This window comes from Rhinichthys klamathensis, unplaced genomic scaffold (genome assembly GCF_029890125.1).
Source record: "Rhinichthys klamathensis goyatoka isolate OS25496 unplaced genomic scaffold, OSU_Roscu_1.1 h1tg000267l_1, whole genome shotgun sequence".
Classification (NCBI taxonomy): Eukaryota; Metazoa; Chordata; class Actinopteri; order Cypriniformes; family Leuciscidae; genus Rhinichthys; species Rhinichthys klamathensis.
In genome coordinates this window covers 43,959-188,137 of record NW_026606788.1, presented here as the reverse complement: position 1 = coordinate 188,137, position 144,179 = coordinate 43,959, and the positions used below count along the sequence as shown (strand labels likewise).

At 40.8% G+C, this 144,179-nt stretch overlaps 1 protein-coding gene across 1 annotated transcript; it reads right to left on the bottom strand.

The window, feature by feature from the left end:
- Positions 1–39,011: 39,011 nt before the first annotated feature.
- On the bottom strand, positions 39,012–95,740 carry igsf10 (immunoglobulin superfamily, member 10). Its single transcript, XM_056267989.1, has 6 exons — positions 95,497–95,740; positions 95,279–95,408; positions 48,766–49,156; positions 43,556–47,317; positions 42,474–43,374; positions 39,012–41,066 (listed from the first exon to the last, which is right to left on the bottom strand). The coding sequence occupies exons 1-6, from the start codon at positions 95,697–95,699 to the stop codon at positions 39,152–39,154; spliced, it is 7,302 nt and encodes a 2,433-aa protein (XP_056123964.1). The 5' UTR covers positions 95,700–95,740; the 3' UTR covers positions 39,012–39,151.
- Positions 95,741–144,179: the final 48,439 nt, after the last annotated feature.

Below are 144,179 nucleotides of genomic sequence, written 5' to 3'. Positions count from 1 at the left end.
CAAAGGCTTCTCCAAGGTTTACACGTCTCTTGCTTCTTCTATGGTCCCAAAATCTTCTCGGGTCATTTTTTTCACCCGTACGTTTGCGCTTTGTTGAGCTGGCAGAAGGTACAGCCGAAGAGTAGTCATGATCCATTATCATACTGACTTTTTTTATACGGGTGTTCCCCTTATACTGTCAGTGTTCCTCTTTGAGTTTGGCGGTTCCGCCGAGTTCCGCAGGAAGGAAGACGCAAACGCGGATATGACGTGATAGACGGGCGACATAACGGAAATAAAGACACGGTCCGTGTCTTCGAATTAAAATATTAATTTCTCTGGATTTAGAAGTAAATTGGAACTGTCTGGACAATGTAAATACACAACTTTAAAAAATATATAACATAGATATAGTGATTTCTTATATTTTTAAAGCAAAAAAATTACATATTGTGCCTTTAATTTCGCACATTATGTAAATCATATTTATATTGTTTAGGTGTATAGAACTTTTTTTTATCAACTGGTATTACATTTCTCTGACCTTACTGGTGTTTTCATTGTGTTCTTCTTAGATTTTTTTTTAAAACAGCTTGTAATCAATCTAATCTTTTGCAGTTACCTTTTGTTCCCTTTGTATCGAGAATTTCATTCCCCTGGCCATCAGTCAGTATCATACCATCTTCTGATCCAATAGCATCTTGGACTTTTGCCAAGATACCACGAACTGATGCCTCATGTTCATGAAAACGGATCGCCACAGTCTTCTGGGGTGTCCATTTTCCACCAACCAGATCAGCAAGAAAAACATTGAAATTAAAATATGTTTAGTTAAATATCCAAAGACCACACCATCTTCCTATAGCCTAGACCTAGGGAGAATGCAATACCAACATACAGTGTAGTCATAGTATATTTCTGGCTTCAATAATCCAGGCAGACATACAAGTTGTTATAAAAAACCTTGCTATTATTAGAGAACTGACAGTGAACTGATAACATATGCCATTTGCTAAGGTCTTAAATTTTTCGTTAAAACTCAAAAGCATCAACCAAAACTGTCATATAATAATATTGTTCCCATGGGCAAAACGTTTGTTGAACTCACCGTTGAAAAGGTTTTGACATACTGGCCCGCGGCGCAGACAAAGATGCCTGCGAAGCAAAACCAGCGGCCGCACTGGGTCGTTGAAATGCAAAGCGCACAGACCCAGATCCAGCAATGGGTCGAGCACTTGAGTCCGGTGATTGCACCTCGGCAGAATCTCTGTGAACTTCGTAGTGTCCTCTTGCAACAAGATTGACACTACTAAAAAATCCACTCGCTCCAGCGAAGATAGCGATGTTGCTATCATCTGTGATGTAAACACTGGAACTACACACCTAAAAGGCACACTGTGGAACTTTTCAACCTTTATAAAATATTACCAAAACCCATTGAGATGGTACATCGTCTTACAATAGGTTGAATGACACGTCTGCCGAAGCCTGAAGGTGTCTGTATCGCTTTTACTAGCACTATGTAACTTAGTGCTAACGAGCACAAAAAGAACTACAAAATTCGACCGCTTTACGGCATACTTCCCCCACCACCCCAACTTCCTCAAATTCTAACGTGAGAGCTCAACTCGCGTTTGATTGCCGGCGTCTGTATGTTGTCGTCATGGCTGAATCAACAGCTACTCGGAAGAAAGCGAAGAAAGCAAAGATTTTGTCAGAGGAGACCAAAAAAAAAGAAAAAGGGAGAGTTTAAAATAAACATCGGCATAAAAGTGTATATATAATGTAATATTTACTGCGAATTCGTGTAACAAAACGGATATAAGTCACAACATACTGCCGTATACAAATGTAAATGTAAATGTTTTTTTCCTTTCAGCTCATATGTTTGTATTTGTGTAAAAGGAAAAACAAACTGAAGACTACAAATAACGGAAATATGTAGTGAGTTATATCAGTTTTGTTACACGATTTCCCGACTACTCGATTTCATCTCCAACCCATTGCAAAGAGATCCTGAAGACGTTAATTGTTTGCTTCAGGTGTGTTTGATTAGGGTTGGAGATGAACTGTGCAGGACAGACGATCGGCAGGAGCAGAATTGGGCAACCCTTGTCAATGCGACTTACCTGATCAGACATTGTTTTCTGCGTATGTTACTTTTATTCAATTTGTTTTCTTTATAGGATTTATATTATTAATCTTATATTTATATTATTATTTTGGTCAGTAGTGAATCGATTAACTTTCTCCAACATACAAATCAAATGCCGTCTGCACAGACATAAAGACACGGGAGGTTGACCGGTTGACTGTTTGTTGACTTTTGTGACAATGCTGCGGCGCTTGTGGCCTCTAGGGGCACTAGACGTGAAAATTACAGGTCGAGCGCACCCTAGTGGCCAAAAATTCCACAGTGTGCCTTTAAATTAAAATTGATAGTTGTCTATAAGATTATATAGTTTTGCTTAATTGTAACATTTTCTAATAATGGGCAAATTCGGCCCTGCAGGCTGTGCCTCACTGCAGTTTAGACCCAACCATGATAAAACTCGCCTGCCTGTAGCATTCCAGTAATCATTAAGACAGAGATTAACTGGCAACGGTGTGCTTGATTAGGGATGCAGCTGAACTTTGCAGGACATTGGCCTGGACAAGGCGAGTTTGCCCATCACTGCAGTGGCATATGATATATATATATATATATATAGAGAGAGAGAGGCGATATACGGAGCCCCCCTAGTCCCACTTTGTCAAAAAAAATTATTATAACACGAGTTACTATCTTGAGGCCACGAGTTACTATCTTGAGGCCACGAGTTACTATCTTGAGGCCACGAGATACTATCTTGAGGCCACGAGTTACTATCTTGAGGCCACGAGTTACTATCTTGAGGCCACGAGATACTATCTTGAGGCCACGAGTTACTATCTTGAGGCCACGAGTTACTATCTTGAGGCCACGAGTTACTATCTTGAGGCCACGAGATACTATCTTGAGGCCACGAGTTACTATCTTGAGGCCACGAGTTACTATCTTGAGGCCACGAGTTACTATCTTGAGGCCACGAGTTACTATCTTGAGGCCACGAGATACTATCTTGAGGCCACGAGTTACTATCTTGAGGCCACGAGATACTATCTTGAGGCCACGAGATACTATCTTGAGGCCACGAGTTACTATCTTGAGGCCACGAGTTACTATCTTGAGGCCACGAGTTACTATCTTGAGGCCACGAGATACTATCTTGAGGCCACGAGTTACTATCTTGAGGCCACGAGATACTATCTTGAGGCCACGAGATACTATCTTGAGGCCACGAGTTACTATCTTGAGGCCACGAGTTACTATCTTGAGGCCACGAGTTACTATCTTGAGGCCACGAGATACTATCTTGAGGCCACGAGTTACTATCTTGAGGCCACGAGTTACTATCTTGAGGCCACGAGTTACTATCTTGAGGCCACGAGATACTATCTTGAGGCCACGAGTTACTTATCTTGAGGCCACGAGATAGTTATAATAATTTTTTTTGACAAAGTGGGACTAGGGGGGCTCCGTAGCGATACGTTATCTAAATCAGGGGTTCTCAAACATTTTGGAGCCAGGGACCCCTTACAGGGGAAAAACATTTCCAAGGACCCCCTCATATTTATAACAGTGACTGAGCCTAAAGTTAATGTGGGAGCGGTTAATTAAATATTTTGACACAAATAGTCTCCACCCAGGGTCATATGCAGGGTTTTCTAAATAGCATACTGAGGTCCCAAAAGTGATCTTGCTAGGGGGGTCCGGGGGCATGCCCCCCCGAGGAATTTTAGATTTTCTTGATCTACACGTGCATTTTAAGGTGTTTTTAAGGCCAAAAATTGTACTTTTATTCTTGATATACCCAAAAAGAATGGAAGTGCAATGTGACAACATGTCCCATAGGTGGGGCACATTGTAACATGACCATATGACAGATTAAAATGTTATCTGATCTAATCAAACAAATATACAAGACAAACAAAAATATTTTCTCAATAAAATACAATGAACTTTTTCATATAAAATAATGGCATTTTAAAATAATTAAAAATAAACAAATTTTTGAGTTTGACAACGTACAACATAGTTCAAAACATATTCATTGTAACGCAGTGTGACAACATGACCCACTTGCACAACTGGGATTTACGTTGTGCCCCGCTATCCCCTATATTTCCTTTCCCGGTTGATACTTTGCAAACTGATTGTTTCTGTCGTTCGTTTAAAACTTCTATCTAAAACAGCTGTTTAGTTTAGCGATTTACATCTTATCTCGCACTTTATGACCGAATAACTGAAGCGTCATGCGGAAATTCGCGCTCGGCTTGCAGCTTCTGTGAACATAAACCCGCCTACTTTGATTTATTCTCCGACTCAAACATTTTGACATTGACGAGCGCTGTTAGTCTGCTGAAGCAGCTCAGATGAGAAGGTCAGTTATCATCGCGATGTTTAATATCCTTGCAGCACCAAATTAGAGTTAATATTAGGCAATTATTTCACAACTTTCATTATACACATAGAAAAATTACAGAGGCCCGGACCTCAATTGTGGGTATACGACCCTGTCCCTATGCACAAATTTATAATTTACTGTATTTTCCAGAAAATAAGTTGCACCTGAGTGTGTAATACTTTGTTGCGCTCTTGAGGCGTAGTAGGCCTACTTCCCCTCACTCCACAGCAAATCCTTAAATTAATGGTATTCAGAACAAAACGAGAATGAAAAATTATACTATTAATAGATAATAATACAAATAATAATAATAGTAGTATACAGACAACATTTATTTAAAACATCAATTCTAAACGAATTAAGTTGAATCGAAACTGAAACTGCAGACGTTGGGCTCGTGCATCTCTCATTCGGTCCAAAGTTTCCATATTTGCGATGTAGCCTAACATTTGGATGCTTAACTATTTATGTAAAGAAAGCTTCATGCTTCAGTCCCAATATAGGCCTACACGTATCAGCATCTTCACATTTGGAGAAATGAGATTGGAACAATAGCAAGTCGACAGTATATGATTGACCGTCACTGCCTTCATAGTGTACAACAGACAAATTAAATTAAGCAGAACTTTTTATAAGTTCGGTGAGTATTTTATTTTGACAATGAACAGGTTTTGATGTCAAATTAGCAGTGCTAGAACTGACATATTGTGCGCGCACACGAGACGCCGGCGCGAACACTTGGATTTTTCCTCAGCAGTGGAAACAAAGGAATACTCTTATTTATGGTCATACAGATAAGAGTACATCATTCAAAACGGCAAAGTGTCTATTTTTTATTTGTGTATACATTAAAAATGACTACAAAATGTCATGCCTTTTAAAAATAAAGAACACAACAGGATGCGCGTTCTGCCGTCTCTGTCTCCTTTCTGGCGCACGTGCCCAAAAATCGACCAAAACACAGCGAATACTTGACGCACAGACATAAGAAATATAGATAGATTATCTATCTATAGAAACCTTTAAGAGCCTACTTTTTTATTATTTGACATTAAATGCATTATATAAGTCACGTTGGAATAAATAGCAAGTTTTCAGATGCTAAAGAAAACATGACTTATAGTCGGGAAAAAGCGGTAGGCTGTTATAAATTATTTCGCGGACCCCCTGGCTATAGTTCACGGACCACCAGGGGTCCGCGGACCCCACATTGAGAACCACTGATCTAAATCATTAACTGAAATATACGGCCAATCTTATCAGTTGTCATGTCTTCGTCCTTTAAAGTTACCCTCTTAGGACCCTTGAAAAGCGTGTATGTATCCATGGCTTGCTTGAAGGAAGTTTCGCGACTGAATTCGGCATCCGCACTCTTCCGTTTCCGTTCGTCCCGGCGCGTGACCTTCCGGGTCACAGCTTAGTTAAAAAATCGAAATGTCATATTCCATTTTTAGGCCAATATTCTAAAATCCATTATTTAGAGTAGATTATGTGTCTGGCAGAATAGAAAAATATAAGTTTAAGCAAATATTAAACAAAGGCAATAAAATGATCAATTAAAAAACGATTTGTTTTTACGTTTTCTGTTTTTTTAAATTGAAAACGGATTTGGAACGGACGGAAGATACCCTGATTATGTATGAACTCTCTGTATGTTTCCTTTTTCAATTGCAATGTGAAATACTTGCATGCAAGTTTAATGTGTTACATACCTGCCAACTTTTGAGTTTTGCTCGGCGTGAGATTTGTTGACGGGGGGGGGGGGGGGTAGAGACGAGTGAGATTTGTTGACGGGGGGGGGGGGGGGGGGGGGGGTAGAGACGAGTGAGATTTGTTGACGGGGGGGGGGGTAGAGGTCTCTCGCTCGCTCTACGCGGTTTGGAGCACAATCTCTGTCTCGCATGCACGCTCTCTCTAGATAACGGGAGATTTTTAACGAATTTGCGGTATAACTAGTCGATCACGAGTGGCTCAACAGGTAGATAGATAGATAAACTCATCTTCCAGGCATTTGACTATGGGATGATTTTAGTATCAAAATGATTAACACGTGCAAGCACACTTATCAATGAACTTGATACATGTTGCAGAAATGTTTTATCCATGCCTTTCAACTTGTGTGTGCAAAATTCAAAATTGAATGAATGTGAAGCAATTTGTACAAATAAAGACATTTTTGTGAATACAAATGTTTTCCTTTGTATTAGTGTATCATAATTTGCACATGCAACACAGAAGACGTGCATGTGTGGATCAGGTGACGCGCGTGCATTCATTGACTCGATTCATTGAGTCGATCCTATTTGATTCATTTGGATTTTGAGACTTTCATTTCGCGGGTTTCGCCTTGCACGATCCACACACAGCTGTCTGAGAAAAGCTGCTACCACTAGATGGCAGTATTCTGCTAAAACAGACAACGGCAGCATAATCAAGCGTTCTTCCGCATTTAAGACGCTTAATGAGAGTGATATTGAAGCACCAAATTTAGTACACAATAATATAGGCCTACCCTATTAATAAAGCATACTTTATAGAGGTAAACAGATAACATCAGATTATGAACAACACCCATAGAAAACCATTAGTTGCATGTTCAATAGCGTACGGTATATTGGCAACTGAGTTTAAATATCACCGTCTTACTGCATTGACGTTAAGCTTTTTCTTTATAATATGCTCTATGGGAGGAAAACTATATAGCCTACAGACAAGAGACTACATGAACGCAACGCACGGCGTTTCAAGTTAATAACATTTTCCTTCCTGTTAAAAAAAAGGTGAAATTTCGCAGTTGCGTTCATATTATATGCTTATTTTTATCTGACTACACATTGTGTACATAGTATACAAGCAGGAATTTGAAAATGTCTGTTTTTAAATATTAAAGACGATTTTCGCAGTAGCCTACATTTATTTTCCCTTGACCCTTAAGCCATAGGCTATAGGCCTAGTCTTACTATAGCACGATGAGTTTTAACAATATGCAACCATTGTATATCGACATGAAATATGAATTGAAAATCAACTGGCGTAGCGGGCCTGTAGCTGCATATTTCTACATGAGAATGCTTTGACGCGCTAACCACAGCTCATGATGCACAAGGGAACGTCTGCCAATTCCACTAACTGCGTTAAAACCACTGATCTATAATGTCATTCTACATAGATCAGTGGTTAAAACTATAATTTGTTTTAATTCAAATTACTTTTTAAATTTAATAACAGACATTTTCAAATTCCAAAGCTCGTAGAAGGTTTCTGTAAGACTGACTTACAAGTAAAATTTGGACAATACTTCCCTTCATGTAGCCTGTATTCTGCAGACAAATACTGTAATTCACCAAAAGGGTTTTTTCATGTTCAAAATGGTTGTAGTATGTTCAGTGACTAGACTGGCTTACTACAGGTGAAATTGCCCCAATAACTCCCTTCATGTAGCCTATTTAGTAAACAATTATTATTTTATAAAAAAATTACTGTAATTAACCAAACGGGTTTTTGGTGACTTACTACAAGTGAATAATGTAAAATTTCACCTGACTTGTCACTAGGAACGTACTACAACCTTTGGAACATGAATAGAAAAACAATTTACAGTAAATTAAAAAATTGTAGGCTACTGTTCAATCGAGATATTGGCTGGACATAGTACAGTAACAGTAGGCTAAGTCAGTCTGCCCACTAGACTTCCAAGGTTATAATATAACCTTGGAAATATGTTCATTTGAATGAATGACTGGACGTTTATATTTTTTTGACTGTGAGTGGAGTTTGCAGATGGTCCCTTTATAAAATGAGGCGAATATCAAACCTAAAACTTACTTCACTGCACTCTCGGACCGGTTGCTCTCCCATTCACATGCAAAGTTAAACGCAACTGCAGAATTTTTATTTCATGTTAAGCTTTTTCTTTTTAACAGGCTCGGGAAGGAAATGTTATTAACTTGAAACGCCGTACATTGCGTTCATGTAGTCTCTTGTCTGTAGGCTATATAGTTTTCCTCCCATAGAGCATATTATAAAGAAAAAGCTTAACGTCAATGCAGTAAGACGGTGATATTTAAACTCAGTAGCCAATACACCTTACTGAGCATGCAACGCGCGATTGCACGTTAAGCGTTTTATAATGGTTTTCTATGGGTGTTGTTCATAATCTGACGTAATGTTTGCCTCTATAAAGTATGCTTTATTAATAGGGTAGGCCTATATTATTGTGTACTAAATTTGGTGCTTCAATATCACTCTCATTAAGCGTCTTAAATGCGGAAGAACGCTTGATTATGCTGCCGTTGTCTGTTTTAGCAGAATACTGCCATCTAGTGGTAGCAGCTTTTCTCAGACAGCTGTGTGTGGATCGTGCAAGGCGAAACCCGCGAAATGAAAGTCTCAAAATCCAAATGAATCAAATAGGATCGACTCAATGAATCGAGTCAATGAATGCACGCGCGTCACCTGATCCACACATGCACGTCTTCTGTGTTGCATGTGCAAATTATGATACACTAATACAAAGGAAAACATTTGTATTCACAAAAATGTCTCTATTTGTACAAATTGCTTCACATTCATTCAATTTTGAATTTTGCACACACAAGTTGAAAGGCATGGATAAAACATTTCTGCAACATGTATCAAGTTCATTGATAAGTGTGCTTGCACGTGTTAATCATTTTGATACTAAAATCATCCCATATTTGACCGCCCGGGTTGACACTTCAGCGTGAGAAATCGGGAGTGTGGCGTGTGAGCGTGTGAAACCAATCAAATGCGGGTGTCTCACGGCCAATGCGTGAGAGTTGGCAGCTATGGTGTTAGGGGTTAGAAGGTTGAATGTATTTGTGATTTTATGATTTTATTATGTGTTATTATTGAAGCTTTAAGAAATGATGACAAAATTATGATACTCTTGTGGTTGTTGACGTTAACCTTGTTTTCAATACTAATTGCTCATGCTAGTTTTGCCAGAGGAAGATGAATGATAACACAAATTGAAACTTCTATATCAAGCAGATTCTTCTGTTGGTCACATCTGTAGCTCTGCTGCTGTCTTTCTTGCCACATTAGCCATTATTTTACTTTGTGCACTACGTTAAAAACACCGTAAACAGTTTACAGAAAATTCATATCATCACTCTGTCATGTGGATAAATCACTGAATTTATAAGTAAGTGAAAGTTTAAGATATCAGATATCAAAAGTTCTATTCAGCTCTACAGAGAGAAGGCTCTGCTCACTATAGCAGTTTCAAGTCGTGTTATCATTCATCTTCCTCTGGCAATACTAGCATGAGTATTGAAGCTTATCCAGTGGATCGTTCTACAAAATGTTTACTGACACACAAACACAGAGATGCCTGATAGATGGAGTGAAAACATGACCTCCAACCACTGTAAACAAATACTGTGACCAAAGACAAACCTCACTGGAGATGGCAAGTTACACATACTCAGAGCTATAACTGAAACAAAAACAGGCCAACTTCGTCACTCAAACGAACCCTAAACTACAACATTTTCAAGCTCTAAAAGGGCTACATTTCCAGGAGCATTATCTAGTACTCTATCACAGAGGATATAACCAAATTAATGCTATGTATTTAAAAATAGACATATAAATCGCTGTATGAAACTAGATTTTTACATTTTCTGAAGAACATGTGCTTACCCATGCAACTGTCCAATTTCCAGACAGTAAGAAAGTCAAGACTCCGGTTTCCTTGGCAGGCAATAAATCTGCACTTCACCACTTTTAGTCCAACCATAAAGCCTGAGCGACCCACTGCGGCTCTAAAGGTGACCAGGTCACTCCAACAATAAAGCCTGTCATGGACACATGTTTGTTGACTGTCTGTTATAGAATAATTGCTTGTGGTTTTTGAGAACTTTTTGGAAGTTTAAGATTCAGCCCTTCATGGGAAAGAAATTTTGAGGATACATTTATACATTTTTAATTTATAGCACCTCATCCAAATCATATCAACTGGACTGACAGGTTTAATCCCTAATGGGTGCATCACATAGACTACACACCGAATCAGCATAATTAGCTCATTTTCCTCTATTGTATTAAATGGGCCTAGTGTGAACGACTGTATTAGGCGCCATTCACATATAGCGCCTAAAACGTGTAGAAAACGCTAGGTGCGCCACGTTCTCCTTTTTCCAAAGCGCTAGGGCGGTTGCGCTCCGCAGGCGTCTGTCGTTGCTAAGCAACCATCAGCAGCGCTCTCCGTTACAGCAAGGAAATTTCAGCTATGGATTTCCACCACCAAAAACCCTTGCTGTAACTCTGTTACAAGATTTATTTACTAAGAAAAGTAAAAAACGCTGCAGTGTTTGGGTGCACCCGATACTACAAAAACATTAATGATTAATGTTCAGAGGACAGATACATGTAACATTACATGTTTGCAAACAATTGTCATTGACTGACAGAGCATTATTCTCTACCATTTTATATATAATACTTATAGGAGATACTATTGATGAGAAAAAAGTGCATTTTGCATGACACTGAGAAATGTTATCTTAGCAAAGAAAAATACATACCAGTTAGTAAACATTAATGTAAAACAGTATCATGCTTACCAGTTATTCCAAGCTCCAAGCCTATGTGTCCATGCATTATTCCTCTTATTTGAGTCAAAATAATGAGGGCTTGACAAGTTATAAAGTTCAGGAAATCCCTAGACCGCAATGATGAGCTGCTCCTCCATTTTTCTGCTGAGGTAACAGAAAAGGTGAGGAAGCTGATTGGTTGGTTCTTGTCACGTGACCTACGGTGCGCTTGCGGCAAAAGTTGAGATGTTTTTATCTCGATGTGCCGCGGACACGCTTGGAAAAAACGAGCGCGTCGCACCGCGACCACGTCGCTTCCATTATGAGCGCGCATACCACGCGCCTACATTTGAAATAACGAACTTGAGCTTAGAATACTGTAAATATACTGTACCGCCCTTAATAAATAACTACACAAGAACAAATGAGTAACGCAATGTTAACATCTAGTAACTACTATTCACGAGTTCACACTTACATACAATTAAAGGGAATAAAGTATAATGCGTATTTGGCGTGCTGTCCGGGGGGCTCCGACCTCGGAATTCGGCCCGAACCCAGAGTACTCCCCCCAAAAGGCTAAAGAGCAGAGGACAGCCGCCGGACTAAAGACCCCCCAAATGAGTGCCGAGATTGGCGGGCTGGCATCTCGTGAAAGGGTCTGGGTGCTTGGCCGGGAGGGCCCGTGGTGGCGGCTCACTGCGCTGGACTGACGGGCCCTGCTGACCTGAGAATAGGGAGCAATTGTAAATTTGGAATGGCAAATTTAGGAGAGTTGTGCCTTCTTGATGGGAACTGTTCGCGCAAGTCACGGACGATAGACCGAGAGGCCCATGTAGCTTCGACAGGGGGGTTTGCAGGGGGACTGCACAAACTGACTTATCTTCAAATGGAACCATTTATGGCATCTTTTTATTAATGAAGGCCAGTATCACTGATATTAATATAGCTAATGATGTCTCAATGGAAATTCTTTCCCCCACAATTTTAGGGATATAAAATAATCCGCACTGCATAAATTAAATTAGATTAATCCTTATTAAAGCTACAAGCGTTCTTTAGTCAAAGAGTAGTTAGTAGTTTTCTCTGTTCCCTTTGTTCTTTGGTTAACTTTACTGACAGACAGAATTAGTGGCTACTGTCACTTTAAGATCTACAGTTGGTGACTGGATCTCACGCATCTTATTCTCTCACTACTCTTTACTTCCATTTAAGATTTTATTTAACTCATTTAAGGTTAATAATGATTGATTCTTGTGAGGAAACGGACATTTTGGCATAAATGTGTGTGTTATTGTTCGTTCAAGCGCGAAAGAGAATCCGATACTGGTTCGCGACTTTTTGTGCCTTGTGTGTGTGTGTGTGTGTGTGTGAGGAGGACATTTACTGAAGTGCCTTCTCGTTTGTCTTGTCGCACATTAATGGTTTAAAGCATTTGGTGGACAAACTAATAACTAATAAGAGCGTGATCATAACCCTAGCTAAAGAATGACAAAGAACAGATATGCAGCGTTAATTGTGTTAAATACTTTAAAACATTAAAGCTGGACAAAAAAACTAACTTTACTTGTCATACATTGCTGACAGAAAATGAAGCGGTGGTGAAGCGCCATCTTCTTTCATGGTATAGGCCTACACATAATGTTTTTTTTTAGTAAGCTACACATAATGTTCTACATTAAATATTTAACTAACAGTCTGAAGTTACCTAGCAGCAGTGTATGTTCATGTAAGCTCAGTCAACATAAGGCTAACATCAAAAGGTGTAGACAGAAAATATGATTATGCTGACCTGAGCTAATTTACGAAATCAACCAACTCACATCTCCTTTCTTTCTTTTCATCCATGATGACATTAAAGTCAGGTCTGATGTTGTTTCTGAAGTTCTGCGCTCCATGCTTTCACCGACGACGCTAACGTGAGGTATGGATCTCAATCACACTGTTGCCAGGACCCGCCCTGCTCTGCTTCTGATAGGCTTGTGACTTTAGTTAGAGCTGCGCTCCTCTCATATGATTGGTAGGTGAAATCAATTGACTCGAAAATATTAAACCGCATTCAAGTTCCTAGTTTCAAATGTAGCCGCGCGGTATGCGCGCTCATAATGGAAGCGGCGCACTCGTTTTTTCCAAACGCGTCCGTGCCGAAAGTGCCTCCGACTGTAATTTGCAGCCTGATTAATACATTTTGCCTGCCCTGGAGGCCGGACCTGCCCTCAAGCCGGAAATCCGGCCCCCGGCCGGAATACTTTAAGCCCTGGAAATTTTTTTTTTTTTTTTGGAGGATCGTCGAACGGGCCGATCATAAAGCCTGACTTGACTTCTTTTTTGATCAGCTTGTCTACTACTTCGGTTCTAAGGAGGCAGATTGAAGATTGTTGCATGTGATATTTTGGGAGAGCGGACACTCTAGGCCGGACTTAAAGCCGATTAAAGGGTTTTTTATTCGCAGATTTGTATACTGGACATATGATGCGGGCATGGGCGCCGCCACAGAAGCTACAGATATGCAAGAACCGGCAGCGCGGTCTGCTACATTTACCCGAATTGAAATGGTTGCAGAGTTGTCTGCTTTCCACGAAAGAGGAGACTCTCCTTTCGGGGTCGTGGTTTGCGCTGGTTGCTGCGCGAGGCACGTAGCTGGTGGATTTTGCCGTGCTTGTTCCCGAGCAGGAAAGAGAGGAAGGGTTAACTTGTGGGCATGATGATGTTTAGTGCGCCACTAATCTGCAGACCGCGCAAGAAATGTTTTTACATCCTAAAAACACCCTGCTGTGGAGATCCGTGTCTAGCGCACCCCAGTGTGTGCACTGGTTCCACTGAGCGACACGCACGTCACTTTTGGCTGAAAACAGTTTGTGAAAAGTGTAGAAGTGCCCTCCCCCATAGGACAGCGCGAGCTCGGCTATGATTGCCAGATAAGCTCGCGCCGCCTGTGGGGAAAAACTGAGCAGATGATTTCGGTGAAACGGAAAAAAGCAATCGAAAATTCGGAAAATGAAAGAACTCGGGATGCGTGCGAATTAGTGTTTTTTAAGGTGACGGAGAAATCCGGGAAGCAGAGAGAGGAGGGAAGAAAGGTCTACGTCCACACCTGAGAGAATCTGTGCGCGGATGCTTTGGGAGACTGGTGGTGGTTCCATGGCAATGACATTGGACGGGACGGGCATCGGAGATGCTGTGAAAAGAGAATATGAAGACTTGGGTTGAATGAGAGAGCTGGGAAGGGTATAGGCCGGGGCTGTGAGTGTTGGCGGCAGCCTCACGGTTGGATTACCCGCTGGGGCTTGAAAAGGAAAGTTAGTTGGAGGATGAAAAGGAAAGGAAGAGTGGTAGAAAGAAGAGTGGGCTTGCGGTGCAAGCGGAGGCGGGCTCCCACTTGTCTCAGCTGCTGGAGCTGCAGGCCACTGGATGTGGGCGGGGTTGAAACCTGTTGTGTGAAACTGTTGAGAGGGGTGGGCCAGCGAATCTAGCGGCGGTAGCCTCGCGCTAGCCTCTGCTGCTGGAGCTGGAGGCCACTAAAAAGGAAAAGGGTTAAAAGCAGTGTGAGAATGAAACTGAGAGGCTGTGGAAAAGCCGCTGAGACTGGCTGCATGTGGCTCTGCTACGGCGGGAGCCGTGGTGGAGGGCTGAGCCTCGACAATGGGTGGGAGTTGGCCTGTAATGGCGGCAACTGGGGCGCGGCCCAGGCTCGCTGAAGGCCTGCGACTCGGTGGGCGAATCGAGCCGGATCTAGTGCGGGAGGATGACGGTGGAGGCTGGGCTGGCGATTTTTGGGCCCTGCGGGCTTTGCTCTGCCTGTGAGGCGACTTGGGAGTTGGAGTGGACTTTGGAGAGTGGTTAGCTGACTGCGTTAAGGTAACGTACAGATCGTACAGCTCTGCTTTATTCATTTTCCGCGACGCCTGTACTTCTGAATTGCCCAGTGCTTGCCTCAATCCAGCTACGGTCCATTTCCCGATAGGTGGGATCGTCGGGACGGCCGAGCTGTAGGAGGAGGCCGGGGAGGAAGGTGGAAGCCTCGCCGGGGGCGGTGAAGACTGGCCTTGACGTCTTGGTGAGCGTGGGGCTGATCGGGCTAATGTGCGGCCGCGTGAAGAAGCCTGGGGGCTCAGGTGCGACGTCCGGCGTAGGACGAAAGGTCGAGGGGCCGGCGGAATGCGAAGGCGCATCCCTGGCGATGGTTACTTCTTCGTCGGAAGAGCTTGGTTGTTGGGACATGATAGCGGCTGTGAACCAGAAACTAGTACGCTGCTAAACTGTCAGAGAAATGAGGTGAAACTGCTGAGTCTATATATACACGTTTTAATCATGATTGCTGAGTGCTCTCCACCCGTGTTAATTATCTGAACGTGCTTCTCCCGAACTTTGTTAATAAAACATCATTTAATTAACAAGATACTCTGATTACGAAATTAGTAAGTACAATACTCAGTTGAATGAGGTGGTTCACTATTAGCTAATCAATATTCAATATACATATATATACTAATCCAAGTTCTATTCCTCATTTCAGCAAACATGTCTGCAGATGACCAGTTCAAACTGCTAATTAGAAAACTATACAACTACCTCAGAGCATTCCACCATGCCAAAATACTGGAGGAAAAATCCCAACAAAACATAATACCACGCAGACTAAACAAGGTAGCGGATAATTTGAATCTAGCCATCAAACCAGCCCTCATAGAACAAAATCCAAACACAGAATCATGGATATATGCGAACGGCAGGAGCTGGCTACACACAGGTCTTGAGATCCTAAAGGAACATTACCAGGGAACTCTCGAGAGCACCCAGAGTTCAATCCTCGCAACATCCACCATAAGATGGCAAGAAGCCTGGCAGATTGCAATAAAATGGGGAAGAAAAAATCTCAAAACATTGAAAGAAAGCAACATACAATTACCGTCCAAAGTAGTAGAAACTTTCATGAATGAACAGAGAGATCCAGCCCAATCCACAGCGGACCCCCCAAACAAACACCACAACAAGAAACAGGACCCAAAACTAGCAACAACACAACCCCCACACCAAAACCAAAAAAGGATCCGAAAATCAAAAAACAGAGCCCGAACTGACAGGTTATGATGTATTGATTTATGTCAAGGTGTCATAACAAAGACATCTCAAACAATGTCATATTTGGATTAAAAATGTCATAATTGAGCGAATGACACTTAATGACAGTTGTCACAAACATGCATAAAACTTCCTTCATATTCATAACATGTGTCATGTCATGATTATGAAGGTGTCATGTTAGTCTTATGCACACCCCTTCAAGTAAAGTGTTACCGACCTTACCAGGGTTTTTTTACAGTAAAATACTGGCAACACTGTTGCCAGCTAGTTGCTGTAATGATTCTTTAACAGTGACAACCTGGCAACAGTGTTGCCAGTTATATACTGTAAATAAAGAATTACAGTGACTAACTGGCAGGAGTGTTGGCAGTTATTTACTGTAATGATACGAAACCACTCAGTATAATACTGCATTTAAATTTACTGTATATAATATTTGTGTAACACCAGAATGACTACTGTATGATGCAATATTCTTATTTTCTTTTTTTAAAAGAGGAAAGCATATAAAATGTTCATAAAAATATATTTTATTCCTTTGGAAAAACAAATACATAAAATTAAATGTAGCAGCTGCTTTAGGTCACCAGGACACCATGGCCTAATGGGCACCCATTAGTCATAAAAGAGGATACGTGGACCAGTACTCTAGATTCGTAGGGAGCAGCAGTGAGAGATTAAGTGACAGACAACAGACAGACAACACAGGTAAATTAGGCCTCGTTTACACTGCAGGTCTTGATGCCCAATTCTGATTTGTTGCCTATATCCGATTTTTTTGACCGTCCGTTTACACATTCTTTAAATTGTGACCCATATCCGAGTCATGTGTTTACACTTGACATAGATCCGAAACATCGCGCATGTTTAAAGGGGTCTTCTTGCACAGATGGACGAACGCGCAGCGAGATCTCAGGACTGGTGGGAACATAGCCAACAACACGATCTCATGAAAGTGAGTGTCTATAGCACGAATTTGATTTCACGTGCCATTTATACGCCAAAAATAGTTTTTGCTTGCATATGACACGCACTGTAAACGTGCGTATTAAACGCCATAAAGTGCGTATCATACACGCAAAAAACTATTTTTGTCGTAAATGGCACGTGAAAAGAAAAAAATCCGTGCAATAAACGCACTTTCATGAGATCGTGGCAGGCTTTAACGAGGAGCAGTGGGTCCGAAATTTTAGAATGAGCAAGCAAGCCAACCTTTGATATGTTGTGTCAACGTGTGTCCACATTCCTCTCCTATACGACGACACAATGTTTCGTCGGGCCACCCGTCCCTTCGCAGATGCGAGTCGGGGTTTCTCTCGTCATTAAACCGCGGAGACAAAGCCTAATGCCTCAGAAAATCCGATCTGCCTGTTTACATGACAGTCGCACTGGCACATATCTGATTTATTTCCACATATGAACGAGGCCTGAAACCGATTTCGAAATATCCGGATGCATGCGTTTTTTTCCTGTTTACACTGTCATAGAACACATCCGATCTGTGTCGCATATGAGTAAAAAATCGGAATTGGGTCACATTTCACTGACAGTGTAAACGAGGCCTTAGAATAATGTTGCAAAATTTATATTAAAGGGGAACAAAATATTAATGAGATGAAATGTCTCTCATGCCATTGTTACATGGAATAACAATGAAACCAAAGATTTATCAATAAATGCAGGAAAAATAAAACAATTAAATAAACTGTTTTTTTTCTTGTTAGAATTATTAGTTATTTATCCCCTTTTAATCTCTTTCTTTTTCTTATAGCTGTTAGCCTATTTATTTCCGTTAATCTCTTTTTTATGAATTCAAAAGAGAAAAAAACAAATAATCGTCCATACCCCAGTGAACGGTTCGATGCAACAGGCCAAACTTACTGTCGTGGTGAAAGAGAAAAATACACGACTGTCGACTGAGAAGAGAAAAGAGTTCAATGTCAGTTCACTCTGTCATCTTGCGAGAAGGGTATTCCTGCACAACCGGAGGCTGCAGTTTCAGGACCCCAGTTTTAGGACCGAAGTTTCAGGACCCTAGTTTTCTGTTACAGCGCCACCTACCGAACTGGATCACCAAAAATACTCATTTAACCCCTTTCGTGGCAAAGATCACAGACGGCCCCAGATTATTGTTCTTCAACATTCATTATTCGTTAAAACATCACACTCTTACTTATTTGATCTGGACAAACTGAGCATTTCATTTGAAAGATTTAAGACTCAGCTTCGATAGTTGACTAGTGTTTATAAAACTGGTTTGAAGTGACATTAATTTCTTGATTTATGACAGGAGAGCAAAATTATTAATCTGTAAAGTTCGTCATTTTGAATAGAAATCATCACTCATAAAGCAGTCATTCACATCTTCTCCGGGTTATGATCTCAGCGCTCTCTTATTCGCTATAGAGCTGTCAATCATCTCACGTGGTTCAACGTGACAATAAATCCTGCCCTTCTGCATGACGCGCAACTGTGTATGCTGTGTACACTTCCTCATTCTGACCTCCGTGATAACAAAGCTAAGACACATCTCTTCACCTGAAACAAGAAGATAATAAATGCACGATTTCGAGTATATGTAGTTTGTGTGTGATTTTCGTGTGATTTGGGATATTTTCATATGAATAAAGAATGTTTACAGTATTGCTAAGCAAGGTGTAGCCATTAGCTGCATATAAAATGCTAAATATAACATATTTCAACATCTTTTTTTGATTAAAAACCATTTTAGACCGTGCCAGGAATATGATACAAATACTCATTGGTTTAAAGTGAGCTTTAAGTAAAAGTGTAATATTAATCTTTTAAATTGTGTCATGTAGCTTGATGCTACTTGCTCTAATTCACCTGCTGCAGGAGCTTTTCTAGTCCATAATCTTATTAATTAAAATATATATATATATATATATTCTAACAAGACTTAAGATAATAGGTGGATCGTGATACTATGTACAAACTAAACCATCTGGATCCTAGAAATGCGGTCCTGAAACCGCAGCCGCCGCTATATCATCCAGTTCGGTAGGTGGCATTGTCATAAAAAACTAGGGTCCTGGAACTGCGGTCCTAGAACTGGGGTCCTGAAACTGCAGCCTCCGGTTGTGCAGGAACACACTACTGTATCTTGCACAGTCTTTTCCTCCGTCCGGGGAAAACTAAGTTAAGCAGTGAATCCGCAGAAGGTTTTGTTTTAATCAAGATTCGGTGGGACGCTCGCCATCTTCTTTCACAGAGATGATTTCAATCTGTGTCATCGCCGTGTTCACAATGAAAAGTTCAAATAAAATAAATCTAGACGTAGCTTACAACACATTTTCCCATTCGCGTCTCTCTCTCCTGATAGGTCAGCAGTAAACTACACCTCACAATCTCTTAAAGGCAGCAAATATTTAACAACAGGAGAAAATTGACACAAAGAAAACACTTTTGAATCATTTATGGAAAAAGTTTTAACTTAGCAATTCTGAACTCAGTTATTAATTTACTTTTCTCTTCTTTTAGTAACCACTCTGGCTTACTCTTTCTTTTCTTAAGTTTTATTTGTAATCACTCTGGGTTCAGAACATATACTAAAATAAAAAAAATAAAAAAACAGCCAGTGCATGACCAAGTAAATCAAACACATTATCTATAGAATTGGCTAAATAACATCTTACAACCTCAGTAAAAATGATAAACAAAATACAAGCATTCTTATTTCCTTAACAATATAACAAAAAAAGTTAAATAAATAAACAACAATGCCAGTGTTTTAACTTAATTCATCAAACATATTTTCAATACAAATGCAAATTAGAGAAATCAATATTTACAATAAAATATAACCAAATAGAAATATTTTTTTCTTCCTTTACAACACACACAAATAAAAATTAACAAAGCCAGGCTCCCAACGCCCCTAGTGTAACACCAAAAAAACAAAAACAAAAAAAAACCCCACAAGTTCAGGAGGGTGGTGACGCGGAGCTGGTCTTGGGGGAGGGAAGGAGGGCCAAGTCTGTGCAGGGGAATGGGACCAGGGCATTGCAAGGGCGGACCTGGGTCGTGAAGCATGGGTGACCAGGGCGGAGCAGGAACTACAGGCGGCCACGGCGGTGAAGACCCCTCGGGCGACACCGGCTCGGGACCAGCAGACGGCGGCTTGGGAACAGCAGACACTAGAACAGTAACAGCCACAAGGACAGACACAAACACAGGAACAGACGCTGGCTCGGGCTCGGAAACAGACAACGCTGGCTCGGGAACAAACAACACACACACTGGCTTGGGAACAGACAACACAACAGACAACACACACTGGCTCGGGAACAGACAACACAACAGACAACACACACACTGGCTCGGGAACAGACAACACAACAGACGGTACAGACTCTGGCTCGGGAACAGGTACAGACTCTGGCTCGGGAACAGGTACAGACTCTGACTCTGGCTCGGGAACAGGTACAGACTCTGACTCTGGCTCGGGAACAGGTACAGACTCTGACTCTGGCTCGGGAACAGGTACAGACTCTGACTCTGGCTCGGGAACAGGTACAGACTCTGACTCTGGCTCGGGAACAGGTACAGACTCTGACTCTGGCTCGGGAACAGGTACAGACTCTGACTCTGGCTCGGGAACAGGTACAGACTCTGACTCTGGCTCGGGAACAGGTACAGACTCTGACTCTGGCTCGGGAACAGGTACAGACTCTGACTCTGGCTCGGGAACAGGTACAGACTCTGACTCTGGCTCGGGAACAGGTACAGACTCTGGCTCGGGAACAGGTACAGACTCTGGCTCGGGAACAGGTACAGACTCTGGCTCGGGAACAGGTACAGACTCTGGCTCGGGAACAGGTACAGACTCTGGCTCGGGAACAGGTACAGACTCTGGCTCGGGAACAGGTACAGACTCTGGCTCGGGAACAGGTACAGACTCTGGCTCGGGAACAGGTACAGACTCTGGCTCGGGAACAGGTACAGACTCTGGCTCGGGAACAGGTACAGACTCTGGCTCGGGAACAGGTACAGACTCTGGCTCGGGAACAGGTACAGACTCTGGCTCGGGAACAGGTACAGACTCTGGCTCGGGAACAGGTACAGACTCTGGCTCGGGAACAGGTACAGACTCTGGCTCGGGAACAGGTACAGACTCTGGCTCGGGAACAGGTACACACTCTGGCTCGGGAACAGGTACAGACTCTGAATCAGCCATCTTGTCCGTAGACACTGGCTCTGCAGAAGTTACGTGAAGCGTCTTTGGCTCGGCAGAAGAAAGGTGAAGTGTCTCTGGCTCGGGAGAAGAGACGTAAACAGACTCTGGATCGGCCATATTGTCTGTAGACACTGGCTCTGTAGAAGTGATGTGAATAGTCTCTGGATCGGCCATCTTGTCCGTAGGCACTGGCTCTGTAGAAGAGACGTGAAGCGTCTCTGGCTGAGCGGATGTGACGAGAACAGTCTCTGGCTGGGCGGACGTGACGTGAACAGCCTCTTGCTCGGCAGGCATGACGTGAACCTCTGCTGGGACGTGACGAGGCTCTAGCTGGACGTGGCTAACGTGAAGCTCTGGCTGGACGTGGCTGACGTGAAGCTCTGGCTGGACGGTCTCTGGCTGGACGCGGAGATCAGGTGATGACCTGGCGTACCGCGGAAGGAAGCTCTCTAGACATCGGCCGAGTGCCTCTCTCCAGTTCAGACCCGAGAGATCGGGGAGCTCCCTCGGGTCGACCTCCTTAGCCCCTAGCCGGTAACACAGCTTAATCGCCTCATCACCGAGAGAGCAGGAGGCAGCGAGAGGGGCAAACCCCCAGGTATACTGGAACAGATCGCGGCTATCCAGGGCCAAAGCCGCGATCTGACCAGCGAACTCCCGGCTCATGCTGGGAAGATCAGGTGAGATCTGTGCTGCTGGATTCAAATTCGGTCGGTCGTTCTGTAACGATGCAGCAAGGAAGGAGCGGAGAGAGAATCCAAATGCAAGCACTTTAATAAAACAAGCAGGTAATCCAATGGAACTCAAGACAGGGACAAGAACAGCAAACAACTACAACGACCAACAAACCACAACTGAAACACAGAGGTATAAATACACAAGCAGACAAGCTAAACAAGATAACAAGGGGGCGTGGTTAATCCGAGACACCTGGGGAGACTAATAAACATAGATGAGGAACACCTGTGGACACTGAGCAACAACATGACAAAAGACAAGACACATGGCAGGATCACATGACAAACAGGGAATCACGTGATATACAAGACACAACAAAAACCCACACGTAACACATTCCTTAAATAAAACCATGATTGGACATAATGATTTTTAACACTTACCTTTGAATTAGCTCAAGTGTGGCACTGGTTGACTTCTGGTACTCAATATTAAAAACATAAAAGCAACCAAAAAGTGCAGAGAGTGCTGCAGCAAAATCCAGCTTCTCTTCAATGCAATGTGTCACTTTCCCCTCAAAGCTGACCATCCACTTAGATGAAGTTAGAAGTTTATCTCCTGAAATATGAAAAGTCACCATAAAAACAGCCAAGAAACATATAGGTTGTTTGCTATATATTTTGTGCTTACCAAGCATGATGAGCCTTGGTGTGGCTGGTAGGGTTAGCTCAGTCTCTATTGACATCTTAGTGGAAGTTTCTTTGAAAACAACATAAAAAAAGATTACTCAGCAAAAACTTAGCAATGTCCACTTGAAAAAGGTTATTTTAATAGTTTTATTTTATTATTTAAATAAAAAATTGTGCATTAAAGGGATAGTTTTACACCAAATGTAAAAACATTTAATTTTTTTAACTCTCCATAATGTTGTTAGAAAGAAACCTATTTGTGCCACATACGAATTTAAGTGTAATCTATGTACCTGGTCTGTTTTATTTATTTGTTCATTAAGAAATTGAGTTATTTTGGATACATTAAAAAAGTGATCTTATTTACAGTCCCATTTTATCTACACTCACCGGCCACTTTATTAGGTACCCCATGCTAGTAACGGGTTGGACCCCCTTTTGCCTTCAGAACTGCCTCAATTCTTCGTGGCATAGATTCAACAAGGTGCTGGAAGCATTCCTCAGGGAGTTTGGTCCATATTGACATGATGGCATCACACAGTTGCCGCAGATTTGTCGGCTGCACATCCATGATGCGAATCTCCCGTTCCACCACATCCCAAAGATGCTCTATTGGGTTGAGATCTGGTGACTGTGGAGGCCATTTTAGTACAGTGAACTCATTGTCATGTTCAAGAAACCAATTTGAAATGATTAGAGCTTTGTGACATGGTGGAAGTAGCCATCAGAGGATGGGTACATGGTGGCCATAAAGGGATGGACATGGTCAGAAACAATGCTCAGGTAGGCCGTGGCATTTAAACGATGCCCAATTGGCACTAAGGGGCCTAAAGTGTGCCAGGAAAACATCCCCCACACCATTACACCACCACCACCAGCCTGCACAGTGGTAACAAGGCATGATGGTTCCATGTTCTCATTCTGTTTACGCCAAATTCTGACTCTAACATCTGAATGTCTCAACAGAAATCGAGACTCATCAGACCAGGCAACATTTTTCCAGTCTTCAACTGTTCAATTTTGGTGAGCTCTTGCAAATTGTAGCCTCTTTTTCCTATTTGTAGTGGAGATGAGTGGTACCCGGTGGAGTCTTCTGCTGTTGTAGCCCATCCGCCTCAAGGTTGTGCGTGTTGTGGCTTCACAAATGCTTTGCTGCATACCTCGGTTGTAACGAGTGGTTATTTCAGTCACTGTTGCCCTTCTATCAGCTCGAACCAGTCTGGCCATTCTCCTCTGACCTCTGGCATCAACAAGGCATTTCCGCCCACAGAACTGCCGCTCACTGGATGTTTTTTCTTTTTCGGACCATTCTCTGTAAACCCTAGAGATGGTTGTGTGTGAAAATCCCAGTAGATTAGCAGTTTCTGAAATACTCAGACCAGCCCTTCTGGCACCAACAATCATGCCACGTTCAAAGTCACTCAAATCAACTTTCTTCCCCATACTGATGCTCGGTTTGAACTGCAGGAGATTGTCTTGACCATGTCTACATGCACTGAGTTGCCGCCATGTGATTGGCTGCTTAGAAATTAAGTGTTAACGAGCAGTTGGACAGGTGTACCTAATAAAGTGGCCGGTGAGTGTACATGACTAAAATACATGTCTTAACTGAAAGCAACTTGCACTGACATATTTTAAGATATGTCACTGCAATTGTTTTGTCTCAAGATACACACCAGTAAAGTGTTTTCCAAGGCATGTTTATCAAATATTCTTAAATGTCCTAATATAACTAGTATTAATTTTAAGCCCTATCTGTACAACCAGGATTCCATTTATTATTTTAATGGGTTACTTTATTAGTGATGTAATTTTATAATTACTTGCATCTACTAAAATGAAGAGAGAGTTTTATTTTTCTTTGAAGTATTTCATTGTTAGTAGGATGGCTGATATGGCAGTCTTGTTATTAGTTGCTGGTGTGGCTTCCCTTTCTTTTATGGCGGGCATACACTGTGCGATTTTCGTACGATTTTGAGCCGAATTCTGACTCATGCGACTCTTTTTCGGGTCGGACCGATTTTCAGCTTTGTCGTGCGTCGTTTGTCGTGCAGTGTTCGTGCAGTGTACCGGGAGAAACGAGAGACGATTAACCTCTCCCGATCGACAATCGGATGGTCGGATGAATTTCTGGCATGTCAGAAATTTTGGTCGCTCCTCGTGACTATTTCGCACAGTTGAAGCAAAGCTACGAACCGATTGCCCTAAACTCAGTGTTTTTTCCCTCACTGCGCCTGCGTGAAAACAGAAGTTTAACCATTTCATCTGCAGAAAAAAAATAAAAGTAAAAACGAAAAGAGGGAGATCTTTAATTTCTATAGTTCAAACTGTAACTGGCTACAAATTACTGTTGCTTACCTCCAGTTCGTGTTGCAAAATGGATTAACCTTGTGGAATAAACTAAATGATAAACTAAAGCAATGCTCAAACATACTCCTATTTACAGTTTTTTTCAATTGCTTACACACTAAAATTAAAACTTTCCCACTATTAGCAAAACCTTACACTCAAGGAGCAAAACACCAGCCTAGATTTGCACAATTGTAAGCACGTTGTCAGCTTCACCCTTTTTGCAAAACATTACACACAGTAATTTGTAAAACTCTACACACATTTTCACACCTTAGACACAGATAAGGATTGTGAGGTTACTTCCTTGTCATTACAAAGCCCCGGTTTGCCATTGACCACACTAATGAATGAATTGGATATGCACATCCACCAGGTGTGGAAGCACACATGTGCTAATTTGAAAACGCAGCACTCAGGTGTGCTATAAAAGGCAGCAGGTTCACCTGTCTTCAAGTTCACCTGTCTTCAACAAAAATGGAAGGAGCTAGAAGAAGATGAAGAAGAAGAAGAAGAAGAGTGAGAATAAGAGGGGGAGCTCAAAGAGGAGGTGAAGGAGGTAGAGGAAGAGGAGAAGGAGGTAGAGGAAGAGGTGAAGGAGGTAGAGGAGGAGGAGAAGGAGGTAGAGGAAGAGGTGAAGGAGGTAGAGGAGGAGGCCCAGGTAGAGGAAGAGGAGAAGAAGGAGATAGAGGAAGAGGAGAAGGAGATAGAGGAAGAGCCCTAGGTAGAGGAAGAGGTAGAGAAGGACTTGAAGAGTTGATAGAACCTGAACAAAGAAGACGAGGACCAAATTTGACTCAAGAAATACGTGCAACACTTATTGACCATGTTATCAACAATGGACTGACACTGATGGAAGCTGGACAAAGAGTTCAACCAAATCTCTGGTTGATACTGTAACTGAATAGTTACAGTATTCTTGTTGCTTTTACAGTAGTTTTTATCAAACTGTATGTAGTCAAACTGTTGTACTTCATGCAGTAATTTTTATTTGTCTACAGATTTTATTTTTTTCATTGATTTCTTTGTTGGTTGATTACTGTAACTGATTATGGTAAGAAATACTGTAAATAAATACTTGAAATATGAGTCTGCAGAAATCAGTGTTGTGCAGTGCTTGGCAAGTTTATAGTAGGCCTGTTTGTGTACATTCTCCCTATATCTCAAACTAATCATGAAGAATGTTGTGGGTTTGTCACTATTTTTTTTTTTTTTCATCTAAATAATCTCTTACATAACAATGTCTGGCCAAAAATCTAGCACTTGCTATTTCCTAAAAATAGTTTTTTTACAAATGTGTTTTTTATTTATCACAGCCGTGTGAAACTGGCTGCAATATTGTCTGATCATTGAGGACTGTGTTGGTTAAATGAAAACTAATAGCATTTTCACAAATATGTGTATATCTTTTGACTGAAGTGTGTATGTTTTGACAGAAGTGTGTCATTTTGCAAACAATCTAGGAATTATGCAAATTGAGTGTGGTGTTTGGATAATTGTGATTATATTTTGAAAAAAAGAACCCGGTTTTCAAAATTGCGTGTAAACAATTGAAAAAAACTGTAAAATAATGTACAGGGAAATTATCTTCAAGAGGTATCAAGAAGCACTGTAGTGAAAGTAGGAGTGCTTCATTGTTTATGTTGTTTTTCTTTGTTTGCTTTGTTATTTTTGGTCGTATTTTTTTGCTGCTTGAATAAGTACATAATTGAGGTTAGATAAATAAATACTTGTCAGTGGTCACAATGATGTGTATGTGGGTATGCATGTGTATGTATGCGTGTATGTATATGTGTGCATGTGTATGTGTATGTATATATATATATATAAATATGAACAATATGATAATAATAATATAAAATTGTAAATTGAATGACTGTATGAATTAAGGGGGTAGGAGTATATAAGTTTTACTTCTTCCTACTGCTTTTCGCACATGTAATAAAAGTATGTCAACAGGAAAGAAGTATATATATTTTTTTGCTGCTCATTTGTTTTTTTTTCTTTTCTCCTATGTTTTTAAACATTGTTTTATATTTTTATATACTTTCTTTTCCATGTTCGAAATAAAGATTTCAAATTCAATTCAAAATTCAAACCATATATCTTCCAAGCCACCTTGCGCTGAAACGCCTCTTTAATTTGTTAAACAATGTTTTTGAAATAAACCTGTTTTTAATTTTCATTGATGACTAATTATTGCAATGTTCGGACATATTATAGACTGTTAATAGTTAATTATATGCCCATAATTCATTGTAATTGACCTAAATGTTTTAGACAATTTCCAATGAGGAGGAGTAAGCTTTGTAATATTTTATTATCCTCACAGCGCGTTGGTTATGTGCTGTGAAATTATTGCGTGGCAAATGAATTATAATAGCAGATCAATTTAATAATAAAATAGCCTACCCTAATAATGATAATACAATAATAGGCCTACTAATAATAATAATTTAATACATAAATTGGAAATGCTAAATCATCTTGATATTGATAGCTGATGCTTGTTTTGACAATATCTCTGATATCGTCTATGGGCGCAATCCAGAACGCAGAGGAGTCGCACAAAGTCGCAGCTCGATGATCGGACCGTATAGTGTGAGCACATAAATCCTGAACTTTGGCTTTACGTCGCATGCGATTTACTCGTTCAGTATGAGTAGGTACCTTGCTGAAATCGCACAGACATCGCACAGTGTATGCCTGCCTTTAGGAGAGCCTGGACCTCTGCATTCCATTTCAATGTCTGTTTCTGAAAGTAGTTCACAATCCTATTGCTTTTGCCAATCAGGCATTCACTGAGGCGACTGCTTATGTCAATTCCTGTAAGGGTTTCAAAATTATTGCATAGGCCTCTTTTAGTGAATAAATATGGCCACTCAACTTCTATGTCACTAATGGCGGGAGGGGGGCATGCATTAATCATTTGTCCCTGATAAATGTAAGTCTCTTGCATTAGGTTGTCCACATCAGACAATTCAGTAAATGTGGGCCGCCATACTGAAACTTTTCTAATAGAACATTTCTCTTCATTTCGAGATTATGTGGTCTCTCCATCAGGCATGGAGGTAGGTTGCCAATTAAAGCATCCATAACTATCAACTTTACATCTAACTTTTGTGACTGTGCAGCTGTTCAGTTCTTGTCCTGCTGTGTTTTTGGGGGTTGACGTATCCTGTGTGCTACATTGTCTCTATTACAGTTTTTTTCAATTGCTTACACACTAAAATTAAAACTTTCCCACTATTAGCAAAACCTTACACTCAAGGAGCAAAACACCAGCCTAGATTTGCACAATTGTAAGCACGTTGTCAGCTTCACCCTTTTTGCAAAACATTACACACAGTAATTTGTAAAACTCTACACACATTTGCACACCTTAGACACAGTTAAGGATTGTGAGGTTACTTCCTTGTCATTACAAAGCCCCGGTTTGCCATTGACCACACTAATGAATGAATTGGATATGCACATCCACCAGGTGTGGAAGCACACATGTGCTAATTTGAAAACGCAGCACTCAGGTGTGCTATAAAAGGCAGCAGGTGAGTTCACCTGTCTTCAAGTTCACCTGTCTTCAACAAAAATGGAAGGAGCTGGAAGAAGAAGAGTGAGAATAAGAGGGGGAGCTCAAAGAAGAGGTGAAGGAGGAAGAGGAGAAGGAGGAAGAGGAGAAGGAGGTAGAGGAAGAGGTGAAGGAGGTAGAGGAGGAGGCCCAGGTAGAGGAAGAGGAGAAGGAGATAGAGGAAGAGGAGAAGGAGATAGAGGAAGAGCCCTAGGTAGAGGAAGAGGTAGAGAAGGACTTGAAGAGTTGATAGAACCTGAACAAAGAAGACGAGGACCAAATTTGACTCAAGAAATCCGTGCAACACTTATTGACCATGTTATCAACAATGGACTGACACTGATGGAAGCTGGACAAAGAGATCAACCAAATCTCTGGTTGATACTGTAACTGAATAGTTACAGTATTCTTGTTGCTTTTACAGTAGTTTTTTTTCAGAGTCAAACTGTATGTACTTCATGCAGTAATTTTTATTTGTCTACAGATTTTATTTTTTTCATTGATTTCTTTGTTGGTTGATTACTGTAACTGATTATGGTAAGAAATACTGTAAATAAATACTTGAAATATGAGTCTGCAGAAATCAGTGTTGTGCAGTGCTTGGCAAGTTTATAGTAGGCCTATTTGTGTACATTCTCCCTATATCTCAAACTAATCATGAAGAATGTTGTGGGTTTGTCACAATTTTTTTTTTTCATCTAAATTATCCCTTACATAACAATGTCTGGCCAAAAATCTAGCACATGCTATTTCCTAAAAATAGTTTTTTTTTACAAATGTGTTTTTTATTTATCACAGCCGTGTGAAACTGGCTGCAATAGTGTCTGATCATTGAGGACTGTGTTGGTTAAATGAAAACTAATAGCATTTTCACAAATATGTGTATATCTTTTGACTGAAGTGTGTATGTTTTGACAGAAGTGTGTCATTTTGCAAACAATCTAGGAATTATGCAAATTGAGTGTGGTGTTTGGATAATTGTGATTATATTTTGAAAAAAAGAACCCGGTTTTCAAAATTGCGTGTAAACAATTGAAAAAAACTGTAACATGTTCTACTCTGGTTTTCAGTTGTCTTTGCAGTGAACTATAGCCTTTTCCCAGTTGTTCCCCTTCCTCTGAAAAGTCTCCAAATGTTAAAGAATGTTTAGAAAAAATTTGTTTTGCTATTTCCCCACAGTCAGCTAAGTTTGGGTTTGGGCAAAGTTCTCTCATGGCTGCCACAACATTTCTTACAAACTCTCTCCTCGGTCCAAGTGGAGGCTTCTCCTTATTGGATGCTGCATGTAGAAGGGCTGCAGGCATGCGTTCCCAAGGAATCTGGAACATACTGAGCCAATCAGAATTTGAAGGAGTGTATGAAGTGGATGGCTGTTCAGATAGCGAGTCGTGTGTTGGTAATGGGGTGAATGTGATCTCAATTGGAGTTTCATCCACTTGGCATCTAGATGCTTTGAAAAATACAGAGAAACAATGTGAAGTAAAAAAGCGAAGCAATCGTGCAGTAGTAAAGGCCAAAATGGACAAGACTTTTTCCCTGTGAAGCCAGGACATCGTGGCAAAAGAATCACCAATGGAAGAGTTGAAAGAAAGATGGCCTGCATTGTTTACAATGGATGAGGCAAGTTACTTTTTTTAAATAATGGCAATAGATCAGTGATAATCTGTAAAGTAAATTATTATCCCCAGTCATTAGAAACTTACAATTGCCTGAATTTATACGAATAACAACTATTCCACTTCAAACTCGATTCCTGGCTTCTCTGGACAAGCACCACAGCAAGCTAATAGAGATAGTCAGAAACAAGGGAGGAGTTGTCCGAGAGAAGAGCCAGAATATTCTGAATATTCTTGATCAGGTATGTACTTGCACAACACATCAAATTGTATTGCCTGTAGTGTTAATTTTGTCAACAGGTTGCAGTTAGATTAGGTCTTTTAACTTTTTTTTTTTATTCAAAGCTTTTGTAAATATACAACTACTATAACTCTAGGAGCATATAATTGTGTGCATTGTGTATTGTTTGCATCAGTGAAAATGCTAAATTGGACTGTATAATAATGCATTGTGTGTTAGCGCTCTCACCTAAAGCCTCGAAGTGAATCAAAAAAGGGAGTGTCTGCTGAAATGCCTTATTGTGTACCTTGGGGAAGATGTGGACAAAACTATCACGGAGTATCTGGTAAGTAGATTTGCATTAACCCTCTGGGGACCAAGGTGTTTTTGGGGCCCTTGGGATGTTTTGACATGCACTGACATTTGTGCTTTTTTCAGTTATTTAAATTATCAAGGAGTATCTGGTAGGTAGATTTGCATTAATCACTTTAGCTTTAGACGAGTTGAAACATCGCATTTTTTACTTTTAAGCATAAACATGGACTAGTGTCTGATACATCAAGTACATTTGCCTCAATCTCATACATCTGTCCAGGCATCATTGCACCACCAGAATCGTTGCTTAACCAAAAACATAGTATGATTGACTCCTGGATGACAAGCCACAATGGAACAATGACCCCACTGAATGACGCTGGACCGTAAACTCTCCGGCACAGACAAACGGTTCGGTGGGCAACGAGTCGGAGGCGGTACCCCTTCTAAGGCCTTCTTGACCTTCGATTCGACCTCCCATGTGAGTGTAGAGATGAATAGATTCTCTGGTAAAATGCACTCGGGAGTAGACGGGCGATCGGAACGGTCAAAAATGCGCGATAAAGAATCGGGTTTGATGTTTTTGGAACCCGGGCGGTACGAGAGAGTAAAGTCAAAACGTCCGAAAAAAAGAGCCCACCGAGCCTGCCTGGAATTAAGTCTTTTAGCAGTACGAATGTATTCCAGATTCTTGTGGTCGGTCCAGACGATAAAAGGTACCCCTGACCCTTCTAACCAGTGGCGCCACTCCTCTAAAGCTAACTTGACCGCCAACAACTCTCTGTTGCCAATGTCATAATTGCTTTCGGCAGGGGATAAACGATGCGAAAAAAACGCGCAAGGGTGCATCTTGTCGTCTGAAGGAGAGCGCTGGGATAACATTGCACCTACCCCCACCTCTGACGCATCGACCTCCACCACGAACTGACGTGATGGATCAGGGGTTATCAGGATGGGGGCTGAAACGAAGCAACCCTTCAGTTTGGCAAACGCAGCTTCTGCTGCGTCTGACCACCTGAACGTCGTTCTGGGGGAGGTCAAGGCGGTCAGAGGCGCGGCTAGTCGGCTGAAATTGCGAATAAAACGCCGGTAAAAATTGGCGAACCCCAGAAACCTCAGTAGGGCCTTACGGGAATCTGGACTTGGCCAATTCACCACAGCCTTAACCTTGTCAGGATCCATGCGCATTCCCTCAACCGAGATGATGTGACCTAGAAAAGAAACAGACTGTGCATGAAAAACGCATTTCTCCGCCTTGACAAAAAGCCCATTCTCTAGCAACCTCTGAAGCACTCGTCGAACGTGTTGCACGTGTTCCTGGAGAGACGAAGAAAAAATCAATATATCATCCAGGTAGACATATATGAACTGATCGATCATGTCTCGCAACACGTCATTGACAAGTGCTTGGAAGACCGCTGGGGAGTTGGAAAGGCCGAACGGCATAATATTCAAAGTGCCCCCTAGGGGTGTTAAAAGCAGTCTTCCATTCATCCCCCTCCCTGATGCGGACCAAATGATAAGCATTCCTTAAATCCAGTTTTGTGAAGATAGATGCTCCTTGCAACCTCTCGAAAGCTGAAGACATCAACGGCAAAGGATAAGTATTCTTTACCGTGATGTTGTTCAACCCCCGGTAATCAATACAAGGTCGCAACGATCCATCTTTCTTCCCCACAAAAAAGAACCCCGCCCCCGCTGGAGAAGAGGAAGGGCGGTTGAATCCCGTTGCTAGAGAATTAGAAATGTATTTCTCCATGACCTCTCTCTCTGGGACAGAGAGTGAATATAACTTGCCCTTAGGCGGAGACGTACCTGGCAGTAAGTCTATAGCACAGTCATAGGGACGATGCGGAGGAAGAGAATCAGCCCGAGACTTACTGAACACCTCCTTCAGATCCCGATACTCCGTGGGCACGTTTGATAAATCCACTGTCTCCTCCTGTGACACATGAACAGGAACAGACGGACAGGCAGACACAAGACAGGACTTATGACAAAAACTGCTCCATGATGCCACCGATTTGATTTGCCAGTCTATTTTGGGGTTGTGACGGGTGAGCCATGGGTGACCAAGAACGATGGGTGCTAGTGGAGTGTCCAGAATGTAAAAGGAAATAGTCTCAGAATGATTGCCGGATGTGATGAGTGTGATGTCTTCGGTGATCAGTGAAATCGTGGGGAGTCTTTGTCCATTGAGGGCGTGAACGTCGATCTGGTATGAAAGGGGTTTGAGGGGAATTTGAAATCTTAGTGCAAATGAATGGTCCATGAAATTACCCTCCGCCCCTAGTGTCCAGTAGTGCCCGACAATCGTGGAGGTGAGTTGACCATCGGAGCCTTACCGGGAGGAAGGTAGATGTCGATGAAGTCTTCTCGGCAGAGATCCCACCCGACAGTAGCCTCATATTTACTGCCGGGCTGGGCCTTTTAATCGGACAATTGAAAGCGAAATATCCCGCTCCACCACAGTATAGACAAAGGCCCATGGATCTCCGCCTCTCCTTCTCCTCCCGGGAAAGCCGGGCTCGAGCCACCTGCATGGGCTCCTGATCGTGGATGGGGCTGACCCCGCCCTCGCCTCCTGGACGCTGCCCCTCGATCCCTCCAGGAAAACGATCAGGGTGAAAACGTTTGCTGACTCGAGACAGCCGTGCATCCACTCTCAGAGCCAGCGCGATGAGATCGTTAAGTCCGGTGGGCAGGTCCAGGGCGTAGCCCATGCAGGAACATGTCCCACTGCGCCTCCTCGTTCCATCGGCTCTCGGCTGCCAGGGTTCGGAATTCAATAGAAAAGTCAGATACGGACCTCTCTCCTTGGCGAAGTTCCGCCAGTACCCTGGCAGCCTCTCTTCCTGACGCGGCCCGGTCAAAGACTCGCCGCATCTCTTCGGAGAGCCTCTGGAACGAGGAACAGTATTCGTCTTGGTTCTCCCACACCGCTGTTCCCCAGAAGTGTCAGAAGCGTCAGCACGAATGCCACCTTGGTCTGTTCTTTGTGAAACGTCCTGGGTTGCAGGGAGAAATGCATAGAACATCTGGTTAAAAATGCTCGACAGAAGTTTGCTTCACCTGAGTAAGGCTCGGGGACCGGAAGACGAGGCTCTGACTCGGATGGGTCCGCTGGTGGTGATGGGGGAATCGGCGGCGGGGGTGGCGCGGTGGGAACACGAAGATGTTGAAGCTGTTGGGTGAGCCCGGACACCTGCGCCACTAACGCCTGGACAGCGCGAGCAGTATCGTTGAGATTATCTTCTTGAATGTCCATTCGTTGAATACTGCTACTCACAAAATCGTCCAGTGAGCTCGAGGAGTTTCCTGCTGCTTCCATGCTTTGGTCAGATCGTTCTGTCATGAGTGATCAAACGGAAGCAATTGCAGTTAACTCTTTTATTGAAATGATGGAATAGATAGGCAGTCCAAAGTCCAGGCAAACAGGTTAGTAGCGCAGGGACTCCAATGGTCAGAAGACAGTGCAGCGTATAGTGGTAGTGGTGGTGAAAATCCAACGACGAACAGTAATCCAACATCCAACGAACAAGAACCGGAACAAGAGAAGCACACGACTGAACGAGACTGGGAACACACACACCGGGAACCACAAACAACGATCTGACAAAGGAGATGAGAAGTTGATGAGAATATATACACATGAATGATAGACTGCAGCTGATGATGGGTGATTGCTGACGAGCGCTGATGAGCGGCCACGCCCCTCTAATCAGCACACAACACATACAATAACAGAACCACGAGATAAGGAGCAGACATAGGATTTACCAACCGTGACAACTTGTACCAATGCTTTACTTGTGATATTCAAGTTGCTATGAGAAAAATATTTGGATGAGCTGACATTAAAGGTGCAGTGTGTATTTTTTTGCGAAATCTAGCGGTTCGGTTGCGAGTTGCACTAAGGGCTCAGCCCACTGCTCACCCCTCCCTTTCGAAGAAGCTACGGTGGCTAAAACGGGACAAACATATCGTCGTCTGAGACAGCAGAGAATAGCCAGAGTAAGCCAAGAGTGTGTAACATTGTCACCGTTTCTGTACCACAGTCCATTATAAACCACATCATGGATAAAGTTTACAAAGCCATAGTCAGGTGAGGATCAAGGGTCTTAATACATAATATAATAATAGTAATCAGCTGATTGTCTCACAAACGTAACCAGCACATTTCTCCCCACATAGCAAACCCATAATACAGCGAGGGAGAAGAACCACATGAAACTATCCAAATACATATTTTTTCTAACAGGGTAGTAAAAGTTTAGCTGGCTAATATGAGCTGTTACTGTGGCTGAGCTGGTTAAAGCGTAAAGCCTTGTTTAAACTCGACGCGTCCGCATGAGCCCAAAGGTGCGCGCGGCAAAAATGACGTGATTGTAACAGCGCGCGCGCCTCCGCATCCCCTAGACACCACTTACTACACACAATAGGCTTTTTTTTCTCTGATTTTGAAAACTCTTCGCGATCGACTTAAAATGCTTCCAAGATCGACTTGTCGGCCGCGATCGACGGGTTGGTGATTCCTGTAACGTTACTGTTTTACGGTCAATGACAAGAGTACTAATCAGCTGTCTCACGAACGTAACCAGCACTTTTATCCCCACATAGCAAAGCCATAACACAGCGAGGGAGAAGAACTAAGTTACATGAAACAGTCCAACTACATTTTTTACACCACTGACAAGGGAAAAGTCACTACTCACGGTGTCTATGGCTAGCTTCTAGGTTTCTGCGGCTTCTCTTTCAAGGTAGTGACGAAACGCGCGCTGTAGCGCTGTGTGTTCGCGTTCGGCTACGGTAGAAACATGACGTCACAATATGTCGACCTTCATAGAAGGGGGTCCCGTGGTTATGTAGATATACATGTCTCATTCTAAGGTAATAAAAACATTACCGTTTATTAAGTAAGTTCTTTATACACCACTGAAAACAGTTATGGATGTCATATTGTATTTCTGTAAATAGATACTCAAAAATTTTACACATTGCACCTTTAAGTATCTGCTGAACTTTTTCTTTTCTTTTACATTTTCTTATTATTAGATTTACAATTTGTCTTTTTGAGATTTGATTGGCAGAATTTTTTTGTGTACATATTTTTTTATATAGACACACCACACACTGATTTAATCAAAATAACTTTGTAATAAATGTCTTGTCTTTGTCCTTTATTTAGTTGTTCAGAAGGATGAAGCTGAAACCGAGCTTGAGAGATGCACAATGGCTGTGTTTGTCATCAAGGAAGATGAAGATCCTCTCCAGCCACCACATCACATTGGGATTGTCATTGAAGGTGTGCAGGTCCTTAATGACTTGCCATCAGTCCCACATGCATGTGCCATGTTGTTTGGCCTCATCTACGTTTTAAATGTGAGCTATCCAAGTGAGCACGAACACACCTTTGATGCACTGCAGAAAATTTTCATGGAGATAGAACCCAAGAAAATGACACACAGAGTGTTCAGTCTGAGTGTCAAGCTCTAAATATTGGATAAATCAAAGAGACATTTGGATACAGGGTACGTTTTATTCTGTGTTATAGCTTGTATTCAATTAAATTCCAGGATAATGGAAGGGACCATTGTTAAATGTAAATAAGACTTCAAATTCAAAACTGGTCTTTCAGATTTTCTGTCAACAGAGCTGTTTTTATAAATATTGTGGCACTGATATCAACACAGAAAATGTGAATAAAGCTAAATTTACAGTGGCAGCAATAGTGGTGATGTTTTTTTCTGAAACTGATTTATGCACTCAATATCAAACTTTGCTCATGGATTGCACCCCAAGCAATTGAACTGTGTTCTTTAGTTTTTTGTTCTCTTGATTTCGCATTTGTAGTGGTATTGATATACATGTATACAAAGGGATTTATACATAGGTTATTGTGTCAAAGTATAGCCAAGTTTAACTGTTAACAACTATATTTTTTGGTCTTAAAAGAGAGTTGTAGAAAAGTTGTACATACCACATTACTGTGGTTAAGGTTACAGAAAGGTTGATTTTGCATTTGTAATGGTTCAAAATAATTCGTACATCCTGGTAATCTTGTCAAAGGATAGCCAAGTTTTAAGACTGTTAGAAGGTCTATTTTTATACTGCTTAATGTTATTACATTACATATCTCAAGTTTTAAAGGAGAGGTGAACAAAACAGTTTTACATTAATGCGGTTACAGTTACAGACAGTTTACATAAGGTTTAAAAAAAGAAAAGTCCTCAGTCCTTAAGTGTTGATGTGTAAAACGCATACCGGCTTGCCTTACTGGCAGCAAAATTCATTTGAGGTTTTTTTTTTCCTGGGTGTTTTTTTTTTTTCAACAGTGAAGGTGATGCATATTTTAAAAAGACAATGACATCACAATAAACATTAAGGTCTTTTAAAGAGAATATTTCTGTCTCTATTTATATTAAGTCAACTAAATTAAGCATTTACTGACATTTTAAGTGAACATTTTTCTTTTATATTAAAGCTAATTTAGCTTTTGTTCATGGTAAAAGTTAAGTTGTAACAAAGCAAAAAAGAAAGTCTTGTGGCTAAAGAAAATATAATGATTAAGGTATTTTTAAAAAATATAGTTTGTACTGAATCAGAAATGTAATGAGTAAATTTAAAAAAATTAGCTTGTAACAAAATTACAGCAATTTATTTAGTTTAGACCAAAGTAAAAATTAAACTTTGTAGTCATAGTGAAAAGCAAGTTTTTCCAAAATAAAAATGTAAGTTGTACCAAAGTAAGAAAAATAATTCATGGCCTCTATAATAAACAATATTTTAACTTTGTATGAATGTAATTTTTTTTCTTAGGCAGAAGAAATATTTTGATTGATATTAAATTAAATTGAAAACTTTCAACCAAATCAAAAAATATAGCTTGAGGAAAAACTAATAAATTTAGCTGTAACAAATTACAGTAATTTTTTTTAGGTTGGTCCAAAGTATCATTTTTTTCAGTGGTTCTTAGTACTCTTGGAGATATGAAAAAAAAAATTAGTTGCTGATAATATCTCATTCAACTGAGCACTATTACTTACTAATTCATTAATCAGAGTTTATGTTAGTTACTAGCAGTTACTAGAATGTTAACAGTGTGTTACTAATTTGTGTAGTTATTCATTAATGAAGGAACAGTAATTGTGTTGCTGGCTTGCCATGGAAATTTATCTATACGCCTGAAAATTCTTTAAAAACGGATCCCTTCTCACACAGGGAGATTATGTTAGTAAAAAAAAAAGTGACCTGACTCGTGTAAGATTTAACTTAATTACATGAACAAAATTTATCATTTAAAGCTTATTCCCTTGTGTATCTTTATTAAGTCCACTCTAAAATGTATATAAGACCTTAGACTTCATGAAGTAGGAAGAATTAGGTACTGAGTTAAAGATGAATCCATCCCTTGTGTCTGAAGAACAGAGGTGTGGATTTTAAAATCCTATCGTGAAATTCCAGGGGTGGTGGTGAAATGTGTTGATCTAAGCAAAGGTTGGAAAGTGGGAAGCCATGGAATGTTACTTGGGGAGAGGAAAACCTGGAGAGCCTTTAGTTTACACCAGAGTTTGGGCTTCATTCCTGCTCTTGGAATCATTCTCATCGTGTGTGTGTGTGTGTGTGTGTGTGTGTGTGCACGCATCCATCTGTTTTACATAACTGAACCTTTTTGTGAGAACACAAACTTTATAAATGTTTCTAAACTTAAAAGCAAGAGAGGAAAACTCATTCATTAAGTTTCAACTCAACACTACTTGGCAGAACAAATTAATCTACAGAAATGAAGAAAAAATATTAGTCAAAAGGAAAGCAGTTCAAGCTAACCCAAGAGGGCCATCATACACATTTTTCTGTGACGAGCTTGGCTGTTTGACCCCAGGACTCTTCACAGAAGGGTAATAGGAGCATTGCATGTTGAGCTCCCATTGTAAATAAACCTCAAAGCTGTGAAAAGAAGCTTGTAATTTTCACAAATATGTTCCACAACCACAGTAAGGCATGCTTAAAAATCTTGTCAACAATAACACTAAAACCACACAGAAAAAAAACATTGTTATATTGTAACACTTATTGGCATATGAATACACGTCCCAATAAAATTGTACCAAATGGCATCAGAGTTACAATACTGCAAACTTTCAATAAAAAGCGTAATCATTTACTTTTATACTTTTATTTTAGTTTAGTTACATTCACTCTGATATACTCTACATGTTCATGACATATAAAATTACATTTTAATAATTCAATATGAAAGTAATATATATTATAGAATGGAATCCTCACAGTTCTTTGTTTTCCTCCCATACAGCATAATTACCCATGTTTTGTCTACCTTCACACGACCTGGCAGGCTATTCCTTTTGAATAGTCATAGTGGTAAAGTCATGAAGTCATGACCCTACTTATATTATTGTTATGTATGTTGTTCTAGTATGTCTGCCCAGGTAATTAAAGGCTATACACTTGTAATTACCAGAATGTGCTCTTGTGGGATTTCGAATGATAAGTGTCCCTTGTGCATGGAGAAGTTCACTGCCTACAGGTCGTTCCTTTCCAGTCGTAGAAAGAACAGACCCATCTGGCAGCTCCCAGGTTATCTCTGGTATAGGTATTCCATTAGCAATGCATTTAAGATGAACAGGAACTCCAGCCACTCCTCTCATAGTTGGTGGTGGCCCATTAGTGATCCGGGGTGGATATGCAATAATTATGACAGGCACAGCAAGAACTGCCTCACCAGCATCATTCTTTGCTCGGCACACATAATTCCCACGATCATTCATGGTTGTATCATGTATAACAAATGTCCCATTGTCCATTAAATGGTAGCGTCCACTGACCTGTGGACGTGCAAGAACAAAACCTCCTGGTGTGGTCCATGAAACACTAGGCTGGATTTCATCTGTCAGGCAATGTAGGAAGAGGGTCTCTCCAGAAATACCTTGGATAACCCCCTTTGGCCGTGTTAGAATATAAGGCTGTTGAATCACCTCAAAAACAACCAGCTTCTCAATATAGCCCATTTTGTTTTTTGCAGCACAGCGGTATTTACCAGTGTCCTCTATGCTGGAGTTATAAATAACAAACATGCCATCCTTACCCAGATGATACCGTGAGCCCTCAAACCCAGGTTCTCCACTGAACCGAGTTCTATTGGGTAGTGTCCATATGATCTCAGGTGTGGGTTGCCCATCAGCAGAACAGTTTAGCATTGCAGTTCTCCCGACCCGAGTCACCACTCTCTCATTAAATGGGTTCTTAAAAATGGGCCTCCTGAGCTTGTCGGTCACTTCCAGTTGAACCACCATGACTGCTTCACCTCCATTATTCTGAGCCATACAAATAAATTCTGCTGTATCTGACGGCCGAACATTACGGATCTCTAGTGTACCATTGTGATGGACATTAATCCTGCTACCATAATATGGAGCAGTAAGAAATATATTGTCAGGCATGATCCATGTGATCTTTGGTGCTGGATTCCCTTCAGCCTTGCAGTCTATTAGTTTTCTAGTATGTTTGATCGCTGTATCTTTCATCACAGTTTTATTTTGTTTGAAGCCATTGATGATGGGTGGGTTACCATCAATATCCAGCTTGTATACTTTATTGTCCTCACCTGCAGCATTCCGAGCCATGCAGATATACTCTCCAGAATCAACTAATTTAACATTTCGTATATCAAGGGAACCATTAGCATGCACTAAATAACGCTCATTAGATGCAGCAATCATGTCTTTGGAAGGGAGCATCCAAAGGACCTTTGGCTTGGGCTCACCTATAGCCTTACAGTCAAATAGAACGTTTCCACCAGGCTTCACTTTGGCATAGGAGAGCTTAGGGCGTTCAATGCGAGGCACTGCAGTTACCACACTTATGTGAACATGCATTTTGTCCTTACCCAGTTTGTTTTCAGCATAACAGGTATAGTCACCTTCCTCATCAGTACCCACTTTATTCAGGTACAGTGTTCCATTATTAAACAATATGTACCGTTTGAACTGATCCCCTTCTGTTCCATCTGCTTGCAGGGCACCATTCACCAAGGTACCATCAGGAAGTCCCCAAGATATCTCTGGCATGGGGACACCAGCAGCCATACAGTCCACTTTTAGGTCATTGCCATAAGGCACTTGCTTCCTACTAAAGATGTTTGGATCAATCCGAGCTGGCTTCATAGAAACTGACACACTTATTAGCTGTGCATCATCCCCAACTTTGTTGCGTGCAACACAAAGGAAGTCCCCAGCATCTTTTTCATTGACCGATTCAATGATGAGGGTACCATTTTCCAGGACTTTGATACGACTGCCCATTCTGAAATGAGAATGTGATATTTTTAAATGCATGTTTACATCATGAATTTTGTTTGAGAACATTTACAGAATTGTTGATATAGGATATCCATTTGTATGCTCATATTTCATTATTTTATCCTAATTAAGATGCAATCTAATCGTTAATTCCAGGGTTAAATCAGTTATGCAAAACATAAAATAAAATGAATAATTGTCATTGCATAAAAAAAATCATTGTCCAGTACTCACAAATAAGAAGAAAACTCAAAGGTTTTGAGGAATCTCTTTCAGTGGCTATGTTTACATGCACGTTTCAATCGGAATTAATTAATTCTGATTGATTCATTTTTTTGACATGCGCACACTGCACAAATATACAGAGTTTCCCGCTGTTTGCGCATACTATTCTCCTACATTGCCTCTTTTCCTTTTTTAAAAAAAAAGCAGACTTAATATTTATCAATAAAAACACCCCTTCCCGCACCCAAAATAAAGTGTCTGTGGATGAGAGTATGTGTTATGATCATGATTTCCATTACACGAGAGTAGATGTTAAACTTCATGCTGATTTGTACTCGGCTTTCGCCAAGATAAGCAAAACTAAGACGTAGCTTTACAGTAAACTATGCTTCTCCATCCATTTACGCTTCTTTCCATCAGGTTCAAATGAAGATGTTGAAAAGGGTTCAAACAGGTTTCTACAAACAAAAGGTTCTTTAATTAAAAACAAAAAACTCAGAGAACAAATGCGAGAAGGCAACGTAACTGTGTCTACACACAAACAATACTGGACAAGTAGTGCAGGTGAAGGAACAACTTAAGGAACACAAATGAGGATAATTAATCACATACACATATGAACAAATGATAACGGTAGCCAAGGAGACAAATGAGTGGCAGGAATCTGAACAAAGAAGAAACGTGACAAATAAAATAAAACTGAAACGGTGACAGTATGAAGTGAGGACTGATAGGACATAGTTCTGCTCCACTTCACAGATGATGAGTGGTAGGATAATTTTAGAATAACACGACAGTCATTTATGACATTTTATTTAACAATTGCAGCGTGTTCCGTGTGTCATATGTCATTAAGCCATTTCTACATCATTGAACATGCGCAGTCCTTTCCAGTTTCGGAAAGTGTTTACATGTCCCCTCGATCGGATTAGAAAAGGAATAAACCACCCCTTCCAATCCAATCGAAATTTCATTTGGATCAAGCTCGAATTGATTAAGGTGTCCACATGAAGGCTTTTCAGTCCGATTGAGCCGTCAATCCGATTACTAACGGATTATTTGGTTGCATGTAAACTTATCCATTCAGAGATAGGAAAGAGCATTTTGCATTTAAAACATTACAAACTTCAGCTTTGTTTTTGCAATCAAACAATTGTTTTTAATGATAAAGTCTGTTATAGTCTACCTGTGCGATTGATCCACAAGAGCCTTGGAAGGAAGCCTCCAAATAATTTGAGGTTTTGGATTCCCAACTGCAGAGCAGTTCAGATGAAGAAGATCACCATATATGACATCATTTCGCCTTTGTGATGTCTCAATGATCTGAGGGGTAGTTTCTGTTGTCTTCACAGAAAGTGTGACAACACGCCGTTCTGATCCATTAGAGCTTGTTGCAATACACTCATATTTTCCACTTTCAGTTATTTCTACGTTCCTGAGGTAAAGTGTACCATTTACAAAAACTGAAACTTTGCTGTGTGAGGAAGTTAGAGGCCATATTATCCTGCCATCATGTAAAATCCAGTGTGTTGTGGGTTGCGGGTCACCATAAGTGGTACATGGAAAAAAGAGATTCTGCCCAGTATCAGCTTTCACCAGCTGTCGCTTCTCTTCCAGTATTACTGGCGGTGCTGCTACCACATGAAGATGGACAGTGGCAGTGGCAGTACCAGCTGGATTACTTGCAATACACTTATAATGTCCACGATCTAAAACCGACACCTTTTGAATGGTTAGTGTCCCCATTGTGGTTACTGTTATTCTGTCATGCTCAGTGTTCAGACCTTTAACTTCAGTGTGGTTAGGTAGAATCCATGACACAGTGGGCACTGGTCTGCCTTCTGTCCTGCAATCCATGTGTACAGTTTTCCCAGCAAGAACCTTGATTTCTCTCATCTTTTTCTCCAATATCCGGGTGGGATAGGCCACAACTGACAATGTAACTACAAGCTTGTCAGAACCATACTCGTTCTGGGCAAAACATATGTACTGTCCATGGTCTTTAATGTTTGTTCTTTGGATGAGCAATGTTCCATTCTTCAAAACTTCAAATTTACCCATTTTCCCCTTGATGGTCAACATATTACCTGATGATATAAAGGAGACAAAAAATGATCGACAAACATAAAAAGCCTTTTTTTATTTTATGTTGTGACTTAAGACATACCAAAATGTCAAAATAATAAATATGAAAATGTACATGGTATAACAATAGAATCCTTTAAAAAATATCCTGTCAGGGTAGGCTTTGTGGTTTTAATTTTGTACCTGTGGTAGAAGAGAATCGGTTCCAGCTGATGATGGGCTCAGGGTTGCCAGTGGCCTTGCAGGGGAGGAACGCATCAGAGTTTGACAGAACAGTAAAACTGGCAGCTTTTCCACCATTAATCCTTGGCTTGGAGGTAATATCCCTAATAGAGGAGGTATCATGCCTTGTGTTATCATGTGCATTTTCAGTACTACTGCTGTATGGAAATGGAGTGAACATGTTGGCAGTTGAATCAGTCATTGTGTCTGAAGTAACTGTTCTGCTCAGAGGAATACCAGAGGTATTTGGCTTAGGACATTCTAAACAATCCTTGTATTTCTGTTCATGTGTGGTTGGCTGAACTCTGATCGTGGTGCTCTGTGTGGTATATCTCCAACCTCTTTCTGGGGCATTCCTCATATTTGTGTTCACTCTGGTTGTGGTCAATTTGTCAGCGGTTTTAGTCACTTTGATAATTGGAGGTTTTGTGGTTGCTTTTTTTATGGGCTTTCTCCCTCTGGAGCCTCGTCTGTGATAACCAGGCTTTTGGTTTCCCCACAATCCAGTTTGAGAACCTGATAAGTTATTCTGACCAGTGTTTTGCTTTAATGCAGTCCTCATTGTTGGTGGGACTGCTAGAGTGTGAGAAACCCGTATTGACTCTGTGGTTGTGGACAGCTCATGGAAGGCTGGAAAACTGAAAAACTCAGGTGTTGTAGATGGTGTTACAATATTGTCAGAGAAAAGTGTTTCTGTAAAAGAGGAAGAACCTGATGAGTCATCAAATGATGTCTCTGGAGTATTGATATTGTGTCTTGTCGCTGGAGGAGAGGCTATAATATGTGTAGGATGCAGTTCTGTAGTAGGTACTGCAGTTATTTCCTTGTAAGTTTCTACTTTGGATGCTGAGGTCATCTGCTCCTCATTAGTGGACAACGTGAATGGGTTTTGATGCTTTCTGAGGGTTTCTTTCAGTTCCCCCTTTTGTCCAAATGGTCTATGCCATGGAATCTTCCCATGTGTAATTTTAGAAGACATCATGTATGGGGATGTTGTTGTAGTTGTGAAAGTTAGTTCTTTCTCTATTGTATTGAAATAACTTTTATAATCACTGGACTCTACAGAAATGGTGTCCATTTGTGAATCAGTGACAGTGTAAGTCTTTCCAGAGACTGACAAATCAGTTGCCATGGCAGGCTTTTCTGTCATTCTAAAAGAGGACGTTGGCATGTGATGCCTAGATGTAGGGTTGACCAGGCTTTGATCCACTGATGTTGTGCATTTATCTGTAGACACTCCAGATGTAACCCTTTTCCCATAGCCACAATTTGTAATTTTGTCCACAGTGTGTGAAAATGTGAGATTGTATTCCTTGTTTATAGAAAGATGTTTAAATTTATCAAGTAAAGATTGTATGTCTGTAATTTTGCTGGGCCGAACGATCCTACGTCTGCCATTAAATTTACGTCTCTTTCCTGATTGCATCCTTTTGGATGGAACAATTTGGATCTGGTGTTTGGAAATGATGGTGGACCCAGGAAGGAGCTCTGACTTGATTCTTTGAGTGGTCTGAAATGTGATCTTTTCTCTGTCTTCCTCGGTTGTGGTGACTGCTGTTAATATGGCCTGACTCTTTGGTTCAAAATAGGTGACATTTGGGCCCTGGAAGTTGTAAAGTGGTGTAGCTCTAGAAGTAACATCTTCTGAGTCCCCAGAGAACAGAAGCTCTGTAACTTCTGTCAGAAAAGGTTTGAGAGTAATGAGTTTCCCTAAGGGTCTATTTGTTGCTCTCTCATATATTAGGGTTTTACCATCAATATGACTTAACATATAATCTGACTTGGTTGTATTCAGGGTTGTCTCATCTTTTTGAGTCCCATAATTACTCAAAGTGTAACTGGCTGTAATCGGGGAGGCAGGTGTCTGAGTCAGAGTGTCTGATGTTGCTGCAACCAAATTAGTTTTTTCTTTTGCTCTTAAGATGTTTCTAGTTTTATTAGATATTACTTCAATGAAAGCACTGTTGACAGTTTTGTAAGTCGCTGAGATTTTAATATCTGTGGTTGTAATGGTGCTAACTGGTTTATGCTCAAGTGTTTGAGTAGTTGTCATTACAATAAATTCATCTTCAGATATACCATCCCCTGAGGTTGTGTAATTGTCATCAGAGGATTCTTTAAGTGTTTTAGACACATCTAAACTGACCGTCTTTTTAGTTCCTCCTTTAATTTGAGAATTATCGATGAAAGTGGCACCTTCTTTCTTGTACTTTTTATTAAAGACTCTTCTAGAGTTCCCTCTATTCCCTATTCTAACAGTGGGAACCTTATGGAATCTGGACTCTAGCCAATTGTATGGTCTCCCTGAGGTAATGCTCCTTGACTCCTCACTAACCCTTTGTGAGAGATACCTACTTCCAAGTTTCTGGCTATCATCAATAATTTGTACAACATGATCATCAGATTCCTTTACATAAGTTGGCATCGTGCCATTTGACAAATCATCAAGAATAGTTACTTGAGAAACTATCATATCTGCTCCTAGAAAATTTCCAGCTAAACATCTGTAAAACCCTGTGTCTCTGGATGTCAGTCCATGTATTACCAAAGTCCCATTTTTGTAGAGCTCTCTGTTTCCATAGGATTTGTCTAAAACTGTGTGGTCGGGAAGTATCCACTGAATGGAAGCCTGTGGATTACTGGCTGATGTACAATCAAGAAGTAGGTTCTGACCAAGGGTATGTGAGACTCTGATACCATTAATCTCTTCTTCTTCAGGATCCAGGGGAAGCACAGTTACCCTGAAGGCAAGAACATCTGCTTCCTGGTAGTTAGTTGTAATGCACTGATAGACACCTGTATCTGAGATTTCAACCGATTTTAAAGTAAGCCTTCCTTCATAAGTTACTACGATCCTTTGATCCTCACTGTTGTATGGTGCACGTAATTTACTTCCATCTGGTAGAATCCATTCAACAATGGGTTTAGGATCCCCAACAGTCTGGCAATTCAATTCAGTCACACTACCAGCAAGGACTATTTGTTCAGTTCTGGTCTGGTTGTCCCTTCTTATCATTGCCCAGCTATACTGGACTCTACTATCCTTACTGCTGTCAACATCTATTTGAACATTGGATAAATACTTCATAGTAAGGGTCGGGAATGTTGTTTTAACACGGTCCAGCTGTAGCAGGACTGTACCTTGCATTAACCATTCAGGATTGGCTTTGATTTTTGCTTCAATTTCTGTAAAAATATCATCTGCAGTGGGTAGTAGTTGTTTGTATGTGTAAACTGTATCTGGTTTAAAAGAAAGTAATAATCCTCGCTCAAGTCTCATCGGGGAATCGCTATAGGTAGCCAAAATGTTCCAAATCTTGCGTATATTATCATAATCAATGTTGCAGATCAGCGATGTAGAAACAATTGCACTCAGGGCAGTTAAATCTTTGCCATTCTGTCGAAAGGTTGCAGTAAAGTTTTCCATTCCTGTAGGTCTCTGCACAACACATGCTATCCTAGCATCATTGTGGAATTGATCTGTGATGTTCATTTCCAAAGTCCCAATGGGTGCAACAAAATCCTTAGGAGAGACTAAGGTATAGTCACCATCACCCAAGGTAAAATTCCTCTGTTTTAAATGAGGATGAATCCATGGTCTGGTGCATGTGTAGCTTTCACTTTGCAAATGCGCAATGCTGCTTCCTCTGGAGGAAATTGGGAATTCACAGATGGGACACTGTTCTTTTATAAACTTCCTGTCTCTTTTGCATTTTAGAACACCTGCAAAACCAAAATGAATTCTCATTATATGTATATGCATATGTATATATATAAATAAATAAATGCAATTTTATTTATTGAAAAAAGTCCAGTTCCTGATTTTTTACACTTGTGTTTTTCTTGCTTTTTAAAGTACCCCTATTATGCAGTTTTAAAGGCTCCTAATTTTGTTTTGGTGGTCTCCTACAACAGGGTTACATGCATCAAAGGTCAAAAACTTGTTTTTTTATTTTATCATAATATACATTGCACATCACCACATTTTTTTCAATGATTCTCAAACGACTCGACGGATGAATGAGCTGCTGATTGGTCAAATGGCCCAGTCTGTTGTGATCGGTCAACCGCGTACAGCTCATATTTTGGAAGCTAAATGCCCATTACCATAACTGTACTTCAGCTCCTTCTGGAGGCGTCCAAAAGCTCAGCGATTGTACACACTGTAAAGACACTAACGATGACGTTGATATCAATTTGAGCACGAGTCCGACGATGAAACATTGGAAGAACTAGTTATTCAACCCGATCCTCCATCGCAAGGACGACTCAAGCAGGACATTCCTCAGTGATGAGGTATTCATTTTGAGGTACATTATGAGATGTTTCAACTGTAATTCCTCACCATCAGCATTAACAAGAGAATGTCCATTAACAAACCAATGTTTATATTTCTAATTTATTGCGGTGCACATGCGGGAACTGTATTGATAACGGTGCATACGTTAGCCCAGCACTAATGTGAATGACTAATGAAACAAACGTTTGTAAAACAAATCTTGCTCCATCCTTTATCTTTACTCAAAGTAGTAAGAACAACTGATAATCTGCATTAATAGACACAGTTTTAGGTAATAGTGGCCCACAACTGATTAAAGTTATTTCAGTTAGACAGTAATAACGTGAGTTAGCCGGTTAGCCGGAAACGTACACAATATAAAACACAAATCTATGTATTTTGAACACCCGGTAGAAAATATATATACATCAATAATTATTCATTCTTACAGGTTGTGATTCTGAGGAGCAAGCTGGTCCAAATAAATTGGGTACTGACCCATCTTTCAAGGGCAAGTGTTTTGCGAATCCCGCGTTGAACTCAGAGATTTGTGAAGCAGTCATCAGTAAAATGACGTTTGAGGGCTGGTCAGGTTGTTTGCGGGCGGACAATGTACAACATAGGTGGGCATTATGCAGATGTATTTTCTAGTGACGTAGAACCGTCACGCAGCATGATTCGAAATACAAACGACTCATTTAGGCGGTTCAGAGTCGATTCTTTCTTTTGGGAGACAATAACTTTACTTTTCGTGCACTTGCGACTTTACAACTTTGCAGAACGTTTATATTCACATACAGCTATATTACACACTGCATGAAAGGAAAGGGAATATTCGAAAAAACAACATAATTGGGGCACTTTAAAAAAGTTCAATATAGACCAATCTCACCTGGGTGTTTCTCTATCCACTGGACAAGCCAACCCATCCGACAATCACATGACCAGGGGTTTCCACTAAGGAAGAGATTCTCAATATTGTAGCAGCCAGCAAATATAGTTGCAGGCAATGTGGTTAAAGCATTGTCTGACAAGTAAATGGTCTTGAGAGATGACCATTTAAAAATCTGGCTGAACTGCAGTGATATAAATGTATCTGGATGAAGCTGTTGGAGTAGGTTTCCCTCAAGGTTGATCAACTGCAGCATTTTCAATCCATAAAAACTTTCTGGGTGGATGAACGTAATGTGATTATGGTCCATATGAAGACGTAAAAGATTGTCCAGGCCTCTAAATGTGTTCTTGCCAAGCTTCTCAACTCTGTTATAACTCATTTTCAGAACCTATACATGCAAATAAAAACAAATCGTTAAGACATGAAAATAAAGTGACTGCATATTATTTTTTAAATGGACTTTTCAATGGCCACAGCTAAAAACACAAATTACAGAAACAAAACGAACTTCAGTTATATCACAATTCCTATAAAATACCATTTTTTTTAAATAAGTATCAAGTCCAGCACACAGTTATAACAACTCTAATGTTACAGTTACGGTATTAAATTTGGAAAAGTGCTCTTGAAAATCATAAAACAATATATGTGACCCTGGACCACAAATATAGTTACTGGTGTGGAGAGACTGGATAAAAAGCTGTGGCCAGACCTGGAAAGACGGAGCGTGACCATTCTCAATCCTGATCTTCTGAATTATTTGGAGTTATTTAATTGTGCTGAACACATTTTTGAGTTTTGAATAAAAGTCTTTTACATTGATTCACCGACCCTGTCCTTCTTCCCAACTTGAACTTGAACCTTGTCACAAAGGCAGTGTAGATATTGTGGGATTACAAATTTAAGAATCTGTTTAAGATCTGATGATCTTATGTCCTTACATAACATAACATGATCATATGATGATGATATCAGCTATTAACCCTCTGGGGTCGGCGGTATCGCCGGCGATACCAGCTCACTTGTTTCCTTATCAGTGCAAAAGAGACTCAAATTACTCTGTTGATTTTGATCTTACATATAAGTGTTATACATCATTCGATCCTGTTAAGTTTGTATTTTTTTTAGTGGAACCTCACAAAAAAAAAACAAAGTGTTGTGCTTTTCGCCAAATAAAGAAAAATAAACAAGATGCGCGTTCTGCGTTCTCTCTGTCAGTGAAGTCCATTCTGAAACGCGTCCGAAAAATGAACTGTAACTAAGTCAATACTTGTCACAGAGATACGAGACATGTGTCTTTTTAAAGCTTGTATTCTCTTCTTATAAATGAAGTAATTTATAAAATAAATAAATATTTCCAGTTTATGTAATCCGTTTGAAACCAAGGAGAGGTACAGTTTTTTCGTTCACTCTTCATTATTTTTAATGAGCCGAGGCCGCCACGCCCCTAGCGCTTTTCACATGGTAAATAGGTGATCTAACGTTATGCATAGCAAACGCCCAGCGATCAATGGCATAAAAACACGAAGTTTCTTTACTGATGGATTCATTGCGTTTTGAGGATGGCACGGTACTCCGACAAAGAGGCCCTTCAGATGATTCTGGACAGCGAGGAAGAATTCACTTTTCCTCTGAGGAAGATTAGCCTATAACTCGGACGAGGAATGGCTGCATTTTGAAGAATGAATTGATCCCACGCCAAGGATAGGCCTACAAGTTCGTAGTAAGTTGTTTAGTGTTTTATAATTTCTTTTCTGATCGTATAGAGCTCAAATTAATTTTCAGACTATATTTTGCCTAGCTTTTGACATCTTACAGAAAAGATTGCCTCACAATATCCCTAACATTCGCTCGTGTAAACTTTTAAAATGTGATATTACTCTCTAAACATATTTGTATATTACATATATAGTTTTGATTAGCTTATGACACTGATTATCATGCTAAAATACTGCCTTATGTGTTATGTATTTTGTTTGCGAATAACTGCATGTTTAGGTATAGCCTATTGATTTAGTGAAATATATTTCAGCCTCCGGTAAAATATGTGATACTGTCTAAATACAATATATTTTTTATATAAAAATGTTGAGTTTTGGTTAGCCTATGACACTACTTATGCTAAAATAGTGCCTTATGCGTAATGTAGCCTATTTTGTTTGCGAATAACTGCTTAGGTTATATAACGAGAAATATATTTCAGGCTCCGGTAAAAGAGGTCTAAATACAATATATTTTTTATATAATTAAATGTTTAGTTTTGGTCAGCCTATGACACTATATCATGCGTAAATAACTGAACACAGGTGTAAATGTTTGAAATGTAGTGATGTGTCGTTTGCGAACGATCCGTTCATTGCGTGTAGTCCTATCACTAAATGCGTGCGGTCTGTATGGCCCATCAACAGATATTTCTCCGTCCCATGGCCCATCAACAGATATATACATACATTGTGCATCCATACCCATTAATTGTCCATCAGTTTACTTTGGATAATGTATGCTAACAGTTTTTTTTTTTTAGGAATGTGTTTGCATCATGCTCTCCTTCGCCAGCACGCAGGTGTCACGCAGGTGTCCCAGCAGAGGGACACGCAGGTGTCGTATAGTTCTCAGTGCGATCGAGAATCATACTGAGTAAGTGCACAGATGTAATATTTTACAGATGAAATTTAGCCTAATTGTGTTTACATCGTCATAATGTAGGCTACCTATTCTTGTGTGAAATTACACAAAAAAAAATATCCATGGCAATTAGTGATTGATAATGAAAATAATACAGTTTATTTGATTGTGTTATCAGCATGCTCATGCTTTTTTTCTTTTTTATAACAGATGTGACAATGAACATGTCCATCCACCAGTTCCGAAGAGAGCCAAGGCAAACAAGCAGGCAAGCAACAGGCAGTCCACTTTTTTTATATATATATAAAAAACAAGTTTGCTCTTTTTATGTTTGTTTTTTTGAAAGGTTGTGTTAAGTGATAGTAATGACTTTTAAGTCTTTACGTTCTTAGGAAAGATTTCTATTTTGAATAAATGCTGTTCTTTTTAACTTTTTATTCATCAGTGAATCATTCTTAGTTCAGGCTGCGTCAAAGCACCTTGATGGGCCATTGGGGGAGAGTCTTTAGTCTCCCCACCCAGGTGTAAATCACATTAATATTCATGGCCATTCACACTCCCACGCATACAGCAGTGCTGACCAAAAACTGACGTAAGAAATTTAAATAATTATATTGTTGTTTGTGAAAGAGTGGTCAGAATGATTTTCACTTCATTTTGAAGTAAAAATTCTAGCCTACAAGAATAGTAACTCAAAAGTCTTGTGGACAACTATTCAGTATGTGTTAAATGGCCTTATTGCGGTGACATTTTTTCTCCAAAACGTACTAACCACGCATAATATTTTTTTTATATAAAATGCAAACATGTACATCCATTTTGCTCACATATTATTGTAGCAGAGTTTGTGCTCAATACAGCAAATTTATATGTTGGCAAATGGTATGATTTAAGTAGCTGAAAAAAGCACAAATGTCAGGGCATGTCAAAACATCTCAAGGGCCCCAAAACACCTCAGACCCCAGAGGGTTAAAGGAGGATTGAAAGACTGGAAGAACATCCACACCATCCTGCGCAGTCATGAGAACAGTTCTGATCATATTAGCACCATGCAGAAGTGGAGGGAATTAGAATTGCGGTCTACAACAGGTCAAACCATAGACCAGAGACAGATGACCCTTTTGGAGGAAGAAAGACAGTGGTGACGGAATGTTCTCACAAGACTGTTAACAATTATACAGTCTCTTGCTGAGAGGAATCTTGGATTTAGGGGATCCACAGACAAACTCAATGTTTCTGATAATGGTCATTTTCTAAAGGAAGTGGAGCTCCTGGCAAAGTTTGATCCAGTCATGCAGGAGCACTTGGCTAAAATCAAAAATGGAAGTAGACACACACACTACTTGGGGAAAGACATAAAAAATGAGCTACTGAATCTGATGAGTAGTCAACTGACCAAAGAAATTGTTGCAAAAATCCACACTGCAAAGTACTTTTCTATCATCCTTGATTGTACACCAGACATTAGCCACCTGGAACAGATGTCTATCATTCTACGCATTGTGGAACTACAGCCAGAGCCAGAAATAAAATAATATTTTCTGGGATTCTTGGTTGTGGAAGAGACAACTGGAGAGAATCTGTCTTCGGTAATCCTAAACAGGCTGAAGGACCTGCAGATTGACTTCATGGATTGTCGAGGTCAGTCATATGACAATGGTTCGAATATGAAGGGCAAGAAGCAAGGTGTACAAGCCAGGCTGCTGGAAAAGAACCCAAGAGCCCTGTTTGTCCCATGCGGGGCACATACGTTGAACCTGGTTCTGGCAGACGCTGCAAGAGCTTCAAAGGATGCCATTGGATTCTTTGGACACCTGCAGAAACTATTCAGCTTTTTTTCAGGATCCACTCAGAGATGGTCTATTTTGAAAAAAATATGTGGATCTCACTCTTAAATCATGGAGTGACACAAGGTGGGAGAGCCGATTGCAAAGTGTTCAGGCTGTCAGGTTCCAGGTTGCCCAAATCAGGGAAGCACTTGTAGAAGGTACGGCAGAGTTTGTCTGACCCCGTTTCTAAAGTGGAGGCCCAAGCTTTTGCTGAAGAATTGGGCTCTTATCACTTTTTGATTTGTTCAGTTGTGTGGTGTGACATTCTGACACTTGTCAACCAGGTCAATAAGCTTTTCCAGTCATCCTCTATGCAACTGGATGTTGCTTCAAACTTGATTACGTCCACCAAAGCAGCACTCTCACAGTATAGGGCCTCTGGCTTTGCTGCAGCACAAGCAACTGCAAAGGATCTATGTGAAGAAATTAACATAGAGGCAGTTCTCAAACAGAAGAGACTACGTAACACCAGGAAGCAGTTCTCTTATGAGGCTGCTGATGAGCCTCTGACTGACGCACTGCGAAACCTGGAAGTGACATTTTTTAACACAGTTGTGGATGTAGCACTTAATTCTCTTGAGGAGAGATTTCAGACCATGGAAAATGTTAGGGACACGTTTGGTATCCTTTTGAATTTTAATGATGTTGCAACCATGTCAAGAGGTACAGTGAAGAAACACTGTGAAGACATTGAGAAGGCACTCATCAAGGAAGGACATGCAGATATCTCTGGAATTGAAATGGCAGAAGAGATCCTCAACCTTCCACCATTACCATAAAAAAACACAGCCCTGGAACTTCTGAAATTTCTTCACCAGAAGCAACTGCAGGAGATATTTCCAAACCTCTGGATTGCTCTCAGAATTGCAGTTACCCTGCCAGTAACCGTAGCAGCTGCCGAGAGAAGTTTCTCAAAACTGAAGCTTGTAAAAAATTACCTGCGCTCCACAATGACTCAGGAACGGCTTAGTGGACTTGCTTTAATCAGTATTAACAGAGAACTCGCACAGCAGATTTCTTATGAAGTAGTTATTGATGAGTTTGCTTAAAAAAAAAGCAGAAGAGTGCCTCTGTAGGTGGCCATGGAATAAGAATAATAAGTGCTGGTCCAGATGACTTTTCAGATGATTTTTTCTTAATTAAAGTTAAATTAAAATGCACATTTAAGTAAAAATATAAAAATACTGATAACAGATTTTGTATAAATAAAATGGTTATGAATCATATTTGTTTCAATATTTGTTTCTTTTTTATTAAATTATGTTTCATTAACAAAGTTCGGGGGGTGCACATTCAGATAATCAACGAGATAAGAGGTATATATACTGCAGACTCACGTCTGTTCATTGACAGTTTATCAGCATCCCTCCAGCCCCCATCTCCTCACTTTGATTTTAATAATCTCTTATTGGATGTAAACAACACAATCCAAAATACAATGCAATCCAATGTAATACTGTGTAAATCTGTCCAAAATTCAGAGCCTGGAGCCCTCCCCTGGACAGCATGCCAAATACGCATAATCTTTACTTAATATTTAATTTGATGTTAGTGTGAATTCTGAAACTTAAGGTGGAGGGCATAGCGGAGGGCCTCCAACATACATTTTGCCTAGGGCCTCCAAATGTCTAGAACCGGCCCTGGAATTAACTGCACAATTAGTAGTAATATTTACCTTGGATATTATACAGTTTACATGCATTTTTTCAAGATAAAAAATAAATAAAATTCTAAATATTTCCAACTCTAACTTTGAACCAATTCTCTTGAATGGCCCATATAGCCTATTTGAACAGGATTTGTTTCCAGGTATGACTGTGTACTCAAAATGTGCTTTTGACTTTCATTTATATTTGGATTATATTGTTAACTATATTCTAAATAAATTAAAAGCAATTTATATATATATATATATATATTAGTGTTGTCAAAAATATCGATATTTCAATAAATATCGATACTGAAATATCTGAACAGTACCAATACTAATTTCCCGAAGTATCGATACTAGCCGAGCGGTCACTTTCACTTCTCTCCAAAGGCGCGTTGACAAACACCACACGTGACGCACTCGTCTCATTCGCTCTGGCAAAAGTGAAGTTAATGGAAAGATGCCGAGGGCGGCGCCCCCGCGACCGGCTTTGGTTGACTGATAAAGAACACCGCGAGCGGGCATGTCGGAGAATAGCGCGGACACGCATTAAAAACACACCGCGAGCAGGCATGTCGGAGAATAGCGCGGACACGCATTAAAAACACACCGCGAGCGAGCATGTCGGAGAATAGCGCGGACACGCATTAAAAACACACCGCGAGCGAGCATGTCGGAGAATAGCGCGGACACGCATTAAAAACACACCGCGAGCGAGCATGCCGGAGAATAGCGCGGACACGCATTAAAAACACACCGCGAGCAGGCATGTCGGAGAATAGCGCGCCCACGCATTAAAAACACACCGCGAGCGAGCATGTCGGAGAATAGCGCGGACACGCATTAAAAACACACCGCGAGCAGGCATGTCGGAGAATAGCGCGCCCACGCATTAAAAACACACCGCGAGCGAGCATGTCGGAGAATAGCGCGGACACGCATTAAAAACACACCGCGAGCAGGCATGTCGGAGAATAGCGCGGACACGCATTAAAAACACACCGCGAGCAGGCATGTCGGAGAATAGCGCGGACACGCATTAAAAACACACCGCGAGCAGGCATGTCGGAGAATAGCACGGACACGCATTAAAAACACACCGCGAGCAGGCATGTCGGAGAATAGCGCGGACACGCATTAAAAACACACCGCGAGCAGGCATGTCGGAGAATAGCGCGGACACGCATTAAAAACACACCGCGAGCAGGCATGTCGGAGAATAGCGCGCCCACGCATTAAAAACACACCGCGAGCGAGCATGTCGGAGAATAGCGCGGACACGCATTAAAAACACACCGCGAGCAGGCATGTCGGAGAATAGCGCGGACACGCATTAAAAACACACCGCGAGCGAGCATGTCGGAGAATAGCGCGCCCACGCATTAAAAACACACCGCGAGCGAGCATGTCGGAGAATAGCGCGGACACGCATTAAAAACACACCGCGAGCGAGCATGTCGGAGAATAGCGCGGACACGCATTAAAAACACACCGCGAGCAGGCATGTCGGAGAATAGCGCGGACACGCATTAAAAACACACCGCGAGCAGGCATGTCGGAGAATAGCGCGCCCACGCATTAAAAACACACCGCGAGCAGGCATGTCGGAGAATAGCGCGGACACGCATTAAAAACACACCGCGAGCAGGCATGTCGGAGAATAGCGCGGACACGCATTAAAAACACACCGCGAGCAGGCATGTCGGAGAATAGCGCGGACACGCATTAAAAACACACCGCGAGCGAGCATGTCGGAGAATAGCGCGGACACGCATTAAAAACACACCGCGAGCAGGCATGTCGGAGAATAGCGCGGACACGCATTAAAAACACACCGCGAGCAGGCATGTCGGAGAATAGCGCGGACACGCATTAAAAACACACCGCGAGCAGGCATGTCGGAGAATAGCGCGCCCACGCATTAAAAACACACCGCGAGCGAGCATGTCGGAGAATAGCGCGGACACGCATTAAAAACACACCGCGAGCAGGCATGTCGGAGAATAGCGCGGACACGCATTAAAAACACACCGCGAGCAGGCATGTCGGAGAATAGCGCGGACACGCATTAAAAACACACCGCGAGCAGGCATGTCGGAGAATAGCGCGGACACGCATTAAAAACACACCGCGAGCAGGCATGTCGGAGAATAGCGCGGACACGCATTAAAAACACACCGCGAGCAGGCATGTCGGAGAATAGCGCGGACACGCGCTATACACACTGCGAGCGGGCTGCGGGCACCCAAAAGATTGTTTGACTATATCAATATCCCTCACATCAGTCATTTTTTACAATTATTTTAGAGGTGAAAACAGACTTAAGGAACAGGCTCCAGGGGTAAAATTTAGCAGCATATGCTCAGCATCAGGGGTGTTTGTTGTTTGGACAGACCTGCCCCCACTGCTAATTAAAATTCTAAAGGAAACACTAGCTGCGTCCCAATGTGCATACTATGCCCTAAATAGTATTGAAAATTACTAATGTCACATACTATTTAGGATGGATAGTATGCACATTGGGACGCAGCTACTGTAACTCTTCTCATTTTAACTTTTCTGAAACATTAACCAAGATGGCCTGGTATTGTTGTTGATATGAGTCTGTGTTGTCTAGTTTTTTCACCGTTTTCTTAAAGTTAACATAATCTGACTGAGGAATCTTAGACAAGTAAATATTGTAACTGTGGTCAAATGTAAATTAGCTTGTGCCTATTTAACTTTATTCAAAAATTATTATTTAATTCTGCAATTTGCCTTCATTAGCGATTATAATCAATTTGATTACACAGATAATTAAACTAAACAGACAATGGCATCTCTGAATTCAATAATGAAATGCCTTTAACTGAAAATTGAATGTTTAATCTTATTATTATACATTACTGACACTCTATCCTCCAATTTGATACTTTTAAGTGCTTTTATGTTACAGTATATTTTAATCTTTGATAACAGTAGGTAATAAAAATACAACGGATCATGTTAGCTCTGGTCCAATTAAAAATATAAACAAATAGAACTCGGGACATTTTTGTTCATGTAAAATATACCTCATTGTCATGTTCTAGACTTGTTATATTTACCTTTAAATAAAAAAAAATTCCCCCTTAACTCTCTGGGGTCGGCGGTCTCGCCGGCGATACCAGCTCACTTTTTTCCTTATCAGTGCAAAAGAGACTCAAATTACTCTGTTAATTTTGATCTTACATATAAGTGTTGTACATCATTAGATCCTGTTAAGTTTCTATTTTTTTTGTGGATACTCACAATAAAAACAAAGTGTTGTGCTTTTCACCAAATAAAGAAAAACAAACATGATGCGAGTTTTGCGTTCTCTCTGTCAGTGAAGTCCATTCTGAAACGCGTCCTAAGATTAACTGTAACTCCGCGATTACTTGTCACACAGGCACGAGAGGTTTTTCTTTATGAAGCTTGAATTCTCTTCTTTTAAATGAAGTAATTTATATAAAAAACAAATATTCTCAGTTTATGCAATCTGTATGAAAAGAGAGTGCTGTCAGTATTTTTTCCCCCAGCTCATTACACTTCATTACGCGTTAATCTGACACGCCCACGGACGACGCGCGCTATTCAAACGCAAATGTCGAGGCAAGCCATGACAACGCCCACATCAGCTGTTCCACCGCGGCGGTAAAATGTGTGGTGTATTTGCTGCCTTTTACCGCTAAGAGGCGCTACAATCATAGACTCTGAAAAGTGTTCGTTTATTCCGGTTTATTCTCTCTAATGCGTAATCTGCTGCCGCACCGCGCTGATTCAGAGCGATTGAAAGCTGGTAGCAGAAGAATTCAACAAGTGAAACGTAGTTAAAATAATTCATAATCACAATACTGAAATTAGGCTACTGAAATGTAATTGAATAAATAATGAAAACATTTCAACATAAAACATTGCAATAAAAACATTTAGGCTACATGAACGAGGCTTTACAACTTTAACAGCGTACAGACGATAGCTCAGTGATCAACGCAACGACACGAGCTTCGAGGAGCTTCAACAGACCCGAGATCGAATCTCAATGTAGCATAGATGTTGTTAACCGATGTTGTCCTACGTTTATATTTTCCCACCTTGATGCTTAAATAGGTAACTGTTTATATCTGTTTACTTATTTAAAGTCAAGAGTTTTGTTTGATTATCATTACAACATAAATTTGCTACATTCCTGTAGAACCGCAGCCGCTGCACAAACGACAAAAACTGATGAAGATTGTCAGCCGATCAGAAAATGAAAATGAAGAAGCTCGTCTTTAGTCTGCTAAATTATTGTGTAATGTAAAAGAACACTAAAATTACTTAAGTTTGAAACCAAGTTCGAACATTTCAAGGTTTAAATTGTTTAATTTAAAACAGGGTTGCATCTTGTTTAGAGTTTATTTCTTTTGCGATGCAAAATAAGAAACACTAGGCTAATCTTATTCTTGCGACATTTTAAATTTGTATTGCCAAAGAAATTACAGCTAAATTAAACAATTAAAACAGTAGGCCTACAAAACGAAAATTGTCCAAAGAAACATAATTAAATTAAAAACATGCGTTTCTCTTTGCCTCTCTCGCGCTGGATCTCTTTTTAACAAGTTTATTTAGTCTCCCTCGCTGCGCGCGCGGGTCTCTCTCTCGAAATTAATCATTTCAGGGTAAAAACACATCATACAGCTGATAATACTGTATATGTCGCTGCGTGTCAGCCATACAAATCACGAAAAAATTATTTAACCTTTAATTGTTGCTTCAAAGACACAGCATGCCTTGTTGAATTCACCTTACAATAACTTCAATTGAAATTTTGTGTGAAAAAAAAACTTTAAATAGGCTACAATAAATAAACTACAATATTTATAATTTAATAAGATATGGGGCCTACATTTGGACACAGATTTATCCTTACAATAATTTTGCCTGCTCATCAGGCTGGCTATCCGACACTCTCCATATGAAAGAGGAACATTAACACCTTTGTCCAGCAACTGTCCCTCCAACCCCCCACAGGCTATCGGAGTCTGAGGCTGACTTAACACAAAGAGAAGTCGCAATTCACACTTAAATCGCCATTCTAGACAGTGTTGATAATGAAGGAATTAAATGATTTAAGTTACATGTAGCCTAGTGATATTTCTGTCATAAAAGTTTATTACTAAATATTTCATTATTTCAATAATTGATGAAATAAAACTGGTTTGGGGCAGCTTTTTCCAAGCAAAACTAAATATAATCTGAAAAAACGCTTGTGAATTTGTTGTCACTTAATATTAAAGTCTACAGGGATCTTTGGATCCTTACAACCAGGCATGCAATTTGTGAATTAAGTTTTTATTTTATTTTGTATTATTCAAATAAATATCGAAACACGGTGCTTCGTGGTAATGCTGCTAAATTAAATAACATTTATAGAATAATTATGAACTTAAATGAAACAATATCGCAACATTTCGACAAATACATTATTATGTTTTTACATTTTAATTCAGGGCGATTTAGCCTACATTTAATTAGAGCGAGATTTTCACCCATGTCTTGTCATTTTCTCATTGGGAAGCGCATGTTTGAGTAGATCCTCTGTACCTCTCGTTTTCATATGGATTAGCCTACATAATCAGATAACATTTATTAGCCTAAATATTTAGACATTTAAAGGCTTTAGACATAGCCGATTTCTTATCGTGACTGAGCTGAAGTGGCTTTCGGTTCATTTTTGTGACGCGCAGTTCCCGGAGACAGAGAGGACAGATATACTGTTTTTGTCGTTAGCCTAATATGAATACAAGTTTACAGTTTTGAACGATGTAAGCTACTCTACTCTTATCTGTATGACCAAAAAATTACGGAGTCGCCTATTAAGTTATTTTAGCTGTAATAATGAGATAAATAAATTAATCTAAATGAACGCGCCGCCGCGTTTGTCGAACACTAACTCACGATGCCAGAATAAAACCCGACTTTAGAAAAATGCATAGGGTCACTCGGCGTGGTGTGCCAAAACACTTAATTATAAACTTCAATATTTCATTCAAAATAATCTCAACACGCTTTGTGAAATTTTGAAAAGCCGTGCATGCATTAAGGCCACTGGAACTAATGAACAACTGAAACGCTGGTTTTGATTTTATTGTTTTTCGTTTAAACGTGCCTGTTGCATATCTCTATTTTATATATTTGATATTGGTGAAGTAGCCTATAGCATTGATTAGCTGTGGAGGGAGGGGTGTGGGGATTAAAATAATTCAGCAGAAGTAGGGATGTTTAGACCAGAAGGAAATCCCAGTCCCCCCTGGCAAATCACACTTTACTTAAAACCATGTTTTTAAAAACTCTAGGTTGTAGGGAACAGACCTCTCTGCCATGCGCGCGCACGGTTTGGAGCACAATATCTGTCTCGCATGCACGCTCGCTCTAGATAGATTACGGGATATTTTAACTAATTTACGGTAACTAGTCGATCACGAGTGGCTCAACAGGTAGATCTATAGATAAACTATATCTTTCAGGAATTTGACCGACCGGGTTGACACTTCAGCGTGAGAAATCGGGGGGGTGGCGTGAGAGCCTGGAATAAATAAATAAAAAAATATATATAGCCTATATAAAACAAAACTGTATGGTGTAACAGAGTTTTAGAGCTAGACAAATCTCTCTGCAATAATAAATATAAAATATACAGCAGACCATGTTTGTGCGGGATTTGAACCTGTGTCATCTTGATGATGAACCATCAGTTCTACCGCTCGGCTATGAATTTTGTTACTGAGAAATAACCAAACGTTTGATTCTCACATGAGCGAGAAAACGTTTTGTCTTTAGCCTGTGAGTGTAGGCCTACTTTAACCTTTTACAGTTTTAAAAGATTATATCTTATCTGTATGACCAACAATTTGTTGTAGGCTTATTTGGAAATTACCATAACTTGTAGTATTTCATCCTTAGGCTACTGTTAATAGACATTAGCCCCACTTACGTTTTGCTAAATGTCCCTTTGCGCCACCTGGCGGTCATTTCGCGTACGACTTTGAAATGCGACTGGTTTATTTTTACCGCGGTGGATGGCTAAAAATGGTATGTGGATGGCTAAAATGTGTGACTAAAAATGTGCTTTTGGCTTTCATTTATATTTTGATTGTTTGTATATATATATATATATATATATGTATATGTGTATATATATATATATATATATATATATATATATATATATGTATATATATATATATATATATATATATATATATATATATATATATATATATATATATATATAATGAGCCTTTCATTCAGGGGTGTCACACAAGAAAGAATGCAAGGACAATATATATATATATATAAATAAATAAATATTTATATACACACACACACACACACACACACACACACACATATATATATATATATATATATATATATATATGTGTGTGTGTGTGTGTGTGTGTGTGTGTGTGTATATAAATATTTATTTATTTATATATATATATTGTCCTTGCATTCTTTCTTGTGTGACACCCCTGAATGAAAGGCTCATTAGTATGCAGTCTGCTCAGGTGAGAACTGCCTAATTATTCATGAGGGGGTTGGGCCGATCCGCCCATCCGCATATTGCCTTTGCAAACAAAAAAATGTTTTTCACAATTTAAAACAATCTATTGTTTTATGTGAATGATTAGCCAGAATGATTTTCAGATCAATTTGAAGCAAATACTCTAGGCGACAACATCCACTAGTCAAAAGTCTTGTGGACAGATATTTAGTATGTTATTTGTGGCCATATATTAGAAAATTTATTTTTTAGTTTTTTCAATAACCACGCATAAACAATATTCTCTCAAAAATACAAACATGTACATACATGTTGCTCACATATAATGGTAGCCCTGTGTGTGCTATATAGAGTGTAATTTCACCTGTGCCATTAATATGTTTATAAGCAACTGAAAAATGCACAAATGTCAGAGCATGCCAAAACATCTCAAGGACCCCGAAAACACCTCAGACCCCAGAGGGTTAATATAGTGGCAGTTTTTTTCTCCGTGGTATCGAAAATGGTATTGAATATCGATATTTTTCAAGGTATCGTATCGAAGTTAGAAATTCTAGTATCGTGTCAACACTAATATATATATATATATATATATATATATATATATATATCAGGGTTTCCGTTGTCCGGTAATTACCGGACATTGGCCGGGAAAAAAAATGAAATGTCCGACAAAATTAAATCTCTCCGGTCAAATTGTCCGATTAAAATGGCCTAATAATCCCACCCCCCTAACACAATCTGAACCTGAGAATAAGCCTAAAATGTATAAACCAAAAATACACCGACCGATCAGAGGGATTATTTGCCATTTTACAAGCATTCAGTATATATCCAGTAGGGAGGGATGCTCATTTTGGTTAATTTTCCCGACCGACAACCGCCGCTCGTTAATCGATTATTAACCGTTAACTGGCAAGATTATATTATTGAATTGGCATTAAATAAAAATAAAATTGACGCATATCTGTGACCCATTAAAAATAAAAAAAAAATTTATTTATTAATCAAAGGGTTTATTTTAACATGCAAACTAAGGCTGAGCAATTTTATCGATTCTGCGATATAAATCGATACTTTTGCCTCCAAGAAAGTATCGATTTTTAAGGCGCGAGTATCGATACATAAGTCCCATTCAAATCCCCCTTGTTTCACTTAGCCCGTCAAGTGGCCGTTCACATATCGTGTCTTTTATGCACTCAAGTTCGTTATTTCAAATGTTAGGGGTGTAACGGTACATTTATTCGTATTGAACCGTTTCGGTTCGAGGCTTCCGGTTCGGTACGCATACAAACCGAACGATTCCTTGGACCATTTTTCCTACCGACAAAATTCGCGCTCGCGCGACCACCACAACGTTGCGCAACATCACATGGCAAGCGTAAAGAAAGCGGAACGAAACTGCGCTACTCATGTGCTTCACGGATCGTTTATCAGTTCGGAGTTCGGACCAGCAACATCTGTGCAGCACGAGCCGATCTCGATCAAGCGACACTGTCACAACACAGCGCTAAGATCCAGTAAAGAAAACATTTGAGTTCGCCACTGAAGTAATAACATCGCTGCGAGATCTAGTGAGAAGCATTCACATTTCTCCGTTATTAACCGTAGATCTCTATTAGATCAAACAGCGCTGACGTGGACACCAGGAGAAACATTGTGCCGTGAATGAACTAGTAATACTTTACGTTCACAGACCAGCAACATTCACCATGGATTTAATATAGTAACACTAACTGTAACCAGTTTGGCTGGAATAGTGAAATGCTTTCAAGTACTTCACACATCTTTTTCCAGCACTTCAAAACTCCAATATTATATAAATAAATATATGAAGAGTTCAGATGCAAAAGCCTCTAAGTGCCATTTGAAATTTTCTTCTAGAATGATCATTTTTATGAAGCTTGTATGTTTAAGTTCAGTAATTTCACTCAAATGACAATTAATAGGTAATCTTCATTGCCATTTAAGTGAAATTACTGAACTTAAATATACAAGCTTGATAAAAATAAAGAAAATTTCAAATGGCATTTGCATCTGAACTCTTCATATATTTAAATGTTATTTTTAATGTGATGACCAAAACATTATTTGTTCATCCTTCAAAGATGACACCCATGTATAAACCTGAAAGTTTCAAGATGTAGGAAACCTCAACTTATTTAAAAAATATTTTTTCTTTTAACAAATAGGAAATTTCTCTGGCATTTCTTACTTTTTGCTGTATCGAAAACGTACCGAACCGTGACTTTAAAACCGAGGTACGTACCGAACCGTGATTTTTGTGTACCGTTACACCCCTATCAAATGTAGGGTTAGATGTAGGCGCTCGGCAAGCGCGCTCATAATTTAAGCGATGCGCTTATTTTTCCCAGGCGCAGCGAGATGAAAACGCCTCAAGTTTTCATAATGCCGCAAGCGCACCGGAGTTCATGAGACAAGAACCAACCATCAGCTTCACGCTTTCCTAAACAACATTGAAAGCTCGGTCAACATGAAGGATGGGGGTGCACCCAAACACTACAGGTGTTTTTCTCTTCTCCGTAAATAAATCTTGTAACTTAGCAGCAGAGCTACAGCAAGCGTTTTTCGGTGGTGGAAATCTATTAGCTACTAAAACTTCTTTGTCGTTGTGGAGAGCGCAGTGCATGGTTGCTTAGCAACGACAGACGCCACGGGAAAATCGGACCGAATTATTCTATTAATAATAAAAGATAAGCTAATGTGCATTGTAAATGTCAGTAATTTATCTTTTTTGACTCATTGTTTTTATAAAAAATATTTAAAGGCTGAAATATGTGAGGTTTATCTTTTTATTAAACCTTTTTTTCTCAAAACTTTATTTGCACTTTTTAACTCTGCATTATTAATTTCAATACTGCACTTTATTTACTTTTCAAAGGCTTGTAAGCTACAGTTTGCATTGTTTCAATAAATGGAACTAACGAGCTTGGGAAAAACGAGCGTGTCTTCCATTATGAGCGCGCATACCGCGCGCCTATATTTGAAATAACAAACTTGAGCTCGCAAAAGACGCGATATGTGAACAGGCACTTACGCGGCTTATGCGCATTGCAAGTTGTGGAGACACTGGGAAGTTTTGATTTTAAGTCGGCCGCTGCACAATTCAGCACTGCAAAACAGCGTAAAAAGTAGCCTAAAATGATGCGAGAGTGTTATAGGCCTAGTCATTTGTTTGTTCCAGTTCATTTGACAAGGAGTCACGGTGGCCAATTTAAATGTTACCAGCTAAATGAGACATACTGAGAGTGTATAATTAAGTTCGCTTGAATAAAAACAATAGGCTACTACTCAGATATTTTATGTGGGGAAGGGGGATTGGTTTGTTAAACTATGAATGTGAAACCATAGTAAAAACAATTGGCGTTGATTGACGCCAATCAGACGTTCATGGTTTTTTTCTGTCTATTTGAAAGTTAGGCTAATGAACATGTTGCATTCAATACGGCCTGTCTGATTATGGGTGCTTCTCAATATCCCTCCTCGTCTCCTCGCTCCTCCGTCCTCCATCCTATGACCCGGAAACCAATCGAGCTCAGCCATCTTGAAGGACATCTCAATTCTCTAATTGCACCGCGAGGAGGCGAGGATCGAGGAGTGAGGAGGCTTCCAGAGGAGCTATGAGCGAGGATACACAGGTGTACCCTTTGCGGAAGAGTTTTATCGACTAAACGTGACGCACGTATCAATTCTCCTCCCCCTTCACATCTGTCACAATCATTTGAATTTATACTTTACTTTTGTATTTTACATAAACCACACAACTCACATATTTCAACTAGGTATCTTGCTTTATTATTATTTATTATGAATTTCTTAAATAAACAAACTTTAACAACATAAGGGCAGATCCTTTGAGCACTGCTGATGACGCAGTGAAGTGACGCGCGAGTGATCAAGTGTTCCAAAGTATAAAAAAGCTTTCATTCAATTCCTCCGTCCTCATTTTTTTTCCTTGCAGCCTTCCCTCGCGTCCTACAGGGGGTGGAGCTGAGACGCGAGAAAAGGAAGCGAGGATGCACAAATAAGAAATGAGAAGCACCCTTAGTCATTTTTTAAGTTACATAGCCTGCCTCCAGTTTTCCTCAACTTGACTAATTAAGAGGCAATATTTGACCGGCATATCATCAAAATGTCCGTAAAACGAAAACTCGACCGGCACCATTTTTTTCTAGCGGAAACTCTGATATATATATATATATATTTCTTTTGTCCTCACATTCTTTCTAGTAGTTCCTTCTAAGTGACATACCTGACTGAAAGCCTCTGTAGCAGGGTTAGATGTTGTGGGAAGGAGGCGGGAACCAGCAAACATTCAAAAACTTTGATAAACGTAAAATAAACAAATACAAAATGAAAGTAAAGACAGCAGCCCCTCACGGACGACTGCTGTCACATATAACAAAACACAACATAAATCCAGGCCTGGCCTCTCTCGATCTTCACAGTCGTCGCTCCACCTTTATGCTTCCGCTCCTCCATGAGAGATACGAGACCGGTGCGTCGCGTAGGGGTCGCTCATTATCAATCACGCCACCGGCCTCACGCCGTTCTCTCACGGCCCTCAGCCTCGTCCTGCTCGCCACAGGCTCATTATGCAGGTCATTGTCTTCTCAGGTGTGAATCACAGCATTATTCATGATCATTCACGCCCCCACGCATATTGCCTTTCCAAACAAAGTGTCTTACAAAATTTAAGTGTCTTACAGAACATAGCCTATACAACTAAATTAACGATAACTTACACATTTCACAAAACATTTTCATTTAGTTTCGAGAACTTTTTTTTGTAAAACATGGACAATAATTAAAAGGGCTTATGTCTGCTATTGTAGGCTCATTTAGTAAATTTAAGCAACTACTAGACGCACAAACTGGGTGCCGGTGTGATGAGACGTATATGCTCGGCCAGATTCGTGTCGAAGTCGTGCATTTTCGGAGCGGAGCCACGCGCAGTTACAAAATCTGCCGTGCATAGCGCCAAGCGAAATGGGCCCTCATGCGGACGAACGTTTGGTGTAGGTCTACTAGGCATAGAGATATCTCAACATCTTTGCCAAGTGCAAACCAGTACAGAAGTAATTAGTAAATTATCGGGGATGGTCATGCCTTTTTTCACAATCATTTTGGAGGGTCATAGAAAAATGTATTGCTGGCGAAGGGAGGGTCAAGTCTATTTTGACTATAGATCTCAAAACTCCTCCCGTAGCCTCTTAAATAAAAAACGAACAGTCCCTAAACTTTTCCTCTCCTGCTCCTGGAGGTCCACCTTCCGGCAAAGATTAGCTCCATACCTAATTAAACACACCTGAACTAGCCAATCAACGGTATTCAGCATCACTAGAATCTTCCAGGTGTTTGAAACTAAATTCTGAAGGAAAATAGCCTTTCAGGAGCAGGATTGGACACCTCTGAATTAGGCCAGAAAAATCTGCAATGTGAACCAAAATGTATGCTGCAAGTCAAATGTCTGGCTACTAGGGGTAACTGTAATGTTGCCTGAATCATAATCATACACTGTTCGTTCGTTGGCCAGGGGAGAACTGGCCCCCGACTGAGCCTGGTTTCTTCCAAGGTTTTTTTCTCCACTCTGTCACCTGATGGAGTTTTGGTTCCTTGCGACTGTTACCTTGGCTTTTGGTTTGCTTAGTTGGGGACATTTAATAATCAACTATATTATTGATCTGCCTTACTTAAGGTGGACGATGACACAATTTTCTTCTAGAAACAAACTTGTTTAATTATTTTCATGTTATCACTGTAAAACTGCTTTGATTCAATCTGTATTGTAAAAAGCACTATATAAATAAAGGTGACTTGTGTTGACTAGGGTAACTTTATCATACTAGGGGGGTGTGATATGGCATGAGATCTCGCGAGACTAAAATGTGCCGAGATTTCTTGTTAAGTGAAAAGCTGTCCCGCGATATCGCCACGTTACATTCACATTACATTATAGTGTCCACCGCGGCACCGCCTCAACTGTCGTTTTGCTGTTTTTATAAACTATTTGTAAACTACTGTAAACGGCTGGTCTGCTCATCCAGCACGAGTTGCACGATCGCGTGACGATGACGGAGGATCCGTTGCGTAACAGAGCCTAAACGTCTGATAAATGTCAGCACAGCTGCTCCCTATACACAGAGTACGTGCGATCATGAATTTGAAAGTGAAAGTAAATCGCCAACTCCCTGATGTGCGCAAATTAGGCTGCATACATAGCCTGTCTCCCAATATCAAACCGGTCTCTGGACTGTGTTGTTGTAACTAGAGGGCTGCATTGGGATTGAGTCCCGCCGGGTCCCGCGGGACCCAACGCAAATCTCGCGGGAGCGGGCGGTTTGAACTTTGCTGCGGGCGGGAATGGGCGGCCAAAAAAAACCCCTGCGGGATCGGGAGGTAGCCTAACGACATGATGGAGATGTCAATGATTTGGAAAAGAACCTTAAATTAGGTATTTACAGCACAAAACCTGAGCAAGGCAAGTCTGACATTTACTATTCAGGGGATGGATTAGCAGAGGATGGTGAGGGGATGGCAATTCAGATGTCTTCGGGCATCCAGCCGGCATTCCCAAATATAAACACTAAATATCTACTATTTGGGAATGCCAAGCAGTGGTTGGATAACGGCATTGACATTTTGATGAGCCACTATGATGAGGCCCTCCGAGAAGCCAGTCGGGGGGTGGCTCATACCCCCAGAGTACGGTGGAGAGAGGCATGGGACATTGCTGTTAGATGGACCCGCCGGGGCATCAGGAGTCTCAGAGAGGACACAATACGGCGGGCCGGAGAGATAGTGGCCCGCTTCATGACCGGGAAGGGGTCACGGATGGAGGAAACAGTGGCAGACAGGCCCCGAAGAGCGGTGGTGATCCACATAGACAAGGAGAAGGATAGAAAGGGTCAATCCTCCGCCCCGGTTGGGGGGAAGGTAAGGATTGGGGAGGGGGAAGAGAGTGAAGAGAGAGAAGACAGAGGAGCGGGGGATGAAGAAGAGGAGAGGGCGCATTGCAGCAGTAATAGGCAGGAGGAGCGCCGCAAGAAGCCTACGCAGCGTCCTCAGACAGTGGTGGTGGGGCAGCCGAGCAGAGGGTCTCCGGCCAGAACAGCCAGGACGGAGGCGGCCCCAGCTGAGGGTCCGGAGCTGGGGTCGAGTCCGGAATATTCTCTGGAAGAAATTAGGGAGTTGGAGGAGGCTGGCCGCAGGGCGCAATTACCTAAGAGGGCGACGGCCAGGAAGGGATTGGGACCTAGCAGGCAACCCTGCCAGTCCCAATCCCGGCAGCGCAAGCTGGAAACACGGTGAAGAAGGGGCCAGAAGCGGAGGAAGATATGGATTGGCTTTTGGACGAGGAGGAGAACCAGGGGGAGCCGGTGGTCCCCAAGGTTCCGCCACCAGAATGGAGTCTCCACATTCAACATTGTATGATTGCTCTGAGCAAGAGTCTTTCTTTTATTCCTACAACTGAAACTAATGATTTTGACACTATGATTGACTTCCAAAAGTTTTTCAGTATCCTGAGACTTCGTGAGTTCTTTGGCACAAACGAACAGTCGTTTCCATCTAATGAAGTTTCGCCCGCTACCACACAGGGGAGTGTTATGCCGAGTTCAGACTGTACGATTTTAGCCCCGATTTTGGCTCGCCGACAGGTTTTGAGAAATCGCCGACAAATGCCCGAAATCACAGGCAAATCGGTGCTCGTTCACGCGAGTGACAATCACGCAGTGTGAATGAGCAAAGACGCGATCTGAGAGAATCGCCGACGAGTCGCCGACGCCCGTGAGATATTTGGCATGCTAAATATCTGGACCTGTCGGCGATTCACAATCCTGCTGTGTGAATGTGTTCTGACTGAAAACTACATCGGCGATGACCGACAGCCAACGAGAGAGCAAGATACAGGGAGAAGGAGGAGGAGTTATAGACCAGAATATCAGTATTTTAATAGATAGCCCTATATTTACAATTATATCAAACAGAAACAAAGCACAAACATTTCAACTCGGCATGACTCTTGAACAATCCATTACTCGTCTTCCTTTCAAAAGAAAATCTACCTTTATTCCACCTAAGAACATAAATTCATCTCTAGATACTTACTGTAGACTTGTGGAATTTGATGTAAAAAATGCACTTAAGAATAAAAGGCAATATAAAGTCTACAATAACTTGTCGAAAATGGAGAGGGATGCGTTACTTGATCTTAGCAAAGACAATACGGTGATAGTGCGTCCTGCAATTGTACTTCAACGAGCTTCAGATTATGAAAAAGACATTCACAGACAGTTGAATGATCACGCTTTTTGCACAGATGAATCTTATACTCATCAATCCAATGATTTAACTAAAAGATTCTTGAATCGTGGTTACCGTACAGAATGGATCGGAAATGCCAAAAAGAAATTCAACGAGACATCTCAATTGCAGTGTTTGCGTACAAAACATAACAAAATGCAAGTTCTTAATGCTCCTATTTGCACGACGAAGTACTCAGTATTGGGTGCAGTCTTGCATACGTGGGTAAAACATTCAGACAATTATGCACTCGTATTAGTGAACATCGTAGTAACATTAGAACTGGAGATATGCGCAGCCCCATAGCGGCTCATTTCAGACAAGCAGGCCATAATATCAGCGCTTTGCAGTATATTGGTATAGAAAACGTAACAAAACCCTCAAGTGGAGGAAATTATGAGAATAAATTATTACAGAGGGAATGTTTTTGGATTTACACCTTACTTTGTCACCTTTAGGGTTGAATGAGGATTTTGATATTAAGCCATTTTTATAGTAATTATTATTTTGTTTTTTTGACATGAATTGTAACTGTCACATGACTTGCATTTGTCATGTGAACTTTTGTGTGTGCCTAATTAAGGTAATCATCTGTGTCTATTTAAAGTTGACTTTAATCTACATGTGATATTGGCCCTCATTTATCATTCTTGCATAGAAACGGGCGTATATGTTGGCGTAAGATTATGCTTACACTCCTCTCACCGCCTGATTTATGAAGCTGTGCGTACCTTTGAAATCCAGGTGTACGCAATACCTGCCCTTGATAAATCCCGTGGCTGACAACGATCGTCATTAGAATAACACGCCCCTATATATTCAAGTCTCCGCTTCCCCCACGCCCTCATTTTACGCCATGGACACACGGAAGACGGCAAAGAAGAGAAACTTCTCTGACGTGGAGCCGAAATGACCTATCACAATGCAATATTTTACAGCACGTCTTTTGAATTAGCATTCAATTTCGAATCACGTTACATGTATTGGGGTGTACAAGAGTGATGATGATGATGTGATGTGGAGTAGGCCTACCATTCATTCACATTAATAATTGCATGACAATTTGTAATATTCTTCTTATTATTAGTATGATTTGTATTATTAATGACGCTTATTGTTATTTAGAAGAAGAATGTCATTATTATTATTTGTATTATTATTATTATTTAAAAGAAGAAGAATGTATTTTTTATTATTTTGTCAGTCTGAATTATTTGTTGGTCATTGAAAGCCTTTCGTTACCGAACCCAGTCCGTGCGCACCTGCCGGGCCAAACGGCAGGTGCGGTAAAGAGCACAGGCTCGCAACTGAAGGAATACATATGCTTATAAATCAAATGCTTTGGTAAAGTCACACAAATTAAACATTGAAGTCCATGTTGCACAAAAATAAACACTGAAGTAAATAATTTCTATGTTTTTGTTTTTTTGTTTTACAGTGGGTCATAATATATCATATCTTTTAGTTTGTCAGTGCATTTTATGGTGTTAGGAATTGTTTTTCTGCGCATTTCCGCACTAACTCAAAACGTGCGTACATGTACACCACCTCCTGAGCTGGCGTAGGATTTGAGCGTGCCGTACGCCAACGTCCATATTGATAAATTTCAAAGTCACCGTGGTTTTGGGTGTACGCCAGGTGTACGCTGGAAATTTGGTGTACGCACTTTTGATAAATGAGGGCCATTGTGTGTGCCTAATTAAGGCAATTATCTGTATCTATTTAAAGTTGACTTCACTCTACATGTATATTGTGCCTGATGAAGACCTGAGGGTCGAAACGTTGCTTTTAATAAATTATTTTGGAGCAGTACTTTTCAGTGTGCGGACTTCACACTTCTTTATTTTGTTTAAAATAGTGTTAACCACAGAGAATAGAGATTTTTGGTTTCCTACACCAGATCCAATTAAACCTAATCTGATTTTGCTGTGGAAAGTGCAGTCTTATAAACTTGCATGTGATCAGCAAACAAATCTTTATGAACTACAAGTCCAGTCTTGGAATACAAGCGTTCTAAACGACACCCCTTGACTTTTAGCAGACGAAGATCCGATGTAAACTAGGGTGCAGAGTTGACAAACGAAACATTCCTGGTTTTCAATGGGGCACAAGTGTCGAGGATCATTTGAAGATTGTCATTGTAATGCTAGATTAAATCATCAAGATTCCATGAATGGTCTTTGTAGGGAAGTTGAAGAATTGAGGGATCAATGTTCTTAATATTGCGAAATGTGATTGTACGACTCAAATTAGGCTTAAACACAGATAAAGAGACATTGAAAGACACCAGCAAGTGGTCTGACAGTGATAAGTCAGAAGTAGTGCAATTTCCAGGAATCACACCTGAACAGCAGACCAAATCAAGAGTATGACCTTTTGAAGGAGTTGGGACATTGATAAATTGCTGTAGTCCAAAACTATCTAGGCATGATAAAAACTCTCTAGAACATGAATTTTCTGTATTATCCACATGGATATTAAAATCACCAACCCAAACCATGTTTGGAGACAATGATAAAAGAGAAGTTAAAAATGTTGAAAGAAGGGAGGTTCCAGGAACATAGGAGGGAGCAAATGTTCCCTTAGGCATGCAAGAAACAAGTAACTTAGGGACAAAAAGAACAAAAATAATTTCCCATCCAACGGGGGGCAAGAGAGATGATGATAAGGAGGAATTTGGGAAAGTTGTTCTGAATTCACTTCCTTTTCTAAACCAAGGTTAAAGTTTGACACGGCGGACGCTTCTGTCGTTGTTTTACCGAATAGTTTGATTTCAAGTAACCCATGTTAGGTCTACATCTTCTCCCCTCCTAATCCTACCCATAGTATCCCTATGGTTGTTACACCGAGTGGAGTTCGGTTTTTGCTTAACCTATTTAGACTTAAGCCTACACCTGCTATCTTCCTAATCCTACCCATAGTAGCCCTATGGTTGTTACACCGAGTGGAGTTCGGTTTTTGCTTAACCTATTTAGACTTAAGCCTACACCTGCTATCTTCCTAATCCTACCCATAGTAGCCCTATGGTTGTTACAGCAAGTAGAATTTGATTTTCGCCTAATTTGACTTAATCCTACACCTGTTCCATTCCTAAAACCTATCCATAGTAGCTCTATGGCTATTGCACCAAATTGATTTCGTCGGTTTTGAGCAGGAGTTGAAAATCGCATTGTTTGAAAATTTCTCACCGCATTTGCGGTGATGCCATCTGGTGGTATCTGCTGTTGACGAATACGTCCTTTGGTAAGGATTAATTCTGTTCAATTCTTTTCTACTCTCAAAGGAAGAGGTTAGTGTACAGAAATGTGCATCTTTTGACCAAGAGTAGTCGAAGGGGGTCTTGTCTTTGGAATTAGAAGGACCTGGCAACAATATGTTGCTATTTGGGGACTTCCTGGACAAGGCTGCCTTGGTTAAGTCAGCAGGGCTGACATAGGGCCCAGAGGAAGTAGACCATTCCTCGCAGGCCTGTCCCGAGTAGCCTGGATACCTTGCGGTGTTAACGAAGGGTTGCTTGGGAGGGCGGTAAGTATCCAGCCCCCCTGGGTCCACTAGGACAGCACGCAGGGAAGGTGGTCTGGGGCTAACAGATCTTAAATGGAGCCCAGTCTTCTATGGGTGATTAGCACCTCTCATGCAACAGCACACCCTGCAACAACATACTTACACACTGACCTTGTTTGTTCGCCTTCGGGGGTTGTACAAATAGGGCGGAAGGTTGGGATCGCAATTCAGAAGCCAACGCATCCAGCGGTTGTCCTAGGATGAACTGGTAGAAGCTTGATGTTAGGAACTTGACGTTCCTCATCCCCCAGTCTCGATGCCCGCCCCATTGCAAGGTTTTTTTAGAGTTATCTTCTAAGATAGAGGGTAGTTTCTGAGAGATAAATGCAAGTTTTTTCAATACCGATAAAATTCGGGAGCCGGAGCCCAACAACGATGGTGGTTGGGGATCTGGTCTAGTTCGACTAGCAATTGGCCACGAGACACTCGTCCTGGACTGATCATCCAGGATGGGCCGCCCCAGAGGAGGGTGTCTGGTGTTTAAAGGGCCGAAACATCCGGTGAATCTGAGGTACACTACTGACGAGAGTGTCTTGAATATTTCCCTCATGCATTGCCTGAGGGAGTAGGAAAGGTACCTCTAGGTGGAGTAAGTTTTCTTTTACATCAAGTAGTGTTAGGTTTTTGCTTTTTGACCGAAGCTTGTACCATATCTTTCCCTAATCTTACCCACAGTGGACCTGTGGCTTGTACACCGAGTAGTGTGCGGTTTTCGCTTTTTGATCTAAGCCTGTACCAACTCTTTCTCTAAACCTACCCGCAATAGACTTGTGGCTTGTACACCGAGTAGTGTGCGGTTTTTCGCTTTTTGATCTAAGCCTGTACCAACTCTTGCTTTAAAACCTACCCGTGGTAGACCTACGGTTTGTACTTTGAGGAGAGTTTGGTTTTTGCTGAATCAATTTCGATTTAGGCCTATACCTGCTCTCGTTCTAGCCCTACCCAGAATAGACCTGTGGTCGTTTTTCCAGTTTATTGCATTTACTCCTTTGGGATCTACTTTGCTTAATCAAAGTAGATCTAGGCCTATTCTCGTCCTAAAAAACTAACCGCAGTGGTTCTGTGGTCTTCACACAGTGGAGGATATTCAAATCTTCTGATTTTGGCCCCAGGTTCTAAGTTAGAACGTTCTCCAAGTAGGGAGAAATGGTATATAGTATGACATGCGTCGGCCTGTGCTTTCCTTAGTCTCCTCACTTTTCTGGACTAGTGCCAGGGAGGGGGGAAGCTGTTGTAATATCCTCAAAAACCTAAACCTAACAGCAAACTTATGTAAAATGCTGAGTAAGAGCAAGTTAGGCAACATCATTATTTAAGAGGAGGTTTTAAACAGTATTTTCAAGTACATATTTTGTTTGTGGTCTGGATCATGTCGTCTGCAATGTCGGAGGTGTAGTTTGGAGTCTTTTCTCATGATTGCCATCATAGCGGTAATAACATCAACAGGTGAGTAGGTTAACATCTACTAAATTTACCAAAGTAAGCATTAGTTTAGCAGGCAAACAATATAAAGTAAGGGGAGAAAACAGAGGTTTCAGAATTAGGAGGTAAGTTTCCTAAAAATAAATTATTTTTGGTACATTACATTTACATTCAGGTATTTGGCAGTCTTTTTTATCCAAAGCAACTTGGATTGTGTTTATTTTTTATTAAGTTATTTTATTAATGTTATTTATTTTTTAAATGTATCCATTCCCTGGGAATCAAACCCATTATTGCATCTTGCTCTACTGTTTGAGCTACAGGAATGCATTGTAAATAATGAAGGTTTAATGATATGAATATGTTCCTTCCCTGACCCTGTAGGTGCATTCAGAAGTAGTATCGAGTGCTTTTATAAACATCAAAGTGCATACAGCACCAAGTTCGACAGTTAGGGCAAATTCTGCAAACACTGGTCTGAAAAATAATGGGGTTTAGTGTGTGTGTGTGTGTGCGTACTTGCAGGTTCATTCCAAGATTCAACCCTGATGGCACCAAATGCCAATTAAAACACGGATCAGAAAGAATTTAGAAGAAAAAGCATCAACCTGGCTGACCCCCTATGATCTTCCTTTCGGCCTTGACATAGCCATTGAGGTCATCCTCGAACTGACAGTCTGGCTCGACACGAATACAAAGGTTGCTAATGAACTTATTGTTCGCCCTGATATGACCAGAGAGGTCACCCAAGAACTCTTTGCCAGCACAGATACAACCATTGAGGTCTCTACTGAACTCCCTGCCTGTTCTGTCTCAACTAGAGAGACCGAGAGTTCCCTAGTCTTGCCAGCTCCCCTGAGGTGGTCACCAGTCCCGCCTGCATCACCGTGGTCATTAACTTCGCCCTGGCCACCTGCTCTGCCTCTGTCCACCAGTCCTCTTCCTCTCCACGGACCTGGCCCACCATCCCTTCCCCTGTTCCGCCTCCGCTCCACCACTATTTTCATGCAGTCTATCATGTTGATTAGTCTCCCCAGGTGTTTCTCGTTTCCTCATTACCTTGTTAAGCCTGTTTGCCCCTGTGTATAGTCAAGTCACCTTTATTTATATAGCGCTTTTTACAATACAGATTGTATCAAAGCAGCTTCACAGTGATAACATGAAAATAATACAACAAAGTTTGTTTCTAGAAGAAGATTGTGTCAACGTCCACCTTAAGTAAGGCAGATCAATAATATTGCTGAGTATGAAATGTCCCTAACTAAGCAAGCCAAAAGCCAAGGCAACATTGAGGTCATCCTCGTATATATAGCCCTTGTGTTTCTCTTGTGTTCTTTGCTAGTCATTGTTTTATGGTGGATCGTGTTCATGTTTTGGGTCAGATGTTCCTGTATATTCATGTGGAGTTTTGTTATTAAAAGCGTGTGTAAAAGTGGTAGTGATGGGAAGTTCGGATCATTTTACTGACTCTTCTTCGATCTCGTTCATCAAAATGAACAAATCTTTTTTCGAGTCATTTCGTTCTTCAAGTGGCTTTAAATGTTATACTTCTAACAGCCAAATTCCCCAAACACATCCACCAACGCAATCCTCATCATATTCTGAATTAAGAAATCATTATAATGCAGTCAAAAATAATTTACAGGGAACATAAATAATTACTTTACCTTCCGAATCTTTCGTTCATTTGTCACAGATGCAATGAACGGATCATTTATGAATGACCCATCACTAGAAAGTGGATTCACTTTCTGCCTCATCTTAGGGCTGTGCAATTAATTGAATTTCAATTTCGATTTTGGCTCCCAACGATCATCAAAAATAGTACAATCGAGTAAAAACGACTATTTTGCCATGTTCTGTTTTGTAAGAACACTCTTATTTTGTCTTGTGTTCTGAATGACACACACGCGCACACATCCGCCCCTCCCGAAGCCAAAAACTCTCTCAGCCTATACAGTCAGGGAGGCAGGTCGTGTGCATGTCATCCGCTGGAATTTAAAAACTCAGTGCGAGTAAAGATGGCAGAAGGAGGGCAGCGACAGAAGCGTTTGGTGGACAAAAAAGGCAAAACCAACTCCGTTGTCTGGGAACAGTTTGGCTTCGAGGAATCCGACAACGAACAGAAACATGCTACGTGCAAGATTTGCTACATGGTAGTGGCTGCAACGAAAGGGAACACCACGAATTTGTTTAATCACTTGAAATTTAAACACCGAGTGATGTATGACAATTTAATAAAGAAACAGCAATCCACAACCCCCTCAACATCCTTCTGTAACCCAGGCATCCATAACAAACACCCTATCTGTTGAATTCGGAGGGGCACAAAAAAATAGAGTCCGTTGCCTATTATTTAGCTAAAGACATGTGCCCCGCTAGCACAGTTTACAACTCTGGATTCAAGAAAATGGTCAATACGTTGGATAAGCGCTATGCTTTGCCATCTCGACACCATTTCTCGAAGAGTTGCTCTGCCAGATTTGTTCACAAAATGCCATGCAGAAGTGGCTAACGAGGTGACCAAAGCAGAATACTTTGCAATCACAACGGATATATATTGTCTAGCCGAACCATGGAGCCATATATTAGTCTCACAATCCACTATATTGATGCCGATTTCCGTTTGAATACCAAATGCCTCCAAACGGCATTTATTCCCGGAGATCATACGGGCCAAAACATCGCCAATGAACTGAGGGAAGCATTGGCTGCATGGGGTTTAAAAGAAGAAAAGCTAATCTGCATCACTTCGTGTGCACTTCATCACACTATAGGTGAGTGTGATAGGAAGTGACATATGATATGTGGTGATTTAATTTTATGTAAAACAACAGCAACAACAATACTAGGAATACTAATAAATAATATGTCAGTTACACCATTGTCACGGTGTGGGTTTTGTGTCTTGTTCCTTGTTCTTGTCTGTCATGTGATTCCCTGTTTGTCATGTGAGCCTGCCATGTGTCTTGTCAATTGTTAATTGTCTGATGATTGATCACAGGTGTTCCTTGTCTTGTAATTAGTGTGTATTTAATGCCGCGTTCCAGGCAACCTGTAACCCGTGTTTTTCCAACTCGTAACTGGGAGTACATCGTTCCAGGCAACCTGTAACCCGTGTTTTTCCAACCTTATACCCGTGAAAGTGCACTGGAACGGCAGTCAAACCCGTGACTTCCCACCCGTGAATTCGTACTAGATCGATGTACTCCCAGTTACGAGTTGGAAAAACACGGGTTACGGGTTGCCTGGAACGCGGCATAAGCCCTCATGTTTGCCCTGTGTCTTTGTTGAGGATTATATGTTTCTAGTGTTGAATGTTTCCTGCTGTTGTTCTTGTCTCATGCCTTGCCATGCTGTTTGTTTATGTTTTGAAAAGTAAAGTTTGCGTTTGGGTCCTCACCAGCTTGCCTCCAGTGGATTGTTTCATAACAACCGTGTCCTAACTATACACAGTGGTGGACGAAGTACACATACCATGTACTTGAGTAAAAGTAAAGATACTCAGGGTAAAATATTACTCAAGTAAAAGTAGAAGTGCTGCCTTTAAAGGTCCCCTGACATGAAATTTTCACTTTCTGAAGTTTTTAATATTTAATATGAGTTCCCCTAGCCTGTATATGGTCCCCCAGTGGCTAGAAATTTCAATCGGTGTAAACCGAGCTTTGGCTATCTTTCTCTGCCTTTGAGAAAATGAAAGCTCAGACGGGCTGATTTTGAATCTCCTCCGTATGACGTCATTATTATACATTATTATACAAACATTATTATACAGAATTATACAGAATACAAATTATACAGAAAGCGATCAAAGAACAATCTTTCCACACAGCGCGAGTTTATCTGGACAACTCGTTATGAAATCAATGACGCACGTTACACTGCACAACGAAGCTCTTACTGTATGTACATCATCGTGTTTGCATTGGGGAAAGCATGAGAGAGAGTGCAGAAACTGCGTTGCAATGATAAGATCTTCATTCTCGCGATCAACAGACTGTCGTCTGCTTGCTCAATGCTCATCACGGCAACATTTTATGTGATGGGAATAGATCTAAATACTTTAAAAACTTCTCACGATTCGTTAATCTCGATTGATGTAATGGTAAAAACGTATAATAGCTGTAGTAAAAGTATTCGAGAAAGTTTCACATGTAATATGTAGCTATTTCATATGCAGGCATGTTAGCCAATCACAGCAGTGGCTGGTTACACTGAATCCCACAGCCAATCACAGCAGTGGGCGGTTACACTGACTCCCACAGCAGACACGCCCCTTCAAACAGAGCGTTCAAATCAGAGGCTAAAATCAGGCAAGGAAAAATGCCTTTTATTTTTAAATTATGACTATTTTTGATCTAAAAAACATACTAACATTATAAGGGCAACCCAGGCAACATTATACAATAATAAAATAACCCCATGTCAGGGGACCTTTCAAACATTCACTTGAGTAAAAGTTCAAAAGTATTTGCCTTCAAATGTACTTAAGTATCCAAGTACTTTGAGTACAACCATCTATGTTCGCAACTCTCATATTTAACGGCTCTGGTTCGCGCTTAGTAGATACCGCCAAGGCAAGTTCAAAACAAGCGCTAGACTGTGATTGGTGGCTCGTTTTACCAGTTACGTTTTTATCCACTCATAAATAAAAAGGAACGACTGATTTTGAAAATGTAGTAGAGTAAAAAGTAAGATATTTGACTTAGAAATGTAGTGGAGTTAAAGTAAAAGTCTCCCAAAATGTAAATACTTGAGTAAAGTACAGGTACGCAAAAAAGCTACTTAAGTACAGTAACGAATTACATTTACTTCGTTACTGTCCACCACTGACTACACGCGACGCACGATAAAAGGTATATTTTCCATGTTAATCAGAGTTTTTGTTTTTGACACGCGATGATACTATTTTAGAAACTAAATCTATTTTAGAAAAATAAATATTTTCTATTTTTCTGCAACGTCGTGCTGGAACAACAAATACAAAGTGTGGCACTGATAATCTCAGGTAATGTTTATGTGCTTTATTTAATGTTAAAAGCGTGTAATGTGACTTTGAATATCATTTAGGGCTCCCAGCTTTTTAGCTGTAAAAGCAACAATGGATAATTGAAATCGTCGCGATTGAACAGAAAAATTATTTGTCGCTGGAATCTTATTGCATTGCATCTGGTTTACGTGTTAGGCTACTACTACTAGCTTAGGCTAGCCTACTACTATTATATACTATTATACTATAATAATAGTAATAGTAATAATAACAACAACACTAACCACAAATGGAAAATAATGCTTTGATGAAGGTTGTGATAATCATAGTGATGCTAAATATGTATTTGTTTTGTTGTAATCTTAGAGAATGCAGTGAAGGGTCCCAGGATTGACCGGGCGATGGGAGTCTGCAAGAAGGTGGTCAGTAGCTTTTCCTACAGTTGGAAAAAGAAGCGGGCTCTGACAGAGGCTCAGAGGCAGATGAACCTGTCTGAACACTCGCTAAAGACCGAATGCCCGACTAGATGGGGATCTAGGCATGCCATGGTCGACAGAGTCCTTGAACAACAGAAGGCCATTGCCCAGGTTTTCTCTAGTGACCGGAAGGCTAGACATCTCACCCTCACATGGCAGGATATTGATGTGCTGGAGGCCATCAACAAGTCACTCAGCCCTCTGGTTGAGTTCACTGATGCCCTTTCTGGAGAGAAATATGTCAGTGTTTCTTTTCTGAAACCAACCCTCCACCTCTTCAATAACCAAATATTGGAAGTGCAGGAGGAAGACACAGACCTTTCCAAAAGCATCAAATATTGGAAGTGCAGGAGGAAGACACAGACCTTTCCAAAAGCATCAAACTGAAGATAGTAGATTATCTCAATGACAAATACAGTGACACAGCTACACAAGAACTGCTTGACATGGCCTCTACCCTGGACCCAAGGTTCAAACTGAGGGTCCATTAAAGATAGACTGATAGCGGAGATGAAGACTGTCATGGTAATAATGATGATAATAAAAGATTAAGTGCATGAACATGTTGGCAAAATAAATACCACAACAGCCAGGTCAAAAATAAAATTCCTAAATTTCCACTTTTTTTATTTATTTTTATTTATTTTTATTTAAGTTTATTTGAATAGGGACAAGTATGTTGCATAAGCTCATGTTCCATACCACAACATTTTAGCCAAGGCTAATTCTCAATGTTAGTCCCTAGTGGGCCTTTACATAAAATTACACAATACATAGTTAAAATAAACATAATAATACAATATAACACAATATAAACGCAGCGGACAGTCAGTGGTCACATTTCTGACCTCTGATTAAAGAGTCTTTAAGGTTGTTTTTGAAAAGGACCCAGTTTGTCTCTCCTTTCAGGTCAGTGGGTAAACAATTCCAGGCTTTAGTGCCTTGTACAGAAAAAGCTGATTGTCCAAATGATGTATTACATTTCGGGATCTGACTATTCCCGTTCTGAGCTCCTCTAGTCCTTGAACCCACATCCCTGAGAGCAACTATGCACTCACTCAAGACCTGTGGAGCTTGCTGATTTAAACATTTATACATCAGCTTCAACATAGAAAATTTAATGAAATTTTCAATAGATAAAATATTCAAATTCCTCAGACTAACACAATGATGTGCCCTAATGGGCTTCCTATCTAAAATTTTAACCGCTCTATTATAAATCATTTGAAGTGGCTTAACTGTAGTAACCGTAGCCTGTGACCATTTATAATTTGTTCCCTCCAGGAGAACGTCCCTCTTGTGACTGCAGCAAAACCTGCTGAGGATACAGAGGATGCTCCAAAGAAGAAGGACCTAGGCAGCTTCTTCAAGGTCACTACAGTAACACCTCCTCAGCAACAGGACCAGGCCATAGCTAACAGTCTTACCTCCACTGGATCCTGAGGAAGACCCACTGAAGTGGTGGACGGAATCCCAGAGGAAATACCCTCGGCTTTATACCCAGAGGATATAAACTTGGCAAGAAAATACCTCTGCTTTCCAGCTACAGCTTCCTCTTCAGAGAGGGTCTTTAGTACAAGGGTGGGAGACATGACATGCAATTCTACCCGTCCATGATGTCGTAAACTAATAAAAATGGGTATTTGTTAAAAATATATATCTTCATGTTGTTCATCTGACAAGATATTATTCCAGCATACCATAGCTGTAGTTGGTGTATAAAGACCTCTACTTCAATTTTTATCTAAACATCAAAATTGTCATGTGGTGTGACTGTCCGGGATATGTGTGACCTTACTAATATGACAATATATATCAGCAAAGTATAAATAATTGATAGATTTACAGTTTAAGTAACAGAATTAGGCTATTTCAACAGACACAGAAAGTGTTGATGTCTGTGTATAATTTTAAAGCAAGTTCTGGCCAAATACATTTTGTCCGTATAATGGGCGTCATATGGTGTGACACTGCAATTTATATTTTGAACGGGCAATAATTTGGACATCATTATGATGAAGAGGTCCACACTCAACCAGGAAGTTGCAGTGTCATCTCTGGAGTGGTTTGCAAGGTCAAGAGGTGAGTTCTGGCTTTTTCATTTTTTAATTAAAAAGCTCTGTATCTGATATGCTCACTAGTGGTCAATGTTTTGTGTCTTATGGTGTGACATTATTTACATAAAAATGAAACACTTTTATACAAATTTTACTTATTAATTCTTAAAAATCATTCCTGCCATGTGGTAATTTACATGCTAAGTATAAGCTAGCTGTTTTTAGTTAACCAAGAGATTAGCTTAACTGAAAAAAAACGTCATATGGTGTGACACTGTATCATATGGTGTGACTGTTTTTCTAAGTCACACCATATGATATATTTGTCACACAATATTACATACACATTTTTTAATGATAAATAAATAACTATTCAAAACGTATTAAATGAATTTAATAGTGAACATTAAATTACCTATACAATTAATGTATTTCTTTTCAATTTTATACTTAATTTAACCATGTTTCACCATATTTGCAATGCTTTGCCTATTACAAGATGCAATGTTTTGTCTGTCAGGCAGAAATGTCAAGGAAAGAGAGGACACAAAAATACAGGGAAAGACTCAATGCTGACCATGAAAGGAGAGAGGAGGTCCTGAGGGAAAGGAGGAAAAAGTAAAGAGATCATGCCAGTTCACACAGAATAGACACCTACTATAGGGATGAAAGTCTAGGCCACAACATAGTGTAACTTCAACACATGATACTATTATCAAGATGGTGAACCTGAAAGGAACGAAAATATCTTAATTACATATTTTGCATTACCAGGTATAAAGAGAAGAAACAAAAGGGAAAACTCAAGGCATTCAGTGTACAGTCTCTTCCTCCTTCAAGACAAGAAAAAATGAGAGAGATGTGGAGAGATGCACAAAAGAAATACAGAAAAAGGAAAAAAGAAGTGAATGCCATTATGAACCTAACCCCTCCATCATTTGAAGCATCAGTGAATGAAGATGATGCTGTGGCACCAACAAACAACAGCACACTAGAGCCTTCTGTCCAGTCACATTCCTTTACCAATTCTCCTCCTGAATGCCCTCCTGAGCATCTACAGTTGTCTGAAGTGTCCATCCCAAGCAAGATGATAGATCAGAATGATAAGCTGAGGAAACAACTTAAGAAAGTTAAAAAGCAGAATCAGGTACTTATGAAAAAACTGAAAGAAGAACACTCCAAAGCAGAAAGATACAGGAAAAAATGTGAACGAAAAATAGTGCAAAAGCCTGCTCGCACTGTTAGTGAGAAGTTTAACCACCGAGCAGCAAAAAAATTGGCCATTGAGAGGAAAAAAAGGGTTGAGGCTTTTCTGCAATTAGATGAGAACAGCATTTTACTTCCTGGAAAAAAGGACACAATTGGAAGAAAAGAGAAGAAACAAAGAATGATCCTCACAAGCACACTTAAAGACCTTCATAAAGTCTTTAATGATAAGAGTGATAAATTGCACAGAATGTCTTACAGGCAGTTCACCACATACAAACCATTCTACATCACTCAACCAAAACCATGTGATCGTAACACATGTGCATGCTATCAACATGAAAACATGAGGCTTCTGATTGCAACTCTTTCAAAAAGAGGACTAATCACAACAAAAAGTCTTTCGACACTGCTGTCATCCATATGCTGCAGCATGGATAATGACTTGTGCATGGGGCGGCAATGCACAGAATGCTGTTTTGAGGAGGTTAAGTTCAGAGAGCATAATCCCGCTGAGAGGGTCACATGGGAACAGTGGCAGAGAGAGCCTATTACAGTCGGAGAAAAAACCTACAAGAACTGGGTTAAAAGAACCAAAGCGGGTACAATTGGAGAACTGCTAGTAGTCATCCAGAAAGATCTTGAGGAACTGGCTAGTCATCACTACAATTGGATTCATCAGGTTAGGGAGTTCAGACATCTCAAAGAGAACTTGCAGAACAATGAAATGGTCCTTCATATTGATTTCAGTGAAAACTATGCTTGCAAGCTTAACACTGAAATTCAAGCCTTTCACTTTGGAGGCAACAGACAACAAGCAACTCTACACACAGGGGTGGCCTATGGTATTGGTGGGTCCCAGAGCTATGCAACTATATCGCAGTCTCTGAGACATGATGAAAGGGCAGTGTGGGCTCACATCAAGCCAGTTATAGAGGACTTTAAGGCCAAGAGTGATCATGAAATTGATACACTCCACATCCTAAGTGATGGTCCTGCAACCCAGTATCGTAATCGTGCAAACTGCTTTCTTCTTGGCAGCATTCCATACTCTTGGGGTTTCAAAATGGTTACCTGGAACTTTTCGGAGAGGTCACATGGCAAGGGGGCTCCTGATGGAGTAGGTGGAGCTCTCAAACGTATCGCTGACAAGTATGTCCATGGAGGTGGAGATCTTCAAACACCTAAAGATTTGTTCAACTATCTTTGCCAAAACACAGAAAGAGTGACCATTGAATGGGTTGAAGAAGATGAAATCTCTTCCATGGATAGCTTGCTTCCTTCAACAGTGTGCCCAGTGGTTGGAATTAGTAACACACACCAAGTGCTCTCTTTTTCACCTGGGGAAATACTATATAGACGCCTGAGTTGCTTTTGCAAGTACCCAGAGATGTGTCTTTGTTATCAGCCGAAGAAACTTCACATTGACGTCTCTGCTTCTAAAGCTGGCAGTGCCAATGTGGAACAGCAAAGTGCTCTTCTCCAAGATGTTACCTGTGTGAAACCAAAAAAAGCAAACCACCCAGCTGAAGCAGAAAGCACTGATTCTGATGATGACACCAGATACACTGTTGGAAAGTTTGTCATTGTCAACTACGATGATATGTGGGCCAGATCATGAAGATATGTCAAAACGAGGCAGAGATTAATTGCATGAAGCAAGTTGATGACAAGAATAACTTCATCTGGCCAAATAAACCAGACTGCATATTTTACAGCTGTGATCAAATAGTTTGCACAATATCTGAGCCAGAACCTGTTCAAAGGTCTACCAAGCTTTCTAAGATTGACTGGCTGAAGTTTAATATGGTCTGAAATGTTATCGGCTTTCGGCTTTTCAGCTTCAACTGATGTTTAAAGATCCCATGTGAAATACACATTTTTGTTTTTGTTTAAAGATTCATTGGATAATGCAAATGATACATTGTATGTTTTTTACTGTATCTGGTTTTACTAATATCTATGAATTTTCAATCTAAAACATTCAACTAATTGTAAATTGATTTGTTTTTTACTGTTTAACAATTATAATTGTTGTTACAACACACTCTCCTTTAATTTTAAATTGTTCATGTTGAATGTTCTTGAAGTGAGATGGTGTTTGATTTACTCATATTTCTGAGTTTCTTATAATTTTAAAAGTTTTAAAACAATGTTAGTATGTATTTTGATTAATGTTAACTGAATTGAATTAATTGAATGTTGAATGCAAATAAAATACAGTTTTTTGCATTGACAAATTGTGGTGTGGTGCAGTTCATCATATAGTGTGACACTATATAATTTGGTGTGACATTCAGAATTGTGCCAGTAAAAATACTTTCTTAATTATAAATCATAAAAAGTCACCGGAACACAAGAGAAATAGTATCAGCAAGAGTCACAAGCATTTTCATAGATTTATAACCGGGTTTAACATAATTAATCTAAAATATCTGGAAAGGCTGAGGAGAGATGACTTACTTTGCATGATGATTTAGAAAAAACAATACAAAATCTAATGAATCTGCACAAAAAAAAATGTTAAATCTTAAGATAGTAAGGATAACGATTTATGTTGAAGTTAGTTACTTAGGGAGAGTATATCCCATTTTCATTTTAAAAAGAATAACTTTTGTCACACCATATGACAATTTTAGGCACGAACGCAACAAATTGGTGAATAAATCCAATTTCAAATACAAAATCTAAAAGACCACATATATTTTGGGAAATGCTAGAGTCAGTACAACACAACTCAATTTTTTTTATGCCTAATATTTGAAGTAAAAAATAAAAACTTTTTTCAGGCTTATATGTCTCCCACCCACAAGTGGAAACTTTGTCACCTGCTTGCGTTCATCCCTTAAACCAGATCATGTTAACGGACTGGTGTTTCGGGCTAGAAACCTATAACCTGTTAAGCTGCAAGCCCACTTTTGAAAAATCCCCAGAAATGGCATTCCCAAACTGAAACAGATACAGTTCATGAACCCTTTGCACTAAAAGCACAAGTATGATCTCATTTGAAAGCTGACACCTGGTAGTTTATTGTAAATGTAGAATTAATTATTGTCATAATGAATTTTTTTTTTTAAATAGCTTCAAAGTTTTGTAAAGTTATTAGAAATGTATTTTTATGAAACATCTTCATGAAAATAAAATTGAAGTTGGCCCTGGAGCAATCTAGAAATGCACTGCAGCTAAAGCCATATGTGTGACCATTTTATATTTAAAATCTGAAAATGACAAGTCTAAAACTCTGTATTTAGTTAAATGTTTTTCAAGATCATGTCAAATTACTTTATTTTGATTAGACTCAGAAGATGACTAAACATCAGTTTGCATTTTAGAGTCATCTATTCAGTCTAATGTCTCTATTGTTTTGTGGTCCAAACGAGCCTCATTCAGTCTCAGTCTCCCCTGCACACATTTACACCTCTCCAGACTGGTTATGGCTCTAAATATGCATTTCTTTTGTCTGCATTATAGCTACTAACGACTGGCTATTCACAGGCTATTCATAGGTTTCAAACCCTAATTTCTTTTATCAAAGTTCTCACTAAATATTTGAAACTGGTATCAAATGCACTGAAACATTTCAGTAAGCATTCCTATTTAGAAAAAAAAATCATAAAACAATAACTGCTGGTAGCAGGTGCACCTGGGCTAGCTAGCATGTTAGCTTAGCACACCATCAATACACGACCATTTATGAGATTAAAACCATGTTTGTGAACCAAACTTACTTTATAACACAAGTCGAGTGTTTTAAATAATCGTCTGTGATCTGATTTGGCTTCAGATAAAAAAAAATCTGACAGGAAATGTATTATTTATAGTGTTCTGCGCGATGATGAAATCTATATCGATTAGCATTACATTTTAAATATAATCTATTATTATGAAGTACCTGGCATGGCTTGAAGAACACAGGTAACTCAAATATCATTGCAATCATGTTTATTGTCTTCAAAACATCTTTATCTGCATGTTACAGTGATCTCTGTCAGCTACTTTCTGTATCAGTGACGTCCTGGAATGTCACATGACTATGGGTCTTCTTCATGATCCATATATGGACTATTATTGTGCATACAGCGCCCCCAGGCTATTGGTATGAATTGAAAACACAGCACATCTCAATAAGAAGCGATCATAATGATTACATCTACACATTTGGGTATAAATTCAATAAATATTATTCCTGTCTATAGAAATATGATGTGAATCTATGAGAATATATCAATATTTCTCCAAGTCTGCACATTTTTGAGCTAAAGCCCTGAGGGACGTTGTTTTGTGAATCGCTTTCATTACGACAGCACGGAGTGTTTTTTCCTGAATGGACCAGCTGACGCTCATAATTCATATTAAAGGTATCGACTCATTTTTTCATTTCATAACTCCTGACACAAATTAAGACATAACTGTCACTATAAGTTTCTCAGAATACAATAGTGGTCAAATACTGAAACTTGAGTCTTATATCTGTTTAATGATGTATAGTTTGTCAAGGTATAACATTAAATCTGATAGTAAATTTGAACTAAATAAAAAAAAAAAACGCTTCAGTGCGCCGACGCACTGGCGAACGTTAAGAGGTTAAGAGATTATTTTAGCAACCCTACCAGCATGTTGACTTAAATCATTTTTATGTTGTCTTTAGTTAACTTATTTGCTGTTAATGCTGGGGTCTGATGGTGGGCCAGCCTTTAATATTAGTGGATTGAGTTGTTGGGATTTGTTGAATATATTTTGCCAAAATGTTGCCTACTTGTTTTCAAGAGATTGTGGAAGTGCACTTTAATGTTGATCTTATTTATTTGTGGTATATAATTTTTACTTTAATACTTTGATTTGAATTATTTATTTTAATAGTTCAAAAAGTATGTACAATAAATGTTCAAATTTCGATTTAAGAATTGTTGATATTGTTGAATTGTTTTTAATAAATGCAACACGTTTCCAAAGTCATGTGAAATAATCGTGTTGCATAATCGTGATTTCAATATTGAAATCCTCATCTCTACCTCATCTCTCAGCAAACATTTTGTTAATAAGTCCCTTACTTTAATTTCAGCAAGGCAAAGGGACATTAGTCAGGCACTAGTGGACATGATGATGAAGGTTTCACAGCTATTTTCCGCTTCAGGGCGTTTGTGAAGAAGCTGGTCCCAGTATATTTGCTTCCTACAAGGAATGGACTGAAGGACGTGGTTGCTTCAAGGTACAAAGTGACGAGAAGGTGGTGGAGGTACGGATGTCATGAGAACCAATACTTCGGTATCCAATTCAGTATTGACATTTTAAAATCCTGACAATACTTGTTTTTCTACAGTACTGTAGGTAATGAGAAATTATGTTTTATAAACAAAGTTCGGGAGGAGCACGTTCAGATAATTAACCTGATTAACACGAGATTCAGGTAATCAACTCATTAACGATAAGAGGTATATACGGCGGACTTGCCTCTGTTTGTCGACAGTTTATCAGCTTCCCTCCACCGCCCCATCTCCTCACTTGTAGTCCTAACTATTCTTATCACAACGGGGGGAGTACTCTGGGCCAAATTCCAAGCTCGGAGCCCTCCCCCCGGGGACAGCAGGCCAAATACGCGTAACCCTTACTCTACTTACTTATATGCAAGTGTGAACTCGTGAAAGCACACTAACAGCAATTGATCTCACAATTAACTTGATCACAAACATAAAACAATGCTTTGGAGATGTAGAATCCTTAAGGATGTTGGCCAAGGCCACACTTTTAGATCCCAGACTTAAGGCCGTTGCTTTTGGCAGTGCACTTAACGCTAATGCTGCAGTCAAGGACTGAATGCAGTCATACGTGAAACATTAACACTGCTTCCACCACCTGAGTCTCCCCAGTCATCGACTTCAGCAGGAGGACAGGGAGATGGAGAGGAGACTTGTGGGAGCTCTAGGACAATAAGATAAGTGAGACACAAAAGGTCCACAACGTCACTGCAGATGCAACGGTTGAAGTACAACACCACTTACAGACACCTTACACTGACAGAGCAAGCGATCCACAGGAGTTTTGGGCCAAACATCAAACTTTATTCCCTCATCTCTTCCAACTTGCCAAAAAATATGTCAATACCCGCAACATCTGTGCCATGTGAACATGTTTTTTTCCAAAGCAAGAGAAGTTATATGCCAAAAAGAAACCGTTTAAATGCTAAAACACTGGAACAACTGGAAGTTTTCTAACAAAATCTCATAATGATATTTATGTCTCGTTTTATTCTTGTCAGTTTTATTTTTTTCAAACTTAACTTCCCTTTCACACACAGGCTTATGAAACAACATAAAAGTAAAAAGTAGGCTACATTCTTACAAACCACACCTGATCTTAAAATATCATAGTCCTGATTGTCCTGAGGCATAACTATCACTTTGCGAGTATTTTATAGAAAGCTTTAATGATAAACACATCAATAATGAAAAAGGTAGAGTGATAGTAATTGAATTTAAATGGTCTGATTTAGCAAAGACCCTAACTAAAACAGAATACAAGCATTAATAATTAATGGCATTTAATGACTTGTAAATTATATTGAAAACCTTACAATGTTGTGAAAATAATTGCAATTGTTTTGTAAAAAGTCGTCAATATGTTTGGGCCCAGATCTCATTGCTTTTGCAGTGTATTGTCCAGCAGGGTTCACCAGCATGTGGAGTTTCAAACACTTCAAAACAGTGAATCATTTTGCGAAGCAATTGGTTCAATTTAGTGCTGCACAATTAATCATATCGCAATCGTAATCGCGATGTCAAGCCTATGCGATTATATGATGCAAAATACTGCGATTTATATGAAATAAACCAATTAGGGCTGTTAACGCAGCATCTGTAATTCTTTGTCATCCTTTGGCTAGTGTTACATGATCCCGCTCTAATTCATGTGAATGCTTTAAAGTTTAAACCATTCAGCGAGACAAGTCAAGAGAGAGCGCGCTGCCTGTGTGTGTCCTGACTGAAAGACGCGCCCCAGTATCATGCGCGTGCACAGACCGCGCGCCAGAATACAGTTCTCTTTCCGCTCGAAGTGAACGAACAATAACACACACAATTATGCCAAAATATCATTTGTCGAGTGTCTTCATAACTTAAGAGCAGTCTTATGATGGTCGTAAAGAGTTGTGAGAGAATAAGGCGCGTGTGAGATCCGCGTCTCTGTCAGCAACTCTTACAGGGCCAGCATCCAATAATGCTTTCTGTCAGTAAAGTTAATCAAAGAACAAAGGGAACAGAGAAGAAACACTCACTGCTCTTGACCAAAGAACTTGTGTAGCTTTAAATAGGATTTTAGTCCATATAATTAATAATTTATGCAGCGCAGACTGTTTGATAACTTTATCCAATTTCTGTATATGTCCTACCTGTAGACAGGAAGAGCACAGGTAAATATGACATTTATTATGGGTTTATGTGAGGATTGTTTAAGTTCACTTAAATTAAAATTAAATAATCTTTTATCCAGACATCAATAGCTTATTGATCAGGTGTTATCAATCATTTAGTTGTTGTTGCTAGTTTGAGTTGAGAAATACACATTTCAGAATGATCACTAATCTGTGTGTGCATTCTGCTTTAGAACCAAGCACGTTGACTCATGAAACCGTTTGTTTATTATATCGCAATCGCATATCGCAATATTGACCTCAATAATCGCAATATGACATTTTCCCCAAATCGTGCAGCCCTAGTTCAATTGATTTGAAGCCTTGAAAAGCTTTGTTTCACCAACAAAAAAAACAAAACCTAACAGCTTAACAAACATGAGCAAAGACAACAACCAACTAAAAGCTGACTAAAACACCTGGCTATTTAAAGATAATGAAGCTCACAAGATAACAAGGGAAACAAAACACCTCCTGGAGATACAATCAAGGGAACCAATGACACAAAAGGACTACAAACTATCACAGGAATCAGGAAACTGGAAATACAACAAAAACGTCCAAACAAATGGAGAACATGTAACAGCTCTTGCTGAGCATCATCATTCTGTCATTACATAAACTCATATGTCAGTAATGCTGTTATAGTGATGCATGTCGTCAAGTCCTCAGAGGCTTTTCCCTTGGACTCACAAGAAATGTGTTTGATTTTGATGTTAATGTCAGGTCTATAGTTTGACGGCTGGTGATCAGAACACTGTATAAACAGTGCCATGAGGGCAGGTTTGATCAGGGGAGCAGCGGTGCGTAAGCATATCTTCACAATTATCAAGCCATACTGTATGGTGTCAGCAAACCCAGGTGGACAACATGCCAGCTGATTATTTTTTTGCAGTTTACACAATGTTGGAATGTTTCTAGAGACTGGTCCTCATTCTAACTTATTCTGGCCAAGAACTGCCCAGCATATACAGTAATAGACTAAGTAACATGTAAATGTTATTTTTGTACTGATTAGCTTTATCTGTTAACCCTTAAAGACTGATACAGCCGCCCACGGCTAAAATAAACTATTATTCTTACATGTTTAATAACTTTTGAACCTGTAATCCAATTTGTATGCTTTAAAGGGATAGTTCGGCCAAAAATGATATTTAAACCATGCATTACTCACCCTCAAGCCGTTCGAGATGCATATGTCAATCTTGTTTCAGACGAACACATTTTCAGTTATTTTAGAAAATGTCTTAGACCCTTCAGTGGATATAATGTGAAGCAATGGGGTCCACCTCCTTCCAAGTCCCAAAATGTGCATATATCCTTCACAAAAGTAATCCATCCGGCTCCAGGGGGATAAACGAAGGCCTTCTGAGGGTAATCCGTGCGGTTTTGTCGTAAATATATACATATTTAAAACTTTATAAATGAAAATATCTGACTTCCGGCAAACGATCGACGCGCGTCCACGGGTGATGGAAGTCGGCGTACGAGGTAGGACGTAGCGTCGTGACGTAGAACGAACGCGCCCGCGCAGCCAGAGAGCAGAGCAAAACATCACCCGTGAACGCGCATCGATCGTTGCCGGAAGTCAGATATTTTCATTTATAAAGTTTTAAATATGTATATTTTTACGACAAAACCGCACGGATTACCCTCAGAAGGCCTTCGTTTATCCCCCTGGAGCCGGATGGATTACTTCTGTGAAGGATGTATGCACATTTTGGGACTTGAAGGAGGTGGACCCCATTGCTTCACATTATATCCACTGAAGGGTCTAAGACATTTTCTAAAATAACTGAAAATGTGTTCGTCTGAAACAAGATTGACATATGCATCTCGAACGGCTTGAGGGTGAGTAATGTATAGTTTAAATATCATTTTTGGCCGAACTATCCCTTTAAGAAGTCTCATAAAGGGGAGATTCACGGCTGAATCTGGTATCGAGTTTTTCGCGTTTGGACATTCATAGGCTCCGTAGTGAATCTGATTACGTCATCAAGTTTTGGTCAGCATTGATTCGTCAAAGAAACCCATGCGGTTTGTTTGTGGAACGATTGTTGATGCTTAGTCCCACCCCCGTCCCCAGATTGGTGGAAACTATCATCTACTCAACCAATAAACATAGGTTTTGGTTTTTTGCACCACCAATTAGCATCTTTCTTTGGAAATTTGAACTGAGGCAAAGTAGAAGTAGTCCTGTGAGTGCAGTGCATGCGTGAAAGCAAACACAAAATAACAGATTTGCATGAGAGCACTCTCTGACAAAGCATATCACAATTCAAAGAAATATATAAAACAGTGATACACATCGGATGAGGCACTGAAATTTGTGTTTTCAAACGATTTGCTACACAATGTCCCAGTGGAATTGCGTCCGACGGAGATAACTGGCTGGCGCTTTATATATGTAAATACTACTTATAGTTTGTGAAAATCATTTGCACTGTTTGTATTTTTGTTGCACAAGAAAATTCACAAGACAAAAAAAAAAAGTCACTTTTGCTTCAGTGTTCTATTATTATATAACAATGTTTTCAATTTACTTTACTTCCTGAACTTTTCTGGACACATCTACATTGTCAGCAAATAAAAAACACCAGCTTTTCACTGAAAATCACCTATAATAATGTTGTAATAAATGGCAATAACTTGCTTAGGGATTGTTACATGTAGACAAAATTTTCATCTGCAAATCTAGAATATCCAAGTAGCCTATAACTTTCTAAAGGAAAAAATCCAAACTTCAGGAGGTTTTGATTGAGTTGAGTTTTTTTACTCATACTATAAATATTTGCTGCCGTCTTTCTTAAATCTGGTAAATTCATCCATTCTAATACAAAATAAATGTAAAATTGGGAATTTAAATGAGCTGAAACTTCAAGTCCTCCTGTTTAAAATGATATATTACACTTGATGCTGACTGCTAAAATGGGTTAGAAAAACAAAGAAAAGAACAGGCGAGTCAGGTTCCCCAAAAATGTTCTAGGTCTTTAAGGGTTGAGTATTTTCATAAAAGTGCACTAAGTAATATTTTACTCATGCTGCTGGTATAGTCGCCTTGACATACTGCCATCTATTGTTAAGGATGCAGCATCACACAAAGCAAATGTTTCCAGATGCCTCCATACACATGCCCTGTTCAGTGTGTGATCATTTATTCCACAATGGAAAATTGGGGTGTTACAGAGATAAAGTGAGTTTGCCTGGTCATGTGATCTCAACATGACATACATGATATTGATGAATAGCCCTTGTGTTTTAGAAAACAGCTTTTTTTAGACCAGTGATATGACTGAAGTCGCCATCTCATAATCATTTTTTTAATATGGAGAAAAAAACTTTGGTTGCATACCTTAAATTACAGAAACTTTTAATAATGTTGCTCCCAAAGTAGTGAGTTCGGTATTTTACCTGCAGAGATGTGAGGTCAAGGAACGTGTTGTCCTCAACACTCTTGATAATGTTACTATGCAGCATTAATAGTTCCAGGTTTTTTAGTCCAGAGAGGTCGTTCGCTTTAAGAGTTGATAAACTGTTGTACCTGAAACACAAAATTACAAATGTCGAAATCGGCCTTAAATAAGCTGTTTTTGAGAGTTTCATGCTAGTTTGACTGTGGTATGTTTTACCCCAGGTTGATCCGTTCCACAGCTGGCTGAATGTCCCTGGGTATTTGACTCAGGTATCTGAATGTGCAGTGCACTTCTGATGGAGCGTAACAGGCGCAGGACTCGGGACAGCAGCTGCTTCTGTGTGTTATATGGGCCGAAACACACAGCAGCACCAGGAATCTCCACAGCAAACATGACTCTGGTGCTGTTGGGCCACGCATTCTGGAGAAGAGCTCTGTTTCGTGCCTATTTATGACCAGCTCAAGCTGCCAGTAATCATCACCTTTCTGTAAGAAGAACATAATGAATCATTTCTACATTACTATTCACCGCCGTTAACAAAGTTCTACATGCAAAATACCTTTTAGATACTTCAAGCATACCTTTTTATAATTATGATAGTATAGTGTGCAAGAAACATTAAAAAAGTATGTTTATTAAACATTAAAAAGGTAATATTAATATCAAATTATTATATTTCATGTTAATCAATTCAATTCACAATACCTCATTTCAAAGCAGTGCATGTTTCTGTTATCAGAGGTGACTGTCACAGTAATGGCAGAAATGTACATTTAAAAAGACAATACAGTTCAGCCGAAACAACGTTTAAGCAATATGTGATCATAAAGATTACAATATGTTTTGAATGTTGATATTGTAAATACAATGGGATATGTTCTTACGAATATTATTATAAGCCTTATATTAATTGTGCTATATTTCATGACCACATCCAAACTTATAGTAAAACAGAAATTGTATCCTTTAAATTGTACGGATCTTGAAATTCCGTGTCATAGTCAACATCTCGATTTAACTGCGGAGATGCCGACGGATTAGCAAAACAATCATTAATACCACAGAAAGAGTATAAAGCACACTTACCTAATACGCAGTCTATTTGGATAAATATTCACATGAAACACAGTCCACATGGCATGCTGAAATTAATAATCCATCAGTCGTATCCTTCACTTTGTCCCCTCAGGTTTAGAACATCGAGTGTGATCAGCTTTCGTCTAGAAACGCGTGTAAACTGAGAGAAACTGAGCGACTGAAGCCTCCTCCTCTCCTCTGTAGTGCGAGAGGTTCACACGGAGTCAAAGGAAAACATCATCATAAACTGCCATATCACAGCAATGATTTGTGTACAGATGCATGACTTCATGTCTTCACTCTTAGAAAAGTCCGTAAAATACGGCCCAATATACCGTGTTAATACTGAACACCGTATTGATTTTTTTTTTTATACAGGTGTTTTAGCTACAACGGGGCTAAATAAGGCACACCTTAAGATTTTTTTAAAATAATGTTTTAAATACTTTTTCAAAACAATCACTTTAGCGAATTTTGCACTCATTTCTGTTTATTTTGATAAATAAAAGAATTCATTTTTGTTCAATAAATATATGATTCATTTGTATTACTGTTGTATTACCAAAATTACAATGATTGGTTCAAAACCTAATGGCTATGTTTTTCCCTAATCATTTTCCCCTTTTTGTAGGCCCATCAGAGGGACATTTACCAATTTCGCATACATATGCTAAGAATTAATTTCTGCCAAAGTACCTGCGGCAGGTGTTGAATATTCTTATTTATTACATTTTTTGTTTGTTTTCTAATTATAGGTCAAAGAATGGAATCTCCTGATTCAAGGCGGATAATAAAAGGCAAGTAATTAAGGAATTTACTAAATGTATATTTTTAAAGCATCTTAAAGTTAATACAATCTTATATTTTGTAAATGGATCCTGTTGAAAAACCCAGCATATGCTGGTTAGGTATGTTTTGAATCATGGCAGTTGGTTTTAGCTGGTTTAGGCTGGTGAATTGCTGGTCCTAAGCAACTAGCTCCAGCTCAGGACCAACTCAAACCAGCTCAGGACCTACTAAGGGCCAGCATAAACCAGCTCAAACCAGCTCAGGACCTACTAAGGGCCAGCATAAACCAGCTCAAACCAGCTCATGACCTACTTTTTTATCAAGCTGCAACAGTAAAAAATAGAAGACCAGTCCTCAGGCCCCCTTCCCAGAATGTTTTAGATGTCTCACTAATTAAAACGAATCGGTTACCTAACGTAACCTCGGTTCTCTCTAGAAGAGGGAACGAGTATTGCGTAAGCTAGCTTACGCTGCGGGAAAGATTCATCTTTGCTGAGATATTGAAGCCAAAAAATTATTTCATAATTTTGTATCCATACACAACGCAGTTCCTCTGCGGCAGACCTAGAGCGGGCTAGCTAGCAGCTCATTGGTTCGCTCAGAGAGAACTGCTTAAGCCTATGGGAGAGCGGGGCTGAACCCGCTTCCAATGAGAGGCGCCCGCGCGCTCATTGCGTCATGACCCGCCAGAATGGGCGTGGCCATGGTGTATATAAGGCGCTCTCCCAGGCTTATATGTTGATTTATTTCAGCGTGAAGCGAAACGCTAGTAGCGCAAGCACGGCCGGGAACGCAATACTCGTTCCCTCTTCTAGAGAGAACCGAGGTTACGTTAGGTAACCGATTCGTTCTCTTACGAGAGGTTCTCTCGTATTGCGTAAGCTAGCTTACGCTGCGGGAACACCTGGCCAACGCCGTGCGCGCTACGAATCCACTCATGAAAAACCCAGGGATATACCGGGGGAATTTCTTAACGTGGAGTGAATGTACAAAGAGGCCGCAGAGCGGGCTCATGAAGTGTACACATAAGCATGTATGGGGCCAGCAGAGCGGGCACATGAAGTGTATAAGCATTACAGGAGAGCACAAGGGGCGAACCGGTTGTGAGGGACCTCCAGAAATGCAGCTTCTTAGAGAGCTGTTCGTCAGACAGCTAGTAATTTTGCCTGCAAGGCGGGAACTTCCAAGTTATAAAACCTGACAAAAGTGGACGGGGAGGCCCATCCCGCGGCCACACAAATGTCATGAATGGAAATTCCACAGGACCATGCCCACGATGAGGCCATGCCTCTAGTGGAGTGCGCCCTGATGCCCAGAGGGCAGGGCAGGCATTTAGATGCGTAAGCAGAGGCGATAGCGTCCACTATCCATCTAGACAGTGTCTGTTTTGAGGCGGCCAGACCCTTGGTGCGCCCCCCAAACGACACGAAAAGCTGCTCAGCGCGTCTGAACGCGGCAGCGCGCGTAGTGTACAATCTCAGAGCCCGCACCGGACAAAGGAGATTGGCATCGCGCTCACTATCGGATGAAGGCAGAGCCGATAGGGAGATAATCTGAGCCCTGAACGGGGTACCAATCGCCTTCGGGACATAGCCATGCCTAGGTTTGAGAATGACAATCGAATCATTCGGTCCAAACTCAAGACACGCGGCGCTGGATGAGAGCGCGTGAAGATCCCCAACGCGTTTAACTGAGGACAGAGCCGTCAGGAAAACGGTTTTGAGCGAGAGGTATTTCAGATCCACAGACTCGAGCGGTTCGAACGGGGGTGCTTTCATAGCTTCAAGGACTATAGAAAGATCCCAAACCGGAACCGACGGGGGCCGCGGAGGGTTCATCCTCTTAGCTCCCCTGAGGAAGCGGATGACTAACTCGTCTTTGCCCAATGACTGAGCGCGTCGGGGTTCCGCGAACGCCGCGACGGCTGCCACATAAACCTTGAGAGTGGAGGGGGACCTGCCCTTGTCCAGCATCTCTTGAAGGAAAACAAGCAAAGACGGCACCTCGCACGACCGTGGGTCCAGCTGTTTGTCGGTGCACCATTTTGAGAACACAGACCATTTAGACGCATAGAGCCTTCTCGTGGAAGGTGCTCTAGCCTGTATGACAGTGTTTCTTACTCCCTCTGGCAAATCAACGAATAGTCGTTGATCACCCATGCATGCAGCGCCCAGCGCTGTGGATGGGGGTGCCAGATCGTGCCGCGAGCTTGAGAGAGGAGATCTGCTCTGACTGGGATGGGCCACGGGGCTGTCTGTGACAGCTGCGTGAGCTCCGGAACCCAATTCTGACTCTCCCAACGCGGGGCTATGAGGAGCACCGAGTGGCGTGTGTCCCTGATCCTCTGAATTACCTGTGGTAACAGAGCGATCGGAGGGAATGCATAGAGCGGGCGGCGAGGCCATTCCTGGGCTAGCGCGTCCTCGCTCTTCGAGAAATATATTGGGCAGTGAGCGTTCTCTTCTGACGCGAAGAGGTCTACTTCTGCTCTGCCGAATAGTCGCCACAGTAACTGGACCGTCTGTGAGTTCAGGGACCATTCTCCTGTGGAGATGAGGTTCCTGGACAGTATGTCTGGACCGTCGTTCAGATGGCCCGGCACGTGCGTCGCTCTGAGCGAGAGCAGGCGGCTCTGAGACCAAACTAGAATGCGGTGCGTCAGTCGACAGAGATTTCTGGATCTGACACCGCCCTGACGGTTGAGATAGGAGACCACGGCCATATTGTCCGAACGGATCAGGACGTGGTGTCCCTGGATGCGCGGGAGAAAGTGCGAGAGCGCGTTCTCGACCGCCAGCCTTTCCAGACAGTTTATATGTAATGGGCTTTCCTGAATCGACCAGTGGCCGAAGGCCGGTGAGCCCTCGCAGACTGCACCCCAACCCGTGTTGGATGCATCTGTCGAGATGACTTTTCGGCAGGAAAAGGTCCCCATCGTGACGCCTAGACGAAACCATTCTGCTACTGTCCATGGCTGCAGCGCCGTGAGACACGTTTGCGTAACCCTGATCAGCTGGCGACCCGTGTTCCACGCGCGGTGGGGTACACGGCTGTTCAACCAGAACTGAAGCGGGCGCATGTGCAGAAGGCCCAGCTGAAGTACAGCGGAGGCTGAGGCCATGTAACCCAGCATCCTCTGAAAAGTTTTCAGAGGCCTGCGGGTGCCCATCTGGAACGAGGCGGCTAGACGCTGAACACTGCGCGCGCGCTGTGTAGACAGGCGAGCCGTCATCGTGACCGAGTCCAAATCTATTCCTAGGAAGGAAATCGATTGACTGGGATGAAGGGAGCTCTTTGTCCAGCTGACAGAGAGGCCCAGCGTTTCCAAATGGTCGAGGAGAACTGCGCGGTGCGACAGAAGCTCCGTCTGTGATTGGGCCAAAATCAGCCAGTCGTCCAGATAATTCAGAATGCGCAGCCCCTGGCTTCGCAGGGGGGCGAGCGCCGTATCCATGCACTTCGTGAATGTACGGGGCGCCAGAGATAAGCCGAACGGGAGAACGGCGTATTGATAAACAAGACCCTCGAAGGCGAAACGTAAGAATGGCCTGTGACGGGGATTTATCTGGATCTGAAAATAGGCGTCTTTCAGGTCTAGAGATATGAACCAGTCCCCTTGGCGCACCTGCGCGAGGAGTTTCCTGGTAGTGAGCATCTTGAACGGTCTCTTCATGAGCGCTTTGTTCAAAGACCTGAGATCTAAGATCGGTCTGAGGCCGCCGTCTTTCTTGGGAACCAGAAAATAACGGCCGTAAAACCCCGACTCGGTCATAGATGGCGGGACTCTCTCTATCGCGCCCTTTTGCAACAGCGTCGCAATTTCTGAGCGGAGCGTGCCGGCGGCCAGCGGGCTGACAGAAGATTCGAGCTGCGCGCGCGCACGAGGCGGGCGGCGGCGAAACTGTAGCAGGTAGCCGTTCTTTATAATGCTTAACACCCACGGGGAAATGCCTGGAATGGCTTCCCACGCTTTGGAGCATGCGGCTAGTGGCCGAATGGCTGTATTGCCCTGATTGCTGCACATAGCGGGCTGGACACAGTGTGTGGGCGCGCTTTGAATGTGTGTGGCAACGGGATTTGCACTCAGAGAGGAGTCTATGGGCCGTGACACAGAGCGAGCAGAGAGGGGACACGTGCACGAGCTCGTGGGCGTGTTTATGTTCTCTGATATTAGAGCGGGCTGTGCCCGTTTCATGTGATGGGGCTCTGATAGAGACACGGGATATGTTATGCTTGTGTGTATGGGTGAACACATGATTGTGGGCACATTTTCTACACAACTGGCAAAATTTCTCTTTTTGAGATTTCTCTGGGTAGCCGTAAAAACGGCTTTTTGTCGCTCGCAAGCGGGCTGGGACACCGGCTTGTTTGTGGCGGTCAACACTACAGCAGTCGGCGAAATAACGGGGACTGGCAGAGGGCGAAGCTTTGACGGCGGTCCGGCCGCGGCGGGAGAGCACCGTCGTTTTCTTGACATTGTTAGGCAGACTTCTGATGATCAGGCTTCAGCGTGATCTTGGGTCGCGGGCCACGGGGGGGCGGCGGTCTGCGGCGGCTGTCAGAGCGAGAGCGAGGGCGAGGGCGGCCGCTCTGACTGCGCTGAGTTGTTTGAGTCTGCGGAGGGGGGCGCTGTGATGGGGCTCTGGCGGAGGGCTCGTGAGAGCGGCCCGCTGAAGAGCTAGCGCGGCGGGGTAGAAACAAGTTCATCGCCTGAGAAGCTTTCTGTACTTCAGAAAAGCGATCGACAATTCCCGTGACGGCAGATCCAAACAGGCCCGTCGGGGAGAGGGGCGCGTTGAGAAACGCGGCGCGCTCAGAATCTCCCATGTCGGCGAGCGTGAGCCATAAGTGTCTCTCAGCAACACAAAGGCTGGCCATGCATTTCCCCAGAGCTTGTGCGGCGGCTTTAGTGGCGCGAAGGGCGAGATCCGTAGCACTTCTCAAATCCGTGACGGCGGGGGGGGGGTTTTCTACCGCCTTCGGCCCATTCACGGAGAATATCGCTCTGTAACACTTGGAGGACAGACATAGAGTGAAGCGCAGCGGCGGCCTGACCGGCGGCGGCGTAAGCGCGAGCATGAAAGCTCGAGGTCGCTCTGCAAGCCTTCGAAGGAAGCGTGGGTGAAGAACGCCATCTAGCGGAGGGCGGGCAGAGGCGGATCCGAGAGATGACCAGTCTTCACTGTCAGAAGCGAGCAGTGAACAGGAGTCCTTCTCCTCCGCGGCGTCATCGGAAACAACAGAGCGGCCACTCGGCGGCAACTGAATGTCCGGCAGGGGCGGGGAGGGAGAGCGGGAAGCGGGAGGCGGCGGCGGCGGCCCGCATGTTTCCGCTGGGGGCTCCGGCGGCCTTTGAGAGCGGCGTTTCTTTTTACGCGGCGAGAGAATAGGCGGCGCGGGAGCGGTTTTCACTGCCAGAAGTCGTGCCCGCAGGGACGATAACGGCAGGCTTTCACAGAGGTCGCATCCTCCATCAGCGAGGGCGAGTTCTGCATGCTCGAGTCCCAAGCAGAGAGCGCAGATGACATGGCGGTCTCCGTCCTCGAGACGAGCGCGGCAAGAGCCGCAGGAAAAACGAGACATCTTTAAAAAGACGCTCGGCTCTTTTAGAAATAGAGAAAGGATACAATCGTCGGATGGCCTAGCTTGCTGGGCGGCTGAAGGTGGCGAAGACGGCCGGCTTCTTCAGGGTCCTTGAGCTCGCTAGAGGATGCCTTCTTCGACGGCGATGGCTTTTCTCAGGAACAGCAGAAGCGTGCAGCTTGCTGAAGATGAAATGAATCAACATATAAGCCTGGGAGAGCGCCTTATATACACCATGGCCACGCCCATTCTGGCGGGTCATGACGCAATGAGCGCGCGGGCGCCTCTCATTGGAAGCGGGTTCAGCCCCGCTCTCCCATAGGCTTAAGCAGTTCTCTCTGAGCGAACCAATGAGCTGCTAGCTAGCCCGCTCTAGGTCTGCCGCAGAGGAACTGCGTTGTGTATGGATACAAAATTATGAAATAATTTTTTGGCTTCAATATCTCAGCAAAGATGAATCTTTCCCGCAGCGTAAGCTAGCTTACGCAATACGAGAGAACCTCTCGTAAGAGAACACCTGATTCACTAAGAGTTATGAACAAATTTAACGCTATGTATCATAGCAGTTGTTGACATACTGTGCTTTTTTTTCAAACTGCTTTCCCTTTGAAGACATTGCGTATTCTAAAATGGCAGAAACACTGGCAGAGCAAGTGTCTGAAGTCAAAGCCCTCGTCTAGAGGTCCAGGGTTTCCTGAGACGGCAACTGCCAATATCTTCTCCACTACCTCTTTCACTCACTCTTAAAGACTTGACTGAGTTAGAAGCAGCTGAGCGGATTCTTCAAAGTGAAGATGCCAGACATGTGATGGTATGTTAAGCAAGTTTTTCATTCAACACAAATATCTACCATGCAAATTTCGTTTTTTAATGTTTTCTAGCATGACGAGCTTGCCTCTCAGATGAACTGGGCTGGAAAGAAACTAAAAAAAATGAGCAAAAAAGAAAAACTGCATTTAAAGACACCAGGCTCAAGATAGTCCGTGAGGCGGGGAGAAAATTGGTATCAAAAAGGGCACCATTTCTAATGGTTATTTTTCAAAACAGGCATGCCCCCTGACCACAAAAATGCATGATAGCAGTGCCATGTAGGTAGCTTAAGCCTTAAGGTATGAAAAATACCAATTTTACATTTAATTGTGCTGAAAAAATTCTAATTATGCAAACTAAATCTCAACATTGATAAACTGTTATGACATATCTATTGCTTTAGATCTTCTCTTTTATGATGAGATATCACTGTGAAATTAAAAATAAAATAAAATATATTTGCTCTTTAGGACAGAAAATATACAACAAAATAAGGAAAATATAACACAATTTTGGAATTATATTAACACAAAATAATATTTTGTGCAAATATGGTTCAATATATCTCCCTTCGAACGGTCAATTGTGTTGCGTAGCTATACGCTATGGGGAACCAACCCAATCACGCTGTGCTATGATAAGAGCAACGACATCTTCTGATGTCAGGATGCTTGCATAAGGGTCCGAAGCAAGGGCCTTTTGGCATGACGTGTTGAACGGGCAAAAGCCCTAATTATGATGGGCCTGGCTCACTGAGGCTGACTTCATCACACAGAAAGGATATGTGCCTGCAGTGCAGGGACTTCCAAGTTATAAAACCTGGCGTAGATGGACTGCGAGGACCAGCCGGCCACTATACATATATCGCCAATAGATACTCCACTGGACCATGCCCAGGAGGAGGCCATGCCTCTAGTGGAGGGAGCTGTGATGCCTATGGGGCATTGCAGGCCCATAGAGGCATATACTAAAGCCATAGCATCCATAGTGCTTATGATCAAGCACTGTGCGACCACCGAAGCTCATAAATAATAATAATAATAATAATTCATTACATTTATATAGCGCTTTTCTAGGCACTCAAAGCGCTTCACATGGAAGTGGGAATCTCCTCAACCACCACCAATGTGTAGCTCCACCTGGATGATGTGACTGCAGCCATATTGCGCCAGAACGCCCACCACACACCAGCTTACTGGTGGAGAGGAGACATAGTGATGAAGCCAATCAGTGTATATATACATGGGGATGATTAGGAGGTCATCCCATACAGAAATGTAATATATGTCAATATATGTAAATTACATATATAATGTCAGTGCCCATGTATGTCTGCTGCCTATATGAGAATATATGCAAAATTCATATATATAAAACACATAGACATATATGAAACATATATTTCAAAATATAGCAAAAAAGGCCGTTTTCATGTAAGTGCCATATATTTTCCCATATATGCACATAAATGTTACATATGTAAGACGCATATATGTATACATGCATATATGTACTTATTTCCATAGTACATACTTTCACTTATATTAGGGATACAAATATGCTTCTAATATGACGACACCATGTACTTTCACTTATATTAGGGATACAAATATGTTTTTTATACAGCCTGCACATATATTTGTACTCATTCCACAGAACACACAATTCTTTTCAAATACAAACTTTACTGCATATTTTCAGTACAGACTTGACAAGTACAAACTTGAACAAACTTTTCAAGTAAAATCTTTAACTTCATCTTCAGACTTTTTAAAGCCTTTTCAAAGCGCTCACTTTTTCCCCCTCAGTATTACATTTTCAAACTTCGAGCCACATTTAAAACATTTCCAAACTCACTCACTGGGGAAACGCACTCATTTTTAATTAACATTTTTCCTGGACATTGCCAGTCTTAGCTCTGCCATCTTCCCATTCAGGGCTGTTCCGATCTGGCCAGCCGAAACGGAGTGCTTTGACATAACTGCATCTGAGAAGGTAGATTTGAAAGAAAAAGGTTTTAGGTATAAAGCAGACAAAACACTGGTGGAGATAAACTTATCACCAAGATAAATAAAAAAAACCTTTATTGCAGTTTCTTCTAGTGCACGTCAGTCATATTGAGTAACAAAGTATGTGAGTAAGCAAGTAAGGCCACACTTACACTGCAATCAGTGTGTAAGCATGGTGGCCAGTTTTGCACCAATTTAATTTGCAGACGAAATAGGGTCATAATGGTAACCACTTTTAAATTTGACTTTGCTCTGGGTTGGAAAATGGCTGTCATCCTGCTACACAGAAAATTAATCATGCACAGTCATGTACAGCCCTGTGCACAGGATTTTAAAATGTTGTCAGCCCAGTGGCTGATTTGACTGAGTCTAGGCTCACATCACTTTAAATACAGACCTGTGGCAGATGATGTCAAATAGCAAAATCTTAACTTACCCATTATAGCTTTTACTTTTATTTCATCCAGGCCGCTTCTTCTCTCCCCATCTCCCCCCTTTGAAACCTTGGATTCCCCTCCTGAGGGAAAAAAGTTGTTTTTCAGTATGAAAAATAACCAGTATATAGTTTACGTTTTCATTATCAGCAGCATGACAATCAAAATGGTTGAAAACAGACATACACTCAGTCTGTCTATTTACATGCAGAGCTTAAATGGTAAATGGACTGCATTTATAATGCGCTTTTCTACTCCTACGAGCACTCAAAGCGCTTTACAATGTATGCCTCACATTCACCCATTCACACACCAGTGGCGGAGGCTGCTATGCAAGGTGCCAACCTGCCACTGGGAGAAGTTTGGGGTTCAGTATCTTGCTCATAAGGACAGTTTGATGGGGTCAGGCCAAGCGGCAACATTCTAATCTGAAAAATGAAGCCTACCCGGAAGTGCGAAAACTGCAATACATCGAAAATCCGCTAGAGGGAGGGTTGGATACATTTTTGTCATTGGTTGTTGCGTTAAATCTTACCTAGATACAATAGTGCTATTTTCTGATTGGCTATTGTGTAGCTCAACGAACAACACCAGAGGAAACGCGCTTGATTCATGCCGGTTCCACAGTGCCGGTGAGAGTTTTGGGCGCTGCGGCATATTAAATATATTACAAATAGTTTTTCAGCGTGAGAAATACAATGTGTGGCGGGAGAGCGTGACAAAAGACCGAAATGAGTGACTGTCACGCTCAATGCGTGACACTTGAGAGCCCTGGCGTTCACTGAAAATCTGGTGCACACGCACTGACGAGCATTAACTCGGTGGGAGAGTATCCGTTGATAGTGGGGGAGGGGCATGAGAGTTGTAAACATTCAAAATGTTCCTAAATCCACTCAATCTGCCAGACTTGCCGACTGCAGCTTTAACTGAACTAAACGACACTGTCGCTCAATTTTTTCCGGTGATATTCCACTACTATTTCACGTAATAGCGTCAATGTTTGTGAGATGCACTGCAACAGTTAGCATTAAATCGCCTCAGATAAGTTAGCGTCCGAGGCAGTTTACCTATGGTTATAACTAGGGATGTCCCGATACCACTTTTTCACTTCCGATACCGATGCGCAGCTTTGGCTATTTGCCGATACCGATATCAATCCGATTTTTTTTTTTTCTTGAACTAATACTAATAAAATATATGGAAGCACTTTGCTCAATTAGCAACCTAAAAACATCTCACTCAAATGGAGAACAAATACTTCTCCAGTATATAGTCCACAACAACAGTTGATTATGAAAGACTTGCCACTCTTTATTCAAACACTACAAAAAAAACCAAGTGCTGCGCAAAAGAATAAATATTGACGTATTTTCAGAATTTAAAATAATTTTGCCCCTTTATTAAACATTTAAAATATGCACAAATTAATATGGAAAAATGTCGATTTTAGGCTACTGCTTTTCTAAGGTCAAACCCGTAAATGATATTTTTCCCGCAGTGCTAAACGAGAAGAGCCATGTCTCTGGAACCATACAGAGAGGTGATTTATAGGCTAATAATAATAAATGTGTCTGAAAAAAATAACGATGCATTTCAATTGTTTATTAATAAACTAGTGTTTTCTGTTTTCTAAATCAGTCTCGGCTGGAAACATATCTCCATCTTCGCTGTAAAGCGGATGTGCCTTTAGAGAGAAATTCAGATTAATCAGACGTTTGCTTTCGATTTGAATTTGTTTGTTTATAAGTGGACATTTCAAGCTTTAGCCTAGTGTTGTCAAAATATTCGGTACTTCGGTACCAAGTCGGTACTAAAAATTTTTAAACGTCACGGTACCAAGTCCCGGTGGTACCGAGTACCCAGTCAAACCCGGTTCTGGATGCGCATGCATGCACGAAGGGCGTGAAGTTGCGTCCTCTTCATGAAAGCGCTGAGACATGGCGACCGGCGGCGCTGCAGATGTGGTGTCTGTGTATATTACACTGCAAAAAGACTATTTAAATATGAACCCTTCATGTTCTGCTTGTCTCTGTGTGAATGAACGGCGCAGACGCGCGGTTTCATACCTCACACACACACACACTGAAGCACGACGTGACGCTCGCGCTGTTTTCAGTCTCTGCTGCCTCACGATATGATGACATGATTCATGATTCAATTCATCTCCGAGAGTCACTTCCTGAGCATTTTACCGTTTCATTTGAGAAAAACTATCGTCATATCATACACGCACAGAAACTCAAAGGTCTTCACGGCAACCCGTCAAAATAAAAGTTTGGTTTAACTTAAAGAAATTGACAGAAATAATTATATTAGGTTACTGTACAATAGGGCTGTCAACGAATATTCTAAATTCGAATATATATTCGAATAGTTAAAAAAAACTGAAATTTGAAGGTGAAAATTAATATTCGAATCATGTGGAAAAACACGCCCGCGGTAGCAGAGGCGCAGCTGTCTGCTTTGCGAGTGGCAAAATTCTGAAGCGTAAAATGTAAAACATTTTCCAGCTGCACAGCTAGCACAGCGAGTGTCTGGCTCACTCATTGGCTGTGCTGCGGCAACTGCACATCCAATGGCATCTCCAACGTGTGTGCCAATGAGCTAGCATTACAGCATACACGTCAGAGCCCGCCAAGGGGGCGTGGCCAGACGCCCTCGAAATAGCCATAGTAGCAGGCTAGCAGCAGTTTACCACAGCACAGCTCGCTCGGAGCGTTCAATGTCGGTTCTATATATTGTAAAACTTCAATTAATGTTAATAATATTTGTTTCAATCACCGAATGAAGCCTGCTATATTTAGGACAAGAGTCGCGACCTTAAATTGCTTGCACAAAACATCTTGATCATCAAACATTTGTTTATTGTTGTTCATTTAAACCGTTATGCGCAGAGAGCGTGAGGGCGAGAGAGAGAAAGAGTGCCTGCGAGTGCGAGCGAGAGTAACGCCGCCTTCACACTGGCAGTTGAAATCAGCTCCGATACGGCTCCGAAACGACCGGAAGTCATTAATTTCCTATGGAGATTCGCAGACCGAATGCAAATGGGTCCGAAACTGGTCCGACCGAGTGCGGTGCGAAGAAAATCGTGTCCGTTGGTCATCCGGATGCGTTCAAAAAATTGAACTCTTGCGAAAAGCTACGGACGGTTCCTATCCGACAATTCCAGCGGAAGTTAGCGTTGCAAGGGATTTGCTAATATTCGAGCATTGTTGATAGGTATCGGATCATATTTTTTTCTCCCTTCCGATCTCTGATCTAGCGTTCTGGGCCAGTATCGGCACGATACCGATGCTGTGGATCGGATCGGGACATCCCTAGTTATAACTGACGTTTGAAACACTGTAAATGCGTCTGCCACATGAATAAATGTAACATAACATTTAAAATATTGCTACAAGGCTATATAAAATAAAATGTCACAACCCTGTCTGTTTTTGTGAGACAAAAGATCGCCCGTTAGATATACACAAGACGAATTATATCTCATGTTCAACCACTAGACTAGAGACATCAGAGCCAGCGGCAAACGTCAGACGCTCTAGCCGAGGTAAGGCTGTTCCAGGCGGGGTACATGAGCGCTGAGCGCCCACTGATCCCTGGACCTCACAACTCCGAAAACATCAGATTACATTTTTAAATAGGCGCTATCTTTATAAATAAACCACAGATTTGAGCTTTAAACAACTACATAGTCGACTGAAAAACTATTTACGTCTAACATAAATCTGTGTGCTATGACGGATCACAGGCAAAGGACACTCTTAGCATCATTAGCTTCACCGCGGACTCGTGAAAGGGGATTGACAACAGAACCGGAAGAGAATACAATGATGAATAAATTATTTTTGGACCAAAATGTATTTTCAATGCTTCAAAAAATTCTAACTAACCCTCTGATGTCACATGGACTACTTTGATGATGTTTTTATTTCCTTTCCGGACAAGGACAGTATACTGTACATACATTTTCAATGGAGGGGCAGAGAGCTCTCGCAGTAAATCTAAAATATCATAAACTGTGTTCCGAAGATGAACGGAGGTCTTACAGGCTTGGAACGACATGAGGGAGAGGCATTAATGACATAATTTTCATTTTTGGGTGAACTAACCCTTTAACCTTTATATGAAACGGCCACCATAGGAGTTAAAACGCGCTCGGAATGGGGGGGCTAGAAAGTAATATTCAGTTGGCTGTCATATAGAATTTCACCGCTAGATGGGAGAAGTTCTTACACAATGTAGCTTTAACATAACAAATGTGACCATGGAATAAGCATTTTTAACCACACTCTACACTACTGTACAGACACAATACTAACCTCTCAAATTACTTTTGACGAGCGTTTCAATGTCAAACACCCCAAGCAGCAAAATCCTTGCCATTGAAGTCCCACTGGATGCCTGGCAAGCAGAGCGCCACACACTTCGCGACACGTAAACACCTGAACCCGGGACAATTTCTTCCTGTTGAAAAAAATAAATAAAATTGATAGGCTTAAAAGTTTCAATTCAGTATAGTAAACAAAATATCCAGCATTCCAGATATTGGGAGATTAGATTAGGACAAATTTACAGTAAATTGTATTCGATTATGACCAATTAATATAGAAGACGAGGTGATTGCAAGCAGTTCACATACTTTCCAACAGCACTGCATAAAAAGTACCGGTACTCACTATTTGAACAGGGTTTGAAGGGCTGGGGAGAGACCCTGGACTGCCGAGGTGCATGGAGCTTCTACTGAGCATTTCTTTTATCTGAGGTATCTCTGCATCAACAGGAAAAACGGATGTGAAAGCCAATAAGTATAAGAATAGATGTATACTCTTTTGATCCTGTGAGGGAAATTCAGTCTCTGCATTCCCATCAATGTATTAGTGAGACACACTGTTGAAAACATCACGCTTCTTATCAGTACTTTTAAAATAATGATGTGATGATGTATGTCACCATACACAATTTACACCAGCCCATTTCTGTGTGGGATGGCAGGCCAGCACAGTCTGGTCAATGAATAAGAAACATTGGCAGGTCGAGTTTTATGATCTGGCAAAATAAAAGCCCCGGCTATTTAAGTTTTACTGTGTGTGTGTGTGTGTGTGTGTGTAGAATGGAAATAAAATATGTTTACCTGTGAAGATGAATTTTTTTATTTCTAGCAATTCTTGACGCACAAGTGAGAGCTCGTTGTCACTATTTTCTGCTTGTTCTTCCAAGGAAATGGAAGCTAGGATTTCCGCCCCTTGATTGTGAATGGCAGCCTGTGGCAACATATAAATAATATTTTTAGCAATCAAAAAGCATGTCTAATTAATTGAAATCATGTATTATGAATCATTAAACTTATACAACATTTAAAAAAATATATACAAATTGTATCATTTATCATCAATTTTAATCATATGAAATTAAATAAACTTTTTGTCAAATAACGTGCTGCACAATGAGCTTTACTGTTGAAATTAAAGCATGGATTAGGCCTATTCCTTAAAAAAATCTGTTTTTATGATAATTTATTTGGATTAGTGTTAGTATTATTACATTGGGACATAATCTAAATTCTACTGTACAACAGTAATATATTTCTGTCAAGTTTTGGGCCGCCCCCACAAACAATGGTAGGGGAAACACTGCTTATATATATAAAAGGGTAAAGAGGTTTGTACATTAAACAAAAACTCACTTTGGTTCCACTGACTGTGGCCACGACAATAGGGGGGTCATCCTCATCCTCCCACAGACGTTTGGCAACACGGTTTCTCTTTCCCACAATGGCGTCGTCTTCGGAATCTTTCTTCGAACGTTTGTCCAACTTTCGCTCCAAAGTATTCATGTCTATTGCAGAGAAATATCAGTCACCATTGCCACTAACTAACGTTAACACACTGATAGTTACCAACAAGGGTCTGAGTTAAAGAATAATGTAATGCCCACTCAATATGATATTATCACATTATTTTTCAATATCACAAATAGATCACTCATATCGGTAGAACGCCGTTCATTCTGCATAACCTCGAGGTAACGTTAGCTTTACCAAGTCAAAGGAAGCTTTTTGCCTCAGCAAAACTAACGTTAAATACATAACGTTAACTAAACATATTCCTTGACAACATAGTTTCGTTATAAATTATCTATTTTATTTATGTTAATGTAGCATATATCCATCCCTGTGTAACTGGGAAATGACTTTTTATTTATGGTTTATCTCTTCACCAGTTTGAAAACCAATAAAGAGAAAAGCACACTTTTTTTAGTTTTTCATTTATATATATAAAAAAAAAGAATAAATGGTTCTGCGTGCAGGACGCGTGCAGGACCAGGATCATGTGAGTCGAATGCAGGACCAGGATCACAGGAGACGCGTGCAGGACCAGGATCATGTGAGTCGAGTGCAGGACCAGGATCACAGGAGACGCGTGCGGGACCAGGATCATGTGAGTCGAGTGCAGGACCAGGATCACAGGAGACGCGTGCGGGACCAGGATCATGTGAGTCGAGTGCAGGACCAGGATCACAGGAGACGCGTGCGGGATCAGGATCATGTGAGTCGAGTGCAGGACCAGGATCACAGGAGACGCGTGCGGGACCAGGATCATGTGAGTCGAGTGCAGGACCAGGATCACAGGAGACGCGTGCAGGACCAGGATCATGTGAGTCGAGTGCAGGACCAGGATCACAGGAGACGCGTGCAGGACCAGGATCATGTGAGTCGAGTGCAGGACCAGGATCACAGGAGACGCGTGCGGGACCAGGATCATGTGAGTCGAGTGCAGGACCAGGATCACAGGAGACGCGTGCGGGACCAGGATCATGTGAGTCGAGTGCAGGACCAGGATCACAGGAGACGCGTGCGGGACCAGGATCATGTGAGTCGAGTGCAGGACCAGGATCACAGGAGACGCGTGCAGGACCAGGATCATGTGAGTCGAGTGCAGGACCAGGATCACAGGAGACGCGTGCGGGACCAGGATCATGTGAGTCGAGTGCAGGACCAGGATCACAGGAGACGCGTGCGGGACCAGGATCATGTGAGTCGAGTGCAGGACCAGGATCACAGGAGACGCGTGCGGGACCAGGATCATGTGAGTCGAGTGCAGGACCAGGATCACAGGAGACGCGTGCGGGATCAGGATCATGTGAGTCGAGTGCAGGACCAGGATCACAGGAGACGCGTGCGGGACCAGGATCATGTGAGTCGAGTGCAGGACCAGGATCACAGGAGACGCGTGCAGGACCAGGATTATGTGAGTCGAGTGCAGGACCAGGATCACAGGAGACGCGTGCAGGACCAGGATCATGTGAGTCGAGTGCAGGACCAGGATCACAGGAGACGCGTGCGGGACCAGGATCATGTGAGTCGAGTGCAGGACCAGGATCACAGGAGACGCGTGCGGGACCAGGATCATGTGAGTCGAGTGCAGGACCAGGATCACAGGAGACGCGTGCAGGACCAGGATCATGTGAGTCGAGTGCAGGACCAGGATCACAGGAGACGCGTGCAGGATCAGGATCATGTGAGTCGAGTGCAGGACCAGGATCACAGGAGACGCGTGCAGGACCAGGATCATGTGAGTCGAGTGCAGGACCAGGATCACAGGAGACGCGTGCGGGACCAGGATCATGTGAGTCGAGTGCAGGACCAGGATCACAGGAGACGCGTGCGGGACCAGGATCATGTGAGTCGAGTGCAGGACCAGGATCACAGGAGACGCGTGCGGGACCAGGATCATGTGAGTCGAGTGCAGGACCAGGATCACAGGAGACGCGTGCGGGATCAGGATCATGTGAGTCGAGTGCAGGACCAGGATCACAGGAGACGCGTGCAGGACCAGGATCATGTGAGTCGAGTGCAGGACCAGGATCACAGGAGACGCGTGCGGGACCAGGATCATGTGAGTCGAGTGCAGGACCAGGATCACAGGAGACGCGTGCAGGACCAGGATCATGTGAGTCGAGTGCAGGACCAGGATCACAGGAGACGCGTGCGGGACCAGGATCATGTGAGTCGAGTGCAGGACCAGGATCACAGGAGACGCGTGCGGGACCAGGATCATGTGAGTCGAGTGCAGGACCAGGATCACAGGAGACGCGTGCGGGATCAGGATCATGTGAGTCGAGTGCAGGACCAGGATCACAGGAGACGCGTGCGGGATCAGGATCATGTGAGCCGAGTGCAGGACCAGGATCACAGGAGACGCGTGCGGGATCAGGATCATGTGAGCCGAGTGCAGGACCAGGATCACAGGAGACGCGTGCGGGATCAGAATCACAGGAGACGCATGCGGGATGAGGATCACGTGAGTCGAGTGCCGGACCACAAGAGATGCGTGCAGGATCACTTAGGGTAACAGCAGAATCACATACCTGAAATAGGAAACCAATATTCATGAAAATAATAAATATCACTTCAAGGCAGGATTTCAATTCAAAATGTTTCCTTAATCCAGGTGTGCCCATTCCTGCTCCTGCCGATCGACTGTCCTGCACAGTTCATCTCCAACCCTAATCAAACACACCTGAAGCAACCAATTAAGGTCTTCTGGATCACTTGAAAATTAAAGGCAGGTGTGTTTGATTGGGGTTGCATATAAACTGTGCAGGACAGTCCATCGACAGGAGCAGGATTGGGCACACCTGGCTTAATCTCTGATAACATGATTTTTTTGTACAATAATTTACCAACTTAAAATTACTAAACACGAGCTAGAGCTAATACACTGCAAAGATAGCATTATAACTAAGTTAGACTTTATAAACTTGGTGCAGGGAAAATAGTCAAAATGGTACCAGATAGCCTGCAATCCTGACACAGATCAGTGTAGAATTAGACAGAATTTCATTGTGTTCATATGTAAAGTGACTTACTTTTTTTCTCCTTGGGGAGCCTGGACATGCCATTGACCTGAAAGAAATGAATGAACATTGTATTTTAACACTAAGCTTGACCGTTCCTACAGATTTTGGCAATTTATGTTGATTTTTTTTTGTGCAATTTCTCATGTGATTTTATTATTATTATTATAATTGTCTTTAATCTTACTATATAAAGTAAAACTTGCAAAACAATTAACATTCAGGTTTGTTGAGATTTCACAAATAAGCAAAAACGAGCCTTAATATGTGACCGGTAGTTGTTTATAGAATTTAATATAATAATATTATTTTATATAATATTTATAGATATAGAGACAGCTATTAACATTTACCGATATACTACTAATGAGTGCAGAATCAGGATCAGGCGACACGAGTGCAGGATCACAGGAGACGCGTGCGGGACCAGGATCATGTGAGTCGAGTGCAGGACCAGGATCACAGGAGACGCGTGCGGGATCAGGATCATGTGAGTCGAGTGCAGGACCAGGATCACAGGAGACGCGTGCGGGATCAGGATCATGTGAGTCGAGTGCAGGACCAGGATCACAGGAGACGCGTGCGGGATCAGGATCATGTGAGTCGAGTGCAGGACCAGGATCATGTGAGTTTCCCATTTATTCTCACGTGATCCTGTGATCCTGGTCCTGCACTCGACTCACATGATCCTGATCCCGCACGCGTCTCCTGTGATCCTGGTCCTGCACTCGACTCACATGATCCTGGTCCTGCACGCGTCTCCTGTGATCCTGGTCCTGCACTCGACTCACATGATCCTGATCCCGCACGCGTCTCCTGTGATCCTGGTCCTGCACTCGACTCACATGATCCTGGTCCTGCACGCGTCTCCTGTGATCCTGGTCCTGCACTCGACTCACATGATCCTGGTCCCGCACGCGTCTCCTGTGATCCTGGTCCTGCACTCGACTCACATGATCCTGATCCTGCACGCGTCTCCTGTGATCCTGGTCCTGCACTCGACTCACATGATCCTGATCCCGCACGCGTCTCCTGTGATCCTGGTCCTGCACTCGACTCACATGATCCTGGTCCCGCACGCGTCTCCTGTGATCCTGGTCCTGCACTCGACTCACATGATCCTGGTCCCGCACGCGTCTCCTGTGATCCTGGTCCTGCACTCGACTCACATGATCCTGGTCCTGCACGCGTCTCCTGTGATCCTGGTCCTGCACTCGACTCACATGATCCTGGTCCTGCACGCGTCTCCTGTGATCCTGGTCCTGCACTCGACTCACATGATCCTGGTCCTGCACGCGTCTCCTGTGATCCTGGTCCTGCACTCGACTCACATGATCCTGATCCCGCACGCGTCTCCTGTGATCCTGGTCCTGCACTCGACTCACATGATCCTGGTCCCGCACGCGTCTCCTGTGATCCTGGTCCTGCACTCGACTCACATGATCCTGGTCCCGCACGCGTCTCCTGTGATCCTGCACTCGTGTCGCCTGATCCTGATTCTGCACTCATTAGTAGTATATCGGTAAATGTTAATAGCTGTCTCTATATCTATAAATATTATATAAAATAATATTATTATATTAAATTCTATAAACAACTACCGGTCACATATTAAGGCTTGTTTTGCTTATTTGTGAAATCTCAACAAACCTGAATGTTAATTGTTTTGCAAGTTTTACTTTATATAGTAAGATTAATACACATACTTTATCATTGCTATTTGGTATCGTTGGCCGAAATTAAATAACATTTTAAATTTCTTTGTGTTGCAGGTCTGTGAAGAACCTCCCCTCTCATTCATACCACCAGTCCACCAAACCTCTACAAACACTTCCTGTGCAAATGGGCAGGTACGGCAAACTGCTAGTGTCGAGGATACAAGAAAACAGCATGAGTTGCTACTACTTGCTTTAAAACTCGAGCATGGACTGACTGATGAAGCTTTAGAAGACACACTTAAAGTTGTTAACGTTATAAGTCAGAGGCATGCTGTGTCATCTACCAAACATCAGTTTTACAAAACGTTTGATGACTTGAAAAGAAATATTCAGTTTCACTACATATGTGAGGGATGCACAATTTCTGTAAACATTGAGGGAGAAAAAGTGGTTTGTCCTAACTGTCAATATTCTTGTAGTGTAGCCGATCACATGAAACAGGGGCACTTCTTTATTGTTTTTCCACTAGAATCACAATTAAGGAATATGATGGAATAGGAGGAACTCTTCAGCCAGTTGACTAGGCCTAACAGTGGTGCTCACTCTAGCCCACTGACAGATATCACCGATGGTGAGCTTCACAAGAGGGTTAACAGAAATATTGAAGGCCAATCTGAGCATCACGTCAATCTCACACTAACCTTTAGCTGTGATGGGGTACCTGTGTTTAAGAAATCTTCTTACAGTATTTGGCCACTTCTCTATACAGTCAATGAATTACCACCTGATTTGAGAGCAAAACAAGTCATGTTGTCAGCCTTATGGTTTGGTTCATCAAAGCCAAACTGTAACACATACTTATCACCATTTGTGAAAGAATGCAATCAATTGCTTACTCATGGGTTTGAGTGGATCAGTGTAAATGGTATTCATGGCCGGTCCAAAGTATTTCCCTTGGTTGCAGTATGTGATTCTGTTGCAAGACCGATGATTCAAAATTTTAAGCAATTCAATGGAGAATTTGGATGTTCATACTGTTTACAAAAAGGTACAGTGGTTGAGAAGGGTCAAGGTCATGTACGGGTCTATCCTTTTGAGTCTGATACTGAAAGCAGAAATCATGGTAGCAGCCTAGATTTTGCTCGAGAGGCTATAGAAAATCACACTACTGTGAAAGTATTTTGTCCTTGATCCCATCACTTGACCTGATACAAGGTTGCGTACCTAACTACATGCACGCCTGTCTTCTTGGTGTTGCAAGATCTATGACTTACATGTGGGTTAAAAGTGACAATCATGAAAACCCGTTGGTATGTAGGAAGGTGTATCCAAGTGATTGATCAAAAACTTCACCTTATCCAACCACCCTCCTGTGTTTCCAGAGTGCCTAGATCACTGCAAGAGAGAAACTATTGGAAGGCGCATGAGTGGTACATGTGGCTTTTCTACTATAGCATCCCAGTGCTTAAAGGGATCTTACCAGAGTGCTATCTAATACACTGGACACGGTTTGTGAAGGCTTTGGCATTGCTCTTAACTGAAAGTGTCACCTTGCAACAAATTCAGGAAGCAGATATCATGCTTAAGAGATTTGTGATGGAAATGGGGGATCTCTATGGTATACAAAACATGTCCTTTAATGTCCATCTCTCTCTTCACCTTGCACAAAGCGTGCGAAACTGGGGTCCTTTATGGGCTCATTCAGCTTTCACATTTGAGTCATATAATCACAGCCTGCTCAAAATGATCAAGAGCACACAAGGGGTCCCTTTGCAGATTGCCAAAACATTTCAGTTACAGAAGGGTCTGCCCTTATACGCCAAGAAAACACTGTCAAATGCATCCTCTGAATGCAGTTCGGCCTTTGAAGACTTAGTCAGTCCTACATACACCCAGAGTGCAATTAGGTGTAAAGAGGTCATTGCACTTGGAGGCAGACATGAGAAAGTAAGACTCAAGCAAGATGACTACCTTGCCCTCCACAATGTAGCTAATCACATAGAGAGAGAACTTCTGGTCAGTTACCGTGACAGGGCAGTGATTAATGGTGAAGTTGCGCACTCTAAAAGACATTCGAGAGAGAGAAAGAGAAACTCGCATGTTGTAGTCCTCACTGATAACAGTATTTTCAGTGTTGATACGTTTGTTGTTGCAGACTTAGGAAGTGGGGAACGCTGCTATGCCATAGGACATTATTTTGAAACAAAGCGACACAGTTTTTTTGCTTCATTGTCGAACCCACACCACTTTGTTGCTGTTGGCAAAAAGTTAGGGCATCTGACAGCTGTTCCAGCTGCATTTATTCAGAGAAAGTGTCTCTTTATGAATCTTCCAAACCTGAATGTTAATTATGTTTTTATGTTTTTGAATCGTAATGAGTTGACGAACTGATTAAAAAAAACGAAAGGGGTCATTAGAATGGAAAACATTTTTACCCATGCAGACCAAATAGTGAAAACATTCATTTTTTAGAGTTTTCGCTTGTCAGTGAAATGCCAATTGATAGTTAAAAGAGTATTGTCTAACTCTGAATACCTTGACATGAAATCTCAATAGGTTAAAAAAAGAATGAACTTATGTCTGATATCAATAGTTGAGTCCTAAATGGTAAGAATACTGCCTGCACATGTCTGAATGTGGAATGTCACTTAATAATTAATAAGAATATGGTCTGTACTTGTCAAAATGTCATGTAATGAAATGCCAGTTAATAATAGAAATGTTGTATGTACTTGTCTGAATAGTTTAAAAAGATGATACTTAATGTCTGAATACCTCAAACACCAATATTTAAAATGTACTGTTCTATCATATATCTGAATACCTTAATTAAATGCCTATAGTTGGAGATTTTGTGTCTGTATTGTGTGAATACCAAATATAGTATTTTTAATACAATAATGCAGTTTTCTTTGTCATTTTTGACAAATACATCCACAAAGTACCATAACCATATGCCACAGCTTTAAAAATGCATCAGTATCACATGCATGTATGCTTACATACATTTATTAAATATGTGGAAAACAAATATGTATGTCACATATTTATACTTAATGTTGTCCATATATGCGAGAAACCAATACTATACTGTAATATATGCAGATATTTGGTGTCATATATGGATGAACTCAAATATTTTCTTCACATGTTTGGACCCATAAATGTTCATATATGTTGCAGGCATATATTGTGTTCTCAGATAAGTCAAATATATGTATAGATATATGTCATACTATTTAAAATATAAGTACATATATGGCCATATATTACATTTTTGTATGGGATGATGGACAGAGGCCACTGGGCAAATTTGGCCAGGATGCCGGGGTTACACCCCTACTCTTTCGAAAGACATCCTGGGATTTTTAATGACCACAGAGAGTCATGACCTCGGTTTAACGTCTGATCCAAAGGACGGTGCTCTTTGACAGTACAGTGTCCCCGTCACTATACTGGGGCGTTAGGACCCACACAGACCACAGGGTGAGCGCCCCCTGCTGGCCTCAATAACACCTCTTCCAGCAGCAACCTGGTTTTCTCAGGAGATCTCCCATCCAGGTACTAACCAGGCTCAGCCCTGCTTAGCTTCAGTGGGCAACCAGTCTTGGGCTACAGGGTGATATGGCTGCTGGTTTAAGAGATAAAGAGCTGCTCTGACTGTTTGTACTGAGCGGAGCGTCTGTACCGGGCAGAGTAGGTGTAATTGCTGCTCATCTTCCGATGTGGGAAGAGCAGAGAGAGTGATCACTTGTGCTTTAAACAGGGTTGAATGAGTTTGGAGAAAAGTATCAGTGACACCTCACATAGGTTTGGGTCCTGGTTTCTTGCTGAGCACCAGCCAGAGAACACAGACTACTTAAGAGCATAGAGGCGTCTTTGTGGATGGAGCTCTAGCCTCATTGATTGTGCTCAGGACACTTGCTGGGAGCTCCACTAGCTCCCGTCGAGGGGCCACACATTGAGGGCCCATAGTTTGGGACGGGGGGTGCCAAATCTTCCTGTTCGCCTAGGTCTTTCCTCATGGGTATTGGCCATGGGGCTGCTGTGAGCAGCAGAATCAACTCGGGGAACCAAGGTTGGGTCCGCCAGAGAGGGGCCACTAGTAGGACTGAGTGTCTGCCCTCCCTGGTCTTCTTTATGACCTGAGGGAGGCGCAAGACTGGAGGAAAGGCATACAGGGGAAGGCTGGGCCATTCGTGGGCCAGTGCATTCCTGCTTTTCGAGAAAAATATTGGGCAGTGAGAGTTGTCTTTGGAGGCAAAGAATTTGCCCTCTGCCCTCCTGAAAACACTCCAGATAATTTGAACTGTTTGGGGATGGAGGGTCCATTCCCCTGGGGACACATTGCCCCGGGACAGCATATCTGCTTCCTGGTTCAGTTTCCGTGGAACATGCGTTGCTCTCAGCGAGCGCAGGTTGTTTTCTGCCCATAAGAGGAGACTTCTGGCCAGTTCGTACAGTCGTCTCAACCTGAGCCCCCCCCCCCCGGCAGTTTATATAGGACACTACTGTTGTGTTGTCCTTGTGGACCAGGACATGGTGACCTGACAAACGTGGTAGAAAGGTTTTAAAACCACCATCAATACTAGGCAGTTGATATGAAACCGTCCCTCCGTGCTGGTCCAAGCTCACCCCTGACTCCAAGAGACTGGGTTTCGACCAGGGCTCTGGTGCAGCCATGGTTTACCCTGATATAGAGATGGCTTTAGCGCCATGATTGGGGGGAAACCTGTGGTTTTACCCAGTACTGCAGTATGTGTAGCATACTCTGCGGACGTATTTATGAAGCAGAGGCCATGAGGCCTAGCATCCTCAGAAAGGTTCTGTGGGGACTCTTGGTCCCCGCTCTAAACGAGCTTGCGAGTCGCTGAATAGCCAGAGAGCGTTTGTTTGATAGCCACGCCCTCATTGCAAAATTCATTCTTACCTGTTAAACGGAGGCATTTACAGACTGGTCTTAAGTTTAAAACAATGAGTTAAAGCTGTACACCACTATGTTTTCTGCAAAAAAAATAATCACAATAACAATATTTTTTAAACAAGTTAAAATGTCGACAAAATTCCAACCTAGATATCACCAAGTATGAATATTTTGGTACCAAAAATAATGAATTATAGAAATAACCGACCTTAAATGGAGTTTGCCAAATGTTTGGGGGGTCAAACATAAAATTGGCAATTTTTTTACCTTAAGCTACCCACTAAGAATTGCTATCATGCATTTTTGTGGTCCAGGGACATCCCTCTGTTGAATAAAAAAGAGTAGCATTGGTGCCCTCTTATGAGACAAATTTGGGTTGTTTTTCCCCCCATGTTTTTTTAAATTTTCTACTATGAAAAAGCCAGTTAAATAAAGGCTTTTTATTAATTCCTAAGAAGAGTGCCTTGGATTTCCTTCTACTACATGTCTTATTATTAGTTCACCTCAAAATGAAAATTTCCTAATAATTACGCGCCAGGCATTACGTAATCACGTTGGAAAGGTCACGCTGGACGTAGGCGGAAGTACAGCTCTTCAAAGCCCTTTGAAACTGCATTGATTTGGACTTCAACAATATGGTTACCGTTGAAGTCCATTGTGTGGAGAAAAATCCTGAAATGTTTTCCTCAAACTTAATTTCCATTTGAATTCAGCTTGTTTTAACTTGAACGTAAACATCATATCAAATTTCACTTAATTTTGTAGTACATTTGTAATTTATAATTAGTCACATTTCCAAATATTTTCTAACTTCGTTTTCTTTCATTTTTGTTTAGATGCCTTACAACAGCAAGTGATAGCGGTTCTGTTACTGTGCAAAAATGGTTCCGTTATGCCCCTGTGAGGAGAAAAAACATGGACGCCACCTGGAAAGCTGTTGCTATGGTAGCACTGGTCGAGTACCAGGCGCTCCAAAATAAGTATGTGCTTCACCTACACAACACAGAGGAAGAACTCCAGGAAGAGGACACAAGACGCAGAAGGTATATTTGCTATATGCTAGTATGAAGGTATGCTCATATTTCAGTATGTTTGGTCAAGTTTGAGCCACGTTATAGTAGATGATTTTAGCTAGCACGCCAGCTAGCTTACCAGCTAGCAGGAACTGGGCTAAAAACAAACAGTGGCGACGTCGCTAAAGGTGATATTGAACTCCTTGCAGTGTTGCTCTTCTACAGAACGCTTTTTGTCATTATAAATAGATGCACTTAAAAGCTAAAGATAATATTTCATGCATGTTTTTGACAACTTGTGCAAGATGCAAACTTTGCTGGCAAACTCAATGAAAAGTAGAAGACACACTGTTACCTGAGTTAAAAGACATGTATTGATGGCAGAAATAATCTATATTTCTTTTTCTCATTCACATAGGGCTGTCCAGACAGCAGATCGTCCTCATGTCTGGAACGGAGTGGGAGATCATGCTGGATATGGATGACAATATATTTGCCCATAATTTCTGGATCAGAAGAGCCAAGTTTGAGCAGCTCCTTCGACTGCTTCAGGAGGGGGGCCTGCACGGCAAACACAGCCATGGACTTCCCCCCTTGCCTGTTCCCAAAAAGGTACTCATGTTTCTCTGGTATATGGCCAACCAGAACAGCTTCAGAGAGATATCTGATAAATGTAATGCTTCCCAGTCAGCGATGCACAGAGCCATGCTTCAAGTGCTGACCATCATGTCAGGGATCGGCAGACTTTGTGTCTTGGCCGAGTGGCTGTGAGAAGAGGTTGTCTTCTGCTGCCTTCCAGCGGATCTCTGGCCTCGATGGAGTCATTAGGGCGATAGATGGTTGCCACATCAGGGTCCACAGGCCACCCATCAGAGGAGGGGATTACATCAACAGGAAGTCCTACCACTCTGTCCTCCTCCAGGGTGGATGGCCGCTTCATTGACATCTTTGCTGGACCACCAGGCAGGGTGCACGATGCCAGGATGCTGCGGGGCTCCACTTTTTACACTGAATGGCAGGGGAAGATGGGGGACTATCGTCTGCCCGGGGACAGTGACTATATTGGTCAGGCCTTCCCCTTCATTGTAACAGCAATGACAACGGGGCCCTCACCGATGCTGACCAGCAGCAAAATTACAACATCAGTCGGGTGAGGGTCATCATTGAGCAGGCATTTGGCAGGATGAAGTGTAAGTGGCGGCGCTTAAGAGACCTGCAGAACACCAGGATGGACATTGTGGTAATGATTATCATGGCTGCATGCTTCTTGCACAACTTTGCTCTTGGAGCTGTGAATGGCTGTGAAGAAGACCCAGAGGGATGTCCAAGAGATATGAGGATGGCAACGAGTAGTTGTGGCTATTATCATTTAATAAATGTCTATTGTCTTTTTACACCTTTTAAACAGTTTCAGTGTCAATTTTCTCCCCCTTTAAGTTGTACCTAGAACTGTCCTAAACCTAAAACCCACAGAGTTAGGCTAGATAGATAACACTCTCCTAACATAACACTCTCCTAACCAGTGTTGTGCTAGTTACTAAGAAATAGTAACTAGTTACAGTTACTAGTTACTTCATTCAAAAAGTAACTCAATTACTTTGTTGATTACTTGCACCAAAAAGTAATGCGTTACTGTGAAAAGTAACTTTTTAGTTACTTTTTTAAAGAAAGTTCTTTAATGTTCCCATTAATGCCCTTTTATGCGTTATGGTCTATACAAACACAAAACTGACTTAAACAGAAAGTAATTTTTAAACACTATTTTATTTAAGTCAGACCAGCACAAACTGAATATATCACAAGGATTTCTGAAATAAATAACAAAACAAGCATGTGTAAAGCTAGTGATGTGTTTGCTTTCTCAACATTGATATGTTCATGCAGCTGACAGTAATACGTTTTTACTGCATGAATGAATATTTGAGCAATACAATTGTACCTTGATCATTCTTGTTAGTTCATAGTAGGCTAATTAACTAAGGTAATAACAGATACAATAACAATTTAAACTCAATTTCAAATGTATTAAGTAAATGTTGAAATTAAAAAACTAACAATGAATGATACTTCTACAACATTTATTAACCATATTTAATGCTAAAATTGTAATCTCATTGTAAAGTGTTACCATTTTATATGATTCAAGCTTATAGAAGATGGCCATATTTAAATATCTGCAAAGGCCAGAGCATTAAAATTACATAAATGTAGACCTATATATTACATGTATAGTCTTTCACTTTATTTGCTTAAATTTTAGAACACTTGATTAGGAAACTTGATGTCGCTGCATGAACATATCAATGTAAGCATTGCAATCACGTCAGCTTTAAAAATACAACTTCGCCGGCTAATGAATGCATAACAGTGACCAGCTGGATATAAACTAATGCAAATAGATGGTAACAATTGCGACATAAAACATCTGGGTCAGGTCTGCGTGTGTTTTGGTCACATTGCTTTAATCGCTTGAGGTAAGTTAGCCGTTACTAATGTTATTCCTCTCAGACTCGACGGCAAGCTTCTGTTCTTTCTCTGTTGATGCAGCATCTAGACAAAATATTACTTTATAATGATATGGCAATGTGTACTTTAGTGTTCTGTATTCATACCGTTTCGCTGTCTGTGTTTTAAATGCGCATCTGAAGTGCTCAGCGCTCTCCGTGCAGCTTGTAATCTCCGTGCTCGCGCTGCCTCACGTGTTAACGTAAACAACTCAGCCAGTGAGTTTATGTGTCCTCTCGCTCTGTATAATGCTAGCAGTCTCTTCAGTGATCTCGTACTGTGTAACAGCGCACACTTCTCAGCCGCTCCAGCAACTAATTAATTTAAAAAAGTAACGGACAACGCACCATATGGTAACGATAACGGAGTTACTTTATTTAAAAAGTAATGCGTTACAGTATTAGTTACTGTCAAAAGTAACTGCGTTACAGTAACGCGTTACTAGTAACGCGTTACTGCCCAACACTGCTCCTAACATAACTTAATATTTTTCTTAGTAGAGTAAAGTGGTGCTACATCATGTGATGTAATGTTCATGTATTTCTAGGTGTTGTAATACAAAGTGTTAAACCTAACCTAATGCTTCATTGTGCTTCACAGGCCAGTGAGGGGTTTTTTTGTAGCTGAAAAGACTGGTGACATTCAACCATGACAAGGCTTTGTTAATATTAAAACAATGTTTTATTGAAATGACTTGAAATAACTTGAAATAACAGAACTGTGCTTTGTTTCCTTATTTTGTGGTCATTCACAAACGCCATCCTGGCAGTCTGGGCCACTGACAAAAACGACAACAACACAGGATAACATCGCCCGACGTCGTCATACTCAGACTCTAGTCAGCATGTGAATCTGATACAGCTCCATTGGGCTGTGATTATGGGGCGTTTCAACCGAACCAGGAAAGAAAATGCCTCTGCACTCAATTGGATTGGCAAATGGCTTGATCACGGTTCTCTGTTCCTCTTCTAAAATGAATGTGCTGTCTACATCTTCTACAACAGACGCGATGGCTGAATCTCCAGCGGCGGCCATCTTTGTTCTAAACGAATTCAACCCAAGCGCTCTTTGGTCACGTGGATGATTACGTTACGGTTGATCATCTGTCCATCATCGTATAAAGCCCGCCCTGACAATTTGATTGGTCTGAACAGCTTTGGTTCGGGCATACTTGCTTCACAACGGATCAAGTCCAGACCGAACTTCCCATCCTCAGATGTTGTGGGCGGTGTTAAGTTTGGCTGGCATCCAGGCTAAGGATAACACTTGTAATGGGACATGGTTGGGGCACTACAAGTCCCATCAGCCCCAGCGCTATATAAGGAAGTAGTGAGGTTTGTTTGCTCTCTTGCTTCCTTTCTTGATCGTGGTTTGTGGATGAATGGATGTTGCGGCACATCTAAATCTTCAAAGGATGGTAGGTAGAGAGATTAGTTTGCTCTCTCGGTTCCTCTTTGCTGCGATTGATTGAGTCATGTGTGAATGATGTCGTGGCAGATTGAGCCCTTTAGAAGAATAGTAGCGGATAAGCAGTTATGTTAAATACTGGCAGAGCGTCATGGAGAAGTGAACATATGATACACACCATTAAGGAGGTAGTAGTTTTATAATTTTATGAAATTGTTTCTAGGATTATGTTTTAATGATTTAATTTTCTTTGGTTTTTAGTGTCTTGGCCGTATTATTGCCTGAGTGTCAGTCAAAATAACGGATGTTGGAGGCATTGTTTTATTAAAGGGAACTTTTTAATTTTTAATTATGTGCAGCATTTATCTTGAGTGTTTTATTTTATTGATGTGTTTTTTATTTATATTGTAAATAATTATTTATAATTAACTGTGTTTTCCCCTACAGGGATGCACGGTTACCGTTTACTTTAGATTTAATTTTCTTTGGTTTATTTATTATTTTGTCGGATGTTGGACCATAATTGCATAGGGAGAACCTAGGCCATAAAAGAATAGTAATGGTTTCATGGTGATGACTTGCTTGTCCTACTGGCATTACCCACTGTTAATTAATTTGTTTTTCTTTATTTTTGTAGATTTCTTTTTAACCCAACGATGGCTGCTGTGTATGGCGGTGGTGAGGTGGCTGGGGTCGTGTTGTGGTTTGGTCACTTTATTTGTGTTTCCTTCTTTTTATCTGTAGGTTTGCAGTGTGATTGCTGTGAGCTTTGTTGTGGTGAGAGCATTTTGAATGCCACTCTGTCTTCACGATAACCTGTGGCTATCTGTGGGTTGTTTTGGTTTTTTATATAATTTGTTTCTTTTCATTTTGTTATTTGTTTGTGGGTATTTGCATTTAAGGTCTGTTACATTCTTTTTAAATATGTTGAATTTGAATAAAAAATGTGCCTGTTGATTGAAGCTGCCTCGCGCCTGATTATTTACTCCTTGTTGGTCATAATGTTACACACTGAAAAACTGGAAAGTGGAGGCGGTCCTATTATTACTATAATAAACTGTAACTGTACACGCGTAAATTTTAACACTTTTTCCACATCTGGCCAAAAAATGGCTTCTTTTAAAACCAACATGTTCACATAATGTATTGTAATTGATGTGTATGTGAGTGAGAGTGTATTTGTAAATGAATGTTGAGGAATGAATGAAGGGGTGTGTTTTTTTTTGTTTTGTTTTTAATGCTGTTTTTGGTATATATGTGTATCTGTCGACATCAGCCTGCCCAGGGACTACAGGTGGAAATTAGCACAAGTGCTACAACCTGGTAAAATGCATCTTTGCTTTTTAAGGTTAATGTATATTTTTCATTGTCTCTAAAATAAATTAGGTGCAAGCCAATCTGTAATATCCTTGTAAACAACACCCCCTGCTCCAAAATGAACCACTACTGCCACCTAGGGACAACTCCAATATAACAAATAACATATCCCATCTACTACACAATCTTACAATTTTTTATTATGATTAAGACTACACCTTATCAAAACGAAGCCATTTGAACTTCTAAAATGTTCACTTTATTTCATATTTTAGTTTATCTTCTGTTAGCAACGCTAGCCACGTTGAAACAAGGCTTCATTCAATATTGCACTCAAAACAAGACCGATTCCCATACCCACAGGCAGTGATACGGACACAGTATTGTAGGGCGCAGCCATCTTGGATTCCGTATCGGAATTCTTTCTCGGTGTCCTCGCGGTTGTCCGACTTCCGAGCTGGGAAATCCGAGGAAAGGGGGCGCGTTGGTGCGTGTTGCTAGGCGACATCTGTCTTCCTATACGGATAAATAACAGAACGCAGGACAAGTCTTTTAACTTTTAACCTACCTGTCTTATTTAGTATATTGATTCTTTTCTTTGGTTGGTTTTATCCATTTATATCTGAGTTCTGATTTCTTTTTTGGTTCTCCTGTTTTAGGGTTACTCTTAGCCATGTTGCTCTTATTTTTTTGTTTATTTTTTAATGCATGTTATATCTTATTTTAATCTTGTTCTTCTGTAAAGCACTTTGGTCTGTTGTAAATGTGCTATATATAAATAAAATGTATCTATTTATCAAAGTATTGTTTCATTCTTTCTTACTGTAGTACTGCACTGTTTTTGTCTTTGACATCACAAAATGGCATTTTTTTCTGAATGTGATATTTCCTGTTTCAGTTTGGGGGCATAAATAAATACATTTGCTTGTAAACTAAAGGATGTTGTTTACTTTGAGTGACATTTTGATTCAAAACCATATAAATTGCATCCCCCTCTGTCTGAAAGGAGTCATTTAAAAATTCAAATAACTGGCATAGAATCTTGCTGTGCATAAAGCAAGATTGATTTTATATTGTTTCTATGTTGATTCAATGTTAAATAAGTGATTTAATTTATGTTGAAAAAAATTGATTTTATGACCATCCTGCTTGTTTTTTCGTCGTTGAAATAACATTATTTCAGGGTGCAAACCTGATGAAAAATCAATGTTAAATTTCAACATTGATTCAATGATAATTTGGTTGATGCATTAATATTGATTCGATATTGATTCAGTATTGGTCTGCTATCTGGGGTGTCATTAAAATATATTTTATAAATGAAATAAAATGTTTTTTTAAAATACAGAAACAAAATTATTTTAAAAAGTAAAGATTATAAAAAGCATTGAATTAGATCCCATAATAATTTAATATAGATTTACAGTAGTAACAATAAATTATATTTTATGATATGATTAATGCAGTGGCGTAGGTTTGATTTTGAAATTGGTGGGGACGGGGACATCAATATTTAATATATTTAAAGTTTTGATCGAAAATTTTGCTAGGGATATATCAGTGTCACTGGATATTGGTAGGGACACGTCCCTAGCGTCCCTACTAAATTCTACGCCCCTGGATTAATGTCATATTCTTAAATATGATGGTTTCATTATAAATATGGTGATTATCTTTAAGATGGACACCCAACTTAATATATTTACCATCTGAATCTGACCATGTCATGTCAACAAATGGAAAAGTCAGTCAGGTATTTTATCATATTAATTATTGTGCCTTTTACCTCAAATACCATACTTTTACATATTCTTCCGTTTTTGAAAAACTGTTGCTTTAATTACCTTAAACAAAACCATTAACAAGACCTTTGTCTCAAAATATATTCAATAATTGTATCGATTCTAATTTGCTACTTAAATCTACAACATTTTAAAAAACATCAAATATTAGATCAAATTAGCACAGAATCAACTTTGCGCTGCTGCTCATGATCACGTCACGAATCAGACAAATTTCCACGTGCATCTTGAAAAGCGCCGGTTTAGAAAAGTGCTGTGGCAAGTTTATGTGCATCAAATGGTTTAGAGGGAAAAAAATCAAAGGTGCGTTTTTTCCCTGTGGAGCCTTTAGCCCCGTTGTACCCTCATTATCCGTTTTTCTATGGATTTTTTGTTACAGTGCATGTTAAAGCAAACAACTATATACATTTTTTACACTTTAATTATGTAAAATATGTCTTGTTTTTATTTATGTAACAAAACATTACTCTAAATAGGTTAGCCTATTACACTATTATTTTCAAAGTGGGGGGCGCCAGGTAAAAAACGGAGTATTGTTATGAAATAGCATGATAATAGTTTGTCGCATATCTGAACATTATACTTTTCATGCTAATCTTTCTGATTGGCTGGTATCAAACACCATCACGTAATCTGTCAGTGTAGCCTTGGTAACAACCGCCAGTGCTCAGCTATTCAGCTATTTATTTAGTTAGCTGGCTAGTTCTGTCAAAATGGATAGATTTTTAAAAAGGAAAAAAGCTGAAGAGCCAGCCATCGAAACCTCAGAAAGAAAATCTGAAAACGAACTCCTGGCCCAGTAAAACTCGTAGGTATGAGGCAGCATACATAAAGTATGTATTTACCAGCGTCACGCATAAGAATGAACATGAGTGCCCTAAATGCGTTCTCTGCTTCAAGATCCTCTCCAACGAATGGAGAGGATCTCGAAGCCATTCGAGATCCTCGAAAGCCATTCGAGATCCTAAAACCATCGAAACTTCAACGTCACCTGAACCAGAAGCATTCAGCAGAGGCCGACAAACCAATCGACTTTTTTAAAAGAAAGGAAGAACATTTGACCAGGCAGTCAGCAACATGCATGTGGCAAGCTACTGTCCCTGAGAGAGCTTCCTTTCACATTGCACGAGCGAAGCCGCACACAATTGGGGATACTGCCAGCTACCAAAGACATTGTTAAAGAGCTACGCTGCACTACTCTCTGATAACACTGTGAGCAGACGTATTGGTGACATGGCTGAGGATGTGTCTGCTCAACTGTTGGACCAGGTGAGAGCTAGATGAGAGTGCGGATGTGGCTAACGCTGCCGAGTTGCTTGTGTACATCAGATTCATTTCCCAAGAAATGTTCGTTGAGGAAATACTATGTTGTAAAGTAGAACCACCGCGAGAGAGATTTTTCAAGTGTTAGACGAATATACTTATTCAAATGGACTTGACTGGTCTCGTGTGGGTGTGTGTCCAGACGGGGCCGTGGCTATGACTGGGAAGAACAGTGGGGTGACGGCTCTCATCAAACAGAAGGCCTCGAATGCGGCGTTCAGACACTGTATGCTCCATCGAGAGGCACTGGTGGCTAAACGGTTGGATGATGAGCTTAATCAGGTACTACAGGACATAATACACGTAGTAAACTTCATTAAAGCCCGCCCTTGAAACACAGACTGTTTGCTCTTCTGTGTAAAGAAATGGGAGCCCGTTTTGATGGATTGCTGCTTCACTCAAACGTACGCTGGCTTTCACGGGGGGCAGTTTTGAACCGTGTGTATGAGTTGCGGAGGGAGGTTGCGGAGTTTCTCTTGTTTTACCAGTTTTTTTACTTCATCAGATCGCCAGATGCCAGCAATTCATTGCCTCAATTCATTGGATTTTAAATGCTCTATAGCTCTTCTTGGTAACGCTTTAGATTACAGCCCGGAAAGTACTGCGTAATTAAAGCGATTTTACAGCGTAACTTTCGGTAATTATAGTGTGCCTATAAAGTACTTACGTGTAAGTATAAGGGAACAATATGTAAAGTTTGGGGTATAAAGGGGTAACAGCCAGGAGAGTAAAAAAGTATTTATACTGTAAGTATTATAGAACTAAGGGGAACTTATTCTACTATTATGATACAACAATCTTACATTTGAGAGCAATTTAGCAAGAAAATACCTTTTTGTAATAATGGTGAACCAATAGATACTGTATAGGCTTTGTAAAAATTACAGGGTACATATCCAATATGCATTTATACAGTAATCTTTTTAACAAAAGTGCACTGAAACCTAAACCTATTGCAATTTTTTCTTAAATATTGGGGAAAGATACTCTTGTTTCATGTAGTGGTGCTTGTTACCCTCTTGTTCCATGTAGTTACCATGTCCAGCTGTATTGAATTAAGTTGTTTTTCAAATAAAGGTTTCCGAGTCAGTGATATAAGATTGTGTGTATGTATTTTTATTGTACTTACCCAGTAACTACATTGAACAAGAGGGTAACAAGCACCACGTACATGGAACAAGAGTATATTGATTTTATTATTGATTATGGTGATCTGTTGTATATGAATGCCCCATCAAAGTATCTTCAGATGTTAGATGCTGTGTTTCATGGAGCTTTAAGATTTATTTCAAATTGCAGACCCCTCACTCATCACTGTACTTTTTACTCCACAGTGCATTTGCCCTCTCTGTCAAATCGCCGGCTTACTCACCTTTATATAAGGGCATTATAGGCACGCTTCCATGTTACATATCTGAATTTCTTTCTTTTACACAGAGTACCTATGGTTTACGGTCCCAGAAAACTATTTCATTGAATGTACCTCAAGCCCGGAGTCGTTCAAAAAGGCTTTATGTTTGTAGCGTTTGTTTGTCCTTCTACTTGGAATGATCTACAGAAAACACTTAAACTACAGTGTCTAAGTTCCTTAAATGATTTTAAAGGCTATTTTAAAACTATAGAACATGAGTCCATCCACACGTGCAAATGTTTTACACTGTAAAAAATGATCGGGATTTTAACGGTAAAAGACTGTAAAAATGCTACAGTGCAAAACTGTTAATTGGTTAACAGAAAGTTTCCTTACTATATACGGTAAATAACTGTGATAGATCTAACGGTACATTTAATGTAATTTTACTGTAAAATACTAATAAATTTACAGTTTTTGAAAGTGAAAAACAACAACTCATTGTATATTTACAGTGAAAAACCGTAAATTGACATTCCCACAATTCCCTGCGTGACACTTCACATTTGATTTATTTTTGTTGAAATAACTATGTTTCTTCTTAGTTTTCTTAGTTCTTTTCTAATCAGTTATGTACATTAGGGTTTTGTGTTACATTTAATGTTGTTAAATTAATGTTTATTGCATTTTTAAAATTTCATGTGTGTTACCATGATGGTGTTTAATGTTTGTGCGAATAACACTGTGCAGCTTCAATATAATAGTATTAACTTTCTTGTGGAAGATTGCTTGTGATGAGCTTTGATTTATCATGTGACTCATCACTGCTGTGATGGTTGTTGGTTGTCAGTGTATTACAATGGTACAAAACAGATTATAATACTTCAATAGGTTGGTAAATTATCATTATATCAGATAATGAATTACGGTTTAACACTGTACATTTTACGTTAAGTCTGTAAAACCAAAAACGTTGATACCGTATTTTTGACGGTAAAGTTCTGGTAACCACAGCTGCCAGTTTTTTTCCGTAAAAACAACGGGATTTTTTTTTACAGTGTAGTTAATGGCACTTTTATTTAAATTGAAATGTATTTGAGTTGTCTTTTGCCTCTTTTGTGTTTGTTTTGTGATTGTGTGATCTAATTTGTTCTGCTATCTTGGCCAGGTCTCTTTTGAAAAAGAGATTTTATATCTCAATGAGACAAACCTGGTTAAATAAAGGTTAAAAAAAATATATATATTTCCCAGTATTTTACAAAAAATTACAATCGTTTTAGCTTTACTTGCCTTGAAACATGAAAAAAAAGATTGTTATATCATAATAGTAGAAGAAGTACCCCTTAGTTCTATAATACTTATAAATCATATTTTAATTCTCCTGGTTGTTTTCCCTTTATTCCCCAAACTTTACATATTGTTCCCTTATACTTACATGTACGTACTTTATAGGTACACTATAATTACCGAAAGTTATGTTGTAAATTATTTTTATTTACGCAGTACTTTCCGGGCTGTAATTCGTTAATAGTATAAAATGTTTTTATTTATTTAATATTTGTATTATTTAATATAGAAAAAATCACAAGCAAAGTACTGTTCTAAATGTTTAAAAATCACTAAACATTTGTTATCCTGTTTAGTACACCTGTCTACTGAGGTTATACAACTTAGTACAACATTTTGTACAAGTACTGACATTTAAACACACCACATCTTCAATTGAATGTGCATCTGCTGCCATTTTTTACCAAATAAATTTAAATAATGTCTGTTCATGACAGTTATCTCTAGCAACAGAAAATACACTTTATACGTCTTCCGAATCCCTGGGAAAGAAGGACGCATTCGAAGAGTGCATTCGGTCTCTCCCACTTGCTTTCTGAAATGAGATGGACTCAAAATGAGAGACAGCTAATAACAGAACCAGGAACCAAGGAGCACTTGAACAAGGGAACACAGACCCATCCATACAACCGAGGAATAAGGATTGTAGGATATAATTTGTTTGTATCATCAGAACACAGACTCCTCTTTCATGCCCAGTCTCCTAATCTGACATTGATTCTGCATTATTTTTGCTGTTATGATAAACGTTCTTATGCTGGATGTGTGTGTGTAGCTGCAAAATGTGCATGTAGTTGTGCTTATAGTAACAGCTGCTGCTCCTAACTCCCTCTTTTAGATTTCCCACAGCTTTTGCAGCTTTCTTTCTTTCTTAGTGTTCTTTCTTTAACAAAGTTGAACTCTTTCAGCCTTTTTGAAAAGTAGCCAACCACCGGCAGCATTTTTGATCATTTTCTCAGAACATTCATGGCCCCCAGAATATTTTGTTGTACGAATATCTGACCATGCAATATATCAAAATAAAGAACAGACCTTCTGATTTAAACCTAATAACCCATTTTATTCTAGCTTCATGCATTATTTTTCATCAACATTTGAATGTGGGTACGTTTCATAAAAAAACTAAACATTTAACAACATTTTTGTCAAAGAGATCCTATCAGATCCAGAGAGATGATGAAAAAACAGATAGTAGAGTAGATCAAGTCCATCAACACCCCCAAAGGTTATCAGTCCTTTAGCTCGTCCTGGGTCGACATTTCATTCAGTAACGTTATTTTTGATTTATATGCTGTTTAATGTTTTATGATCACGTTATTTTACATATGCATCTGCTTACATATGATATCACTTGTTTCTGCTTCTTCTCATGTTTCGATGAGGAGATTCAGTACTCTTTCAGAAGATGTTTAATAGCGCCCACTACCATTTAACAGTGAAAACACCGAAATTATATTAAGCATCAGCATAAATGACGGAATTAAAAAGTTACATCAATGGCAATTCTCTTTTGCTGCCTTTGTTTTGAGAACATCTCACTTAAATCTGGTCTCCAAGCAGCAAGCTTTACTCAAAAACCTGCATAATATAAGTCCACAAAACGACTGATTTGGGATGCAGCCTGGAATCATAAATCACAGAGTGTTTGTTCATTGATGCCAGTGAAGAACTGGCTCTCCGACTGAGCCTGGTCTTTCCCAAGGTTTCATTCTCCACTACTGTCAACTGATGGAGTTTGGGTTCCTAGACACTGTATCTTGCTCAGTTGGGGCTTAAAAGACTATTAATATTCGGAAAATATAATTCAGTCTGATTATACTGACACTGATGACACTGTTGGATGGGAGCACAAAGGTTTGTTTCATAATTAATGAACTTTGCAAAATGGACACTCATTAAACTGAACTGAATCACCATTGAGTCAGAATTGAGCTGATCAATGGCACTATTGTCTTCTTTAGAACTGCTTTACAGCTGAAATTAAATTTGGCACATTTTGCAGCATTTGTTATTTTCTTGTTTATTACTGTGAAGCTGCTTTGAAACAATCTGCCAAGTTATGCCAAAGAGAACAAACTCGGTGACAAAGCATTCTCCTCGACCAGATGATTCTGTGTAATGTTAGCTGGGTGCTCTGCCAGACTGGATCAGGAAAAAGGGTTGATGCAGTCTTTTTGAACATGTTTTATTCGAATCAAAGTGCGTCATAATGCCATGTCTGGCCAACTGACTCTTCTCAAATATGAAGATTTATCCGGTGTTGGGCAAGAGAGCATTTTTTAAAACAATGAAACATGTGTTTTGGATTGTTGAATATGACTGCAATGGCCCAGAACTGGGGGAAGAAAACAGCTCTTTAGTGGTCTATCCTTTTGTTCCCAAATCATCTCCTGTTGACTATTGACCAGTAAAAAACAGAGAAAGATTGGCACACTAGAATGATGTTTCATACTTTACTAATTTATGACACTAAGACCTCTCCAGGTGTACACCTGTGCCTTACTTTCTATAAGGCAGCAAGACAGCAGAACTAATAAAAGATTTTACAGCTTATGTCTGGGGGCTCATCTGCACAATCTGAGTAATGCTTTCCACTATCCTGTCCTCTCATTCTGCAAAAGTAGTCACTGGAGTAAACTAGAACCTTTCGTAAGAGCAATATAAATGGCTTAACTTTAGATTTCCCATGATGTACAGTCAACTAATATTTTTTTGTTAGTCAACTTTTGTGAAGGATTTTTTTTTCTTTTTGTATCAGAGACCTCTTTCCACACACATTAAAGCTTCTCTCTGTATAAAATGCTTATTTGGAATTGCCTTTGCATTTTGTTTATGGTTTTTATAGATGCTATCTTGAAAAATATTGAAGCATTTATGTGTGTGTGTGTGTGAGAGAGAGAGAGAGAGAGAGAGAGAGAGAGAGAGAGAGAGAGAGAGAGAGAGAGAGAGAGAGAGAGAGAGAGAGACATTAAAGCCAACCAACAAAACAAACCTTGACAATACAAAATCCTCTCCATAACCAAATCAGTGGCTTTTTTACTGTAGCAGCAGAAATGAGAATCCAGTTAATGAAGAACCAGGGAGAGAAACCAGGATCACTCTGGCCAAACAAACCAGCATGGTGTAATTATGATACCAAGTCAGTTTGTGGATTGATATCACAGTATGCCATTCCACTTACGATGTAACACGTTCATTAGACGTTTCTGGAGAGTGTTCTCGGCTCAGGTTGACCCAATTTTTGCAGCCTAACAATCCTATAAATATAAAAACAATGTGATACTATGTAATGTGTATGCCAGGTTTAAATGATGGGTGTTTAATGCATTTTGGACCAGCTGGAGTTTGTTTATTATGCGTGCAGGGCAACTACCCAGTAGAGCACTACAATAATCTAGCCTTAAAGTCATGAATGCACTTTTTGCATGAATGCATTCCGCTAGTTTTCTGAATTGGTATGTTTCATCTGGCTTCAAAGAAATAAAGAGCTGAGTATCATCAGTATCACAGTGAAAACTAATGCCATGCTTCCTAATGATATCTCCCAAGAGTAGCATGTACAGAGTGAAAAGCAACAGTCCTAGTACTGAGCCTTGAGGTATTCCATACTGAACTTACTGTGATTGATATGACATCTCTTCATTTACTGCTACAAACTGATAACTGTTATGGTCAGTAAAACAGTGGATTCAATTGCAAGCAAAAGCTGTTTATTGAAGACAAAGTCAGTTGAAATGTGAGTAGTCAGATTGTGCAAATGTCCAGGAACAATCGCTCTCGGTAGCGCAGGGACGCTGATGAACAACCCGGTCTCCCGAGATGGTGAGGGGATGAAGGATGTCCAGTACAATCGCTCCATAGACTCGGGGACCAGATGATCAAACCCTTCGTAGAAGAAGGCAGAGTGAAGAGAACTGGAATACCGGATACAGGTGCAACACGGGGAACTCGAACACAGGCAGGAGACAAGAACACACTGGGAAACGATCTGACAAAGACAAGACGAAAACTGTGAGCATAAACAGGAACCGCTGATCAGATGCAGCTGGCGCTGCTGATAAGCGGTAGTGATCAGTGACCACGCCCACACAACAATACAAGGCGAGAAAGAGTCAGTGAATTCATGAACCGTGACAATAACGTTCAGAAAAGTAAAATTTGAACCATCTCAATGTGATTCCACTAAGGACAAAGTAATTTTCGAGTCTATTCAAAAGAATGTTGTGGTCGATAGTATCAAATGCAGTGCTAAGGTCCAGTAACACTAATAGTGAGATGCAACCATGAGAGCATGTCATTTGTAACTCTATTTGAAGAGCAGTCTCAGTACTATGATACGGTCTAAATTCAGACTGGAAATCCAGATTGCATTTCTCTTCAAGAAGGAACAACCCTCTGAGGTTGACAAACGCGCAGGCGAGTTTTGGTTGATTTTTTTCACAAAGCAGCAAAATCGACTTAAAATACTCTGTCATTTATGGCAATACATCATTTGAAACAGTAAAAGGTCTACTTTTATTTGTGTCCACTTGTGACACCTTCACACATGTTTTAACCACTCTATATTATATAATGATTTAATGTGTATTAAAGTTTTAATAGATTTACATGTTGTCTTAGTCATTTTGGTCCATTGTATTCATCGTATCTGTTTTATATGTGTGTATGTCTTTAAATGATCATGGGGCTGCAGGAAAACAGGAAATAGACAGTATCTCAAACCTGTCCTGGAGGACCCCCACCACTGCACGTTTTCTTTGGCCCTGTCCCAATATCCGCACTTGCGCCCTTGTGCCCCTCAATGCGCGTTCTCGCTAAGGGGTGCAAGACGGTAGGGTGTCCCGATCCTCTAATAGTGTTCTCCAGGGGTGATCATAATCACTTAATGCACCCCTTTCGCAAGTGCGCATCAGACCTCACTTTGCTGTGGGATATTACCCAGAATCCTTGTAGTGTTGTGACGTTTCGAACAGCTAACCAATGGGGAGAGCGATTGCTATGGTGCTGTTCGGGAGCGGAAACTCCGAAGATAAAGGAAGCCGGTGTGGTGAAGTGTTTTTCAAGGCCGCGAAATTTAAAAACATTAGTGTTATTGTGTCACGAAATGTAGTTTTGAGAGTTTTTCAGTCGAGAATATAGTTGTTTAAAGTTCAAATCTGTGGTTTATTTATAAAGATAGCGCCTATTTAACAATTTGATCTGACGTTTTCGGAGTTCCAGGTGATCAGCGGGCGCACAGCGCTCATGTACCCCGCCTGGAACAGCCTTACCTCGGCTAGTCATTCTGACGTTTCCCGCGGGCTCTGTGTCTAGTGGTTAAACATGAGCTATAAATCGGCTTGTGTATATCTAATGGGCGATCATTGGTCTCATTAATCTATGATTTGTTCCCTGGCAAATCGTTTTGGCTGAGGGCAAAGTGAAGTTTCATAACTTTATATATTTTAGGCTATTTAACGTTAACTGTAACGTTGTAACGTTAGCCTGTTGACTTATGTTTGACTGAATCTTTTAACTTGCTTAATTTCTTGACTTATATAGCTTCTTATACTTTTTACTTATACTTTAATAATGGCTATTATTGATCAATAAAACTGAAATTTAACAAAAAGAGACAGGGTTGTGTCATTTTATTTCATATAGCCCATGTAAGACTATTTTAATATATAGCCTATATATAATATATCACCAACACGTCATGTATTTTTTCATGTATGGGATGGGAAGAATTTCATATATCAATTTCAATAATAACATAATTAAAATTGCATTTCGAATCACTGTGAATACGGTAAGGCAGTATAAGCTCAGGTAAACCTCAATCACAATTTATCTTAGCCAAAAACTGTTTTAATATTAATAACATTAACAGAAAGGTTGGTAGCTAAGAGTAAAAAAAGATATTATTTTTTTCATTCAAAGGATTGTGTCATGTTACAGCTATTATAAGCAGCACACACATTAGCCAAATGAACGGTGTTTGCTCCCCTGATCACAACAGAAGTGACGTAGATTGTGACGTGTGCCAATTCTGCTCTTCACAGCTTCGGGCCCTTGTGCACTTACTCCGCTAAGTGCACTTTCAACAAGTGTCCACTTCGAGGAAGACCTTAGGGCAGGGATGGGCAACTTCAGTCCTGGAGGGCCACTGTCCTACAGAGTTTAGCTTCAACCCTAATCAAACACACCTGAACAAGCTAATCAAGGTCTTCAGGATTACTAGAAAGTTACAGGCAGGGGATTCTTTCAGGGTTGGAGCTAAACTCTGTAGGACAGTGGCCCTCCAGGACCGAAGTTGCCCATCCCTGCCTTAGGGCGTAGTGTGGGTATTGGGACAGGGCCTTTGTCTCCCTAATCAAACACACCTGATTCAACTCATCAGCTCATTATCACATGGGTTAATGAGCTGATGAGATGAATCAGGTGTGTTTGATTAGGGAGACAAAGAAAACGTGCAGTGTTGGGGGTCCTCCAGAACAGGTTTGAGGACCACTGGTATAAAGGAGCCAGCACGTCAAACAATGGAGGACATTTCTCACACTCCGACCATAGGGTGATCACCAGCACACTGGATGTGGAGTAGGGTTGCCACCTTTGATTTGTGAAAAACCGGGACAAATTTATATGATTGAATGGTGTTAATATATATGATTTTTTCAGCCATGTGCCTAAATTCATCTTTGAATGTCTTTAATTGCTCCTTGCTGCAGATGGTCTGACACTCCCAGCCATGTTGGCATGTCTTATCCTCTGCTTGGCCCCGATAATTGCTGCTTGCAGCTATATTTCATCTTATTTGTCTGTCACATCTTTCTTAAACGCTCTCATCCTCACACAGTTTGATCTGACCCCATTTTAATTAACATCTAGCCGATCATTACACACTTTCAATCAAAACAAAACATTGTACTTATTTTTTTAAATAACGAAAACAAACAGAGTGTGCTTTCTGCCATCTCAGTCTCCGTGTACTATTTTCTGGAGTGCGTCACAAAAAAAACAAAGTGAATACTTGTCAGACTAGAGCAATATATCATTAAAAACATTTAACTGTGTATTTTTAAATAATCTAATTAAAAACGAAAACAAATATTCTCTGTTTATGTAACCTACATAATGTGTAACATTATGTGAAAATGTACAAAACCGTGATAAAAGCAGATAAGCTATTAAACTCCAGACTTGAATCTAGACAAGACCTGAAATCTGTCACTCAAGAAGATATTTCTGAGCTAAAGCCAGCCATTTCACAACAGAAGCTTTTGGAAGCTTTTAAAAATGGTCATTTTAAAGCTGCAGTAGGGAGTTTTGAGAAAACGTTGACTTAGCCTGAAAATTTGAACAAGCACAACTTCCAGGTCCCACCCCCTTGCTCTCTGCTGCGCTACAGCCCTCCCTCCACAGCTCGTCCTCCACACGGAGCCTGTCGTGAACGCGCAGGCTAGTAAACAGGGCCACCGATGACGGCGGATAAAAAGTGATATGGCACATTCACTAATAGGGACTAAACGTCAATAATATGCTTTACATTGACTATGGCCTGCCCATACTTTGACTACAAACTTGGTCCTCAAATCATTATGTATTTTCCAATAGCCTACATGTAAATTTATAACGTTGCACTCTTTCTATAAGTTATAAATAGCTAGTAAGATAACGTTAATATAACGGTAACTAACGTTACAGTATGTAAGTAATTATTCTAGCGATATATAATGCTAGATAAGGTGTGCTAGTACATTATTTCAGCAACATGACAAGCCAGTGAATTAGCAGGTTTCAATCGTTGCTTAGCAGAGTGCGTGACATTTGATCTACATGTTATGCGGCTAGAGTTTTGACACCGAGTCAATGGGCTCTGTGTAATTCTTTCTTTTTCGCTTGTTTATCGTCATCAGTCTTTTTCCTTTTACCTCTTTGTTTTATGAGCAGGTGTCACTCGAGAATTGGCAGTTTAGGTTGTTTCTCCGTCATAAGCACAGCTGCAGCACGCCGGCAATCGTGAGTTTGAACGACGGCTCGTGCTGTGCAAGAGAGGGGTGTGATCAGCGCGTACACGAGCCTGACTGACACTGCTAAGACATTCCTCCTAGCTCTGATTGGTTGTTTCTGACCGGGAGCGTGTATTTCTGCAAATGACAATAGGACCACTGGCAATGACGTCAGTGTCATTGCCGCCAAGATTTATGACGCACCGAAAGGGCTTTAGGTTTGCGGACTTGCTTGAGTGGTTAATTAGACGGCCAAACGTGTGTTTTTCAAGGTGGCACGGGCAGGGGAACGCTTGTGCGTCCACGCACATTTTTCCACTGGGCGAGTCGAAAAAAAATAGGTAGCCTGGCTCATCACGAAGGCGGCTCAGGGTCGCTTTCCCTTCCGCGGCCGTGACAGTCCGCCCGTGGTAGTCGCAGACCTGTCGTGGAAATTCTTTATCGACTTTAAATAAACTTTAAATAACTATTGAAGGACAACTAGAGATCTCGAAAGTTATAAGCTTTTATTTCTTGCAAGAAAGGCAGTTCACACACAGACAGAGTCTGACATGAGAAGGGCAAAAGTCTTCTCCTTTCACAGAGTTTATATACCAAAAAGATCACCCTCCTTGATGTTATCCCCCTCCTCTTCTTATCTTTGGACTAAGGCCCCTGCACGTACACAGTTTTCAGTTCCCCTTATTCTAACACCCCTTGGCTGTACGCACACACTTGCACACATATGTCATTAAACAATTGAGTATATTTTCCAATGCAACACCTTTTCTCTTAGTGCAAGCGAGCTTATCCGTTTTAGAGACAAAACAAATTGTTCTTCTGCGAATGCTCTTTTTAACTCGTCTTCAGTAAATAAGGAAGAAGATTCTATGCAGCTTGCAGTTTCTTTAACACCATATATGGTATAAGCTGGTTAGATTAAAAATTTCCATTACATTCCACCCCTTTTTTATATCTTGAAAACAAAATAAAACAGAAATACATTTTTAAAAGATTAAAGTCCCTGTAAATGCAATTTAAAAAAAAAAATTCTAAACACATTATAAATGTTAGAAATGTATTGCTAAAACATATTACAAAGACCGTGAACTGTGAAGTACTGAATTGTGGAGTTAGATCGTTAAACAGTTTTTCACCATTGCTATTTTCCGGATTTTCTGGGCGGGGCTAAAACGGGGCTTGATGACGCACTGGAGCCCTTGAGCTCCTGGACACGCCCCTACTTGATGACGCACTGGAGCCCCTGAGGCTGTCCGCTCCCCTAACAATATAGAGCACATTCACATCAGTTTGCCGCTCAATCGCGAGTTACTGTCAGTACTATTATTAGTAACACAGCCTACAGATTGCTAGCTACTAGCTATGCCTTCGTCACGGAAATGCGTACTACCTGGATGCGATCACCGGATCAGTACAAAACAGATCGGTGTCCTTGTTTAAATTTCCTATAAACGATTACATCAAGAAGAAGTGGATTAATTTTGTGAAGAGCCAACCTTGATGGAGAGCTGAGGATCACCGCCAAAACCCGCTGTAAGTAATCATTTTACACGGGATAGTTTTATAAACTTTCGTCGGAGACAACTGTCTGGGATTCACTGATAATCCGCTGTTACTGGTGAATGGGGCCGAACCGACTCCCGCCTCAGCCTTCATCCTCCCGTCGCGCGGACAACTGGTGCCATTCGGCAGTGCGTGCCCACCGTGCGAGCATCCATTCCGGCTGTAGAGTTGAGTGTGGCGAGTCGACGACGGCAGCTTTCCCGCGAGTGGGCGTGGCTTCAGCACAGCCAGCGGACACGCCCCCAGCGTTTGAGAGCAGAGATTACTGCTCATTTTTTCAAGATTTTGATAGCTTATTTTATGTACTTGCTGGCTTTTTTTATCATTCAAATTTGGCTGGGTGGCTAATAACACATTTTTCTGTGGTGTGACAAACTCAAAACACATACTTAATTTTGACTTTACAGGGACTTTAAACAGAAATACAAATGAAACATTCTGAAAAGGAAAATAAATGAAACATTCTTTCATTTGAAAATCATCCATCATCATAGTCTATCCCCTTTTGAAAGTCTTTTTCTATTTTAGCAATTGGAAACACCTAAAATATATTTAATATTATTATTCATTCATCACTATAGAAGTTTACCTAATTATCTATTCAGGCCTAATCCGGCAAAGTAACTTATCACCCTTTGAATAGTTCCGGGTCGTGATGACTCCTGTAAAAAAACAAAAACAAACACATTTTGAGTAAATGTATCTAATTGGTGAAATATCAAACGAAATATAGTAATGCCTATAACAGCTGTGGTGCACGAGCTGAAAAATTTGAAAAACTCAAAGATTGAGTGAGACAGCGCACTTCTTGTTGTATGCTCTTGATTGTTGCTGGTGGTTCACTCAGCACAGTGTAATTTGGATCAAAACGAAAATTGAATATGCAAGTAAAACATGAACTGTTACCAGATTAGTACATTAGTGCTGCGTGTATTGCATGAAAGATAAAATATGAGAGAGCAATATAATGAAAGTCGCAGAAGCTCACACGGTGTATATATATATACGGCGGGTACCAAAGATGAAAGTATCGGAATCGGTCTGGACAAAAGTGGTGTCGTTGCATCCCTAACCAAAAGGTGTCCTTACCTAACCCTTTCGGCGGGCCAAAGTCCTTTACAGCCATGCCTTTCCATG

Excerpts from the sequence above, each read along its gene's own strand:
- igsf10 (XM_056267989.1), bottom strand. The coding sequence starts at position 95,699 with ATGCGTGGCCCAACAGCACCAGAGTCATGTTTGCTGTGGAGATTCCTG. Across the intron at positions 47,318-48,765 it reads GTGGATAGAGAAACACCCAG|GTGTTCTAAAATGCAAAAGA; the intron begins GTGAGATTGGTC and ends TTGGTTTTGCAG. Across the intron at positions 43,375-43,555 it reads CCGATTCTCTTCTACCACAG|GTAATATGTTGACCATCAAG; the intron begins GTACAAAATTAA and ends TTATATCATCAG.